At 43.2% G+C, this 144179-nt stretch overlaps 1 protein-coding gene across 1 annotated transcript; it reads left to right on the top strand.

Moving 5' to 3' along the window:
• Nucleotides 1-46813: 46813 nt before the first annotated feature.
• Nucleotides 46814-134151, top strand: LOC8038617 (2-iminobutanoate/2-iminopropanoate deaminase-like). The gene is made up of 7 exons (XM_040223660.1): nucleotides 46814-46843; nucleotides 46911-46996; nucleotides 53156-53261; nucleotides 63067-63121; nucleotides 126295-126363; nucleotides 126468-126523; nucleotides 134104-134151. Exons 1-7 carry the CDS (start codon nucleotides 46814-46816, stop codon nucleotides 134149-134151), a joined length of 450 nt encoding a protein of 149 aa, XP_040079594.1.
• The last annotated feature ends 10028 nt before the right edge of the window (nucleotides 134152-144179 follow it).

The following is a 144179-nucleotide window of genomic DNA, read 5'->3' as shown; positions in this document are numbered from 1 at the left end:
TGATAACCGTGGTCTTAAACGAAAAATCAAGTGTAAGCCACATACCCTGCTGCATGGTCATTTGGGCAGCTTGGACGAGGCGCCGCATTCGATCCAGAACCTGAAGATTTTACCAAGGACATAACTAGGTCTTCAAAGTTATAACGACCATTAAACCGATGAAACCATGGACATGATCTCAATATTAAAAAGCTAATGTTTAACAAACCACATTTTTTTTAGTCAAAGTTTTCTGATATCACACTATAAACAACGATATTTCATTAATTTAGTATGGAATTTTAGCTGTCTGTATAATTGACGCCCACTATCAACCTTGATTAATAATTTTTTTTCTGCGGAGGTTGTTCACAATTGATTATATATCCTTGTGATTCAGTCATGTGAAATGATTTTGCGCGTGTAGATCGTAACATTTTGCAACTATGATAATTTTATGAGGCAACTAAATGATGTGCTTATCAATTCTTAGCAGTGCACGTTTGCTTCGCTTGCGTCTACATTATATATATATTTAAATATATATATATATATATATATATATATATATTGTGGCAAGCAACCAGCGAGGTGTACAGTTACGCGCCGCGGTGACCGACAGGAGCGTGCCACGGGCACGGGGCGCGAGCTCTCGAACGATCGCGTGCGTGGCGCACAAAAGCCTCGGCGGCGGAGACTCAAAACTGGCCGGTAACTGGTAAAGGCGTGTTTTTTGGCATGTCCTGCCTTGCTTGTCTTTCTTGCGGGCGAGCAGTGGGACAGATCCGCACAATATATATACATATATATTTCGCCAGTTCTCCTTTCCCTTTTTCCTTTCCCCATCTCTAGTGCAAGTAATTCAATAATCACCTTCTCCCCTCTTCGTTCACAATATTACTTCGGCTGCACTTGTCAATCTTACCCATTCCTATTATATATACGGTGCAGCCTGTCCCTATTGGGAGGAGTGGTTCCCTAGATATGTTGAAAGACGCGCCTTTTCTGACATTTGCCAGCTGAAATGACGTGCCAAGTCACTGCCGGAATTCGGAACTAGCCCAAGCCTTAAATAAGCAACGGCTGTCGTCTACCCAGGTAAAGGGACACTGGCAGGGTATTTATGCTCGCCGAGGTTTTTAGTTGTACATGACATATGAGAGCTTGGCTACCCAGAACAGACTTTTCGGCTCGAAATTTGGTTTCTTTCCGCCCGAAAACCGCCGATCAAAAACTGGACAGTTTCAGTCGCGCTCACTCTCTTCACCGTGGTCACGGGCCGTTTTCTAAGTTTTAGACACAACCGCCAAATTTAATCAAAGTCGTGGGTCTTTGAAGGCACACATTCAATATTAAAAATAAAAAAAAATGAATGAAACCCATTTTTTGTTGCTTCTAAAAAGCTGCAACTACGTTGAGTGAAAAAAAAAGAGTTGCACAGACAACCGAAAGCATTCTGTGCGTTTACTGCGTTATTCTAAACATGGCGTCGTATTGCGTATCGTGGGACTCGCGAGCTGGATGGCGATGGCGGCGGACGACGGGCGTGGGACCTCTACTTCAGAACTGTCGTTTGCGGTACCGGCAACTCTGTCCTTCTTCGAAAAAAACATTTTGGACCGATCAAAACAATTAGGATTCATTCCGTACGACTCGCATGACCATCAAGCCGATTTGCACGAAGATGTCGCCGAGTCGTCGCTTCTTCTTGTGGCTGATGACATCGCTCGTCGTACGAACACGAATTGGCAAGAGCATAAAAATCGTGGAAACGTCAAGCACGATGTGCGTACTTTGAGTTTAATATGCATGCGTACGATTTCTTTACTAAAGCGAATGTGGCCAATCCGTGGTGCTGCCCAACTTCAAGCCTGGCGAGTGCCTTTCCTGCAGTCAAATTGGCAGCCTCCTTTCCGACCTACAGTCGACCGGCTGTATTCCAACGAGCAAGGAGTTCCCCCTCGTCTGCCTGAAGATTACGATGTTAAAACTATCGTACTTCGGGCTTCACGATAGGAAGCTGCCTATGCCCAAGGACATTCACAAGCCTATGTTGTCAGGAAAAACTAATTCTTTCGTGTTCTTGAGCAGCTCAGTGGAAAGCTGTCTGCATCACACGCAGCGGATCCGGGTTCGATCCCCAGTGTGGGAATACAAATTCTTTTTCCCAACATTTTGTGATATTTACACATTTTTTTTAATTATCAGTGAAAAAGAACAAAAAATTGTAGACGAAGCGTCGCTGAAATAAATTGTATTGGACTCCCTTTTTGACACCTGCGAACCCAATGTATTCACTTTGCACAAAATGCAAGGAGCATATAAATTGGGTAGCGTTCACTTTCTCAGGTGCCCGATAATGTTCTGCCGGAATTGCAGCCAGCCATTGGTCCCGATCCCGTTGATCTTTCGGGATCTTGTGCAGACTCTGTCCCACAATGCCACTTTTTGGATGCAGAACCTGTGAGGCAGCTCCCCGCGGAACATCTTTGGGGCATTCTTTTCGGAGCCGATCACTGGCATTCACTACTCGTTTCCAACTCTTAAACATACTAAACAAGTCATCTTGAAGTGCAGAGCAGCGAGCGGAACAAACATAACTGCAAAGCAATCGCACGGCAAACGGTACCCGCGTCGTCTGCTACGCTCGGCAAAAAAAAAAAAAAAAAGAAAAGAAAGCGCGGTTTGGCGAGACTTTTGGCACTCTCCTCCTCTATATTACTCCGACCTCGGTGCGCATGTTTTGGTTTTGGTTTCGAGCAGTTCCGTATCTTGGTTTTATTAAAAATATACGTGACTCTGTAGCAAAATATTAATTGGGTAGTCCTCTGATACCCTTCTAAATCGCCTGGAAAGAAAAATTGTTAAGGGGTGTTAGCGTTTCATTAAGCGAGTTGAAAACTGACAGTACGCAGAGAGCTGGTGAAAAATTGAGTCCGCCAAAACCAGTGGCCGAGACGGTCTAATCGGTTAAGGCGTCGCCCCAGACAGGCGAAGTTTACGGGTTCAATCCCCGTTCCTGGCCCAATTTTTCACCAGCTCTCTTTCCCTTTTTCCTTTCCCCAACTTCGATGCAATAAATTCAATAATCACATTGCCCCCTTTTCGTTCACAAAATTACTACAGCTGCGCTTGTTAATCTTACCCATTCCCATCATATATACATATATGAATAGGAATCTATTCCCGATCTCCCTTTCTCAAGACATATGCTACTCCCTGAACATAAAATTCAGAACGTAACGACTACCATCCTTCAGTAAGGCTTCCAGTCTCATTACGACCGCGAGGCGCGCGAATCATATTTAATCGATAAATTCAGCACACTGCCCGCCAGCAGAGGCAAGCTCTATGTCACAGCTCTCATCACTTCTTGAGATTTTGAGGCGGGCAGGGTGTTCGTGTGGTCGAGATTTACATTTGCTAACATGCTCTGCGTTTCTAGGCTTCCTTTACAATGCTGGCGCCGACGGCTGGTCTTTCTGAGTCGATTGCTTATAGTTTTAAGCGCCGTTCACATATATGCGACCGAGTAAGACCGAGAGAGACCAGACCGGCGAGCTGGTCCTAAGAGATCGCAAGAGGCTTAAAAAACAGTCTGGTCTCTCTCGGTATTACTCGGTCACTAGAGTGTGAACGTGCCTATACGCTTCACTCTGCAGCACCCCCTTTTGTCGCGCCGATCACCCCCCGGCCCTCCCCCGCGCCGGCAGGGGACCGGACCGACGCGAAACGTGGTTCTTGCTGGCGTATGTGCACATGCCTCTTCAAAGCTACCGAACAACCCTTTTTTCTCTTTTTTCTTTTTGTTGTCGTGGTTGTTGTGGTTGTTCTTTACATCTGCTGCATTTTGTCGCGGCATCTACCCCTGGGCCTCTGTTGTTGCCGTGGCCAGACGTTCCTTATTTGCTGCTTCTTCCTGTATCTTGCCTATCTTGGGATTTGTTGTGTTATGTTTTTCCACATGCGGCTTTGTCTCCTCCTTTCCCCTACTTCACTATTCTGCATCCACTAATGTTTTCGCGAAGGAAATTTTACTGTATGACGAATCCCTGACGAAGCCGGGTCCTCCGGGAGAAACGATTGGGAAATAAAGTTTTTTTCCTGCGTTCAACATTCTAGTCTGTTCTCTATCTATTTATCTGTCTATCTATCTATTTATCTGTGTATCTGTCTGTCTATCTGTCTGTCTGTCTGCCTGTCCGTCCGTCCGTCCGTCCGTCCGTCCGTCCGTCTGTCTGTCTGTCTGTCTGTCTATCTATCTATTTGTCTGTCTGTCTGTCTGTTAGGCTGCCTTTCTGTCTGTCTGTCCAGAAAGGATGTTTTAATATTCGTATGTAACATTATATTTTGCTAATGAATCAGTTATATTCTCACATGAAAATGCCAATTTATACTGAATCTATGTGGTATGTCATTACAGCCCCGCCCACCAAAAAAGAAACGAGGCCAGATTTTAGTGTAATCTGTGAGAGATTTAGCTTATTCCAAACTGTTTATAATTCATTTTAAAAGCTTGTGCCTTTGTACGTCTTTCATGGAGTACTCATTTACATTTTTTTTGTTTATTTACCGGCTTGCTGATACTAAACTATAATATTTCTTCACAGAGACGTAGACCAGGGAGCCAGTAGCACAATGGGGCTATGACTATAAAGTTGGAAAACAGTTAACTGCACAAATGTGTACTATCAAGCAATTTAATTAATATTGCTTACACCTCTTAAGCGGACGTATTACGTTTGCCTTTATTAAATTGCGAAATGCAGGTTGCACCTGAGATGCATGGAACCACGGTTTTTCAATAATTCTTTACGTTGCCATTTTAATAATGTGATACTTGCCTCACGTGTTTCATCGGCGAATGCCATATTGGCAGGATTTTCAGCGTGCAGTCCGGACACGTACATAGTGTCCCCCACACAAACAGCACCACTGTTGACGAAACGATTACGTTAGTTAAAGGCACTACATAAAACGTCATTGGCTCTCTGAGCAATAAAAAATAATTATTTTTATTATTGTCTCGTAGCCTGTACTAGCTAAACCTCTCATAACATAATGCTTCCAAGAAGTGCAACTAGTTTATGATATGAAGATTGTTCATTTTTTTTATTCCTGAACGCTGGTGGGTTGCGTTTTTTTTTTTTTTCGGCACCAAAGTTTCAAGCAGGGGTCATTTTTGCATTTGTCTAAATTGTGAACTCTGCATGGTATAAATAGAACACACAGTTACTGAAGAGGGAACCAAGGAAGAAAAAACAGAAGATTATTTTGCGTAGTGATGCGGGTCAGTGCTTTCAGAACTTGGAATCCCATTTCGGTCACCGTGAGAGCGAGAGCTAACCTGTCTTTTGAGGAGCGAGCGAAGACAGCGTTCGTCGACGGTTCATCCTCTCGCGCTAGCGGTTTACACCGTTCGTATGCTAAGAAGAACTATTCACTGACGGATATAAAACGAGAAAACACCGTACGTCCTCTGCTAAAAGACCGGTAAAAAACAGGTTCACCGTCTGCTACGAATTGAACGCAGCGACATATTAAGATCAGAACAGCCTACAATCGTGATCGCCTCCTTTGTTTGCAAATGTCAGGTTATTTTGCTGCCGTACACTTGCTGACATCGAATGGTAGAAAAATGAGTATTAAAGACAAGCATATTAGTGCCAGCGACACTTCTACCCGCTATAAGTATGTTGGTAAGATGTTCTCATAAAACATTTGTCTTATTGTGAACTCGCGAACGGGTTAAAAATGTTTATTGGTTGATTGTGCACAAGCGGTAGCCCCAAGTTCACTCAACATCCGAGAACGCTTTAGCTCCCGTCTTCACCAAAATCAGATCTCTAATCAGTCAGATCCGCTTCCACTCTTAATTCGCGATATGAAAAAGTTTTCTTAATTACTTATGACAACATTACCTTTTCTATGCAGGGGTAAGCAGACATTGGGAATGTTTTGAAAGTATAATGGTTCGTGTCTGTGTATCTCAACGTAATATATGTATTTGATTCCGAATAATTTTTATTATTTGGCATGTTACATGGAGTTCTAGTTTTTCGTTCAATGTGTAGCTCAGGAGCAGATACATCTAGAAGTCTAAGTAATCTCTTCTAATTTTTTATGAAAGTATCTAACGCAGACAAGCGAAATGCTTGCAAGAAGGAATGAAAAATGCGTTTAATAACTAATGTTATTAAATAAAAAAATACTGAATTTCTGTATCAGAATTTATTCATCACTTAATACTTTGTCATATGAACCTCATTTTTCACATGAACATCGAACATGCGGGAAATATAACAAGTTATTATATTTCAAACAATTATCGGTACCAAAACGTGTGTTGTGTTTATGATACGACATCACGTATTTGAATCGAAAATAGCTACTTTATAAATTAACGCTTTTCCCTTAAATTCATTTGGCGAATCGTAGTTTTTACCAAGAGGTTGTATTTATGGCGAGCAGATTTTGTATGACGGATTTTGCCTAAACTAAAGCAACTGGCAAAGCAAATCTAATGGGGAAGAGCACTCAAAAAGGACTTAAAAACCTTGTCCTTCGGCCTCACCTCCCACATAGCAGGGCCGTAATCCTGAAGTTTCTGCTTCACCTACACGAGATCATTACAAGGTAAACGTTGTTCTGTACACCATTGTCACGTCGGCGCTTGGATGATATTCGTGCGCTTGATCATTGAATACGTGGCCCAGCCGAATGCTGATAAAAACACTGGTAAAATTTCTGCCACTCGTCGATTTCTTCTATTCACGTAAAACTTCAGTGCTACGGCCTTGTTATCAAGGATGTCCTTATCCGGCCAAATCATAAAAAGAGTTAAAAAATAAAACACGTCCCTCTTACAAAAATAACTACTCCGTGATTTTTAGTGCGTTCCGTCTTTTTTTGTTTTTACTTTTTTTATGTCCATTGTGTTAAGAGCATGAAACGTGGCATGGTTCTTAACATATAACTCGCGCGGCGATGATGTCCAAAAGTTCTATCAGCAGAAAACGGCCGCACAGTTATCACGGCAAAGTAAATTAATAAATCAATGCTCAATATTAATAATACATGAATATTTATAAGGAAAAACAATCGCATCCAACTAGTGTAATCAAACCCGAGCACTGAGGAACTGTAGACGGATATGTACCAGTTTTCATCGTAAGCGTTTCTGATACATATGAGAAATTTGAATGCTCAGGCGATCACAACCTCTAGACCGTCCGTTGTCATTTGATCGACGCCATTAAAGAATGGTGCGAAAACCCACGAGTCCATTCCTTCGGCGACAGAATAAATCTAAATATATTTTGATTTTAGAGATATAGTTGGGAGAATCATTTAGTGGAGCGAGTATTTTGAGATCAGACAAGCACAGGTGTAAACACACAGCAGGTGAAAAAACAATGCGCAATCTGTATCGTAACTTTATCCGTATAATTGAGATATGTATTTTTAATTACAACTGCACGATCTTACTTGATATAATCATTTTTTCGCATTCGCTGATATGCAAACAAACAGGTGCAACACGAATTCACGAGGCATTTTATGTAGGAAGGCATTTCAAATACTATTTTTGAAATACTGCCCATCACTATCTTTAACTACAAATAAAACGTGAGGGAAGACAAAATATTTTGTAATAACAATTAAAAGCCATTGAGCAACGCTCTTTAAGTAAGGCGTAGTCTACATATTGAAAGTGCACCATAACGATAATTTTCAACTACATGTTCACAAAGTTTAAACACTCACCTGTAAGGTCCCTTGGGGATATCAGGAAGGTTGATGTTTTCTCGAGGCCATGTTTGTGCTTGACAGAATGTCACGAAGCAGATCTATATTTATGTAAAATATCTGTAGTTCAAGGCAGGTGCTATACAGCAGACGGGACGTGACGTTTAACATAAAAGTGCTGCCGATATATGTATATTTATTCTTGATTGCAGAAAGACGTAAACGTAAGCTATGATTCTCGCACTGGGTCATCCTAGTTTTGTCGTACAAATCGAAAGGGAGCATTAATTTAATAAGGGCATGCAAATTACGCATCATTGCAATGGCAATGGTTTCATCGAAATGTAGATGAAGGAAGTTTAATTCATTAGATAATTACTGCACCTTTGTAGATTTATTTTATACAATAAAACTGGTACGCAATAAAATCAAAATAGTGAATAAACTAGGATATGTTGTCTTTAATCAGGGCTGAAAGCGTTTCTAAAAAAAGGAACAGAATGCGTTACTCGTTACTTGCAAATAAAATGAACTAATTACTGACCTATGTTACCTCAAAATAAAAGGAACGTGCTACAGTTACCGTTACCGATAAAAAGTATTACTTTTGCGTTACATCTTATTTATGCATTTACACGCTTAATATTCATGACGTTACAGGAATGCATAAGCGCCATATTTCAACAAACCTTGTGTCCACGCAGAAACTGAACATAATTACCTTATCTTTTTTTTAGAATTTCGCTTAAATAGTCAAAAGAAAAAACGCCGAAGAAAAAAGAAAAAACTGGTGCATTTACATGACTTGGCACCCAGAAACAGAAAAAAAACATTTAAGTGATTAACGTAGCTACGTTACCCGTCACTCGAAATAAGTAACGTAAGTACGTTACCCGTTACTCTTATGAAAACGTACTAGGGCGTTACGCGTTCCCCTAAAAAGCAACGCGTTACCGGTAACGCCGGTACTTGTAACCCGTTGCTACCAACACTGTCTTTAATGCAGAATAGTCTCGTGCACAGTTAAAAATATGGCTATAGATTTTGAAACTAAAACTGAAAACTATCGTAAAGGTTGAGTGTTTCCGTCTTTAAAATTGAGTGTCAAATGAGTGGTCATTTTAATACCGTTGTTACTTGTAGCACTGCAGATTTGTGCTAAAAGTGTGGAGTTTATGAAACAAATTATCTCACCAACGGCAGGAAATGTTTCGGTTGTTGCATGGCGCTGACTCCTCGTACTCGTCGAAAAGGTTCAGTTCTCCTTTGAAACTTATATTGCGATCATTAACTGCGTATCTGGGTATATATACACACGGGTCAATGTCGTGGTGCTTTCTGATTGGAAGAAACGGTGTCCTACATATTTTAGAGGTTTACTCCCTGATTTTTATAGGTGCAAATGTTTCGTTTGTTTCAGCTTTGAGGGTTTTTGATTTGCTGATCTTAATGTACACCAGACTCTCCGGTGCTTCATGTTTCTTTCTAGGCCAACAGTATTTGCTGAGAAGCAAAAATAAAACATGAACGTATGGCTGTTTCATTAGCCCACTCTAAAGTGTGTGAGCTTGTAGTCTAAATGTGCCGCCGAAAAAAAAAAGAAAAAAAGCTTCTACTGGATTGTTTTAGCACGCTTGGAAACATCGTGGAACCACTTTTGTGTTTGTACTAACAATTATAGAAATCGCTGTCTACGAAATCACTGTTAGAACTCGACGCATATGTTTGTGAAAATTAAGTTGCTAATAGTTTGTATGTACTAAGTAGGATATTTATCTGCATGCGTAAAGAGTGGCATGACATAACGCAGTTCTCCATTTCTGTGTTCTAGTTTCAACTCTGTTTCAACCGTAGCTCGGTTTCGCAGCTGTTGTATCTCACCGTGTCGTAAACTCGCTTGCTGACACTCTTTTTTGGCACCTTCATTTCCCACGTGTGCTGTAAGCTGTTGAACCCAGCCAGTTACCTCTGGTCGTCGACCGCTCTCATTTGTGCTTAAAAACTTCTGTTGGTGTTGTGGTTTCTTTGTGCTTTTCATGCTTATATACACCAACACGCGGCTCTGACTTTATACCGCAGCGGTTGCGCTACTGTCGCCACTGCGCATGCGCAGACGAATTCACTTCACGCAAATCTGGCTTATGCGCACGCGCAATTCCCACACGTGGTCTTGGCAAACACTGACTTGTTTGTGAACATCGTGCTCGTCTATATGCAAGTCTTCCGAATCACAGAAACATATAATTTGTAAAACATATAAAATAGCGCAACAGAAACAAGGACAAGAAGTAAACAGGACTTACTTTACTTCTTGTTTACTTCTTGTCCTTGTTTTTGTTGCGCTATTTTATATGTTTTACTAAGATGAACCAACTAGCCCAACAACGTACCTTACTAAACTATAATTTGTATTAGACAGAGATAATTCAAAACGTTTTGAAGAGGAATAATCTCGAAGCTAAAAAATGGTCCTTAAAGAGAAAATAATTAAGAAAAAAATTATTTCTTGGTTTTTCTGTTAGCTCGGATATCACTTTTTGACGCAACCGGCATTAGAGTCATCTTTTATAGTTTTATACAAGGAGAATGTTTCTTTGTTTATAATTTACAAAAGCAATTTTTCGCTCCGTTTTCTTAAAGGGTAGCAGCACCTTCAACAGTCGACTTTTAAGCCAGTCGCTTAATATTGATGAAATTTAAAGTGTATATTACTCTTGTTAACGAAATGCACTGTTTGACGTTTCATCTCCGTAGGACAATTTTCCGATAAGTTACAGGGGAAGGAATACAGCTATTGATGTGAGTCGCCTCACTTCACAAGGAAATCTGTCTGATAAAAGTGCTGCGAATATTGAGTATTTCTAAGTTTCAACCGTAACTAGGACATATAGGGGTGTGGCTATCCATTTTGTACCCTGAAATTTGTGCTTTTTGTTGTCAAATCGACAATTTGAAAGGCATTCCACATAATGGGACATTTTCTCCTCATCGAAACCATACTTTCTGGCAATAAGAACCTAATTTAAATAGAAAAATAAATATCTGGCATCATTCCTCATGGCATTTCAGTTCAGAAGTTTCCACAACACAGTATAAATTCGGCAATTAATTTAAATAATAGATTTCCTAAACCAAAAGTATCTGCAAAAAAGTCACCGAGAAAAAACTATTTGAAGTTTCCACACCACTTCATTTAATTTTACTGTTTGTGCTGGCAACTAGAAGGCATCAAGAATATAGGTGGTGCCTTCTGCTTACACCCGATTTTATGTATGGACTTGCTCAGCGAGTGTGAACTTAAAGCGCTTCATTCAAGTGTCATTTTGCTGTTGACATGCCGACATTCATTAAAAGACAAGTCAGGAATTGAATACGCTTGCAATACACAAACCAGCGTCATCAATTATGGGAAGGGAAACCATCGTCCAAAGAAAAAGCAGGAAAACCCACGTGACTTTCGATAACAAACGTTGTTTTTAGTTATTTTACTGTTCAATCACGGTTGGGCTTTTCGATTCCTGGCCATGTACATAGCCTCTTCCACGGGAAAGTGGGAAGTTTATGGTGTTCTTGCCCGAATAGTGTTTACTCTAGAAAAAAATATGTAATGTACTGAAATTGTAAAGAAATGATCTTTCTAACAAGAGTATGATCATCATTGTAGGGCATACGGCTGTGGAGCTAAGTTGTTAGAAAATAGGATACATACAAGTTTCATATTTCCGAAACTTATGATTTTACATCGTGGGCTTCCCGAAAATGTTTTATTTCTCCGTAAACATTACAGATATTGCAATGCAAATTTTCAGGGGTATTCACTATTAGTTGGTAAATAACACTAAATAAAAACTAGGAAAGAGTTTTTTTTTAATTGCGAATTAAGGTTGTTCTTTCTTTTTCGTGATTCTGTATGTTATAAGAATGAAAATCCCGATGTATAGATTTGTTTTACATCAATTCTGCACTGTTCACAAAAACATTTGAGTTAAACTTGAAGTACCCTAATATATCACGGGTACTTTACCGTGGTAACGATTTATAGTCGGCATAAAAATGTATTCCGCATTTCCTTACATCTAGTCGTTACGGTGGCATAGCATATCATTGAATTGGATTGAGGCGGCTGCAAGCAAGCTATAATCAGTGGAAAACTAAAAAAAAAACCTCGGAATGTAGCTTATTTTCATGTTTTTCTTTGTTTGTTTTTTTGCTTCGTGTAATCCTTTCTTCCGCGTTTTTTTTTTTTTAATTTTTATTTTGTTGTTAATACTGCTTTATAATTGGCTGGAGCGATAATAGGATGCTCGGGACTGGCCACGCCCTGCTTTTCGAAATTTGTCAGCGACCATACGGCGTGCTAAGTTTATCTGCTTCTTGCGCAATTTGTATGATTGATTACCCCCCCCCCCTCCTCCTCCAATGCAGCCACGTGCGTTTGTTTTCCCCCGACCTCAACTAACGACAGTGCGGTTTTGACTGCCTCATTATCGCACGTTCTCTACGCGCGCTCCTTAGGTTGCCATTTGATTGGCGTGACCCTTTTTGGGTTCCGCTACGCAAAATGCGCATTTAAGAACATTTTCTGGCCGTATAATGAAAGCAAAAAGAGGGTCTCGGCTTCAGCGGTGGCAGGGTCTAATAGTTGTGATCAAAGAGAAGGTTTATTCGGAATTGCAAATATAACATTCATAGAGTTATTATAATCTACGCTAGAGGTTTAAGTGGCGCTATTGTCTGTGGTATTTCTCTCTTCAAATTGAAGCCGGCAGAAACCATTCCACTTTTGCGGGGCTCCAGTGCATTCCTATCGGGAAAGGCGCGTAAAATGTGGTTCTTGGTCGGAGAGTAACAGGAATTACCTTTGTTACTCGGGCCGTAGAGAATACTAGGCAACTTTATTAACATTATAAAAGTTTGCTTTAGTTACAGTAATTGTCTAATCACTGAGCGATGTTTAACTACCCAGTATTTCAGGCCCAGTCCTACGTTCCACCGAAAGTGTGCAAAGACAATCGGCGAAACTAAGCAACGCAGGAATAGTTCAAGCAGCGCCAACATCCCGATGGCACTGATATGAATCATCTGTGAAATTTGTCTGCCACTAGAATGACCCCATTTTACGAGCAGTTCAAATGAGTAAAACAGTAGGAGTACGGGCACTATAAAAGGTGTTTTCTTTTTTTATTATTGTGCTGAACCTATCGGGCGGTAAGAGTGTTCTGACTTTTCCCCATTTCAAAAGTTTTACAGCAAGCAGAAATCAGTTTTTTTAGTACTAGAACAAACTTGCCTTTGCGCCCATACATGATAAGCGGAAAAGAATAAAACGCGGAATGAATAAAACGGTAATTTATTTGAAATCGCACTCATTACTCGGCTTTACATTGTTTTGATCGTCTACATGCACACGATCGTCTACATGCACACTAATCCAGTGTTACTAGGTAGTTTTTGAAGTCGTTCTTGGTTTTTTTAGATGCTATACATTGCTTTGGCATGTCAATCCCCAGCAGAAGAAGCGCCGCGTTTTCGCGCTAACAGTGACGAATAGTTCACATAAATACGTCTACGACGCCATTTTAGCACCGTTTTTATTGCCCTGAAAAAAAAAAAAGTAAAAACGCCATAACTGACCAATTTTTTTATTTGCTTGACTGAGGAATGTTTCAAGCTACCTATTAAGCACGCATTTTTTGTGATATTTGCTATTATAATCAAGCATAGGGACAAAGAATACACCACTTTTCCCATACGAATGCGTTAACCGGAAGTCAATTTTAGACTGGTTGCTGTCTGCTTCAATTTGAAATCGCGCACTACAGACAGTTGGACTTCTAGTGTATTATATGCTAACTTTATGATAACAACGTTATTACTAGGAGAAAGATTTCACGAACGCCACCTACCTTTCGAAACAGCGGAGTGAAAACGCAAACCCAAACTATGACTTCTACACCTCTTTTTGGTGTAACCGTAAAGCCTGTTTATAAATGAGGTTGGAAAGAGACTCGTATTCAAAATATAAACCGAAAATCTATCCCCAAGCGCTGAGCACATTGCAGGGCGGAGAATAAAAATCAAGATAATTTAAATCGTAATTTCAATCATGCTGTTATTGTGATTCAAAGCAGACCGGTTTTACAAAGATGATCTAAATCGAACCATATACGGAAAAAAATATCTAAAAATGTATTTATAGTTACCAAGGGTTTATAATTTGATCTTTTTTATGTGCGTTTGGTTTGTATTTAAGTCAAGGAATATCAGGTTAAACACGAGCACAAAGCAACTGTCATCTGGACAAATCGGAACGTTGAGATTTTTTTCCACCACCTACTTCGCAGTCAGTTTCGTAACGGCCTCCAACACGTAAATAAGAACGCGAAGGAAACTAACACGAGGACAGTGATGTCCTATTGCAAGAAGAACAGAACAAAAAACATGCAAATAAAGCTTTTTTCCTAACTAAAAATATTAAGGTGTTTTTGTTCTACCATGTCAGGGTTTAGTAAATAAATATTTATTAATTGAAATGTACTCTAAGTTTACAGTACATCTTTTCTTCCGTATTGTTTTATGTGATCGGAAGAATCGATCAATCAATCTCTAACGTTTAAAAATACATCCAGTAATTAAAAAGCAAACTTTTATTGCTACACCGCTCTAAATCAAATCAATGTTTGTTAAATCAAATCAAACTCTTTAACCAGAGAAATATGATATAAACACCACAGGTCGGATTCAAATAAAATAAAAAGGATTTCGACTAAATTAAACTGATTAATTTGATTTCTTTTAAAAAATCTTGAGTTTTGTTTCAACCTGGCACCAATTGAATAGCACTTTAGTGGCAATTTTTGTATTTTAGTTGATAGCTATAGTGTCACTTATTTATTGCTGTGTAAAATGCAGGCCGGTGTATTACCACGGCATTAATTCTTTGAAGTAAGGTAAGGAAAAAAGAAATTATACGAATATTTTCAAATGCATGGTGCTTTTTGTTTTGTTTTTGATTGCGAATCTACAAAAAAAAATGCATGAAAGACTCCTTCGGCGTCTTAGAATGGCGGTCAGTAAAATTTACTAGGCTGAAGTTTGTAGAAGTACAAAATATCAATTGATAATAAAGAGTCGAAAATATTCCATTTCAAACCAAATAAACCATATTTAGACGAGATTATACATACCGTAATTATTTGATTTCTTTAAAAAAATCATGATTTTTGTTTCACCCTGGCGCCAATTAATTAGCAAATGTACGTGGCATTTTTTGTAACTTAGTTTAAAGCTATAGTGTCACTAGCTTATTTTTGTGCAAAATACAAGCGGGTTTATTAGCACAACATGAATTCTTTGAAGTAGGGTAAAGCGAGCAAATTTGAAAAAAAAATCATTTTTAAATAGAAGCTTTTTTTTTTGTCGTGTTTTGAGTTGCGACTCGAGAAAGAAAAATGTATGGAAGACTTTTTTGGCGTTTCAGAATTGCTGTCAGTAAAAATAACTGGGCGGAGATAATAGAAGTACAAGATATCATTTAATAATAAAAAGTCACAAATATTTCATCACTCATGGCGCAAAACGAGACAGAGTGGGGCGAAATGAGATATTATCGCAAAATAAAAATCCAGTTCTTTATTTGTACTCGAAATGATTTAAGTATATTCCGTGAGCCACTACAAAAGCTGCACGAACCCACTCTTCACACGCCGTGTTTTCAGAACGCTTCCGTTTTACCGGCTCCTTCACTGAATGAAGAGTCTGCAGTCTATCGACTTCACCTTGAATAATCTTCCTCCTTAGTTTATTTGTTTCACAGTAGGCGTAAACTATTCGTGGCACATCTTTATACGGAAGCCCAAAAAGTGACTTTCGTATACACCATATATGTTCGACGAGCCCTTTTTCTTATTGGTCAGGATCATCCTGTCGTTTGGATCTCTGCTGACCTTTCTAAATCACTCGTTTTTTAGATTGGTTCAGTTTTCATCAACGCCTTTCGAGTGGAACCTTCAGTACCCCTAAAGATTTGGTGTCAGTGCGATAGACCGCGACGCTGTTGATGCACGTTTTCACGTGCTTTCTTTGTGTTATTTTGGCATCATGAATCCCTGGCTGTTTTTCTATTGTACTCCCGGACTGCCCTAGGTAATAATAGAAAAATAAACTTGGCTTGGAAAAACACATGGAACAACACCAAGAATCAATTTACAACGTTTGATGATGACATTTTCCCATTTGGCCCTTTGCGTATACTTCTCTTTAAACAACTTTAGCGTGATAACAATAAAAACACTAGAGCTATCAATTTTTATTCAAGGGATAACAATAAAAATATAAATGAAATGAGAAATTATCTTGGTTTAGTAGTTTTTTTCAAACTCGGCTGCACGCTTTCGCAAGAACGGAATGGAAGATTTCGTTACATTTTCGTGGCTCGTCGAACTACAAACCATAAATAGGCATTTATATTTCGCCAGCGTGTTTCTACCAATCGTACCCCATTTTTTTGCATGTAAAGTGGCCAAATACCGGCATATGTTCGCAAAGCGTCAAATCAATCAGATTGCGAAATTTGCACACAAATTTTGCTAAACTCAAAATGTCAAATTTTGACCCTTATTACCCCACTATCACTTAGTGACATTTTATAGTGTGTTATACTAGGCTAGGACGTGGCTCCTCTTAATATTTATCACTTCAGAACATTTGATTCAGTGTGTACTTTTTGTTCGGATAAAACACACATTTGAATAACACTGGGAGGAGCTGAATGAGTAATTCTTAAGAGTCTTTTAGACATTTGGGTCCAAATAATAACGATTGCGTTGTGAACGCCTATTGTTGCTTATGCAAAAATGGCTGCCGTGGCAACCGAGGTACGCGGAACGCGTCGTAATCGAACGCAAGGTTTCATAACGTCCTCGTTTGTACTTCGAACACAACTGTGCGCATCAGCTGAAAAGAGAGCTTTTATAATAAGAAATGATCGCACGAAAATGTTTATTTGGTTAATCTCTTCCAGTGTAACGTTTTTGTTTGTTGTTTTTTTTAAATATATAATACAGTGATTTGAGAAGACGTATGTAAAAAGAAATCTGAATGAATTAATCTTTTGGTTATGATGTGCAAACAAACGTTAAAAAATATGTGTACCCAAGCCGATGTAGAAAGCTAGAAAAAGTTGAAAATGATTGCGGTGCCGCGTGTTGCTCTGTGACCACCCTATTGAAAAAGGCCAATATGAACTCGGCTTATTGGAAATATTGTATTCCAATGAAGTTGATGGAAACCAATAAAAACTTATTGTTATCGGATTAACCCAATACGCACGATGGGAATTCATATCGGAGCACAATATCCCGATATAGTATGTGGTTATTGGTATACAGCAGGATATTGGAGCACAATATCCCGATATAACTTGCGGTTATTGGTATACAACACGATATCGAAGCACAATATCCCGACAGAACTTACGGTTATTGGAATAGAATACGACACCGCGTGCATATTGGTGACCGACATGGACATACTGCGCGGCGACACGATATATAAATATCGGTCGTCGATCACGGGCCCAAAGGAGAATACAATATCGCGTGGATAAATCTCAGAACGAATTCCAAGTTACCAACATGAATTACGTCGGCATATACCGCGGACTAAGAGGATACGTGACACAGTCTTCATCGCCCGTGGTGCAACATCTGGATATTGGTACGCCCACATATACGACATCGCGTGAATGATATTGTAGAACAGCAGGAGTTACCATACGGCAATACGAGAGAGAACGATATTGGAGGTGGATACACACAGAACACAAACGTTCCGCGTTGCAAACACATTCACATTGATCGAAAGCGCAAGTGTACGTACGGCACACAGTACATACAGCCTCGAGCGCTTGAAATGCTAGACAACCACCAAACCATTCAGAATAACTAGCTGGGACACCCGCGACCTACCTTTCAATGAGAAAGCCCAATAAAGACGTGCTCATTGGAGTGATCGTTTTCAAACAAATGTTTATTGCAGTTTTAATGCAACAAAAGTTAGGTTACCGATGTTGGAACCCAAATCGAACGCGATACGTGACAATGTCAGTTCGCACGACAAAATAATGAGGATTAATGGGCTTGACAGGTCACGTGCTTCTTACCCGCACATTTATCGATATTGACCCACCTTTCTGGGTAATCCTACGTCGTACACAAAATCCACAACCACACACGAGCACATTTCACCCACCACTCTTCGTCGCCTGTTTCGCAAGATTCACACACTGTAAAAAACGACGGGAAAAATACGTGCATTTGCGCCATCAAACGATACGTTACAGACTCGTTTTATGAGAAAAGTTTCCATCGTCAACCCGCGCGCGCGAAAGCTCGAGCACTCGAGCTTCGGAGGCAGTTCGAACTCCGAAGGGAGGCGAGCCGAGCGAGCTGCGAGTAGCCCATCGAGCAAGACAAGCGGCTAAGCGAGCTGCCGAGTGGCCGAATCCGCCGATCCAGCCAAGCCTAGCCAAGCCGCCGAGATTACGCAATTGCGCCATTGCGCAGCGACCGCGACCGCACCAACCCGGCGAGACAGCGGCGATGGCGGGACCGACGGATAACGGCTCGTCAAGTTCGTCGCGCACTTTGCTTGTGGGTTCCAAGTGAAACCAACGCACTTTCAATCGCTTCGAAAGGTACGTATAGACGACTTTATTACTTGCAGCATTGAGTGCTTTGGTATACACAGATCAAAGTGAACACTGAAGGACAGAAGGGAGACATGATGTTTTGAAATCGCAGCTTATTTGAACGCATGCGTCCCCTGCTGAAAGCGTCTGGCTGTGCTCTGTTGCAGACGTCATTTCGACTGCGTGTACTCTGATGTAACTTCAGTCAGTGTTTACACTCGGCTAGCTATCACTCGGCTTGTTATCTCATGTGCGAAATAGACGTAGAAACCAGCGCCCCCAGCGCCTCGTCTCTTTCGGATATTGAACCTCCAGCCCCCTGGCTCCCAGCGTGCTTACCGGCGCAAACCGTTCGACGTGTTGGATTCGTGGACTCGTTCGAAGAGGCGTTGTTTAACGCTCGTGAGTCGCCGAAGTGTTACCGGAGCTTCTCTTTACGAAAGTCGCGATCGACGCTGGGCTCTGAGCTCGTACTTTTTTTTTCCCTGGTAGACTAAGTGTGCCGACCATTCATCTGTGGTGCCGACTGGCGCCGTACAAAGTTGAAAAAAGCTAGCGAGTCTGTCAGATTTTCGTGACGCCGCCCAACTGCTCTGCTACCGGCTGCGCTCAAAGAATAAGGTAAAAAACAACAAAAAAAAAACGCGTTTTATCATTTTTAAATTTTTTTTTTGCCATGTTTTATTTTAGTCGCCGCAAAGTAAATCGCGGCCGCACGTCGGTTGACTCCCGATTACTGTCTCTTCATCGTAGATTGTCTCACCACAATGGTGCCTCGTTGGTGTGATCTTATTCTGATATCGTTACATTTTTCATCTTGGCACACTTCTAGACGACCTTCTACACATTGCACTCCCTGTCGACATGTCGCTGGTGTTAGAGACAAATCTGAAGTCGCTGTTTGTTCACTCCTTGGTGCACATATTTCATGTTCAACATCAGGTATCTGAAGGAGGCGCCATGAAACCCTGGAGTTTGTTTAGAGGTACCTCAACATACTGCATTCAAGTGTCGTTTTGTGTGTTATAGTTTCCTACAAAACCAAATTGCACTTTGTTCGTAATATACCCTATAACTGTTCACTACAATTAAAGTTGCTATGAAACATTGGCCACAAGAGGTGACTCGGCCAACGCAGCCTTAAAATTCCTCGCATAATTTTCTTCATGGGTCATTTTGGACATTGACAAATTTTCTTGTGAATAATGAGTGTTATGCACATGTGTTCTATTTTTCGTGCAGGTACTTCAGTTAGATAAACCCCAGCAAAGGCAGCAAGACAGTCCCATGGGGTCACACCAAGGATAACTGCATTCCTGCTCGAGTCCCGAGTCTTGTCACCAAACTTCACTGAACGTAATGGTACATTCCCTTTCCTTAACCTTTTCTTCTGAAATGTGTTTTTTTTATTGTTGCTTTTTTTCTATTGAAAAAGGGGTAATACAACGTTTAAACACCCAATGTGTTTTTTTTTTATTTCTGTCAAATGTGTAGTAGATCGTTTAAACACCCAAGCGTTCATAAATTGTCTCTGTACCAGACAATAGGGTGTCTTATACTCTGTTTCGTACTCAGCGTGCAACGCTGTCAAAGGTACTAAAGTGGTGCGCTTGAAAAAATAGAAAAAGTGTTACTCCGCGCGTTTCGTGGACGAGTGGTAGAAGGCGCTGCTCTGGCGATATTGACGTCTCAGTGGCTGTGGTTTGAACCCGTTTTACGCGCAAAGTTTTTTTTTTTTTTTTTTTTTAGACATACTTTTCGTGCAAGATTGTGCGCATTGACGAAGTGCATATTTCAGTTCCTCCTTCTTGATTTTTATTTATAAGTCGCCGAGAGGCCAGATTTCTACCATCTGGTCTGCCGCTTTGCAAGTGTTATTTGCCTCCAGCACCAAGTTATATTTTTCTTTCGTGCAGCGTGGAATGAGGAATCGCCCTGATAGCGGCCTTGTCCCAAAATTTATAATAAAACGTTAATCGACAATAGTTGTGGCCTGTACAGTTTATTTTGAAATAGCTGTCAAGGGTAGGAATCTCCCTCTCGGAGCACTTGCGATGCACCTTCAGGCGAATGGCGTTCTGTGTGAACTCGTCATGCTTGACGGTCCCCGTGCTCGAAACTTTCACGTTGCGAGGTCTTTGCTTCGGGGACGCCACCTTGCCAGATAGGCACTGCGCCTTGGACTTCGCGACAGTACAGGGCACACTCCAGTGTCGTTACTGGCCGTCTCCAGGACTTCACGACCGAATTCTCCGGGGAATGTGTTCTTATACTCCCGTACACATTGGCGATCATCTGCTTGCACTCTTTCAAGATTTTCGCGCAACGAATCTTCGAAAACATCCGAGCAGGAGAGGTACTTGAGCTTGCTGCATAAGATGCCATCTTCTCAAAACCAGCCAGTGCCACACAACCCGAAAACCCACAGCGGCTGCCACACAGATGAACACGAAAACAATTTAAGGTGGTTTACATTATCTTTTCCTTTTTCTTGAAAAACATGTGTGCTCCGTTGAAATCATAACGCCACTATCAGTTACTAGCCCCGAGGAGGCACATTTGCCGACTTTTAAAAACTTTTTTGCAGGGGACGCACTATCTTATGGGGCGAACGTAGGGACGGTCAGCAATGCAAACCAGTGCGCTAGCTTTGACTGCGTTGCACTCTATGTATGAAACAGAGTATAGGATCGCTTCAGACGGGGCAACCTTTCCAGCAATTTTGCGGCTGCTGGCGGGTTGATCCCTAGTTTTCCCTAGATCGACACGAATTGCTGAGATTGGGTCCGGCTCGAAGCGGACGAGCAACTTTGACTACTCGGAGATGTTTGAAGCGGCAGCAGCCAATCAGGAATGCAATATTTTCACGTGACACCCCTGTGGTCGTGATGATGAGAACTGAGGACTTACTTCTGGTTTGAAATGGATCATTTTTGAAAATAAACTGTTTCAAAAAGATGAGTTAGTATTCTCAGCGCAATTTAAAGATATAAAAACATGTTTTTAGGATATAACTGTGCGTCTAAATACTGTAAGAAAAATGAAATTTCATGATGATGATGGCAAGTCGTAGCAATTCGGTTGCTGCATGTGAACGCGGGCGGCCCGTGTTGCTGGTGTTGCGACATGAAGTTGCTGGGCGAAATTGTTCCGTCTGAAGCGGGCTTTAGGGAACTGAATTCAAGGGCCGTGGAGCTCTGGGTGCAAGCCCACCTGGAAACATTTTTTTTTCTTTTTTGCCTTTTTTAGTATTTAAATAGATATATATAAATACATATATACTTTTTTTAAGTTTTAACATATAGATGCATAATTTACACACTAATTCATTTTAAGAAGCGCTTTTATTCACACTCTGTGGCTTTCTAGTGCTTGCAATAGCTTCTCGGTGAGCTAATGCCAGCTCTGCAAAGGGAGAGGGATCTTCCCACGCTTTGCAGGCTGTAAAACTGTGGCTTGCACAGCTCTAGTGTGTCACACCTCGCTCACTGGCTCCATCGCGAAGCATAGGTGCTTCATGAGTCGCGCCACACCGTAAGCCCAAAAAACGGTCGGGTGACAAACCTGGGACCATTTGTCACTTCACTCAGCTATGGTATGGTGGCATGGTCGGGGCATGAAGCAGGGGTACAGCTTGGAAATGCTGATATTCATGACATTTTAAACACATTTTTCATTACTTTTGTGTCGAGTTGTCAGCATTCTAAAGGTGAGAAAGCAAGCAGCAGCGACAGCAAGAAAAGAAAAATTTAAGACCGCTTTCACCAAGAATCAATTACGAGCACTAGAAAGGCATGGAGTGTAATTAAAACGCTTCTGAAGGTGAATTAGCGTATATATTAAGTACTTGTGCCTCAAAAATACAAAAAAACAATGTAAATATAGATATAAGGATAACAATATACACCAGGAGGACTTAAACCAAAACTACATTCTGTAAGTTTGAAATTTGACACCTTAAACCACTTGGTAACCACCCAATTTTATTTCCAGGTCGTTCATCGAGGTATATGAATTTTGTTTGCAGCTGTCGGCTAGAAGAGAGGTTGCCTTATTTTCATTTACTTTACTATTCCCACCAAATATGACAAGTGATAAAGAATAGAACCTCATTTGGTTGGCCGAGGCACTGTGCTTGCATCAAGGCAAACTAGCCTGTCTTGCTGGGTTCATATTTTGTTTCATCACCTGTTTAGGACTCTGTAGTCGCTCATCAAAAGAAGAAAAAAAAAAACTGACTAATTCTGACTTATTCTGGTGTGCAGGTACCCTTGGCAGTAAACTCTGCTAAATGGGGCAAAATATAGATACTTTTTTTTAGCAAATATGCATTGTTTTAGCAAAATGAGCTACACTATTTGACTAACGTGAAACAGAACGAGCCTCTCCACTTGGGTCTTTTTTCATCTCTCGCAGACACTATTTCCTGCTTTTTGTGGTTTGTATCAGACTTTTGTATTCTGTCCGGCCAAAGCATCTGTGTTACACTAAGACTGGGTTCTTTAGGATATCTACAGGTATTCTTCGCAGCAAATGGCTTCCAATCAGGAACACGAGTTTGTTCTCGGCCACCGAGAGCAAGTGTTTTCAAGGTGAGCTATTGCCCGCCTATATGAGTTTTGTATTTCATTCCTCTTGAATGCCATAACCTATGTGTAGTGGTCTTGCATTAGTATTTTGTTGTCTCTCTTCTGCAAAACACCCAAGTTTGACTAAGACCGGGTTCTTTCTTATACATGCAGGTCTTGGTGGCAAGCACCAGCCAATCAAGGCCAGAAGTTCGCTCTTTGCCGCGCATGGCAAGTGTTTTCAAGGTGAGTGATTGACGCCTATCTGAGTTTTGTGTTTCATTCCTCACAGACACTCTATGTCCTGTCTTTATAGTGGTCTTGTGTCAGGCTTTTGTGTCTCTGTCCAGTCAAAGCATCTGTGTTAGACTAAGACTCGGTTCTTTAGGATATCTGCAGGTATTCTTCGCAGCAAATGGCTGCCAATCAGGAACACGTGTTTGTTCTCGGCCACTGAGAGCAAGTATTTTCAAGGTGAGCTATTGCCCACCTATATCAGTTTTGTGTTTCATTCCTTTTGGATGCCATTTCCTATGTGTAGTGGTCTTGCACTAGTATTTTGTTGTCTCTCTTCTGCAAAAGCACCCAAGTTTAATTAAGACCGGGTTCTTTCTTATACGTGCAGGTCTTGGTGGCAAGAACCAGCCAATCAAGGCCAGAAGTTTGTTTTTTGCCGCGCATGGCAAGTGTTTTCAAGGTGAGTGATTGATGCCTATCTGAGGTGTTTGTTTCATTCCTCACAGACACTCTATTTCCTGTCTGTATAGTGGCCTTGTTTCAGGCTTTTGTGTTTCTGTCCGGCCAAAGCATCTGTGTTAGACTAATCTTTAGGATATGTGCAGCAATTCTTGGCAGCAAGTGGCTGCCGATCAGGAACACGAGTTTGTTCTCGGCCACCAAAAGCAAGTATTTTCAAGGCTAGCTATTGCCCGCCTACATGAGTTTCAGCATTCATCAAGGAGCGCACAATCAAAGCCCGGGGGTTGGCCATTGCAAAAATGTTGACTCGGAAGCGCATAGGGAGGAAGTTTTATAAAAGTATCCACCTGCTTCTGCAAGACAAACCAAAACTAAGAATGTGGGTTCCATTTGAAAAAAAAAAACAAAAAAACATTGTCAGCCCGAATTAACTTGGGGGCGGCACGGAGCAAACAAGCCACGGTACGAGTATGCTTGGTTCAGGCGTTTGTAGAAGTGGTAGATGACTCGGTGTTTTGTAAAAAAAAATATTTTTTTTTTCTAAAAGTGTGGCGGTCGAATATTCAGGGATGGGCATTGAGTCGGGATGTGAAGGTAAAAATTTCATCCACATGCCGGGATTCATGTGCCTTGTCCCCCTAGCTAAGGGGGACAAGGTCTTCAAAATTTTGGGTTCGCAAAAGGGGTGCGTCAGTATTGACGTCTCATTTTACATCATGCGTCTCAATTTAAAACGCACTATAAATGACATGCCTGAGATTCGTTTGGGTGTACTTCCTCTCAGCAAGTATACGGTTCTGTCTCAAAAAGGTCTAATCTGATGTTGACCGCTCCTCAGGTCTCCACCGACGATTCATCAGGACGAGACCAACCGGGACACTAGGGAGGAACGGCTTAAGCAAGGGAGGCTACATATACGACAGCTTCTTGCGGACAAGAAACAAAAATAGATAGATGGTGGGTGTTTCATTTGCTATGCCTTTTGGCGTACACATTATGTTTGTTATGTTTCAAGATTCCTGCAGAGTTCGGTTTCAACTATTGTAAAATACCGAGCATGCGCCCAGGTCGCAGAAGCGCCTACCCTCTGATTCGGAACGATCCGCAAATAAGCAAAGGGCATACCAGACACCCATCCACCTGTTTTGAGCCGTGCTCAAAATATTGAAAGAGCACATCAAGAGCCAGGTGCTGTGGCGTCTTTGCCACAATAGCGCCAGTCGCAGAGCTGACAGATCCGTGACTGGCGCAAGCCATGGCATGGCCTTTGGGAACCAGGGAATCAAGATTAAAGAAGTAGCGCAGAAATTGGAGGCGAGTGGTGAAGCTGAGCAGAGTTAACAGAAAACAAGGATGAAGGGAGTTCCGTCGCATGAGGCATCTGTGTCCCGTGCATGTAATTTTGAGTGTGCTGTAGGTGGCTACCCAAAAAAATTGTTACTTGGACGTAACTAATCGCAAACCTCTCTTGCAGTTTCCATGGCCCACAAGCCAGCCGGCGCCACTTCGTTCTCGTTCAAAGGTGAGGATTCTAAATTTTCTAGATTGCTCTGAAGCAGCAATACTGAAGCCAGACAAGCGGTACAGCATATTTAATTGACAGAACGACTGGGGACGCTTTCACTGAAGCTTGTTTTGCTGCAATACACGTGTGTATTGCAGCAAAACAAGCTTCAGTGAAAGCGTCCCTACTCGTTCTAAGCTCCGTCAATTAAAGGTGCCGTACCGCTTGTCTGTCTGGCTTCAGTGTTGCTGTAGGCGTCAAAACGTGTGCCCAGTTTTGTCACAAGAGGCATATTATGTCACGCACATGTAATTTTGAATTTATCCGGCTTAGTGTGCTGTAGGTGGCTGGTCAAAGAAATTGATACTTGGACGCAGCTAATCGCAAATCTTTCTGACAGTTTCCACAACCTAAGAGCCAGCAGGTCCCAGTTTGCTTTTCTTTAAAGGTGAGAATTCCAGATTTCCGAAGCAGGAATACTGAGGCCATATGACCGGTACAGCATTTTTAATTGACAGAGCTCAGAACGACTGGGAGCTCCTGCATTGAAGCTTATTTTTCTGTAATACAAGCGGGCGACATTGACACGTGCCCAGTTACGTCGCAAGAGGATATCTATGTCTCGCGCATGTAATTTTGAATCTTTCAGACTTGGTGTACTTTACGTGGGTACTCAAAGTAACTGCTACTTGGACGCAACTAACCGCAAATCTCTCTTCCAGTTTCCACGGCCTACAAGCAAGCAAGCACCAGTTCGTTTTTCCTCAAAGGTGAGCATTCCAGATACTCTAGTTAGGTGCAAAGCAGGAATAGTGAAGCCAGACGAGCGGATACATATATTTAATTGACCGAGCTCAGAATGACCTGTGGCAGTGGCATTGAAGCTTATTTTTCCACAATCAAACGCAGACATAATTTTGAATCTGTCCGGCTTGGTGAAGGATTGCTACTTGTCGCAAACTAATCACAAATTTTTATTTTGCAGTTTCTATATGGCTACAACTAGCAGGTGCTGTTTTCATTAAGGTGAGGATTTCACATTCTGTTTTCAAACATCAAGTTTTTGAATGAGAGTCCTAAACAATTAACTTTCTTTTGCAGTAAATGCCAGATCCTCCAGTTCCAGAATATGTTAAATATATTTGGAATGGATAAGTCCAGTGTTTTGCTTCTTTATTCACAATTTGACAACAGCAACATTTTTTTAATTTATCACTCAGAAATACACACAAGAAGAGACTGCGTTGCAGAGAAATGTTGCGCTAAGCGTGATATTCCAACTCGTATATAGTTTTATTGGTAGCCGATATAATATATTGGATTCAAATATCCATAATACGCTGAGTATATTGGAATCGTAAACCCTTATTGGATCCCCATACGACATATGGGGATCCAATAAGGGTTTATACGGTATTGGATTCCAATATTTTCAGCGTATTATGGATATTGGAATCCCATAACAAATCCTTATTGTAATACAATACAATAAATGTAATGTTTTCCAATACACTGTCTATATTGTATTGCAATACAATAAAAGATATTGTTTACCAATATCCATAATACGCTGTTTATATTGGGGTTTTCCAATAGGGCACGCAAGACAACAAGTGGAAAGCCTTGTATAAAGTAAACTGAAGCTTAACAAAGCCGCGTTACAGTCTGTTGTAACAGGAGATCTACAGGAGAGGCCATGTCTACAAATATTAAGGGTTTCTTCCACAGAGAAGAGGGTTGTTGGGCCAGTTACCTTGCAAATATTGCGCAGCGACTGGTGTAAGTCATTCAACTACTCCATAGACTATAATATTAATTGCCTAGCAAATGTATTTGTAAACAAAGTTGCTAGACAATAAACAAACACGCGCTTTTATATCTACAGTTATGATAGAAGCACGTGTTTGCGGTTTCACATAAGTGACCAAAAACAAAACAACAATAAAAACAAAATTAGTTTTATTTACTAGCGTACTTTTTAGTTTTCTCTCCAGGAATAGGGGAATGACGTTACTCCAGTCGATCTTATATTCTTCTCAACTCAGCAAAAGGCACTCTAAGAATACTTGCACCATGGGTTTCTTGACCCAAAGTCGCATCCAAATTGTTGCCTACATGCGGTCCACAGAAATAAATCATGTTTCCCACGGACGGCGTGTCTGTTATTAAAACAACAGACATTGGGAAATTTCAGAGAATTCAGTAATTAAGATTGCTAGCGTGTCTTTCCTATGTTTAGATTTTGCCTAAACCTGCTTTTGTTTCATGAGTCTGAACTTGCCTTTTTAATTTTTTTTTTGTTATTGTACCCACAAACAAAAACATAATGATCTGCAACGACTGCTTTAACATTGCCTTGGTTGTTAACGAGGAAGCTTTTGTTTTTTCTCAAACACAATATGCACGTGGTCGACCATGTGCATATTTGTTGTAAGAATAATTTGTCCAATAATACGAGGTTACTGCGATCTCCTGTTACTTTAAATGTATTGCGATTGAATCTGCTATATTCCAAGTCATTTTATATAATCTTGAGAACTTTTGGGAAAGAGATGATGTCGATGCTTAAACATGGGCCCTTTCGGAAACTTGTTTTCGAGACATCTTACTCATTCTAACTTAGGGGAGCAAAAACATTATGCATTTTTTTCATCATTTTATTGAGAAAATAATTATAAGACCTGAAAAAACAGGTTGAAGAAAGTTTAACCACAGGCGGAAGTACGCTATACGCAGTGTCACTAGTTGTGTGCAGTGCAGGCGAATGCAACGCCAGGCGAAAAAAAAGAAAGAAAAGGCACGCACTAGGAAGGCTGGACGTGAGAGGAGGGAAATGGAGGATAAGGGGAGAAAGAGATAGTGCCGCGCGCCAAGTAGGCAGCGCGGCCGTAGCCTAACGGTTATCGCGCTTGCTTCCCATGCGAAGGGCCAGTGTTCGATTCCTGGCCGCGGCTACGCATTTTTGTTTACACTGTAATGTGATATTCTGGTGAATTCGAGAACCGTCTAGCTGATTCGAGGTTAGAATGATCTACGCGTCGAACCTTCTACATCGAATGCTCCAGAAGCCAACGCGTGTACAAAAGCGGCTTCGTCTGGCAAGCAGGAGTCAGTTTCGCCCCAGTGTTCGACTCTGCTGCTACGCCGACCTCGACGCCCGCGACGCTCTGTTATTTTCTTTTGTACCCCTTTTATTTTGGCACAAGTTCGCCACATTAAACGTTTATTTCTTCCTGTTCATTTCTTGTTTATTGGTCACCACCCGTGACATTTTGGTGGAGGTGCGGGGTAACCGCATGCCCGTGCAGCGCTCCCCTCCGAGTTCCCGCTGTGCAAGTCCGAACACAAGCCCCCACTAACCCAAGGAAAACCAGAACGAGATCCGATTAACTCGCCGGAACCTTGGCCTACCCCCGGAATCAGGACCCTTGCCACCCAGAACCAGGCAAACCAGGAGGACGACGATGGCCAACCAGTCGGAGACCCCGGCCGCTCCAGCCGTCGTTTATCTGCCCGTCGCACCGCGCACGGCTGCTCCATTCCACGGCGAGCAATACGAAGACGTCGAAGACTGGATTGACCAGTATGAACGCGTTGCCCGCCACAATTGCTGGACCGACGAGCAGCGCCTGCACAACGTCTATTTTTCGCTTGAGGGTACCGCCAAGCACTGGTACGAGAATCATGAGTCCTCTTTGACGTCGTGGGACATTTTCAAGACCGATCTCAAGGCTACGTTCAGCAACCACCACCGCCGAGAGAGAGCCGAGGACCTACTGCGAACCAGAACCCAGGGCCCCCACGAGAGCGTCACCGGCTTCGTAGAGAACGTTTTGCGCCTGAGTGCCCGCGCCGACCCTCGGGCTACCGAAGAGAAGAAACTACGAATTCTCATGCGCGGGGTGAGAGAAGACATTTTCGGGGGCCTCGTCCGCAACCCGCCGGCAACCGTCGACGCCTTCGTCACCGAGGCAACAAACATCGAGCGCGCCCTCCAAGCGCGCGCTTCCCACTACCAGCGGCATCCAAGCGTCACTACAACCGCTCTGCTTAGCGGCGAAAACGCTCCTGTTACGGACATCCGCGAAATCATCCGGGAGGTCGTCCGGGAGGAAATCCGCCGGTTGCTGCCAGCTGCGAACCGACAAGCGACAGTCTCCACCGCCGAGGTTGTGCGGGAAGAAGTTCAGAGAGCCATGCAACCAGAGGCTCCCGTCGCCGTGGCAGCCACCGAGGAGCCCACGTTGACTTACGCCGCAGTGGCCCGACGGCCACCGCCTCCCCCTCGAGCCTATGTTGCGCCGCCCCGATGTCGCTCTCCTGCGCCGCAGCACGAGCGACGCCGCGACGACCAGCTCCAGTACGCCAGTCAGGAGCCCCGTGCACCCCGGAAGACCGATGTGTGGCAAACGCCCGACCGACGCCCTCTGTGCTTCCACTGCGGGGAAGCAGACCACACCTACCGCCGATGCCCATACCGTCGACTCGGGCTGCGCGGGTTCCACCCGAACGACCCGCGACCCAGTTATGGTGAACGGCCTCGGGAAATCGACGAGTACCTGCGACGATCTCAGTCCCCCGAGCCTGCGTCCCGCCGAGAGTTCCGGTCGCCTTCGCCACGACGTCTAGCTTCGCCGATGCACCGGCCCCGACGTGAAAGCCTGTCGCCCCTCGCTCCACGCCGGGGAAACTAGGCGCGGCAACCCCTGGAGGTGGAGTTGCCGAAGACGACCGACGCCAAGATCCTCCACGATCGTCGGAGGGCCCCCACTCGAACGCTACCAGAGACCGAAACGACGCCCCTGCAGCGGTGTCCAATAACCTAAACGTCGTCATTGACGGCCACGACGCATCAGCACTCGTGGACACCGGAGCAGACTACTCGGTCTTGAGTGGGAGACTCTCCCGCCGCCTTCGAAAAGTCATTACGCCGTGGGATGGACCACAAATACGAACCGCCGGAGGGCACCTCATCACACCAGTCTGGAAATGCACTGCTCGGGTCGAGATCCACGGTGAGACGTGCCCTGTGAAGTTCGTCGTTCTGCAAGACTGTTCGAGGGACGTTATCCTCGGAATAGACTTTCTCTCCGAGTATGGCGCCGTCATCGACCTCGGGGCAAACCAGCTGACGCTGCGAAAGCCTGTTTTACCGCCGGTGGAGACCAACACGACGTCAACCGCGATCCGAGCTATCGCCGACCATGTGAACTTACCGCCGCGGTCGAGTGTTTTCGTCACCGTCATAACCGACTCAGCCATGCACGGTGAAGCTCTTCTGGAAGGCAGCGTCCAACTGCTCCTTGAGAAAGGAATTGGCGTCGCACGAGGCGTAACGGATCTCCAAGAAGGACGTACAACTGTTCTTGTGACAAACTTCCGAGAGGAGCCGCAGCACCTAACGAAGGGTACCACTGTGGGCCACATTGAGGAGTTTCAGGCACCAGCCGTGGTCACCGCAGTCTTCGAAGAAACCTCGTCGTCACAACAGAACAGCACGCCGCCGCCGCCTATCGACATCAACCCCGAGCTCCCAGCTCCTAAGCGCCGGCAACTGGTTGATCTCCTCGCCGAATACAGTGACTGTCTTGCCACGTCGTCGAAAGTTCGCCAAACACCAATGGCGAAACATCGCGTTATTACCGACGACAACGCGCTCCCTGTCCATCAGTCTCCCTATCGAGTCTCTTTAAAGGAAAGGAAGGTGATTCAGGACCAAGTCCAAGAAATGCTCGACGACGACATCATTCAACCGTCAAGAAGTCCATGGGCGTCCCCAGTCGTCCTTGTAAAGAAGAAGGACGGAACCCTGCGGTTCTGCGTGGACTATCGTCGACTGAACGCTGTAGCGAAGAAGGACGTCTATCCACTCCCCCGCATCGACGACACGTTAGACCGACTGCGCCACTCCCGATATTTTTCGTCGATGGATCTGAAGAGTGGCTACTGGCAGATTGAAGTCGACGAACGCGACCGGGAGAAAACTGCATTCGTCACTCCCGACGGACTGTACGAATTCAAAGTGATGCCGTTCGGGCTTTGTACAGCGCCAGCCACCTTCCAGCGTGTCATGGACACCGCGCTGGCAGGTCTGAAATGGCAGAGCTGCCTCGTCTACCTCGACGACATCGTGGTATTTTTACGAGATTTCGACGAGCACCTGAAACGACTTCGAGCCGTGCTTCAAGCCATCAAGACCGCCGGCCTGTCACTCAAGCCGACAAAGTGTCGATTCGCCTATGGTGAACTTAAGTTCCTTGGCCACGTCGTGAGCAACAAAGGTGTTCTCCCGGACCCCGAGAAGACCAGCGCCGTAGCTGCATTTACGCCGCCGTCTGACAAGAAGGCCGTGAGAAGATTCTTCGGTCTTTGTGCCTACTACAGACGATTTGTTCGGGACTTCGCCACGCTGTCCGCACCGCTGACGCACCTCACGAAGGACGCCGTAAAGTTCGAATGGACAGACGAACACCAGCGGTCATTCGATGAGCTGAAACGAAGACTCCAGACGCCCCCGATTCTTGGCCATTTCGACCAGTTCGCTGATACAGAGATCCACACGGACGACAGTAACACCGGACTTGGCGCGGTGCTAGTTCGAAGGCTGGACGGGGCAGAGCGAGTCATCGCATACGCGAGTCGGATGCTGTCTAAGGCGGAGAGGAACTACTCAACAACTGAAAAGGAGTGCCTTGCTGTCGTCTGGGCAATAACAAAGTTTCGCCCATATCTGTATGGAAGTCCTTTTCGCATGGTCACGGACGACCACTCGCTCTGCTGGCTCGCGAATCTGAAAGACCCCTCCGGACGCCTCGCCCGGTGGAGCCTACGACTGCAGGAGTTCGACAAGACCGTTGTGTACAAGTCCGGCCGGATGCACGATGACGCCGACTGCCTGTCAAGAGCTCCTGTCGAGGCCGGACCTGCCTGTACCGAAGACGATGACGATGAGTGTTTCCTCGGCGCTTTGGACGTCAGCGACATGGCAGCACTCCAACGAGACGACCCTGAACTGCGAGCGCTCATCGAGCACTTAGAGGGACAAGCGAGTTCGGTTCCCCGTGCTTTCTTAAGAATCCTGTATACATTCTCCATGCGACAAGGGGTGCTGTACAAGGAGAACTTCGTCAACAACAACACAGCATGGCTGTTGGTTGTTCCTGCCAGCCTTCGAGATCAAATATTCCAAGGATGCCATGACGACCCAACGGCTGGACACCTTGGCTACAGCAGGACGCTCGCCAGGATTCGAGAAAAGTACTTCTGGCCGAGGCTACCGAAGACCGTTCACGTATACATTCGATCATGCCACGAGTGTCAGCGACGCAAGAAACCGCCGACGAAACCGTCAGGACTTCTGCATCCGATTTCTCCCCCGTCTATGCCGTTCCAGCAGATCGTAATGGATTTACTAGGCCCTTTCCCGCCGTCAACGTCGGGAAACCGCTGGATTATCGTCGCCACCGATTATCTCACACGGTTCGCCGAGACGAAAGCCCTTCCAGCAGGCACGGCTGTTGAAGTCGCCAAGTTTTTCATCGAGTCCATCGTCCTCCGGCACGGCGCTCCAGAAGTTGTGATTACTGATCGCGGATCATCGTTCATGGCACAGCTGACCCAAGAAATCCTCCGACTCAGTCACACCAGCCACCGTCGTACAACTGCGTACCACCCGCAGACCAACGGGCTGACGGAGAGACTGAACAAGACAATCGCCGACATGATCTCTATGTACGTTGACGTTGAGCACAAGACGTGGGACGAGGTGCTGCCCTACGTCACGTTCGCCTACAATACGGCGGTTCAGGAGACCACTGGATTAACCCCTTTCCAGTCGAAAGGTAACGACCATGCTGGACGCAATGCTGCCCCATGAGCCATCTGACAATTAGAGCGACGACGCCCAGGTGGTTCCTCAACGCGCCGAAGAAGTCCGCCAGCTCGCCCGACTCATGATTCAAGACCAGCAACGCGTCGACGCGGGCCGCTACAACCTTCGTCGCAGGGACGTTCACTTCCAGCCCGGAGACATGCAGGGTGTGGGTGCGGACGCCCACCCGTCGCCGCGGCCTCAGTGAGAAACTGCTGAAACGGTACTTTGGACCATACAAGGTACTTCGTCGCCTCGGCGAGCTGAACTACGAGGTGATGCCCGACGGGACAAGAACATCATCACGCCGCCCACGACGACCTAAAGTCGTCCACGTCGTGCGCCTGAAGCCGTACTACGCTCGATAGGACTGTGGATCTTATGTGTTTCAAATAACTCTTTAGTTTTCCGTTCTTTTTATGTGCTTTGTTTTGTTTTGTGTTACATCGGGGAGATGCACTTTTTTAAAGGGGGAGTAATGCCGCGCGCCAAGTAGGCAGCGCGGCCGTAGCCTAACGGTTATCGCGCTTGCCTCCCACGCGAAGGGCCAGGGTTCGATTCCTGGCCGCGGCTACGCATTTTTGTTTACACTGTTATGTGATGTTCTGGTGAATTCGAGAACCGTCTAGCTGATTCGAGGTTAGAATGATCTACGCGCGAACCTTCTACATCGAATGCTCCAGAAGCCAACACGTGTACAAAAGCGGCTCCGTCTGGCAAGCAGGAGTCAGTTTCGCCCCAGCGTTCGACTCTGCTGTTGCGCCGACCTCGACGCCCGCGACGCTCTGTTATTATCTTTTGTACCCCTTTTATTTTGGCACAAGTTCGCCACATTAAACGTTTATTTCTTACTTTTCATTTCTTGTTTATTGGTCACCACATGTGACAATAGCACTAAGCATGTGAGATTGAAGAGGAGGTTTCTCTGCTCCTCAGCCTTTTGAGTGCTTGCCCTTTGTCCCTTCAACTGGCGTTGCCTCTGCCTGTACTGCGCGCATCTATTGACACGGATCATAAATAGGGTTTCAGCTTATAGCGCTAATGGACCATTTTTTTAATTGTGCTTGAACGTATACAAATTCCAAAAGCGTAAACGTTTTTTGTTTTTTTTTTTAATAATCAAGCATGCACAGATACTTGCATCATAAACGTACGATTACATAGTGCACTGTTCGTCGCGATAAAAATATCTTTTTACACAAAAAGAAAAGCGCATTAAAACTAACATCACTTGTAATAAGCAGTGTGGTGAAACCGCAAACAGTAGAAAATCTTATAAGCTCCAAACATTTTCTATTGATTATCGTAGTGTGGAGCTGCGTTTCTTTTGTTGTTGTTGTTGTTTTGCTCGACCGCTTCTCTGGTGTTCTCGTCCTAAGCGCATTCAACAGTTCTAGTGTTCCAGTGATAAATGGAACACTGGCCACCCGAGGCGGTGGACTGCACTGGCCTCCTCGCCGAGTGTTCCTTGATCTAGAGCACACGCGTAAACAGCACTTGTACGACGAGTAGGATTGCGACGAATGGGTCGGTTTCCGCAATCTGTTCCTTGTCGACGGCTTTTACGTCGGCCTTGTTACGATGTGTCTCGAAAATCAAGATGTCTCTTATTTCACACTAACTCTTTCAGACCGCGAGCTGGCCCTAAGTACTGCAATTGAATAAGCCTTTTTGTATAGCCCCTATTTGTTTCTGAGCCATTTTCTGAATTCTTTTTGAAGCTTAGTGCGGATATGGGAAATCTTATTTATTATCTCAATTATACTCCCTTTGAGACTTTTATATGTGAGTAAAAAACTAACCTGAATTGCCCTCCCCGGACAACTCGACAAATTTGAGAATGTTTAAACTGTATAGCAAGTATGCATTAGTTTGTTCACTTTTTTTTTTCAAACGATATATAACAGGGGCTTCATCAATGTTTACTTGTCTTACTGGGTTGACTCCCCCCCAGAAAGAAAAAAAAAGAAAAGAAAAAGCAAATTTTATATCAAAAGGAAGGTTCTGCTTAAGAGCACATATGAAACGATTTTTGTTTTCTTTCGATAAATACTATTAAGAATAACTTTCTAAAGTTAATCACCAAGTAAACTTGTCATAATTTTTCTTTCTAAGCAATGGCAATCGGCAAATAAATTCGAGGATTATGAGGATCGTTCATCCCCTCAACTCGGAGCCAGAACAAGCGGCCACGTGGCCTGGAGCCTATCCTATTATGCCATCAAAGTTAATCATAGCCACGCGCTTGGGTTGGCTAAGTAGAAAACGCGTGCTGAGGTCCAGGCATTGTTAAAGTTTGGCTATTCTCATCACTGCAGTGGTTGGACACGAGCCACTACCCGAGTGTCCGCCGAGGCATTGATCGTTACGAGCCGAAGTTGGGTGCATACGCAGTTCACGTGTCCAATCCATGAGCCGCGCTCGACTGTCACCAGGAGGGTGGCTTCGATCCCACAATTACGTCATCAAACTTTGCGAAAGGAAGGCTGAAAAAAAAAACTCACCTTTTAACTTCTCAATTTCACCGCGACCAAGAAGTTTCTGAATCAGCGCGGGTCCATGCGAGTATACTTGGATAAGACTAGGACCAGTACGGCTCTGTACAGTCATGAACATTCCAATCCCATTTTGTTTCATGACCCCTTTAAGGTTAGTTGTTGAAACGTGACTCAGTGGATGTAGCTGTTCGTAAGACCATTAATTTAAGATTAATCTAGTTCTAGAAAAGAATAATAAAATTAACCTGGAGAATGTGACGAAGCTGGCTCAAGAAGAAAGGTGGGGGTAAAGGAAATTCGTCGAGTACTGGTTCATTAGTCGCGACGCCTCGGTGTGCAACAGCAACCATGGCCCCCTGCCGGACGTTTACGGGGACGTGTGTGATAATTACATTGATCGACCTCGCCTCATTTGTGTCAGTGTATGCTGAAGATGCCACCTGCATAGCTGCATAGGTGGCGAAACATCTGTACCTTTTTGTTATTAATTTGTTATTTTAAGTCGGAGTAAACCTTTTCAATCCTAAATTCACCCAGCTTTTGGGACATTTTTGCATTTTGCTTTCATAAGGAACCGAAATTTACAACTCTCTCAAACTGCCACCGAACTAATCGCTGCTTCCCGAGCGAAATCAAAGCAGCCCAAGCTTGCCACATCTAACGCCCCGTTCGCTAAATAAAAAATAATAAAACGCTGCTTTACTTTTTGCTGAGGTCTCAATGGTCGTTATAAAAAGTAATGTTTTAGACCTTCTTCGATTCTGAGTATTTCATTGTTTTAAGTATATGTCATGTAGTGAAATAAAAGCAAAGATAGTTGCAGCAGCAATCGAATGGTAAAAGCTTCTATGTTTTTAAAATGTGTCAATCGCACAATCGAGAAAGTACGCGCAAATGAGTAATTTTATAAAAGCGAAAGAAAGAACTCGTGACAAATTTAAATACTAATCTTTGATGAACCTTGGGTTATAATCTCTGAGCAAAAATTAATGCTCGGTTTACTTCTTACAAGGAGAAGGTGCTTGCAAGGGCTCGATGACCTCGCTTCTGACGCAGTGCATTGTGCCCACATGTCATCCTTCAACTGGGGCCTAGCACGGCTGCCATTCACCTGGCGCCGCGTTATCGGCAATTCCCTCGCTGCAGGTTACTGAACTCTTGTCATACAAGGGGTTCAGTGAGCCTTATTTACTGACCCAGTGGCGCGACTATATGCCAAACGCTACGTTGCCACGGGTGAATAACTGATTAAAACATTGTCTGACACCGTTGCGACATCTGGCCCCACACCACATGAGACTGCGATCAACTTTCTGCAACGACCGCGCGAGATGTGACGTGAGTTAATTGTTTCCGGCGCCTGAATGGCATCAAATGCTGATATCGCGTTATAAACTCTATCATTTAATGTAAGTCAGAGCTTATAACTGTGAAATGACGGCTATCGATTTCTCCCGATGAGCAATTGTGCTGGCGTCAAGGCTGCTGGCTCGAAAGCATTTGCTTGGCGGTATGTCAAGGGCCGCGAGTTCACTGTAGCCTCAATACAAATCAAGATAGTCGTCAGCTCCTCAAACGATGGGCTCCGTCGTCCAAGTATCTTTCGGAGGCAGACCTTTACCGAACGCACCAGTCGTTCCCACCAACTGCCCCACCATGCCACTCTCTCCACGGTGAAGTTTCACGTGATTATTGGAGCGCTGCAGTAATCCTTCGACACTGGGCTGCGCATTATTTCCCCAAAGGCCCTCAAGTCTCTCGCAGCCATTTTGAACGCAAGGGCATTATCATTGCAAATCGTGCTGGGATTTCTCTACGAGCTACAAAACGTCGAAGGGCCAGAATAAAACGTGTCGTGGCTACGGAAGCGACGAGCTCTTCGTGTACAGCTCGAGTTGTCGCGCAAGTGAAAAGAGCAATGTAAAAATTTACGTCGTCACCGTCGGTCTTGACAAACAAAGGACGCGCAAAATCGACTCCTACGACTTGGAAGGTGTGGCCCTCGAGGACTCTGTTCTGCTGTGGTGGTGCGACTAGTGCACTGGCTGGCTGTGCAGAAAAGCGTCGCATGGCCGACACTAGGGTGCCTTAATGTCATTCTCTTTATGGTGACGCCACCCTTTGTAGTAACCGATGCCGACAGCACGCGCTCACGGGTAGAATACAAAGAAATCGACGAAAACAAAATGTAGCCCTAGCACTGTCAGCGCCAGAAACACATGGAGGGATACGCTCTTTCACGCGCTTCTGAACAAAAAAAAAATATAAAAATAAAAGTGGGAACAAAACTTCGAGATGTCTCCACCCTAAGCAAAGCGGACACGAAGGCATCCTACCCGACACTGTCCGATCACCTCCTTTACCATCCTCCGGGCGCTGGGTAGCCGAAACCTCTAACGTTAACTCCGTCATCGTTGCTTGAACGCTTCCATGCAAGTTGCGCTGATGGGCCGAGGTGGCAACCAGCTTGCTCAGGTGATGATCTTTCGGTGGAATAATATGATGCCTTGCACCCTCCGGAAGTTAGGCGTGCTGCAGTCGGCCACGGATTCGCATAAAGCCAGCTTCGCCAATGAAATGCTGCATATCCTTCATCTTTGATCTCGCCGAGATGTCTTCACTTCGGGACCGAGCCCGAATCTCAGCGTCCAAGCATTTATGCCGAGCATGTGTGATCCACAAGTGCTATGTGTCTCGAATTTCCGCTGCCGACAAGCAGGGCTTCATTTGCCCCCTTGGTCGTCGACAATTTTGGATGAAGCGCAGGACCCAAGCCGTGACCCACAGCATTCTCGTGTAGCTTTCGTAGTTCTCCAATGCCAGAAGCGGGGTTGGCCCATTTGCATATATTGAGCAAGACATTCACTTTGTGCCGTCTTTCCGCTTTGATACCGCTTGACAGACCATTGGCTGGAGACGCCGCAGGGGGCCAGTCTATCCGGTCACGCATAGCCAATCTGGTCCGAACCACCATTCATCGTTAGCACTGACATGCCTCACGGTCTTTCCTTTATCATCAAGTCAGCTGGATTCTTGTAACCAGGACAGTGGTGCCACATGCAGGGATTAGTGTTGGCTTGAAGTTTCATAACCCGGTTTCATACGAATGGTTTCCAATTGGTCGCAGATCCCCTGATCTAACCCAGCGCTATCATGGAGTCCGTCCTATGACGGGAAACCCGTTCGCGCCAGCGCCGGGACTGGGCCGGACGGGGGAAATACCAGCTGAGTGAATGGCGGCCAAAACATACCGCAGACGGGTGAACCGAGCGGAGTATTTTGTAATTCCCAATGCTCCCGATGCTTGATTGCGGAGTATTGTCGCACCGAAACTCCGGTTTAAAACCAGAATAAAATCAAGTGATATCGCTTCATAGTATACCGCACTTATGGACCGGAGTAAAATAGTAATTTCAGGTTTATTTACTCCGATGTGCGGGAGTAAATGCTGTACGTATGGGAGTTTAACCGGCATTTTAGCCTTAAAACTCCCCTCTGGGTAACCTTCCGTCCACGTCGTACTGTCGTTAGCCGCGCAATTGCGGTTGGCTTCTCCACATAACTGCATTCGATCGGGAATGAGTGAATTGCCGTTGCTCAGTGACAGTTGACATCCCTCGTGTAACAAAGTATAATAGTCGCTCGGGTATATGACTGCTGTTCGAAGAACCTCGATCATGTGTGCTCATAATTGAAAGCTGCGCAAATGATCCTAGAAAGTATGTTAAAAATCCTGCATATGCTCAAGGAAATCAAGAAAATATTGTGGCTGTACTTACAAGGCCAGTTCTTATTACAACCGCACATTGCAGCCATACAAACATTTCCTTGCAGGTAACAAAAACATGTTGTTCCGTATATTCCCACCAGGACTGAAATCACTCCACTATTGGCGCCACGCGCAGGTTTGGAGAGCAAAAACAATGGGGTTATCTCAAGCCTTCTTCAGACGGCTCTCTTGTATTCCCACAAAATAGCTGCTCCCGTCTCGAATAAGCTTATCGCTCAAATGCTCTTTATGTAAATTTGCAGACTATTTTGTGTTGTTACATGCCGCAGAGGGTTTGAAGTAGAAAACTGTTGGCGTAGATTCACCCCTTGATGCGCCAACATTTAGGTTTCCGACAGCGGAGGGACGAATGGCAGCGACGTGTAGCAGCGGGAAACTGGCGAGAGCAACTGGCGAAGATAAATAGTGTCCGTGCGGAGATGGAGATCGGCGAAACCAGTGGAAGTTTGACCTTCGTGTGTGTTCGTTTGGATTAAAAAATAAATAAAGCGTTTAAAATACTGCCGATTGCATTTGTTCGGAAGTCGCGGCTGTGTGATGCTTCAGTGACCGTAGCGGGCGATGAGTCGTGTTCCAACGCTGTGGGGAGAGAGATGGGCTTGGCGTCTGGCGTTCGGCACTCTGCGGCATCTCGACCTGAGTGTCAAAAGCCCGCGTATGTTGCTGGAAGATAGTTTCAAGGGATGCTAAAAGCAAACGGTTGAGTGTCGGGCGGTGGTATACCTGCTGGGGCCAGTATACCGGCCCCAACAGCTATACCAACGCCCGACACAAAGCGACCAGGCAAGAGCTTGTTAAATATGGCATTTCGCCATATATGGGGAAATGCCAAATTTATCAAGCTCTTGCCTGGTCGCTTTGGAGAGTGACATAGCATTTTTACAAGGTTCTTGGGGGCGTTAATGTGTATTATGGAGCATTTTGACGTCCAGTTCTGGGGGCACTTGTAACTTGTTGTGAAGTAATTGTAGTGTTCTAGCCGTATTACGAAGAGGAAGTATTCGGCAGTGGAACACATCGGAGACAAAGCGGCTTCACGCATTTCTGCCATTGAAATCGACAGGCCTTGAGAACGTGATCTGGAGTTTGACATTTTTGACAGCTTAAAAGCATCGTCCGCAGTCTCTTTTATGTTATGAATTATCTTGCCATAATCCGGTATATCAATTTGCTTTTCGCGAAGCAGCAACAACATTTTTGAGGCAGGAGATGAAAGATTCTGTCTGTGTGCAGCCTCGGGAGGCCATTTTGTTTTAGCCTCGATTTTGAGACCAGTGGGGTGGTTGAATGGTAACTACAATTTAGACTTCCACATCTCCCATATAGTATGTTGTTTTTGGCTAAGGAACACTGCTCCAGTTGTTACCCGGTAGATTATTGTATTATGAAACGTCACTGTGCCATACCCAGCGGTTAGGGATAATTTGATCTTCATGCAGGTCAATCACTATTTCACTTGTTCTCAACAGCCCGTGAAATTACCAGTGCACCGATAAAAAAAGCATATTTACTGTATGGTACATGACGGCTGCGCAAAAACAGGACGAGAAATGTCGTACCTTTACCCTTAATTTTACGCTATAAGTTGTGGTTTTGTGTGCAGATTAATTATGGGAACGCCTTATTAAATATCAACCCAGTTAACAAGAGGACCTTCTCGTTCTGCTTCTTTCAGCTCTACGTTTTCATTTTATCTACGTCGTCTACATGACAATATATCAACACAATAAATATACTGAAACCCTAATTGGATATACTTTCTTAAGCTCACGGTACTCCTTGCTGACCTCCTGGCACTTGTGCTTTTAGGGCACTTCTCCGGATGGGCTCATGAAATAGCATTCGCGCAATGCTGGAGGGGACTCTGCCACCTCGGAATAGTTCTTGTCAAGTGTGGTCTTTAGCTTGAAGAAAGCTAGTGAGTCTTTGTTATTTCTCCAGCCTCCGGCAGTGATCTCACTATTTGCATGTATACGGTCTCTATAGCGGCGAGTGCAGTAAAACTGCTCTGCTTGACCGGTACCCTGGGTCAAGAAATTGTGAAGAACACAGGCAGCTGCCACCATGACCTGTGCCTGCTCGGGCTCTTTTCCCAGTGGCCTCCCGAAAAGCCTCCAATGGGAGCACAGGATCCCGAAGCATCTTCAACGCAGCGCTAGTAGTTAACTTGTAAAGAAACGCAAATAAACCATTGTTTCAATGTCTTCGTGCTTTTGAAGATCTGAAAGCTGGAAGCCTTGAAACTTTGGTGCTGCATTTAACGTTAACAAGCAAAAATGAAATGCAGGCCTCATGAGAAATGTCTTCAGTGGGCTTATAGGTCACTGCACTGCCCTAATTGTTTTAGAGCGCAGCTCTTAGGCGCCCGATTCCGGCATGAGCTTCGTCGCCGTCGCCGTCGGCATAACCGTGAGGTCACGTGACATCGGGGGGGGGGGGTCACGTGACCTCAGGGGGGGCCTTGATGTCACGTGCCCCCCCCCCCCCCCCCGAGGTCAGGTGACCCCCCCCCCCTGACGTCACGTGGCCCCCTGAGGTCACGGGCGTCACACGGGAGGAGGGCACAGGGGAAGGTGGTTGAAGAATGAGGGAGGAAAGGAGGTAAACAAGGAGGAAGGTTGGAGGAGTGGCAGGCAGGATGACGAAGTGAGGAGGAGGGAGGAGGGGTATCCGCGACTCCAACTAACTATAGGTGGCGCCACTCATTTTTCAAGATGGCGGGTTTAGTGAGGGTCAGAGATGCGTGCCGCTGTAGAGCCCGTCTATTGTGCTGGCTTCACTGAGCTACATAAATTATTTCTGGTAATACAAGGAAGCTAATGTTTTATGAGCGCAGGTTACCCGTTTAAATTGAAAACAAGAACGGTGTTTAGCGTATTATTTACGGAAGGATGCGCGTTTTAATTCTGGAATGAAACCGAAACTTACCTCTATTTTGGATTTAATTTCTTGATATAGGTCTTAATTTCGAATCCTTCCATGACTCAAGATGTGTCTCACATCGTAATTATTTACTAAGAAAAGTTGTTCGCGGAAACTTTATTTTGTGACATACTGTTCGATCCAGGCTGATATTTGTAGTTGTTGAAAAAATCAGTGCTGATATTTGTGCGTTCTCGCTGCCTTTCTCTCGCTCAGATAATTGTCATGGGAAATAATGACAATTATCCCAGCACAAGAATAAGAGAATAATTCCAATTTTTATAATATGTCCACGAAACGTACGAACTAATAGACGCTGCTCTCACTGCAACAACCCAAAGACGGAATCCGAGTCAGACAGCTGAAGTGTGTGTGTGTTTTTATAGCACCGCGTGACGCGTAGGACTTCATATTACATCCAGTGTTTGACTGTTTGTCTATCTTGATAACTATGTCAGAGTTTATGATATGCTAAAAAGAAAACAGAATTATACCTTTCTGGAAAGATTATTATTGTTAAATAGCGCATTCTCGTGATCTTGGCGTTAATTGGAGGCGCGATTTTGCCGCGATTTTTATTGATAATAATAATATTAAAATTCACATATTTGAATAAGTAATTCTTCAAGTTCTAATATAATTTGTTGCTTATGATCTAATTTTAAACGCGCGAAGATATATGACAATGAAAACTGTCCTAATTATCATCACTGGTTTCAATTGCTGCATTTTAATTACAAATAAAATAAAAATAGTCTAAAATCAATGAAAACATTTTAGCTAATGTGAGAAATCCATGTAAGATTCCATCAATTGTGGATAAAGTATATTGTGCTATCAAAGTCGCGACTTTTGACAACCGGCGAAACGCCCCAAGTCGCCGCAATATACAGGGTGTCACAAATGAAAATTTACACGGTCTTTTTTACCGCAACAATAAACTAGGCATCGCCGAACGCTCATTCTCCGCCCAAAGGTAGAGCTAGAGGTCACAACCAGATGCCAAAGTTTCAGCCCGATCCGATTACTTAATCAAAAGTTATAACTGATTTTCTGAAAATTTCAATGGGAAAATGAAGCCCATTTTTGCCCGTTTTCGGTTTCTGGTGCCATAGAGCCCCATGTGTTCGAAAACTCCGTCGACCATTGAACTTTTCAGAAAATCACTTATAACTTTTGATTGAGTTATCGGATCGGGCTGAAACTTTGGCATCTTGTTGTGACCTTTAGCTCTACCTTTAGGCGGAGAATGCGCGTTCGGCGATGCCTAGTTTATTTTTGTGGTAAAAAAGACTGTGTAAATTTTCATTTGTGACACCCTGCACTTCCAAACCAAATGCCCAAAAGTATAAAAAAAAGAAAAAAAGCTTTTTTTTTAATTATTAGTTTTTTCATAACATTTATTTACTGTTGTATTTGCTCGCCGTTGTTTTGCCAATCTCAACCTTTCCAGTTCGAAGGAACGCCTACCTGCTTGCACGTCTGCTCACTGCAGCACGTTTCGTTGGCGTTGGAAGCCGGTGAAACAGTAGTGAGTTTTAATATTGCGTATACGAGCGAACTGAAGCCCTTTGTGTTTGCGTTGGCTTTGCGCGTTCCACACTGCGCGTGCGCGGAGCCCGAAATTGCGGTCTTGGATGGCGCATGGCGATGAGGCGCACGCACAGCGTGGGGCACGCAACTCTAACGCAAACGCACACCGCTTGCGTTTGCTTCTATGCGCAATACTAAAACTCTCCAGTACGGTACGATCCCGTACCGGCTGCAGTACTAACTTGGGACAGTGAAGAGTCTTGTTTGCATTCGGAAACGACATTTCGCGAGCCATGATCGCGAGCAGTTCCGCCATGCCCGCTGAGCAGGAGAATCGGGGACCCTCACTAGAGCGCTTCTCGTCTCCGCCGCGGGAGGGCGAGCGTCGAGCTGGAGACGCGAATACCTTCCGCTCAGTACCCTTCCATCCTACTCCTCAAGAGCTGCGCTCTAATTCGGCGTTACAGGGAGTTGTAAACGTCTCTCATTTTTTGTATCATATTTCAAATTTTAGAAATAAACTGCAACTTCAATCGAATGTATTTCAATGATGTCACAAAAAAGACACACACACCCTCTACTTACTTAGAAAACGTCTGAAAGATAAGAAAATGGCATATCAAGCACCTTTGATTTTGAGCCCATTCAGTTACCCAAAATGCTCCTCCTTGTCAGCCGCTTCTCAAAGTACTCCAGTGCAAAGCAGTGAAGCCCACTTTATAGTTAGCCCCTTTGAAATGTTTGTGCTTAAGCCTTCCAACTACCGAGCTCCAATATTTCAAGATCTATAAACTTGGAGCGGGTGCTTGCTCTGTGATTTACACTATCTCTGAGAAAGAAAAAAAACACAGCAGATTGTGTCTTCGTACTGGTGAAGGCCGAGCGGGTTGAACATGAATACATAAAATTGAAAGAATAAAACACAGTGGTTGTCCTGTCCTTAATGAATAAAACACAGTGGTTGTCCTGTGCTTGTCCTCTGTGTTTTATTCTTTCAATTTTATGTATGTGTCTTCGTACTTTCTAAAAAATTATAATGGTGTAAATGACTGAGCCCTACAAGTTCTACATATCAGTGCAATGCAGCAAATGGTGGGGCACTGTGTGACAATACTTGATGCACAAACATTGCCCGACTAAGTCGGTAATTAAAAAATGTCTTGTCATGAAAATTAGATTTTCCAGAGTAGGGCCTGATGAATCTGGCCGCAACTAAAATGCTTCGTCCCCCAGGAAGACGTGCATGCCTAGTGTTTGAGTACCAGGCAGTGGGCGTGGCCACATCAGGTTCAGCTGGCCACGCTCCGTGTTGGCTCCCATGGCGCTCCGCTTGAACAGGCCGCCATTGCTTTGGCAGCCATAAGCGCTACCGTCGATCATTAGAAATCTATAGTTGCTGTCAGCGAGGATTATGAGGACTACAAAGTAGGTTCTCTAAAAGCAATTTGTCTTCAAATGTAAGTTATATACTTTCTCATTGAAACAGATTTGTCAAAGAGTATCTGTACTCCATGAAACAAAAGTCGCTGAGGCACTGAATGCTTCACTAATATAAAAAAAGTTATTTCTTACGTTACAGGATACAATGCATAAAAATTTCTTTATTGATTTTTTTGGGGTATTTTCAACTGTACTCTACACCTTGTAAAATCTAATATTGTTTTTAATAAAGTTTTTGGGTCTTTAAATACGTCGTCCTGCATATTCTTGTTGTATACCTTGTAATTATAGTGTATATATGCAGATGTGTTGTGTCGGTGCATCGTAACGTGTTTGCATTCAACTGCGACCATGCAGTTGAGGAATTGCCAAGGCGCGGCGAATCCGTCAGCGATGGCTTCCCTTGCCTGAACATGTGGCACTTGCACAAAAAAAGAGGCACACAAACTTTGCATGAGATTAAAGTGACGAAGTATGTTTGCTTGTTTATTTCCTCTTGAACACTACTCATATGTTTAAACTCAGTCTGGTCCAAATATGTGATGGGTTAGAACCAGTTCACCAATCACATACTTGCATATACGGAGTCTAGAGCCGACACCAAAGGCTCTGGTGCGTGAATTTGATGGTTGCTTGCAATGTCGGTATGCCCAAGCGAAATGTCGGCGCGGTGTTCTGAAGCATGTCTTCAAAAGAGAAATACGTGCAATATACTATTGAATATTAGCACATCGTGGTAAACCTTAAGTATATTAGAAGCCTATATTTTGAGCAAATGTTAGAGACGGCGTGGTAAACCTTAAGTGTCATAGAAGCTTACATTTTGAGCAAGGTTGGGGCATAGGTATGCAAATGCGTGGGCCCGCAGAGATCACTGACTCTATAGTAATTACTAGATTTACCAAATTGCGGAGCCATGTGGTTACTCTAGGCTAGAGTAACTGCATAAGCCGGGTGTATACATTACAGTAACTCTATACGCTGCTCAAGTGAATCATACGCCGCTACTTTAGCCAACCCAAGCGCTGCGCTGGTTCTTTTTGTTTCGTTTAGTACTCTACATCTGCTTTCAATGCTTAAGTTTTTAGTTCATTTTTTCTGGCCACTCTCATTTGTTTCGAATTTTTCTACATTTGTACGCTACTGCTTAGTTGTGTTTTTTTATGTACTCACGTATTGTTGCTGTGGTTTGATTTTGTTGTTGTCTTTTTGTTTTAACTATGACGCGTCACATAACATGTACCTTCACTTTTTTATTTCTTTGTCTCTACCGGTGTATGAAAAGCGCGTTTGTTTATTAATTACGTCAAAAACAGGTAGACCCATGTGTCTAGCTTTCTATGTTGATGCATCCCTCCTGCTCCGTCCCGTTCTGTGTCTGCAGTACTGTTAAGAATAAAAAAAATATAGAGTCAATACGAGCTTCGTCTACTCACGCAGTCATAGAGAAATGGAAGGAATAAAGTAGGCCACCTGCCTGCAGGCCCCTCCTCTCACTCCTGGCCCGTCACAACGGGGCCAAACTAGAGTATATAAAGTTAGTTGTCGTTCCGCTGATTAAACCTATCGCTATGCTGCGTGCAACGTGTCTCGCTACTTTGGTAAGTGCCTGTTCATTTATTTATGGACGGCGTCGGCGTTAATTGCCTGCAATTTTGGCTCCCACAGTTCGCCTACGGAGTTTTTGGAACAGCTCCAAGGCAAGCCCGAGAACTGATAAACGCATTTGACGCTTCAAAGGGTCCCCCTTATACGTGAGTGCGCCTGTACACGTTACAAAATACTACGTCGTCGACTAGATTTATTACAACTACTATCAATAGGTATTTATCGGGATTAAGGCCGGTTCATAGATACATCGCAGCGCCAAATCAACACTAGTAACCGCGCTGATACAGCTATGATTTGAACGTAGTTTAGCGTTCGCTTAGCGCTCATGGAGCATTGTAGGTCAGTGCTTTCGCGAATGTTGCATGAATTTAGCGCTACATCCGCAAGGTCAGCTTTATTTATAGCGCTGATTGATACGTAGCGCTGAGGCAGCGCTCTGCTACATATGTGAAGAGGCCGTCGGATTAGAGTTTCAAACAACAGTTATGTTAGATAATAAAGATCCAAGAAACGTTGTTTATTTTTACGCTTCAATTTATACTTCGACAGGGGTAATAACTAATTCCCTTGTGTGAGTTTTCTTAGCGGCGATATTTTGATTATTTCCAACCGATGCGCGATGGTTGAGGGTGACGAAAAAAAAACTGTTTTTCAGCCATACCTTCTTACCACAAACATAAATTTAGAACACAATTTCCCAATCTCTACCCGTTTTGCTGTCGATGAGCCTCCTGCCGGCGTAAGCTTGTGTGGCGCGTCTACCACGTGGTGCCCGTGGTAGTCGCGCACCACGTGATGCGCGTGATTCACGCTGCATTAGCAATATTCTTGTGTGGTCAATTTTTTCGGTTGTCTCTACGCGAGAAAAGAACAGTTAAAATATCAAAACTGTTTGCCTTTTCACGAGGTGTTAAATTGATTTAGCCCTCCGTAATGACTTACATTAAAGCTTTAATTGCGATACAACCCAACAAAGTATTATTAAAAATAATAAGCAGATATGTTTAACTACCTTACTGATCTTGGCGACTATCTTCTCATCTAACGTTCGTCTAGACCGACCCAGATAATGTGAAAACGATCCTTCACCATCTTTTACAAACAAAATCAGTCTGAATGGCAATGAAACTTCATACAGAAAAGAGAAGATCAGTCAGAAGAAGGCGGTGTATGGTTTTCACTTCGGGTGCGAACCTAGGCGAATGAAGAATTATTACGTAAATATCTTCAATAGTGCGTTCAGCATGAATATGTATAATAAACATTCCAAGTAAATAAATTATTGATAAGCACATTAAACCAATACCATTGGGTGTTGCGCTACACAAAATTGCAAGCTAAAAGTCAGAATTATCAATACCTTAACTTGGAGAGGGCAAGTGAGAAAATATAATAGACTGTGGTACAAAGTCGCGCGATTATACGTACAAACAATGCTGAACTGCTGCGACGGACTTCCGCTGTTCAGTTGGTATCATGCACCGCTGTATAGTTTATGTACTTGAACATATCAGGTGTTGATATAAATACTAGTAACCAAAATGAAATAAAACTGCCTAGTTCATGTTTTGCGAACATCCAACCTCCTCTTAAGCTGTAGTTATATTTTAAGATAAAGGGGAGTGGGCAATTTTCAAAATTGGCGGAAAGATTTCGTTGTTTCCTTGGCGTTCCTTTCATGAAATCAGAAATACCCCCGCAGTGTTCTCCGCTGTTTTACGATCAGACGTTTATGCACCGATATGACACATTCCCCATTCAAAAAAACCGTAAGGCATGTATATATGTATGTGCATATACCACGATGAAAAACACACATCCAGTTGATGCTCGGCCAAGATTGTCCACCACACCTTTCCTGGGAAGTGGTACCATCGGGGAAAAATGAAATGCGAACAGAGGAGCGCGTGGCTCGCGGTACAGGCTGCGCCGCCTGGAAGTGAACCTAGGGGCGAGGGTGCGTGGCCTACTTCGATACGTTCACGCCCCTCGATTGGCGCTTCCCCAGCTTCGCCAGTGCGCCGCTCAGTGCGCTGAAAGCTGTCACCGCTATCTTTGCGTGCTCGGTGAGTGCGGCGAGCTTCTTTGCACCGCACGCGCTGAGCCAGCAAAGATAGCGGTGATAGCTTTCAGCGCACTAAGGGGCGCACTGCTGAAGCTTGGGGAGCGCAGAGGGAGGGGCGTGAACACGTCGGAGTAGGCCGGTAGGCCACGCACCCTCGCTCCTTGGCTCACTTCCAGGCGGCGCAGCCTGTACCGCGAGCCACGCGCTCCTCTGTTCGCATTTCATTTTTCCCCGATGGTACATAAATCGTGTTCTAACACAATGTATTTTATGGCTCGCACCTAACCACACCAAGCTAGGAGCCAACCATGGAGTTATTAAAATGTACGTTAGGGGTTCAACTGGAGCTAGCGTCTTTGCGACTTCCGGGAGTCAAATTGAAGCCGACAGCATCCCATGCACTTTTACAGTGCTCCTGCGCATTCCTATGGGGAAACGTGCATGAATTTTGTCCCTTCGCCAAAAAATAACATGAATAACTTTTGCAATTGGGGTCATTCCAATAGGATATGCCTTTATTAACATTGTAAAAGGTAATTGCTTTGGTTACAGGATTGTTCTTTACTAGTGAACGACGTTAAATTACGCTTAATTTCGTACATTTCGTACATCTGTACCATAGCAGGTATGTAAAAACATGCTACGATTCCAAGCAAAATAAAAATTAAATTAAATGTAGAGTGCTTTCGCGGTTCGACTGCATTCCGATGAAGCTTATATATTACTAATACGCAAATCCCTTCACATTTATGAAAATGACCCTGTCGTGCATCTTTGCGAGCGGTTAAAAACGTTCTAAAAATAGTAAAGACTAAAGTATGTGAGCTATTTATTTATTTATTTATTCATGATACCTCAAAGGCCCAATTAATGGCATTACAGGAGGGGGGGTACATTCAGGGTAAGTATCAATCAGAACAAAAGAATAGAAACAAAGTCAACAATAAAAAAAAAATAAAAAAAAAATAAACCACACACACAGACACGCGCGCTCCGGGGAAAAAAACAATCTTAGATTACAGGGAAAGAAAGCAAATGCAAAGCGAAAGTATGTAGATAAAAGAAAACGGATGTGAAAATGAAGTTATAATGCTAGCATGCGCGACAAGAACCCAAAAAGCAATGATTCAAACTAAATGATTACAAATAATAATGACAATACAAAAATTCACTTTGACGCAAAAATGACAGAGTGAAAAAGGCAATAGAACAACAAAACAGCAATTTTCAGGATGCAGGGGGGAATCATGGGGGAAAAAAATGATTGGAGAGGGCATTGCGAAACATTTTTTTTATCAGATATGTTGACGATGGCTTCGGGAAGACCGTTCCAGTTCTTGATTGCGTTAGGAAGTGCTGAGTTATTAAATGCGGCTGTGGAGCCAAATATGCGTTTGAAGCTTTTGCTGTTATTTTGACGATGAGATACTCTATTCGGTGCTTCTAGAAGTGATGAGCCTGGTTGACCGGGATTAAAATGCAGACGATGTAGCAGACAAAGTAGTGAGATTAGGCGGCGAGTTTCCCGGGGGTGAATAGAGTTGTGCTGTTTAATGAGCGAGACGCTAACAAATCGAGAATAAGATGATGATATAAACCGAGCGGCACGGTTTTGGACAGATTATAAAAAAAAAGGTGAAAGGTGTTTCTTTTTATTATTTCCTATACCGGGCCGCTTTTATCGGGAACCTGTTTTCTGGCTTCTCTCTATTTTCAGATATCTCTATCGTGCGGGTGACGTTTTGAAGGCAGAACAACACGCAACTTTGCACATGTTCACGAGCAGAAAAAATAAAGCGGGACTTGTTCCTTGCACATCAGACAATATTTCGTGGCCTTCAATTTGTTTTGATCGTCTGCATGTACATAAGGTTACTCATCCAGTGTTACTGCGTAGTTCTTGCCGTCTCTCTTGGTTTTCCACATTTCATCGTTCGCTTGGCATTTATATATCCCCATGCTGGAAAGCACCGACGCCGTGTTCACACTAAAAGTGTCCTACCGTGCACAAAAATATATATACGAAGCCGTTTTATCACCGGTTTTAATGCCATGAATTTAAAATAAAAACGCCGTAACTAGACAATTATTTCGTCTGCATGACTGAGAGAGGTACCATCATAGTATCAACAAATCATTCGTAATATTTGGTTTTATACTCACGCGCCGGGAGAAAAGGCACTCTCTTTTGCCCATAGAAATGCATTATTGGAAGTCAACTTCCGACTGGTTTCTTCCTACTTCAAATTGCAATTAGGGTCCCTATATAAGAGCTTCTTACAAGTAGCGCCATTTTTCGAAGCGCCGATTGCGTGACGGTGCAGGTTTTGGGAAGCAAATAGCGGCGCACAGCTGAGTTTTGGACTCAATGACTCCATTTTGTTCGAGTACACTGTGCTTCATTATCTGTATTAATTTTCGTTACTTGTAAAAAATAAATATTCGACGCCGCGTGTGATGCCCTATATTTTTGTACAGCCATCACACGCAACGTCAGTGCTTGGAGGCATTGAAAAATACTTTTACTGCCTTGAAATACGCAAGAAAAGCAACATAAATGAAAGAGATCTGGGGAAATAAGCCTCAGTGATAAGTTTATTGCATGCAGAGCCGAAGACGCTCAATAATTGGCCGAGGAACGCTTTTAGTACGATGATGCTCCATAGCCATCTTGGTGCGACTGGATTTAACGACCCTTTCGAAGCTTCGAAGCATTAGGGAGTTGTAGTACATCGTTTTTCTCCTCCGCTACGGTATCCGTGAAGAAAACGCCGCAGCTGCGCATGCGCGACCCCAGCCTTCTCTGCATGGTTCAAGGTCGTGTGGCAGATTACGGAGCGCTTTCCGGGTGCTTAGCGGGCTTCGGAAACGGTCTACTACAATTCCCTACGGAAATGGTTGAAAATAGCGGTCACAACGGTAACGGACAGCGATCAGCAAATGACCCTGAGAGGTTTTGTCGTCGTATAGTGGTATTTGTTTGTGTCCGGCAAGCAGGTGGGAAGGCAATGACGCTACTTTTCTAGATCCAGTGACTTAAATTTGTAACAGCACACTAGCGCCATTTGAACCTCTAGCGTACATTATAATAACTCAAAGGTTCCAACAAACAAACGTTGACAGGCCGAGTGGCAGCCGAACTTCGACGCAGCGTTTGTCTCCTCAATGATTGGGAACCAGTTCCAGCCGAACCTTTTCCTAGAGTGTCTCCGTTTCATTCTCGGCGGCGAAAAATGCAATGTGTTCAGACTCTAGCGGCGCTCTGCTATGGGAAACAAGCGCGCTTCGGGCTTCCCCAGAAAAAAGGTGCAAGAGAGAGCGAAAAAAAAGCAGAGAAATAAAGCAGACTCATTTGTCTCAAAGTGTTGAAGTAGTTCCGAGTGTTTAGTTCTCTTTTGACTCCAGCTGGGGCCAGCTGTACTTCGTTTAACCTTAGCATGGAAAAACTGGTCTTAGCAGCCTATTAACCTGGGCTCGTTCTGAGCATGCGCTTTAAACAGCACCCACAAATATGGCGCCCAGTGAATACTCTTTATACTCCCGTACTCCGTTCACTCTTAACCTGACACTGCAGCCAATTCAACAAGCACGAGAGCGCTAGGTCACGGCTTCAAATATTCTTCCACGCAACCAGCGCTCGCGAGAGCGGCACGTCTGAAAGCCAGGACTGCGGGCTAGCTCGCGCTTAATTGTACCTTTGGCAGCAGTCTCAGCTTAAGGTGAACGGAGTATACTGCCTGGCACGCCCCAACAGCCTCTGAGCAACTTGCTTTTAGTCTGCGACCGCAGGAGATGGCAGCCACAAGTAAGGCATCCACGAAGCGCTCAAGGGCTTACCTTGCACGAATCGACACATGGCCGCTTCGCTCCATCCAGTCTCCACATGTGTACTGTTTCTTCCCGCTAACAGAGCCCGTTCTGTGTTACCAGTCCATTTGCCCCGCCAATACGGCTAAGGGGCGACATTTTGCACCGGTCATTAGTAAATATTCGATTAGAGATAATTTAACTGTATTTAAATATGGCACACAACACCGACAATGTCTTATTTGAGTTATATCTCTGTATAAGTTAAGGGAGATTTTCATGTGCCTCATAAACTTTTGAAGTTCGATGATAAAACTACGTAATTTATGTATGTACTTATATTACATGGACATTCTGGGATAAGGGCTAAAGGGGTGCATATGTTCTTGCAGAAGGAGATCCTTATCAGATGCATTTGTTTATTCAACAGACCCGCCATTCGTGTCGGCAATGTAATGCACGTGGCGGGAAAGGTAGGCCAGGTCCCGATGAAAGCGTTGATAGTTCCAGGAGGAATTGTTAACGAGACACGGCAGGTAAGTTGACACGTTTTACGAAAACGTTTTTATTTTGTGTGCCTTAATTTTGAGGGAAGTATTACAATGCACAGCCAGTGGTGACGAACGCATTTTTAGTGCGATTTATTTGTTCTTTTTTAGTTTTTTTCTTATTACAAGTTTGTGATTATAAGTAAAATATTGTACGTGGAACCTATTGAATTCAGACACAAGATTAACCAAAGATAATAAAGGCGCGACATCATCCTGTTTGTGAACGGTTACTGCTGAATTAAGGCATCTAGGAACCCTGGGCTAAGGTACTCTATGAGTACCCTACTCTGGCGATGAGGATAACAATGACCATCATAATGATGATAACGGTAGTGGTCGTGGTGGTAACAAAGACGGCGGCATAGTGTATATTTTAGTACCTTGTAAAATGGAAATATAATTCAGTTCATGTCTTTTGTTCAGCCTCTTCTGTACTGGTCATTGCGATAGAATTTAGAGCTGCCTTGCCGGCAATGAACTGATGGCAATTTTTTATTAGTGACTGCTCCAAAAAAATGAAACGCTCAGCACTTAAATTGTTTTTTAAGTACAAAACTGATATTGTTAAAACATTGGCGAAAATACGCATAGGTATTGTTCACACCTAGCACCTTCGTAAGGCCTCATACGCCGTCAATTGAAGACCTTTCGTTGAAAATGTTGACTTCGTTCATGAATCTGTTTGACCACTATGACAACTCGATTTGCACAGTATGCACGTCAACGCCAGCTCACACAAATTTATCAAGATGTCAACTTGTAGCACAGGTGGCTTTCGTGCTAACATGTCGCGTGACATGATTACTGAGATATGAATTGAACTAGGCAGTAACTGGAAGGATCACGCAATACTCTCGTTAAGAGAAAACTAGCCCCCAAATGGTAGGCCTTACAAAATCGGCGACTCTCACACAAAATCTACAGCATGTAATTTCATGACTGCTTCGAATGATTTGAAGTTGTTTAACTACTTTTTTTTTAAAATTAATTACTGACGTGAACAGTGACAAAACCCTGCGCAGGCAAGAAAGACATTTGGATGGTTAAAGGCGTCTTTAAGATCACGCCCTTTCGACCACGCTCTACTAATAACGAACCCTCCTGTCACAATTAGAAATACTCCCACGTTTTTGCCATTAAAGAAGATGCATGCAATTTTAACACATCAACCACTTTCGTTTCAATTCATCTAAATTCAAGCAGTATCACATAAAAATTGAGGAGATATTTTCAAACTGTTGAACATAAGTACCGTCACTTTGAAGGGGAGAAATGTGTCAATCAGCTATGGGAGTAGGCTTGTTTCTTCTAAATTCAGTAATTTCAAAATATCATTTTCAACATATTGCTCAAAGTGGAGTAAAAAAAAAAGGTAATACTTTGGAGGTTTATGAAACCATTGCAGAGTTCATATCAATATGTGGAAGGAACATTGTTCACTTGAATCGGCAAATTGCACACCAATTATAGAGCACGAACCGGTTCCTTGAAACTCCTGTAATTGGCTAAGAAGGAAAGGTTCTGGAGGTCTACCGGTGTAGTTTTTGCGTGTTTTATGCTTGCGGTTTTAAAGGAAACTATAAACCTTTTTTCCTCAGCCGCATTGGCGCTGCTATCTTGGAATCACATGACGTGGCTGCCATTTGGTTGCTTCAACTCGTCGCTCACTGCGCGGTTTGGCGAAAGCGTTTTATTAGTACTTTTGTAGCTTTCACCGCGCTTTCTTGCCTTGCTCCGTAAAGTGTTGTTCGATACTAATATATAGAACCTAATTGCGTTACATCATAACGGTCACAACTTCTTCTGTTAATTTTGCAGCACGATTTTACTATTTCCACCGTCACCGTACGGAATGCGTGGAAAGAATGAATGAATTAAACGTGATATTGAGATTCCACCCTAATATGGGTTATCTATTGTGGGGTTCTTTATGGAGGTCCCTCTACTAGTAATCGCCGCCCGATCGGTATGCGCTTCGCCCGTCACCTAGGGAGCGACACACTGCAACGAGACGACAGTGAATGGGTTTACTGTACCACTCGGTTGATCGTCGTCGAGAGCCGGTAGTCCCGGCCCACCGACCTTTGTTGTCGCCCGTCGATCAGAGCTCACAGTCGGAGTCCTTGTCCAGGCCTGCGGATCGCTTTTCCCACGCCAGCGCTGCGTAGGCTGGCTGTCACGGGCGCGATCAATGCCCGAGTCTCGCTGCGGAACCACCCCGGGATCGTCGTAGCCCAGGTCATATGGCCAGGGCTCGCCGTTTCTACCGGTCTTGCTCCAGACCTCGCTGGTGGACCGCTCCGGGGTTCGTCAGGCCAGGTAGCCCGGCTCGAACGTTCTTGTCCAGCTACCAGCCTTGCTCAGCTCGCACTGTCTCGCGCCAGCTCGTGTCTTCTCCGCCGGCCGCCTGTCACGTGCCCTCTGCCTCGTCTTTCACCCCCGGCTCCCACACTCTCCCCCCCTCAAGGCCCGGACTTCGGGGGACTTCATGGGCCTCAGGGAGCCGCTGGGCTTCATGGGCGGCCGCTGTTGCTGTTGCCGGAGCGGCCACGTTGCAGCGTCCGAAAGCGGCGTAGGTTGTGGTGGCTAGCGAAGCCGGCAGACAATGCCGACCTCTCTGTCGCTCGCTGTCCTACTCACCGCGATGCAGCAGGGGGCTTGCTCTAAGCTGGTCCGGCCGACGCAGACGGACTTGCCCCGTTCCGCATAGAGGTCACAGCGGGCTTAGAACTGCCCGCCTCAACCGTACGTCAGGCCGACCAACTGTCGGCCACCCTGAGCACTTGGGAAAACAAATGGTCCCGTCTTCCTTCCCGGTAGGCTTCCTGGGTTACAGCGTCTATGGCCGTCTTTCCAAGAAGCTATTCTGCGCAGAACAAACTGTTAAAACAACACACAGCGAACAAATACTCTGCCGCAGATTGTGGCAGTGGCCATAGCCTCTACCGCCACATAGCTTGCCGACGGGTTCATGTATCATGCGGCTAACTCAGCAAGTCCGCATTCCAGAGCTCCCTCCTGGGTCGCCAAGAACAGGGGATTTCTCGTGCCCTGCCGCAACCTCATGTTATACGTCTTCCCCATCGCGACAACGGTAGTATCCTTTCAAGTCAGCGATGTGAACCGGGCAAGCCTCCTCGTTTGTATCTCGCCGAGTAAGCATAGAAGTAAGACACGACGCTAGCGTCTTTATACCTCGGGTTCCCTTCTCACCTCGGAGCAAGCGGTGCGGCAAAACCACTAGCTGCGTCGCTCAACGCGTGGGTTTCCTTCAGAACAGGTAACGATGGTGTAAACCTTGCCCGTTTTTTTGTAACAGGCGAAGGGATGCAAAGCCTGTGGCGAGATGGCCATATACTATACCCGCGTTCCGCAACGGCTACCTATACCATGTGCTAGTCAATGTAAGCGTCAGTGTCCCCTTCCGTCCACGTGCGTACGTGCTCTAGGGACTGATCGGTCCTCGGAGGGAGCGGCAGCTCAGCGAGCAAGCCCGCTCTAACCGTTCATGACTCAAGGCAAGCTGGACGACTACAAGCCACTCAAATGTCTACCGCCTCATCCCCGGCCAGGTCGTGACGCGACACAACTTATTAAAAGTCTTGCTGTCACTGCCACGACCGGCCAGAGTGAAGCCGAAAAAGTATCCTATAAAACATTTCGTAGCTTTCTCGGAACGACCCCTTTCAAGGGAGAGTCGTCCTTCTGCCCTTCGTCGGTTGTTGGAGTGACGCGAAGCAAGTAGCCGTCTTGGCCCAGCGGTTACAGATCATACTGCTCCTTAACTTGTCTGCCAGGTTCCCGGTGTCAACTGCAATTTACGCCAGTTTACCCGACACCCGCTGACAATCTCGTCCGCCAGTGTTCCCGGTGCCGACCGCAATTCCCGCAATCTTTCCGACACCCACTGACAAATACCCATCTGCACCCCGGGCCTCGACAAGCGCTTACTGGCTCACCGCATCACTCCAATCCTAAATCCTAAATATGCAATAAGTCCTGGCTGTTTTCCCTCCTGCCAGTCGCTATCCTGCCTTCCAGCGAACCTGCCGTGCCTCTCTGCCTCCGAAGACGACTTTCTTACATCTTAACCGCGCTCCTCGTGTTCCCCCCGGCTGCGTCACCTTCTGCCAACCACTATTCTGGGGTACCCGAGAATGCGCGTCCGCAACCTCGTCCTTCGAGACCTTTAAGTACTCCATTCGAGGAGACACTTGCTGAGCTCTGCTGAGAGACAAGTCACCAAAATTCCAACATACTTTGGCTGAACGGGCATCGTTAGCGTTAGTGAACAATCCGCTTAACGAATCCATAGGACTCCCTGGGGACGACTAGAAGTAGACGCATACCGAACGGCTCCACGTTGGGCGCCATTTTAATGTGGGGTTCTTTATGGAGGTCCCTCTACTAATAATAGCCGCCCGATCGGTATGCGCTTCGCCCGTCACCTAGGGAGTGACACACTGTAACGAGAAGACAGTGAATGGGTTTACTGTACCACTCGGTTGCCCGTCGTCGAGAGCCGGTTGTCCCGGCCCGCCGACCTTTGTTGTCGCCCGTCGATCAGAGCTCACAGTCGGAGTCCTTGTCCAGGCCTGCGGATCGCTTTTCCCACGCCAGCGCTGCGTAGGCTGGCTGTCCCGGGCTGTCAATGCCCGAGTCTCGCTGCGGAACCACCCCGGGATCGTCGTAGCCCAGGTCATATGGCCAAGGCTCGCCGTTTCCACCGGTCTTGCTCCAGACCTCGCTGGTGGACCGCTCCGGGGTTCGCCAGGCCAGGTAGCCCGGCTCGAACGTTCTTGTCCAGCTACCAGCCTCGCTCAGCTCGCACTGTCTCGCGCCAGCTCGTGTCTTCTCCGCCGGCCGCCTGTCACGTGCCCTCTGCCTCGTCTTTCACCCCTGGCTCCCACACTATCTATGGGCTGACGTAACTGATGGTCCAGATGCATCATCGTTCTTGACAATTGTCTTTTTGTGCTGGTTATGCAGCGTCCACAGCCGATGGGGGTTTTAGGATGGGGCAAACCATTGTTCCCAGGTGGTGGGCCTAAGGTGTGCAGCTACAGAAAAGAGCAGGGTGTTGTGGGAAGGCTGTGCTCTGGTACGCAGCCACAAAACATGTTCGTTGTTCGGGTACTCACAGCAGTAATCGCATTGTGGTGGTCCCGTCCGACCCTCGATTTAATGTAGAAGGTGGTCTATGTATATTGTATATTGATCGAGTTCGTGCGCAGCGAGTGGTGGTGGCTGTTCTTTCGTCCAAAATATGCGATGGTGATGGCAATCTGGTCAGGTTATTCCTCAGGATTGCCAAGAGGTTTTTTCTGTCTATATGTAGAATTTCATGGTGCACATAACGGTCGTACGTGCTTGGCCATAAACTTTCCGGAGCCGGAGATGGAGCTCGGGTGAGTGTGTCTGCTCGTTCATTCCCGGGGATGTTCTGGTGTCAGGCACCCACGTCAGAAAGGAAGTATGCGTTGGGTGTGTTTGCAGATATGTATGTAGCTGCATTCGGATGTGGGGGAGGAGACTGTTCGCCTGATATGCTTGAAGTTCAGTTTGACTGTCTCAGTAGATGGTCACGTCGTCGGTTCTATGTTCACCCACAGTGGCTTGAATTTCCATCGATGTTGCAGACAGGGCCATGGTGTATTTCTTGGTTCTTTCTACGGAGTCAGATTCCAGCGCTGTGATTCCGGTGGCGTTCTCTTGATTGACAGTTGCGTTCACATTGCAAACGCTTTGCGTCGCCGTCAGTTGAAGGGATCGGTGACGTCTGGCGGCCGCCTCTCTCCGGCCCGTGTGGCGCAATGGGTCCATGTTACGCGGTATAGGCGAAATCGTTACGCGTGGGAGCGAGTGCCAAGGCGGGAGTTGGACCGGTATGGCTGTTAATTGGGTCGTGTTGAAGTTTATGGTACGAAGGATGGCCCTCCCCTGATTTGACGTAGTGGGCCGTTGCTGTTGTGCCAGTCGGTACATGTCAAGGCGTTCGCTCATGGAGTTGAAGAGTCCCGCGTTACGAATGACTTCGTTTGGTGAATATTTGGGGACTCCCATTATTGTCTTGGTGGCCTCGCGGAACATGAGTTCTATTTTGCGGTGCTGAGTTTTGGTCAAGTTTATATAAGGTGCTGCGTACATAATACGACTTGTGATAAGTGTCTCCAGTATCCTGCAAATTGCATTACATCATAATGTGCACAACTTCTGCAGTTAATTTTGTAGCACGATTTGGCTATTTTCAATATCGGCGTACCGAATACGTGGAAGGATGTGGCACAGAAATCAGCGTTAGCACTGAGCCCCATCGTTTATGTAGATGAATAAGACAGCATGAGGGTTCAGATGTCAATTACTTATGACAACTCAGGTTTGTTGACTAATAATGGCGGTACACTAGCAATAAGAAGCGCGTATATTTGGGAACGCGCATGAGAATCGGAAGGTGACAAGAATATTCAGCGTAAGGAGACCTTCCTGAAATTATCGTCATTTGAATTTATAACAGTTACATGTGGGTCCGAGACGTATATCTGGCAAGGCAATTTATTGCGAGGTGCAACACTGGCAGCCTCAGAACAACGTCTGTCTGTAACATCAAATCGGGGCTTAATATATACTAATAAGATAAACCGGACGCAGACGCACAGCACTCTGATGTCAGACATAAAAGTGCATACTTCATGGCTTGCTGTTATCAGCTACTCGCAGATACGACAATAACAGATAGAAAACAGTTCCTGGTGATTATATGAGAGAACTCATGGAGGAGATGGTCAGCGAACGCTAACTTGCATTCGATCTCATGCTAAGAATAATGGTACGTCAGCATCAGGTGATTTGTTTGTTGAAAACATCATAAATACATGTGTTCGATGTTTTCAATAGACCAATATCACCAGCTAGTATGACTACGCCACCGCTGCCCCAATGCATCGAGGGAACTTTAGTCCTTCTGCACGTGCGACGACCTTGCTGGAGCTCTGCCCGTGTAAAACACGAGACGGCACGAGCACTCGCATGCACGGCAGGATGCCCCCCGTGAACTAAAGTTATGAAAGCTCCACGCATGCGCTGAACACTCAGTGAGGGTGTCCATTGTTTTGCTACATAAACGTTCGGGTGATTAGTTTACATGTGATGTTTAAGAATTTGTATACTGTGCTCGGTCCCATTTCTGCCGTCTGTCAAGTGATTTATTGATTGTCTTTAGGTAAACAGTTCAATTCACCTAATTTATTTTAACACAAAATTTCGGACTGACCACGTAAAAGCTGCGTCAGACAGCTTCAGAGTAGTGAGTTTTATATTACCGTACACACAACCTTTGATTATAAAATAAATGGTTTCATTTCTATTAGTCATTCCAAAACGCGGTTTGGGTTCGGCGGATGCGCACTAATGACGACGATATATATATATTTTTTTGACGTGCTCAATAATTTTGCATACATTTTTCAATCTCTCACCCGTGCCTGGGGTCCGCAATATTTGACACCTATACTCCGCGACAACTTTTCTTGGCAATGCAGTGGAAGGTACGTCCCGCGTCCCCTCTCCCATTTTGAGTGTAGGCAGGCTCTCCTCCTCTCCCCGGAAATGTGGGAGGAGGAGAGCCTGCCTACACTCAAAATGGGAGAGGGGACGCGGGACTTACCTTCCACTACATTGCCAAGAAAAGTTGTCGCCGAGTATAGAAAAAACATCTGCTGTAAATTTCCCCAGTCCAGCATTGCCGATGGCGAGTAGGCGGAGAGCAAGTCGTCTGCCTCTTTCGCAGAAGTTGCGGTGACATCAGAACGACGCCGAGCTATGATTGGCTTTGATTGAAAGGATAGTGAGTAGAGCTCAATGTTAGATGCCTTGAGGTCTGCCCACTATTTTTTTATTCGGCCAATCAGAGCCCAGCGTCGTCCTGAGGTGACCGCAACTCCCGCGCAAGAAGCAGGAGACTTGTTCTCCGCAGAGGTTTACATTTAGTGACTGGCGACGGCGAAATCTACAAAGCGCATTTGTTCAAACAATAGAAGATTTGTTAACACAGGTCCATAAAGTGGCGCTAGCGTACGAGGTCAACAAAACTTTCCGAGGTAGATCGGGGTTTTCATTGAAGGTTAACTTAGACTACCTGGGTAAACGTGCAATCGAAAGCTCGGTTACACGGCGTTTTCTCCGCAATAAGCCTTTGTCAGATTGCAGGCACCTCGGCCGGGATTCAAACCCTCCACATGGGGATCCCTAGGCCGGCGCTTTGCCTTGGAGCCTCCCAGGCGGCTCCGAGGTACTTCCCATGCGCCCTTTATTTCATTTGGCGAATTTTATGTAAGACAAATGTCAAACTTAATTTGACGGGCCTGTCACTTATAGGTATATGATATATTTAGTACTTTGTAAGCAAATGTCCGTATAAATGTAGTTTAATAGTTTATTTCCTAGGGCTAAGATTATGAAATGTTGTTAATTAGTATATTAGCAAGCTTATCAATTGAATGAATTCTCTACTCAGCCTAGGTTCCCCTATAAAATATTTCTCGAATATTTAATTGTTTTTATAAGACAGGTGGAGGCCATAATGTTTTTTTGTAAATTATCTGCTTCACTGTACAATACTTTGTTAGTCTGCGAAATCCACTAAAAGCTGGGGGTCCATACGAAAACCCAGCAGTGAGTAGTAAACTCGCGAGATAATATCTACTGCCCAATTTATCATATTCGTAATCAAGTTGTCGACCTGCTTCTTCACATCCATATCTTGGTATCTTTATTGATTTATTTTTCTGGCAACTAGCGTCATTGTGTGCGACCGTAGACGATGGTAATATTATTTGTACATCAATACTGTCGTTTTGCCCCCGACCTTATTCAGATATATCAAATGTGTATGTAAACAAGCCCGCAATTTAGGCTCAAAACCACTTCGCAGTTCTCAAAGTGGCTCAGTACCACTGTTGCATTGGTTCTGTGCTACGAAGGAAATATTTGTACCATAAAATGAGGCAAAGTTGCACAAAACAGCCAGACGGCCGCATGCCCGTTTAAACCGAATCCAGCCAAATCGAAGCAACCTAATGGCGGCGAGTGCGTCAGCGCCCTCTATCTGCCGGTCAGGCAATTACTGAGATGAAAAGGAGTGTACATACAAAACTTCGCTGAAATAAAAAAAAAAAATAAAAGAGGTCGCGTTTATATGTGTGTTGCTTGAATAGCCTTCGGTAATAGCTGCCTTCCTTCCGGCCTGCCATTTTGTTTTAACACGCCAAGTGAGCCTCAGTACAAAAGAAAATTCGGTGGCTGTCCATCGGTATGGTTTCAGTTAGAGGACACTTCACAGGACCGCCACCCGAAAAGACGTATTTTCAGTGTTTTTCTTCCACCATACTTCAAAATTTGTGCAGACGCGTAAAACGAGATGCATGCCTCTTTGTTCTTCCGTTGCTTATTTACTCTACTGCAGCTGAGTTAATGAAAGAGCCTAGAACTTTATTGCTAAAGTAAGACATAATTGTTATCCACCACACCGGGTCATGCACATGCACTGTTCTTTCTTAATATTTAAAAACACGGTAGTTTCATAAAAAAGAAATATGCAAAATTAGCTCCCCTTTTCTCAGATTAAGCGAATCCTCAAAAATCTATCGTCTTCTAATGTGCGATTATGGAAATGACCTTAGTCACACTTATGAAAACATGTGTTTAAAATTTTACTAAGGTGTTTCACTCGTACCTACAAAACCTTCATACACGGAGGGTCACTAATGTCCGTATATGCTTTTCTGCAATGCAGGCACTCACAGCTCTTGAAAAAACTCTCAAAGCTGGGAGGATGAGCTTGAAAAACGGTGAGTTGAAATACATAATGACATTCAACTTTTATTTTACTAAAAGGATAGCGTGTGGGTAAAGCGAAAATAAACGCAAAGCTATAAATACATAAGACAAAAAACACCATATCTTCCAATTATTTTTGGCATGATTATCTTCATTGTCACAAAAAAAATAATTTGTTATGAAACTTTTCAATGAAAGATTCGCTTGATATTTGTGTTCCTGTCCTGGTAGGTTTTCACCTGATCAAAACAGGTGCCGCTGAATTGTTTTCGAATAACATTGGTGATTGGTGGATGATCACTTATTTCCCAGTGGTCAGTTTTCATTTTTTTTAATTTTCAGTCACTAAAACAACTGTGTATCTCACCGACTGGAAGGATAATGAAGCAATGGACAAAGTCTACTCAGAATGTACGTAGTTTGCGTTTGTCTTTCGTTCACTGTTGATTTATATCCTGCAGGCGCGCATGCCTAAGCATATAATAAATATTTCATAAAAATGCAGCCGAAAAACGAGCAGAGAACAAAAAGAGACAAACAAGGATACTTCGCGCTGCACCGTATTTGTGTGCTTGTTCAAAATAGTAATATATTTGTGCCTACTCGCAAATTTGTCTTCATCTTTGCATGGTTACTGATACGCATATTTTACTATTTTCTCCCTTGCCTTTGCACCACAGTTTTTTCTGAGCCGTTTCCTGCGAGATCACTGGTCCAGGTGAAATTTCTGCCGGGGGTAAAGCAACAGTTTGTTTGAAACTACACTTATGGGTTATAGACTAATCTGAGCGCGAAAACAACCTAAAACATAAGAAGATGCTGCTGCTCAGATGTGATATAAGCAGCATTGATATTCAGCGTCTTCGCATTTAATTTTTATGTTCGACTTTGTTAGAAACGTTAACCAGTGCTTCCTTATCCTTTTTATTTAATGATCGCACTAAAAAAAAAAAAAAAAAAAAAAGCTGATTAAACTTATGTACGTGTGATACCTAGATCATCTAAGTCTTAAAGCTAGCATGTGTGACTTATTGAGTCTCCCTGGTGTGTATAAAAAACGCATCGTATTTTTGGAGCATCTTAGTAAAATCATTGTATTCTAGCGCATTCAAATCCAACAACAGTTGGTAATCTGTGGTCTCTAAATTTCTCATCAGGACGCTCGAGTGGAGATCGACGCCGTTGCAGTGGATGATACAAAATAAAATGTGAAGGTTTAGCATTTCTGCGGCCGCATTGGCGTTCTTTCGTAGCCCCCAAAATATGGTAATAAAAGCTCTTGGCTTTGTTTAAACCAAAGTTTATTGTCGTGTTCAATTTTTTTTCAGAACGTGCTAATACGCTGCACGTACAGTCACGCAGAAACTAAATAGCTTCAAGCGAGCGGGCATTCTCCACACCTCAATCTCAATCAACGACACACATGGTTGACCAATGGGCAAAATGGTCATTATCTTGTAATCAAGGTCAACTCCTTATTGAAAAAACCAGCAAGAATATCTAACTGGTCAAGGTGGTAACTAAACTGATGAAACTAATGAGTGTGATAGTCAAGCTGGTTTAAGAGGCATTCAAGCTGGTTTAAGCTGGGCAAGCTATAATTTGAGCTGGTCAGTCTGGTTTAAGTAAAAACCAGCCTGATCTAACTAAAGTTTGGTTTTAGATTCAATCTGGTGTAGCTGGGAGCCAGTCTGGGCCTAACAGGTCAAACTAATCTTCCATGGAGCCATATGTGATCAAGCTGGGAGTTAAGCTTGTGAAGCTGGTTGAACTCCTAATCGTGCTGGTCAAGCTGGTCTTGCTGGGAGCGCGCACGCCAAGACCGGCAAGAGCTGGCCCAACTGACATTGCTGGGAGCGCGCGCGCCAACGTCGGCTTGGGCTGAGACGGGACCACGTCAAGTTCTTCTTCCTCTCCCGGGTGATTTAGGCGCTGCGAGCTGCCTTTGCTCTCGAGAAAAGAGAGGGAGACAGTGTTAGGGACGAAGAATTTGAGGCACGTTTGGCTAGCTTGGGCAGATGTTTGAAGGAACGTGTGCGCGTTGTTAGAAGACTAGTTGAACGGCGGTGCAAGTGAAGCGGGTTTTGAGGAAACTGCAAGCGGCAGTTCGTTCAGGGCAGGAAGGAGTCGCACGCCCTGACTGAGGCGTCGCTTTTTGTCTTCGAACGCGTGCGTGCTCGTAGATGACAGTGGTGCCAAGGTGTATCACCAATACTATCCAAGCCACACAGATTTCCTCACCTCTGCCAACTACGCATGTGGCCGCTTTGCCCTCATCAGTGGATGAACCCAGGCTCACTTCTCTCATCCGTGTAGTATTTTTATTCTTATTGCCTGTTTTTGGCGTGTGTCTAGCATTTTTCGTGTTGTTAGATAAGCAATCTAATTTTGATAACATAGTTTGTTTTCCACCCAGCACCACTGTCTGTGCGTCGCTTAGTACTGTGTCAGCGCCGAGGATCTGTAGAATCTGAACACATCTGAGCAGGCCATGAGTACGAAATTAATAAATTGGATGCCGAGTTCACTTTTCTGGAGAGTTTGGCTTGTTTATTTTGTGTTAATTTAAACTGGTAAAACTGGTGGGGAAGTCCACCAGCTTAACCAGCGTGACCAGTTCAACCAGCATCGCAAACTGGGCATGCTGGGGAAATAACCCAGCTTGAAGCTAAGTCCAGATCAACCAGCATGACCAGCATGCCAAAGGGGGGACGCTGGTGCAATAACTCTGCTTGAAGCTGCGACCAGCTTAAACTGTACTTTTTTTTTCCTTTTCAATAGGGCTATTTATATAGAAAAGGCCCACTTCAGAGAAAGGCTTGTGGAAATCATCTATTTTAATTAAAAAATGCATGTCGGGAGACAGGCGAGCTTGGCATAGTAGTCGGCATGTATTTTATAATTGTCTACGTCACGATAGGTTCACAATCCCTGATATCCACATCCAGCATTTCTAGGTAAATATAGGTAAATCCTCATCCAGCAATATAGGTAAATATCTTTAGTCTTACTGAGACAATGAAAAATTATTTCCTTGCCATATACAACTCACCGTGATGGAAGCAGCATTTGAACCTTTTGTAGCACCCCATTGAAAAAAGTGAAAGCCGTTTACCACTCCCTGTAACGCCGAATTGGAGCGCAGCTCTTGAGGAGGAGGAGGGGAGGGTACTGAGGGCCACGTGTTCTCGGGGGGGGGGGGGGGGTCACGTGACCCCCCGAGGGCACGTGACCTTGGTGGAGTCACGTGGGGGTAAACACGTGCCCCCCTCAGAAGTCACGTGATCTCGGGGTGTCACGTGACTCCCCGGGTCACGTGACCAAAATTTTTCCGCTAGATTTAGCGGGGAAATTTTTTCCGCTAGATTTAGCGGGGAAAATTTTCCGCTAAATTTAGCGGGGAAATTTTTTCCGCTAGATTTAGCGGGGAAATTTTTTCCGCTAGATTTAGCGGGGAAATTTTTCTGCTGTTTAGCGGGGAAATTTACCCATAATGCACCGCGCGGTTACACCGACGGCGACGCCGCTCAAGCCGGAAACAGGCGCCTAAGAGCTGCGCTCTAAAAGCAGCTAAAGCTGGTACCAGCTTCAAGCTCGATTATTGTTTCAGCCTGCCCAGTTTGGCATGGTGGTTGATCTGGTCATAGTGGTCATGCTGATTGATCTGGTCCCAGATTCAGGCTTGGAGTGTGATAGTCAAGCTGGTTTAAGAGGCAATCAAGCTGTTTTAAGCTGGGCAAACTGGTTGATATGGCCATACTGGCCATGCTGGTTGATCTGGTCCGAGCTTCAAGCTGAGTTATTGCCTTAGCATGCCCAGTTTGGCATGCTAATTAAGCCGGTGAACTTCCCACAAGTTTAACCAGTTTCAATTAATACACAAAATATTTGTGTGGGGCAGCCGCTGACGTTTTTATAACAGATGCAAATGAAAAAAAAAAGAAGTAATTGTATATCAAAATGTGTTTGTATGTGATAATGATTGCCAGTTCCTCTTTGATACTGGAGCATATTACTTATCACATTTTGTGCTAAAAATAAATAGGATGTACAAGGAACAGATAGCCTTCTTGTTTTATAAATAAGGCTCTGGTCAGAGCGGCGCCCATTTAAAACTGGTACTAAAAATGTTTGAAAAATCTTTTTTACCGATAAAGCCTCCCTCCCATCCCCGTTCTACACTCGGTACTTCAAACGGCCTGTAAATATAATTTCTGCAAAATGCCAGCAAAAGGCAGCATATCCGCTACACCAATAAAAAGGCGTCCCCCAAGTTTTATGAACCTGCCAAACTCACAACTCTAATATCATAAACTACAAAAACAACCAGTGAGAAATTTTCTGCAAGCCTACACTTGGGCTTTGAATGTGACACTGCTCTTCAGCGGAGTTGGAACTCGAGTTAAATCAAAGTTCGCTGTTCGTTCATTCGACAGCTGCACAAGGACTACGGTATTTATTAAAAAAATAAAAACCCGTGTTACTTTGTTTCTTAACATTTTTTTTAGCTGTTTCTTGTTTTTAATTATTATTACAGATTAATCTGCGATGAAGACAAAGAAGGTCGATCTGTAATAATCCTGAGAATGAATTCCGTACCTATTGCGCTGACCCTCCAACAGGTCAGCCACTGCTCGTAGCGCTCCGGTGCAAGTCGGTGAAGCCCGACGCATGCACGCTCATGTGTGGTGAGATCAGACTTTGGAAGTAAACCGTTACAAGTAACAGATTACTTTTAATCCGTTACTTTTTCAAGTAATTTTCTAATCCCCACGTTACCTTTTTTTAAGTAATTTGTAATGTAATTTCGTTACAAAATATTAGTAGCGGTTTACTTTAATTACTCCTTAATTTTTAAAAATATGAGCATAATACAGTAACTGGAGCAATACGAACAGAACATTCAGCATCATGAAGAGAGCAAGTTCAACAAAATAGAAACAATTAGAAAGGGGAGGATTGGCCGAACAGAAAACACGATTTTGTGTATGACCGATCACTAGAACCACTAAAAAACAACAAAGATCAAGTAAGACAACGCCGAGTAGCCTTTCCATCGCTTTCCATCGTGTTTTTCTTCTCCGGGGCACAAGAAAGCTGTTCGTGTGTATTTGTTTTTGATTTTTACACCGTTTCACCCTTTCCAATTTCTTCGACGTCTAACGCCACCTGCACAGACATCAAACGCGGGTCCATACATCCTCCGATCAGCGGATTCACAACTCTCGTAACAGACTATGTAGCCTCGTGCGAGGGGGCCCAGCTCTCTTGTCTTTGATATGCGCTACTTTATTCTAGAACGCTCTTGGGACACGACTGAAAAGCGCCCGGCCCGAGGCTAAGAGTGTCGTCCTCGTGGGTACGGACGATACTTCTTTTGGTTTACTTCCCTACTGAAAATAAGTCTAAAGGGCCCTTCAAAACTGTTTAAAGGGTTTGAGGGGGCCTTCAAGAATTTTCAACAGGTTTGACGTACCCCTTAAGGGACTCTAAAGGGCCCATCAAAACGTTTTGATGGGTTTGACGTACCCTTTAAGAAAGTCTAAAGGGCCCGTCAAAACCTTTTGAAAGGTCTAAGGGGGACTACAAAGATTTCTTAAAAGGTTTGAAGGACCCTTTAAGATTCCTTGATGCGTTCTGGGCCACGTCAGAATCTTTCTTAAAGGGTTTTCATGCTGTAAGCTGTTGAAGAAGTAGAGGTGGAAGAAGAACGGAGAGGCTCGGGCTGGAAGAGCTCGCGGCAAGGACTATTTGGCTGCGATCCGAACAAGCGACCGGCTGTGCTTGGCGATGCTTCGAGCAGGCACCGGTGGGCTGCGAGCAGGCACCGGCGGGCTGAACCACAGTTTTGACGGTGAGCTGACCACTTCCCGAAGCGACGGACTTCCGACGGTGAGCTGACCAATTCCCGAAGCGACGGACATCGAGGGTGAGCTGACCAATTCCAGAGGCGACGGACTTTGACGGTGAGCTGACCAATTCCCGAAGCGACGGACTTCGACGGTGAGCTAACCAATTCCCGAGGCGACGAACGTCGACGGTGAGCTGACCAATTCTCGAGGCGACGGACTTCGACGGTGAGCTGTCCAATTCCCGAGGCGACGAACTTCGACGGTGAACTGACCAATTCCCAAAGCGACGGACTTCGACAGTGAACTGACCAGGTGCGGAAGTGACGACCTTCGAATATCGACCAAGAACCTGAAGGCTGAGGTCAACTTCAAACCTACCGTCAACGGGACTGGTTGTGAGATGGACCTCTTTATTGCAACTGTACATTTGTAATTAGTCGTGCTCTCTGATAATGAGCCGCAATATTTAAAGCGAGGAGGGCAAATCACGCAGTGACAATCTTGTATTGAACACGTGATATGTATTTATTTTTTCCTTCATTTATTTGGTATGGCATGTGTGCTATTTATATTGAATGCTAACATAAATCTTTAGATGAGAGTCAGTGTTGCGTCCTGTCGGTGACTTTTCACTTTGTCCTTGTCTTTGCACTGTTTTGTTTTCAATTCGGTCTGTATACCAAATAGCCCAAACTTCTGTGATAATCACTTCACTGTCCTTTTAATGGTAATAAATTTATGTGATACAGCAGTCATGAATATTTTAACAGAGCTTGGTAACCAATGTGCAGGTCGTGAATATTGATTGAAGACAATTTAGTGTTTTGTACTTTGCATGTTAACTTGTTTTTTAGTGAGATTCCAGAATGACAAACTAGGTTTTTATTGTTTTTAAAGAGATATGGTGCCATCATAAAGTGAGATATCCATTATTTTAGTAAACCAGTGCTGATTGATGCCTTCTCATTGCAGCATAGTAGTGAATATGCTGAAAATAGTGTGTTTCTGAACATGTGGCACTGAACTCAAACAGAAATTTAAAGTGTAGGAGTTCCGAGTTCTACCTACATTATAATTAGCTAGGTCATCGTCGAGCAGCATCTGCCACTAAATCTCTGTGTTTATCTCGACTTTTTGTAACAATTCGTTAGAATATGATCACGTTTTATGTTCTGTGACCTACAACCTAAGTACAAATGTTTGTTCTGTGTATAACATTCAAATGAAATTTTGCTTTCATCTTACGTTGAAATCTTGTCTTTGTCAATTGTTTGAAATCATCTGGGCCTGCCGTGCACCTTTTTTAAAGCTGTATTTCTGGCTCGAGAGGTTTTCGAACACCAATACTCCATTTCATACTTGGTACGCAATGCTGTCAAGGCTACTGGCACGAGCATGTGACTATATGATGAGTTTTGTGCACGCCTTTGCACTTGATGAAGCCACATGCGCTTGTTAGTAGCCTTGACAGTGTTTTACACTAATTATGAAACGGAGTATAGAGAATTCAATTTCTGAGGGGCTAATGGGTCTAAAGGGTTGATAGGTCTAAAGGGTTGATGGAACTAAAGGGTTTGCGGGTCTAAAGGGTTTGTTGGTCTAAAGGGTTTATGGGTCTAAAGGGTTGACGGGTCTAAAGGGTTGATGGGTCTAAAGGGTTGACGGGTCTGAAGGGTTTAAAGGGCTAAAAGGGTCCCATAACACATCAAGGCTGATGGGTTATTTCCAATAGGGTTGTCTGGGTTTGGTGCTCGAGTCCACTCATCACTTTACAGTCAACTGTCAACATAAAGGGGGGGGGGGTTAGGCCATCTAAGGAGTGCTGACAGCGAGAGAAAACGTGTAAAAGTAGTGTGATCCTCTATTGTTTCGTGAGACTGGTGGCCAGCGCTTCTGTCGCCCTGTATGCCTTCCCCTCCCCTGCCCTCCAAGAGTATTGGTATGAAATTAAGAACCGATGAACGATCGATAACCCGTAATCGCCACTTTTTTTCTGGCTGGTCGAGTTCTCGGTCATGGAATGTCCGTCGTCTCGATGGCCATCTCTTAATGAAATGTTAAAAATTCAGGGCATTAATCAGAGCGGAACCCTAGAGTTTCAGTGCATACCTTGCTTGCCCAAAAAGAAAACATACATTGTCATCAGCAAGAACAAACTCTAATCTGCGGAAACATATCAAGGTAAGCTGGGACACCTGCATTCTGCATCGGGCTTTACATTGTAATGTTAGAACCAAGTTTTTCTCTCCTTGTCCATAACAGGCGAAACACCCGAGTCAAAAGGGAGCTTTCGTAGATCGCTTCTTTAGCTCTGAATCTCGTAGCGGAGGTAGACGCTGCTACTGAGCATGCGCACCGCTAGCTTTGTCTGCACAATTCCAGGGATCATTTCCGGAGGCCTTAAGTTAGCGGGATGGCGGGTGTGGGTGCAGCTTTCGGTGCCTTGTCAGCTTACAGGTGAAGGGAATGCACCTAGAGTCTTTCTCTTAAATACAATATTTTATTTTTACAAAGACAACCATAATACGGGTGTAGGAGAAATGGAAAGTAGTGTTGCGGAACATTTTTGAAAAATATCAAAATTGCTTCTATTGCTTTCTAGATAAGTGTACGGGAAGAGTGACGTGAAAGTAATTTGTGATGTAACGAGTAAAGTAATCCGTTACTTTTCAGCGAAAGTATTTTGTAACGGTAATCCATTACATTTGACGCTCGGTAATTTGTAATTGTAATCCATTGCATTTTTCAATTAAAGAGTACACGTCTGGGTGAGATGTAGTGAAGGTTGACGGGAGCGGCGCAAGTGCCACGGTACTCTGCAGTCACGGCACGAAAGCATGTGGCAGACATGATAATCGAGTGATTTCACCAGGAGCACGAAATTCTGGTTCTGTCTTATCAACCAGTATATACCAACATCCTTCAATTTTGCAAAGTTTTTTCGAGACGTTTAGTTCCTGACCTCGGAGACGCCGTCTCATAATTTATACGATGTCGACGATCAACTGGCCAGCGCATCAACCGGCCAGTGCGATTGTCGAACAATCCCCATACTTCGTTTCATCTGGAGTCTATGCTACAGCCAACTCGACGAGCCAATGGGACCAATTAAAGAGCATAAAAGCACGACATTATGGCATTCATCACCCCGTACGTGTTTTTTCATCAGCTAAACCAATCCGGTGCAGTGAATGCCCGTGATAATAACTCGCGCTTTTAGTATCTGTGATCGAGGTTGTATGTATTAGAGTTCGATTGTACTCCGTCCTAAAATGAAACAAATTATATGGCGAGTAGAGACACCCTGAAACCTATTCATACCATTTTTTTCTCTTCTACTTTTATAAACTTTTGGGCCAGCCAACATCAAATTATGTTTATATGTTGCTTTAAGCCCATTCTGGCGCAGCTATGGCGCAATGTTGGGCGAAAATGACGCTTTGGCACGATATGTAGCAGACATTTGTTCATGGAGGAATTTGGCGCAAATGGCGCAGCACTTCCGTCATCGAGATCATTGTTGTGCACATAGTAAGGAAATTGGGTACACACAGGTAAACATATAATGTATTGCAGGGTATGACCACCCGTGTGCCCACATAATGGCAACAACTTGTCGACTAAAACTCATCTGCAGACTTCATAAAATAAAAACTAGCGACTTACACACAGCAACCTCCACCATTAAACTCCCATTGAGTGTTTACCATTGCCATGCCCCATAGCCCTTGAAAATTTCAGCAAGCCTCACTTATTTAAGCATATGACATCACATGACCAAAGCATTCGGTCGTGATCATCATTAAGATGTGTACAGGCGCGAACAGTTCAGGCAAATCAATTGAAAAATACCGAATCAGTAATGAGGCAGTGTACAGCGGTTGGTAGATGCAGGTTAATATAATATCGCTTATCTGGTCAATTATTTTCCCAGACCCATCACATGCTGAGACTAGGTTCTGAATACACTGGAAAACAGGAAGGAGGAGTGCGTTCCAGATATAGTTTAGCACAAGCTATGTGACAACTGATTTCATCCTCTAAGAATTTATAAGAATTTATTGGAGTGGATGTGGGCATAATTATGACTAGCCCGACAATACTGCGAGGAGCACATCTCTCAAAACCTGTCAGAAAGGGGTACAGGAAGTTTGAAGAATAATTTCCGTATTACGATGAACAGCTGCTCATAATTAGAATTGATATGACAAATTTCGGCCATCCCTGTACCTGAAATATCTATGCGTAAGCCGCCCCCTATCCGAAAAAGTTTTGGCTGAGCGCTTTTTACGGCCCGCTGCGCTCAGTCACTGAGCGAGAAAGACACCAGGCATGCGCATAAAGCTCAGCCGGCAAGGGCCATTGTGGTGCAGGAAGCGTCTGCTTCATCGGCATCTGCGCTCCGATTGGTCGTTGCTGACTGAGCGTTGTGCGCATGCAGGCGCTTTCCTGCTGAGCGGAGTGGGCCGTAAAAATTCTCAGCTCTAACTATCGAATGTGTACGCTGCAGTCACAACTGTAAAGCGTGCAGTATCTTCTTCCTCGCTTGCACAACAGACCTAAATTGCACTGCATACTCCTTTACAGGCTGCTGGCATGTTTCAAAATCGCTATCTGCAGACAGCTACGCACGTCAGTAAACGAGAAAAAAAAATTGTGAACACATATCATGCACGCTAACACAAAACATCAATGGGACTACATGGGACTGCATTAAAGTTGCCAATTGGGCACGCTTCATACCGCACAGCCACTGTGTGTACACAACTCAACTAGCTCTACACACACCACTCAGCACACCACAGCTAGGCTGAATCAAATTAGTGTTACACTTGCCGAGCTTGAAGTACAGTCGTGATTTATATCAGTGTAAACAAGCGATCGTCGACTGCTCAGTACTGGGAGCATCATGCAGCAGCTGACTTGCTCTCCTTTTCAAATGCCTTTCGAACCAAGCGTGGTAAGTTGTCTGACAAGGAGAGAATGTCACCGCAGACAGCACTGAGCAGTGGATAATCACCTGCTTACCTTCATATGGATCAAGTCTCTACCTGGCCGAAGTAGGCAGCGTGTGTGCATCAGAAACGGCTGTACAGAAATCTCGAGGATGAAAGATCAGAACAGGCTTGGTAAGGTTTCACATTGCAAGTATGCCCATGAAATATCACTTTCTAAAACATAAAAACGCATTTCAAATTGTCACCCAGGACAAGCTGCTATTACACAGCTGTATATATAAACTATATATTTTAGCTATATATAAATTTGGCGCACGACACCGACATTGCGTGTATAAGTTAGGGAAGATTGTCATGTGCCTCAAATTTTTGAAGTTCAGTGACAAAACTACGTAATATATATATCTGCATATATCACATGGGTATTCTAGGATATTGGCTGAAGGAGTTTACATTGTTTTTTTGCAGCAGGAGATCTTTGTCAGATGCATTTGTTTATTCAACAGATCCGCCATTCGCGTCGGCAATACTATGTACGTGTCGGGAAAGGTGGGCATGTTCCTGCTGTCAGCGTTGATCGTTCCCGGAGGAATCGTTAACGAAACATGGCATGTAAGTTTCCTCGTTATACGAAAACGGTCGTATGTTGTGCGCGTTAATTTTGACGAAAGTATTACAAGCGCACAGCGAGTGCTGACAAACAAATTTTTGGTGTAAGTTTTTCGGGTTTTTTTTATTACAAGCGCGTGAGTATCTGTAAAAATGAGGTAGGTGGAACTTATTGAATTCAAACACAAGATTAACAGGGGCGCGAGATCATCCTGTTTGTGAAGGGTCAATGCTGTATTAAGGCATTTAGGAACCCTGGGTTAAAGTACTCTTTGAGTGCCCAACTGTAGTGTGGACGATAATAATGACCATCATAATTATGATAATGGTAGTGGTCGTGGTGGTAACAACGAAGGCGGCAATGTATACATTTTAGTACCTTGTAAAATGCATATATCATTCATTTCATGTCTTTTGTGCAGCTTTATTTGTACTGGTAAATGCCATGGAGTTTATAGTTTCCTCTCTGGAAATGAAGCGGTGGCGGTGTTTTTATTAGTGACTGCATCGCAATATTTATAGACTCAGCACTTAAAAGAAAGTTTTTTTTTAAGTACAAAACGAATATCAATAAACATTGGTGAAAATATGCAGAAGTATCGTTCACACCTAGCGCCTTCAGTAAGGCCTCATACGCCGTCAATTAAAGGCCTTTAGTGGAAAATGTTGTCTTCGTTCATGAATCTGTTTGAGCATTACGACAATTTGATTTACACACTGTACAGGTGTGCGCTTGCTTACACAAATTTATCATGATGTAGACTTCCAGGCCAGGTGGCCCTTTAACATATCGCGTGACATTATTACTGATATATAGATTGAATTGGGTAGTAACTGGAAGGATAAGACAATAGTCCATGCATTGTGACAAAACTAGTCCCCAAGTGGCATCCCTCCCAAAATCGGCAACTCTCAGACAAAATCTAAAGCGCTTAATCTCATAACTGCTCCAAATGAGTAGAAGTCGTTTAACTAACATCTTGTTACTTACTTACTGATATGAACAGTGACGAAAGCTGCACAGGCAAGAAAGACGTTTGGATGATTAAAGGCGTCTTTAAGATGACGCCCTTTCGCCCATGCTCTCCTAACAACTGAACAACTATTCAATTCAGATATCAACATTGAATTTGGAAATTTTATCACAGTATTAAAAACTGCAATCGCTGATTCGTCGAGTGAATTAAGAAAACCACATTATTCAGAACCGATCTGCCCCTGGATGACTCGTCAAATTTTATGCGCACTTCAAGAGAAGAACATGTGGCAGCAGAAACTGAAACGTCATAAACATAATTCTTACTACTTGGCACAATACAAAATGCATCGCAACCTATCTCTATCACTGATAAGAACGCGTAAAAAAGAATATCACTCTAAACTTAAACCCGAAAGTCATGGGGACTTCAAGAAAACGTGGAATGTGATTAACTCTGTTATTAAGCCAAGATCGCAAAAGCAAACAACTCCTGTTATAGTCACGGATGAGACTGCAGACGCATTCAACTCTTTCTTCATTAATATTGGAGACCACCTAGCTAACAGCATTGCCAGCGGCAGTGTACATTCCGTTTCTCTACCTGACTTCCTTCCAAAAACTTTTATTTTTGAAGAAATTACGACTATAGAAATTATAAATCTAGTTCATTCAATGTCTAATAAAAAATCTGCAGGTTCTGATGGCATCTCAGTTAAGGTCTTAAAATGCAATATTGATGTACTTAGCTCTCCATTGGAACATATCTTTAACCATTCTATAACCGAAGGTGTATATCCAGATTCACTTAAAATCGCTAAAGTCTGCCCAATACATAAATGTGGGAACGTTAATGAACCTGTAAATTATAGGCCTATATCAGTTTTAAGCACGATTAATACACTATTCGAAATATTAATTGTACAACGCATTAACTCATTTTTAGAAAAATACAATATTATCACCCCGCATCAACATGGATTCCGTCCAAATAAGTCAACTGCTAGTGCTGTTATCTCTCTCTCTCAGAAAATAAATGAGTCCTTAAATGACAATAACATTAGTATCGGTGTATCCTTAGATATTAAAAAGGCATTTGATACCGTAGACCATAAAATTCTTCTTAATAAATTACAACGATATGGTTTCAGAGGTCACTCTTTAAATTTATTTACAAGTTATTTGTCATCTCGTTCGCAATTCGTTTCTTTGTTAGATCATAAATCCTCGATGAGACAAATAAACACCGGAATTCCCCAGGGTTCTGTACTGGGACCGATACTTTTTTCATTGTACGTTAATGACTTACCTAGCATGGCTTTAAACTCTGACATAATAATGTACGCTGATGATACCGTCTTAATTGACACGGACCATTCATTGCATAACTTACAAAACACAATCAATCAAGAACTTACAGTTCTCCAGGAGTGGTTTAATTCTAACAAATTGACTTTAAATATAAATAAAAACTAAGTATATGGTTTTTCGTTCCAATAAAAAAGATGTTAATACCGACAGCTTCCGAATTTGCATCGGAAATTCAATCCTGGAAGAAGTTAGTTCATTTCAATATCTGGGAGTAACATTAGATTCTCATCTTCATTGGCAACAGCACATTATAAATACATGTAAAAGTTAACGTACGCTTGTTATGTCTTACTGAAGGCGAGACAATGCTTTGACACTCGCACGATGAAACTTATATATTTTGCTATATTTCATAGTCATTTGACATATTGTATTGAGGCCTGGGGCGTAACTTATGACACTTACCTTTTGCCATTGATTAAATTACAGAAGAGAGCCCTCAGAATCTTGAGATACTCCCACTATTCCCAACCGTCTCATATCATATTTCATCAACTTCACATTTTCACAATTCTGGAAATTAAACAATATAAGATTGCTTGCTTAATAAATAATATTTTAAAATCAAACAATCCACTGCCAGCGAACATCTTAATTAAGGGTACCCGATTAACAAGGGCGAACACATCTGGTCACTTTAACATACCACGGTCTCATAACGTATACGGCGAGCGACTGATGCAATCATGCGGAACTAAAATCTGGAACACTTTACCATCTTCAGTCACCCAGTCAGGCAACTTTAACAGCGCTTTGAAATACTATATTTTTTTTAATTAGAACATGTCTCCCACCATCCTGAAACTCAATCGCATATTCTGTTATTGAATTCATAAAAATTCATTTCACTTTGAATACACTCGTGCTCCTCGTGTTTTTATTATATAATGTATAAATTACCGGATATAGTTGAACAAGTCACTTTCTACGTTTATTTTTAATTGTCTTTCTTTCTTTTTTTTCTTTTCCTTTTATTGTATTTCCAGTAATATTTCTTAAGAGTGCTGCCTTCCTAATATGTTATTATTAAAATGGGCCCAAACTAGCCAAAAGGCTATGGGCCCAGATGGTTCTCAATAAATTGTACGATGCAACTCATGACAATAAACTCGATTGATTGATTGATTGATTGAACCCTCCTGCCACAATCAGACATACTCCCACGTTTAAGCCTTAAGAAAACCTGCATGTAATTCTAACTGATCAACCACTGTCGTTTCCACTCATCTAAATTAAAGACATTTCTCATAAAAATTGAAGAGATATTTTCAAACTGTTGTACATATGCAACGTCAATTTGAAGGAGGGAAATTTATTTATTTATTTTTACAAACTGTGTCAATCAGTTCTAGAAGTGGGCTTGTTTCTTCTAATTTCAGTAATTTAAAACTTTGTGGCCAATGGCACGCATCGTTCAGAGTAAAAAAAAAAATTCCTAATTTGAAGGTTTATGAAATTATTGCAGAGTTCATATCAGTATGTAGAAAGAACATTGTTCACTCGTATTGGCAAATCGGTCACTCATTATAGAGTACGCACTGGCTCCTTTAAACGCCTGTTAGTGATTATGAAAGCAAGGTTCGGGAAATCTACTGGTATATGTTTTGCTTGTTTTATGCTTGTAGTTTTAAAAGAAACTATAGACCTTTTCGTCCTCAGTCGCATGGGCGCTGGCATCTTGGAATCACGTGGGCGCGGCCATCTATAAAATCACTGCGCTTTCCTGCCTTATTCCGTCAAGTCTAGTTTGGCACTTATGTATACTACCTAATTGCATTACATCATAATCTACACAATTTCTGCAGTTCATTTTGTACAACGATTACATTATTTTCACCGTCGACGTACCGAATGCGTGTAAGGATGTGGCACAGGAATCGGCGTTAGCACTGAGCCCCACTGTTTATGTAGATGACAGGGACAGCACGAGAGTTCAGAGGTCAATTACTTATGACAACTCAGGTTGGCTTACTAATACTGGTGGAACATTTGCAATAAGAAGTGTGTATTTGCAATCGCGCGTTTAGGATCGGAAAAGGACAAGAATATGCAGCGTAAGGAGACCTTGCTGAAAGTATCGCCATTTGTATTCATAACAGATTGAAAACAGTTCCTCTTGATTATGTGACAGAATTCATGAAAGAGAACGGCAGCAATCATTAACTTGCATTTGATATAATGCTAAAAATACTGGTTTGTCTACATCAGGCGATTTGTTTGTTCACAATATCATACCTACATGTATTTGAGGTTCCCAATCGTTTTGCGAATAAACATTTTGTTGTTTGGTTTACATTTGAAGTTTAAGAATTGGTATACCATGCTCGGTCCCATTTTTAGTCTTTTAAGTGATTCATGGATTGTCTTTAGATAAGCAGTTGGCTCCACTTAATTTATTTTAACACAAAGGTAGAAACTTCCAGCGTAAGAAACTGCCGGCGACAGCTTAATAATATCGAGTTTTAGGATAGCGTATGCAAAATCTTCGTCTACGCAAAATAAATGGCTTCATTTCTATTAGCCAATTCAAAACGCAGTTTAGGTTCGGTGCATTCACACAAATAACAGCGCTATTATTGTTTTGTTTTTTTGCGTTTTCAATAATTTTGCATATGTTGTTCCAAGTCTCGCCCGAGCCTGGGGTTTTTTGCTCATTTTACGGCCACAGCCATGGTTGCGGCCGAGTGGAACTTTTAAATCATGTGACGAGCTCCATGGTGACATGAAAGTACCTAGCGTCCCTGCCTAATGGCAGAGAGGTCCATGCCGCTTCGATTACAAAAGTTTAATTTCGCATGCACTAACTGAGAGCAAAGGCTTTCAACTAGAGTCCAGTTAAAGGCCGGCCACCAGACTCGAAATTCTGCAAAGCAGAAGATCCTCGCCACCATGGGGGAGGAGGCAACAGGCAACAGTGGAAAGGTAGAAGGGGAGAGAAAAGGAAGCGAGGGAAAAGTGGAAAATTAAACTCAAACTGGTCGTCGGCCTTTAACAGTCGCTTTGTACTTTCCAAGTGGCAGGTAAAGTAACGACAAGGGAAGAAATATGAGCGATAATACAAAGTGAAATGAAGCGAGATAAAAGTGGTGGCAGTATATATATTTATATATCTACGCCAGAAACCCGACCCAACCTACTCAACTTTGGTTGAGAGGTAAGAGAACCGGGATTTATCGCGGCGCGATAAAAATATCTCGCCGCAATATTTATTTTGTTTTTGCATAAATTTATATTTTGCACGCGTGCCTTACTTTTTAAATGGGATCTTTTTTTTTTAATTATCCAAATCATCCACTTGCATGACTGGCTTACACGTTTTTTATTGTTTGTCCCACCTGTGGAATCGAAACACCGAAAAAAAAATCAAAGACGTTTACAATTCCCTGTAATGCCGAATTAGAGCGCAGCTCTTGAGGGGGAGGGCGGAAGGGTACGGAGGGGAGGGACGGGTACGGAGGCGAATTTACCGTGAATGTGTGGGACAATTTCCGAGTATATTCCCCCGCTAAAATTAGCGGAAACTTTTTCCCTCTATATTTGGCGGGAAAAATTTCCCGCCAAATTTATTGTAAAAATGTTCCGCCAAATTTAGCGGTAAAAGTTCACGCTTAATTTAGCGGGGAAATATTTCACCTATATTTGGCGAAAAATTCTCCGTGCATATATACCCAGCAGCTGCAATTTTATGCGTTTTTTTTTTAATATACAGCGCGCTTGCTTCGACTCTTTTCAATAGCAGGAGGCGTGATGCAAGAAAAGAAAAAGACGAAAGAGGTGAGATGCAAAAAACAATTACCCAGATATAGCGAAAATTAGTTGTAAAAAGGATCCCAGTTAAAAAGTAAAACACACGCACAACGATACAGGTGTAAAAAAAACGTGACGTTATTTTAACCCGGAACTCTCGCGTCGTGACGACAAGTTCCGGCTCCCGCATTTCTCGACTACAACAGATTTTGTTCCTTGATTGTCTCGACTACAACAGAAGGCTTGAATTGGGACGCTGGCGCAGATATATAAATATAGTGCCACCGCTCTTATCTCGCCTGATTCCTGTTTTCTTTTGACTCATATTTACCTTTCCTCGACATAACTTTACCTACCGCTTCTAAATTATAAATTGGGAGTTCATTGGACTCTAGTTGAAAGCCTCAGCGGTGAATTTCTGCAAGAGAAATTGAACTTTTGTACTCAAAGCGACACGGATTTCTATGCCATTAGGCAGGGATGATCAGAGGGATATGGGGACGTTAAGTACGTCCATGTCCCCATGGAGTTCGTCGCGTGACATAAAAGTCACCCTTGCCCGCAACCTAGGCCGCAACCGCGAGATGAGCAAACCACCCCTGGGGTCAGCAATATGTGACACCTAAAAAAAATCTGTTCTTAAATAGATCACCCCAGTCCAGCGTTATCGATGACAAGTAGAGGTTTGCATTCAGTGACTGGCTACGCCGAAAGTTTACAAGGCGAAGTTGTTCAAACAATGAAAGATTTGCTAAAACAGGTACGTCCATAAAGTGGTGCCTCGCGAAAGATGTAAAAAACACTTTCCGGGTTACTTTTAAGTAAAAGTCAGGTTCGGGGTTTTACTGAGGATCAATTTCGACCACTTGGGGATCTTTTGACGTGCAACCAAAATCTCAGTAAACATCGCCTTCTCCGCAATAATCCTCCGCGAGAGTGCGGGCACCATTGCCGGGATTCGAACCTGTCACCTGGGGATCCGTAGACCGGCTCTTTGCCGGTCTACGACGTTTATGGTGGCGGTGGCTACTTCCCATGTGCCCTTTAATTTTATTTGGCCAATTTTATGGAAGACAAATGTCAGACTCGATTTGACGGGCCTGTGACTGATATTATATTTCTAGCACTCCGTAAGCAAATGTCCGTATAAAAATGGTTTAATAGTTTATTTAGTAATCCCATGATTATGAAGCGCTCTTAATAAGTATATAAACAAGGTTGATAACGAATTTAATTTAATACTCGGCCTAGGTCGTCCTGTCAAAATATTTCTCGAGCACTTATGTATTTTTATAAAACAAGTGGAGATAATATTATATTTTATAAATTATCTGAGTCATTACAAAATACTTTTAGTCTGCGAAATTCATAAAGACTGGGTGTCCACGAAAACTAAAGACTGGGTAGTAAAATAGCGAGATAATCTGTTCTGCTCCATTTATCACACTGCTAATCAAGCTGTCGACCTGCTTCTTTACATCCGTGTATTAGTCTTTTTATTAACTTATTTTTTGGCAGCTAGCCTCATCGGGTGCGGCAGTAGACGATGGTAATCTTTGTACGTCAACTCAGTCGTTCTGCCACCGACCGTAATCAGATACATGAAATATCTTTGTAAACAACCCGTAATAAAAGCTCCACATTGGCTCAGTGCCACTGTTTCATTGCTTGTGTGCTACAAGAGAAACATTTGCAGTACAAAATTATTAAAAAACTTCACGAAACAGCCACACAGCTGCATGCACATTGAAACCGCCACCAGTCAAATTGAAGGAACCCAATGGCGGCGGGTGCTTCAGCGCCTTCTATCTGCCGGTCTGGCAGTTACTGAGATGAAATGGTCTGACAATATGAAACTTCACTGAAATGTCAAAAAAGAAAATCAGAAAACGGTCGTTTGTACCATTGAATAACCGTCGAGAATAGCTGCTTTCCTTCCGGCGTACCACTCTTTTCTAACGCGTCAAGTGAGCCTTGCGCAAAAGAAAATTCCGTGGCTGTTCATCCGTCTGGTTTCAGTTAGAGGGCACTTCACGGGAGCGCCACCATAAACGACGTATTTCAAGATTTTATTGCCCCATACTTGAAAATTTGTACTGACCCGTAAACGAAATTCACACCCCTTTGTTCTTCCGTTGCATATTCACTCTAGTCCAGCTGAGTTAGTTAAAGAGCCTAGAACTTTATGGTTAAAGAAAGAAACAATTGTCATCCACAACACCGGGTGTTGTGGATGACAAAAAAAAAAACACGATAGCTTTCGTAAACAAGTAATATGCAAAGTTAGTTCCCCTTTCCTCAGATTAAGCGAATTCTCATCAATCTACCGCCTTCTAATATGCGAATATGAATTGAACCTTAGGCAGACGTGAGAAAATATTTGTCCAAAGTTTTATTACAGTGCTTCACTCATACCTAAAAACCTTCATACACGGAGGCTCACTAATGTCCGTATACACTTTCTGTGCACTGCAGGCACTCGCAGCTCTTGAGAAAACTCTCAAAGCCGGGAGGATGAGCTTGAAAGATGGCGAGTTGAAATTGATAATGAGATTTAATTTGTTTCTTACAAAAACAGAGCGTGTCGGTAAAGTGCGAATACACGCAAAACAATAAACGCATAAGACAAAACACAAAACAACACAAAACACTTAACCTTTCAATTATATTTGGCATAATTATCTGTAATGTCACATAAAAGGCACAACTAATTCGTTATAATAATAATAATAATAATAATAAATCTTTATTTTACGTGCCCACAAACAACTTTACAGTCTATGATGTGGTGCACACAAAGAAAATTAAAACACAGCACTATATCAAACATTAAAATACTTGTAACAATGAAAATATAAACAGATAACAGAAACTGAAAGACTATACAGAACCCGCCTTACAATAGGTAATTCAAGGACATCCACTTTCGCACATAAAACAAACTGGTTTGAACAAAGAAAAATGTCAAGATGGGTCTCTTATTAAATGCTAATTGGATTCTCGATAAAGGAGACACAGATGACATACAAGATAGGTAAAAGGTTAGCACATTCCTACTGACCCTTGACGGAACGTGAAAGTCTATGAAACGCAACAGATCAATTGAATTCACTTCTCCGTGTACAACGTTGTGAAGAAATATAAAATCCCTGTATTGCCTCCCCACATCAAGCTTGTGCAACGCAAATCGAACAAGTAACGTTTCATAATGGTAAAAATATTTCCTTCAAATATAACAGTCACACACAATTCTAATCATTCGTTTTTTGTATATTTTTTATTGAATGAACCTGAGATGACGTTAATGAATTCCAAATGATTGAGCCACATTCTAATCTTGACCTCACTAATGCCTTAAACAAGTGCAGTAAACAACGGGGCGTAGAAAACTGGCGACACAACCGTGAAATCATTTCCAACACTCTCAGTGCTGCATTAACGGTTATAGACATGTGATTATTAAAGGATAGTGAACTATCGATGAATGCACCAAGATCCTTGATAAAAGGAACTTGAGGGATCGGGGCCCCTCCCAAATTATATATAAAATAAAGTATGTCACACTTTCTGGATAACACAATTGATTTAGTTTTCTTGGAGTTAAGCGACCAACACGTTCTATGTCAGCCTGCAGACGGGAGCAATCAGATAGTGGCCTCACACTTATAAAAAGCTTAACATCATCGGCAAACAAAAGAATTTTTGCATCTGTAATACGGGAAGCAAGATAATTTATGAACAAAAGGAATAAAAGTGGTCCCATGATGGATCCCTGGGGTACACCAGAACTTGAAATAAACTTGTCAGAGTAGCTATCAGAAATGCGAACAGAGTTTCGACGACCACTGAGATACGTGGAAAACCACGCGCAAAGATGCAGGCTGAAACCAAGCAAGGAAAACTTCTGTAGCAGTAAATTATGACATACACAATCGAACGCTTTCGACATGTCAAAATAAATTGCATCTACCTGTCCCCTACTTGACACCACTGGTGCAGAGTAACTTAAAAACGAGCATAAATTTGACTCAACTGACCTACCCTTCAAAAAACCGTGTTGAGATGCAGATATCATTGGGCTAAGGTAAAAGTAAACACGTTTATATATTACTTTTGCAAAAACTTTTGCAAAACTACATAACAATGACACAGGACGGTAATTATTAACCAATGTCGAATCACCGTTTTTAAAAATAGGAACAACTACATAGACTATCCAAAGCTCGGGAAAGTGTCCTTGTGCAAGAGACAAATTCAAAATGTGCATCAAAACAGCGGCAAGTAAAGAGCAGCAGCCTTTTATAATAAACATAGGTATGTCATCAACACCGCTCGATAATTTGGGTTTCAGTTCCTTCACGGCTTTTACGATCTCTTCTGCGCCAACAGTAAACGAAGACAAAAAAAGCATTACAAACAGCATTAGTGGCACTAAAAGAACTACTCAAAGAAGGGGAATAACACGAACTAAAGAAGTCAGCAAAACTATTCGCGATATCAGCCGGCAAACAGTGGTACCCATTATTATCTCGAAGACAAATACTTTCTTTACTTCCATGCAAGTGTCTTCTTCCAAAGCACCAGAATTCTTTCGGATTTTTTCTAAGGCTTTGCTCGACGCCATCTAAGTGCAAACGATTATCTTGTTCATAAAGTTTCCTAACGATACAACGATGAATACTGAACTTTTGATACCATAAACTTAGCCCTGTTTTCTTGTATAAGCGATAATAGTGCAGTTTCTTTCGTAATGCATTTTTTTTAATTTTTTGAGAACCAAGTGGGATAACGGGAGTTGCGTGTCAACCGTTTAGGAACGAAAGCATCCACAGCTTTCCTAACTATCGCGGTCAACTTTTCTGTAGCGGAGTCAACTATGCCATTGTTTAAGACAACTGACCAGTCATAGTTCTCTAGAAACTTATGTAAACCGAGATAATTTCCGTGAGAATAAGAATACCCAGCAGAAGTACGTTTTACACGTGGCCTACATGATAAGCAGAATTTTGTTTTGAACGGTGGATGATAAACATCAACGGGTACGAGTGGGTTTACAGCTGATACCGCCGGCTCGAGCGGTGCATTAGATAACTACCATATCTAGAACATTTCCACAATAATTTTGAATTTCATTGTACTTATTAAAAATAAAAAAAAGTTTATAAACGAAAGTAGCCAGGCGGCTTTTCTAGAAGTCACGCCAGTTGTGCAAAAAATAATGCCAGCGCCCCAGTCAATTCCAGGAAGTTGAAATCGCCTTGAATCTGGACACGAAACTTAGAAAAGTCGACCTTTTTCTGCAGTGATTCAAAATGTTCGATAAATTCAAGGTCGCTGAAAAGAGGACGGAAGTAGTAATTTCCGATTAAATAGTTAAAACCATCGCTGGCAGGTAGTTCAACCCAGACACACTCAGAATAGAATTCGAGATTTTTCCTTCTATGGCACTGAAATAAAGAATTTACAGCAATCAGTACACCACCCCCGAGTTTTATACCCGTGTTAGCATAATCTCTGTCTTGGCGAAACACCGTAAAAGTTGGAGGAAAATAGCTATTTATAGAAATGCCGGGACAAAGCCAGGTCTCAGTTAAACATATGATCTCAGATGGGCTTAACAAAATATTGGACATAAACTCAACGGCCTTACAACGGAGGCCCCGAGTGTTTTGATAATAAATTTCAAGTGTTTTAAGCATTTGCAGCTGGTGAAGATGAATATTCAGACCCATGTACTCTCGAGCGGTCTAGTTTGCCGAAAAACTGGTGGAAGATTGAACCGTCTGGCCACACTTCTGCTTTGTTCAAGATTTCAAAAACTGAGAAGTCCCCTGCGAGATGAAACGAAGAATATGAATCGAATTTCGTCTGCAACTTCGTGACACTGGCACTTTTGCTGTCCAAGAAAGGGGCTAAAGGTTTTCGATGTCTGCAACTGATGTTTTCGGGTCCAATCTTGATATGAAAAGAGCCTTTGTGTAAGGCTGGCGAGCTACGGCAAGTACCTTATCAGACTTTGCAGTTCCGGATGACGCCGGAGCCCGCCGTTTTCGCTTCACGAGTGTGAAGCCGTCGTCGTCCAACGCTGCAGCTGCCTGACCAGCATGGCGCCTGTCACCGGCATCCTGTGCTGAGAGGTCGCCCACAACGTCGTCTGCCAAGGGGATGGCTGACGTGGCGGCTGCACCCTTGTTTCATGCGGTCTTGGGCACCGCTCCCGATGCTGGCGTATGCCTTCCGGCAGAAGATGCCGCTCGCCGCATGCGTTCAGCATCGTCCACGGTCGCCGTAAACGATGTTTGAGGTTTCAGAGCAAGAGGCAGGCGTTCGAGCACCCTCTTGCTCAACAGGCCAATTTCGGAGCGCATAAAGGTATTTTCTGCCTTAAGGCTCTTTACCTCGGCGGTCAAGATGTTCACTTTCGACGACAGCTTACTCAGAAGTCGAGCGAGGTCGGTCGTTGCCTCCGGCGTCCAACCGTCCAGAAGGCGGTTGAAACAGGTCTGCCTCGTCTTGCTTGTCATTCTCGTTGTCGAGCGTAGCATCCGATGAACCTCGGTAACGCCTGGTGCAATCCGAGCATTTATAAGCGCTCGTGCCGCTTTGCATCAATATGTCGTATTCTTCTTGACCTACTCCGATACATTTGCAGTGGTATCGCTGGTTGCACGATCCAGAACAAGGCAGATACTGCTGTTTGGCGTACAAACGAACGGAGCACTTGCCGCACACTAATGCAGCGATGCCGACAGAATGATATAAAACATTTCAATTAAACTTTGGCTTGACGTTTTCGTTCCGGTCCTGGTAGGTTTAAACCTGATACAATCATGTGCCGCTGAAAATTTGTTTTGAATAAAACTTGTGATTGGTGGATAATCACTTGTATCCCAGTGGTCAGTGTTTGTCTTTTATTTTCAGTCACTAAAACAACTGTGTACCTCGCTGACTGGAAGGATAAAGAAGCAATGGACAAAGTCTACTCAGAGTGTACGTGTTTTACTTTCGTTCACTGTAGATCCATATCCCAGGCGTGCATGCGCGGATCATGTTAAAAAATTTTCATAAAAATGCAGGCACAAAACGAGCACAATACAGAGAGGAAACAACAACTATAATGCGCGCTGTCCCGTATTTTGGGGCTCTTTCAAAATACTAATATAGTTGTGCCTACTGGCAAAATCGTCTTCATGTTTGCATGGTTACTAATACGCGTATTTTACTCTTCTCTTCCTTACCTTTGTACTACAGTTTTCTCTGAGCCGTTTCCTGCGAGATCACTGGTCCAGGTGAAATTTCTGCCGGCGGTAAAAGAACAGTTTGTTTGAAACTACACGAATGGGTTATAGCCTAATGCGAGAGATAAAACAACCTCAAGCATAAGAAGGTGCAGATGAGATATGATAAGCAGCATTGATATTTAAAGTCTTGGCGTTTAATTTTTGTAATCAACTTTGTTAGACACGTTAACCAGTGCTTATCCCTTTTTTTAATGATCGCACTGAAAAATTAATCTAGCGTACGCGTGATAGCAAGATGATCTAAGTCTTAGAGCCAGCACGTGACTTGTTGAGTCTTACTGGTGTGTCTAAAAATCGCATTGTATTACTGGAGCTTCTTAGTAAAATCATTGTATTTTATGCGCGTTCAAATCCAGCAACAGTTGGTAATCTGTGGTCTCTAAATTTCTCATCAGGACGCTCGAGTGGAGATCGACGCCGTTCCAGTGGATGATACAAAGTAAAATGGGAAGCATTACCATATCTGCGGCTGCATTTGCGCTCTTTGGTAGCCCCCCATACATAGTAATAAAATCTCTCAGTTTTGTTTAAAAAAAAGTTCATTGTCGTGTTCGAATTCTTCTCAAAACGTACACCTCCGCTACACATACATTCTGTCAACGTAGTCGCTCAATCGCACATATTTGAAGCTATACATTTGTTCCAAATGTCCACATTTCTGTACGTGCCTCACACACAGTTTTAGAGTACTGACACAGAAGCGAAGGAGAACGCTCAAAAAGAAGAGCAGTCAAAGGATAACTAAACATGAGAGTCATGTATTTTTTATTATATTTAGTGTTCGACCACTATATTTTAATAACTTTCATAAGAATCTACAATTTATGCCTAATATTTTGTTTTGAAGAAAAAAAAAACTGAGAATTGTAAATACACGGTACATGGTGTTTACGTTTAGTTCAAACAGCAACTCGGTTTGTGCAGGTGACATATTTGAGAAGGACTCGCGAGAACGTGGGAAATGTGTAGGTGCTCGAAAGCCGGGGTCACACTGCTTATACACCATACCAAAGACAGTCTGCATACAGATTCGAACGCGAGTCACCGCAGGATCCGTGCTTGGAATGCCGCACGGCAGTGAGTTCACGGAGAAAACGTGAGACGCGCCATTGGAACCAGGGATATAGCCGTGACGCGCGTTTGCAGACTGTCTTTTGTATGTGGTGGAGTAGTGTGACCCCGGCTTGATGTTTCCACTCCTGCAACAGGCGGAACTCTGGCGGTGCACCAAACCCTTCTAAAATTTGACTGATATAGGGATTGTAGAGGACGCTCATCAAGTTTTTTAATTGAATCCATATGTATACTTTCGCTAATTAGGAAGTCAATTAGAAAAATAGTAGTTGATTATTCTATTAGTTTTGATTATTAATTTCTATATTATATTCCCCTGGCCGTATATCACTTGCACAAACCGCATTACTTTACCTTTCACGTTTTTTTTATTGCAGATTCTTTCAAAGTAAATTTAAACACTGCTTCCAATTATCATAAGATTAACATTAAAAATTAGAATTATAATATTTTTTTTTATTTAAACAAAACAGTTGTATTGCCACGTTTTCTTTTTGAGGCATCAAGTGGCTTAGTCTTCTGTGTGGCCCACTTGACCAAGATCACTAGAACGAGTAAAAAGAAAAAAAAAAAGCTTAGGCACTCACACGGAAAAATAACAAACCTAGGAATGAGATTTAAAAAAATGTTAAGGTTTTTTTTGTTTTGTTTTTTTTCAGAATAAAATCCGTAGTTATAAATAGAGCGGAGTAATACGCGATGTATTACGGACAGCCCAACCTGAGGTTTTTGTTAAGGGCACGAGAACGGCCTTGACGGAATAAACTAAAATTATTGAGAAAACACGACACGGGGAAGGGAAAACGGTGCACGAAGAGCAAGATGCCATGAAGCGTCAGGACTTAGGAGAGGAGAATGGTCGACGGGTGGCAGCTCCAAAATAAAAAGGACGGAGCGCCGGATTTTTTTTTTTTTTACTTCACTCACGAGTGGCCACCATGGAGAGCATATTGGAAATGAATGCTGCGTCAGCAGCGTGATCACCAGTGGAATTCGTATATTCGCTGATTGAACACGAGACCCTGCCGGACGCTCACGTATTACTCGTGTGTAATTCATGGCCCTAGCTGACCACCTAACCGTTACGTAGAAACTCCAGCGCTTCGTCCTTGATGTACAGGTGTTTTTATTAGTCGTATAGGTGTTTTTATGTACAGGTGTTTTTATTAGTCGTCAGTGGTGAGCCTACACTCTCAGAAAAGAGGGTGTAGAAGGTATACTCTTTTCCCATACATAGCATTCCAAAACAGCAATTCAACGTTCAGTAAGCACATCGACGTCGAACGGCCGATGCCAACTTTCACGAGCGGCTTGATATTAGAGCTATAGAACGTATTAAAATAGCTAATGTACGCATTAAAGGACACAGTAAGACAATCCAGTTTTTTTCTGACTCTGCTGGAAAACCTCCGTTTGTATTTCGCTTTTTTTTTTGTTTTTGTAGTTTTTGATACGCACATCAGCGATTTAGTACGTTATATCCAACAGCTATCAAGCCGTTCGTAACAGCTGGTATCAACAGCTCGACGTCAGTGGACTGAACGTCTAAATGCCGTTTTGGGGTGTTACAAATGGGACAAAGGGTGTACCCCCCACACCCCCTATTTCTGAGAGTGTAGATGGTTCCCGTTGCGACCAGAGTGTAGCCGATCTCGCTGGCGAAAACCCCGAGTTAACAACGGACTAGGTCTAGCCTTTCAGAACGACCCCGAGCCACCTGCCACGACCAGCCTACACCTAGAACCACTGAACTCGGCATCAGCACCGGATTCCCCGAAAGCCTAATAAAGTTACCAAGCCCCTTTTCCGAAAGCGCCACCACGTCCGCCCAGCTTGTCAGGGCGCATCGAGTGATAAGGCGACATTGGCTAATACAGACTTCATGAATGTCATGAATATTTTGACAACGAAACCATTTGAACTGTTCTCAACTCTGCGTGAACCTAACGCAATATACACTGATCAGCCATAATATTACGAACCGCAACCACTTAGTGCCGTGTTAATCATTCACGTTTCACACGCAAAACAGTTGCAAGGGTCGTCTGCTATGGAGATATATATATATATATCAAACAGAGTCCGATGAACTATGTGCTCAGAAATACCTCTACCTTGACGTACCTATTTTGCCTCACCAAGCTGGAAAGCCTCCTACGTCCATATTTTGTGATGAGGCGTGGACGTGCAACACCTTGACATCTTCTAACAGTTTCAGCATGATTGTATTAATTCTGACAACTACTAACGATGGTACATCGCGTACACCTGACGAGCTTTGCAGTTTCCCAGATATCTGTTTCGAGCCTTCGAGCCATCATGATCTACCCTTTGTCAAAGTCGATTAAATCATCGGCCTGTCCCAATACATGTTCACGTTGTCGACAGAATGGTCCCCCTGTATCCCCAGCAGCCGTTAACTAACATCGGCATCAGCACGTGGTAGATATCGCGGAGGGCACATGAGCAAGCACGCTCATTCGCACGGTTTGGGGGTGCTCGTAATGTTTTGCAGCGATACCTCTTGTGGGCTCGTCCCACTACTTGAAATGGCGTCCGTTGTTCATGTTGTAGTAGTTGATGTTGTAGTTGTAGTAGCTGCAGTTGTGTGTGTTGCAGTTGTTGTTGTTGTTGATATTGTAGTTGGTGACGCAGGGCGTCCCAACTCTCTTAGATAGAACAGTTGACAAGCTCCACGGAACAGCAGCGTTCGAAATCGGTTCTTCTCTTTTGCCTTCACGCGAGTAGGTAGGGGCGGATAGCGTTCTTGGTGCCACCAGCGTCCACGCCTCCACGGGGCAAAGAAGAACTTACGTTTTCGAACGACGTTCTTTTTTGCGCCAACTTTTACTACAAACTTTATGTTCAGTATAAAAACCACGATAGAATCATTTGCTACCACAGATAATGTATACACGATTGCAAGAAGGGTGACTGGACGCCGCCATGCTTCAGTTCGTGTGGGCACGCCCGTGCAATTGCGGGGTTTTCAAAGCTGCGTTCACGCGCATGCTATAAATGCCTGCACGCATGGGTTACTAGTCGGGGCTCCATGCTTGCAATTGTTTATACTGCTAAACGTTCTCCCTGTCTTGCTGCTTCTGTCCACTGGGCGGGCTGATAGTGTAGCAAGCGCAACAAAGCGCACGTGCTACAAAAAGGTGTCAGGCGTTGTAGAAAGCTGGTCAACTGACTTTTGATCGCGTAAAGGTGAAGTGTACGTCGTCGATGTTGCTAAATCCTTGAAAAAAATGGCCCGCCGCCCGCGAGAATCAAACCTGGATTCGCTGCGGGAGAAGCGGAGGCATAACCACTGAGCTACGCCAGACCGTACATAGACTTCTTTCGAAAGTCACATGCTCCTTGTTGAAAGGTCTGAAGCACTGCACAATAACGGAACAAGCGACACCACAGCCTGTGAAATTCTAAAACTACATAAGCTAGAAATGAAGTGTCATTTGTAGTGCTTTTAAAGTTCAAACATTGACGGTGTTTTTTGTGTCCGACATTGAACAGGGATTTCACAGCTTCCAACATAAGGCACACTTTTGAAAGGCGTCTATAATCCGCTCTAGACTTGGGTTTTCTACAGCGGAGCTGTTAAGGGCTAGTTTCCCCAGTATCGTGTCCGTGGACAAACAAATCTCGACACAAAACTCTAGACAGCTACCGACATCTATTAGCGACGGCGGCAGCCAGACAACCGGCTGTCCGGTTGTCTGGTTGCCGCCGTCGCTCATAGATAGCGGCAACCTTTCCAGCCTTGCCACTCTGGCTTGCCAACTTGCGGCCGGCCATTACTTCATTGTTACCATAGTAGAACTTCGTTCATCTTCCTTCTTCACCAAAGTGGAAAGGCTGAAATTGTTTTTTAGTACCAATAGACCGATATCACCAAACGATCTGCGCAGGCGCGCGCATTCCGGAAGTAATGCCACGACTAGGGCACTTGTAGTCATCGCTTTTCGAATTTCCGCCGGCTCCGGCTGAGGGCTGTAGCGCGCGTACATCATCGTACGTATTTGTTTTGGGACGCCCCGGTATCAGCTTGGATTCTCCTGCATGTCTGTAGCTCATAAGGTTGTGTTGTTTGTGACAACTTAGTTTGTCAGCAAACGCAGAACAACAATTTCAGTCGTATTATCACTTTAGAATCGCTTTGTCGTCTGCGTCGTTGCCGTCGTCTGCTTCTTCGTCTTCATGGACGTGTGAACCCACTGCGTTTGACATGGTGGGTGTAACAGCTTCAAAAAACGAGGAAGAAAAAGGAATAGACATGACAGGACAACAGCTGTACACGCAACTAAAATGTTTTCTTTGAAAATGAAATGTAAACACATACGTCAGTACCAGTTAACACAGTGTGCGATCAAACAATACGCCACACACAAGGCACGTGTCATCTAAATAGGTTCACTAGACTCAACGTATGCCAGTCATGGTCTGGCGCAAAAAGCTCAGCTCCTTATCACTTAAGGCAATCGACGGCTCACTCACACATCTTTCTCCGAGGCACAAAATATAAAAAGCCTCAATAATTTCGCGAGTGACCCTCTCTTTAGGCCTACTTCAACCGTCACCTCGACAAAACCGGCTGACACGTTCAGTCTCTGCAATGCAAAGGGAGGAGTCCCCCAACCGTGGCCCTCAGCGAGTAAGCATGCTCCCGGAGCCTATCGTTAAGGCACCTCCCCGTCTGGCCTATGTGGAATTCCCCACATGACAGGGGTATCTTGTACACTACACTCGAGACACGTGACACAAAAGGCTTTGCGTGTCTTTCGGTACACTTCGCCTTCACCCAATTTTCCGCTCTGGCGCTCACCCTTGCACAAAGCTGGCTCATTTTTTGGGGGGCCGAGAGCACTACTGGGACTCTATACCGCGGCCTCGAACTTGTTCAAGGTTGTGGGGGACACGGCGGATGTAGGGGACCACCACCTTTCGCTTTTTGTGTACGTCGGCCCTCACCCTCTCTATCCCTTTTGCCATATTCAGAAGGGCACTTGCCACCTCCGTTAAAAGCGCTGACGGGTACCCCGACGCCCTCAGTCTCCCTAATTTGCGCCAAGAAACTGTCGGTCATCATGTGAACGCCTGACTTCCCGAGAGCAGAGCTGAGAAAGGAAACTGCTATGCCCCTCTTCACCAGCTTGAAGTGGGACGATCTGTAGTCCAAAATCGCCTTCCTTGACCGCGGACTGAAGGACCAGCATACCTGTGTGTCCTTGAGACACAGCGCCAGATCCAGAAACTGGAGAACCTTATCCTTCGGTTCTTTAAACATATACCTAAGTCCCCCACCAATGTCACCGAAAGAACGTAAGACATTAGCCCGCGTTGCCTTCCCATCCACATTGTCAAACACCACCAGAAAATCGTTCACATACCGAAACACCTTTTTTGCATTGGGGTCCCTCAGAGCAACATCGATTGCACTGTCCACAACACCGAGGAAAATGTCACTGAGAATTGGGGCCACACATAAGCCGATGCACACTCCCGCTTTTTGCAGGAAAAACTTATTGCGCCAGCCTACCACCATTGAGTTCAAATAGAAGCCTAAAAGCTCAAAGAACCCTTCTGTGTTTACGCAGAAGGGTTCTTTGAGCTTTTAGGATAAAACGGGATAAACAACGACGCCACAACTCGAGCACTCCGGCTGCTCAGACGTCTGAATGAACTTGGAAACAAGTGAACATTTAGTTTAATCGCAAAGAACACAAAATTTCGAGGGACCATCGGCGCGATGTAGCGCCGCGGAACAGCATCAAATATGCCGGTGGAAAACTGAGCTTGTTAGCGATCAGGCAAGTGCATAACGTTTAATTGACAATAAAGTAAGAAGACCTAGATAAAATTTCTCGGGGACCGATAGTGTTCTAAAAGTTGTTTCATTATGGTTGACAGCCTGTGCGACAGGGTAAAATGAATTAACTGCGGGGAGAAGCCTACACGGAAAGAAGAAACAATCTACATAAAGACCATACCTGAAACGCCGTAAAATCTCGCATCAGTCAAAATGAAGAAACCAGGCCAGATTCCTGAAACCTATGGGAGGAAATGAGTTTTCCTGTACAGTTTCTATTCAGTTTCATTTTCTTTGCCCAAGCTCGGAGCGCTAGCAGTCGCTAACGGTGAAAGATTTATTCTGCGGTCTCGGTTGGTGTTAATGCAGAATAAAGCAGTAACCCCAGAGTAATACACCGAAATCTGCCGCTTTGTCCGGCTCTGTTTACCTTTCTTAGCCACTCTTTTCAGGCCTGCTTCCTTTCCTGAAGACATAAAATCTGATTTCTTTTTTTATGGTGCTGTTATTGTTGTTATTGTAGTACCCTGGCAAAGAACAGGTGAAGCCTCCCATTAAAAACTGTGAGTAAAGACCCGACGAAAAGTCTCGTGGTAACCCGAAAATTTCTAAACGCCGGGGGTAAAGAGCGCGTTGGCGCGGCCGGAAAACTGGGGAGAACTACAGGCACCAGAATGCACCGCGGAAGTGGTGGCGTCGCGCAACTCCTGGTGATATCGGTGTATTGCCACTGCATGCGCTCTTTGAAAAATAAATATCGTATACTGAAACGCCGTCGTAGCACTGTCAATGCCAAGAGTTATTACCTGGTGACGCGCTTTCACTTTCACGCAACAAAAAATAAATAAGTGTTTGGAACAAAATGGAACAAGACAAAAGGATTCAGAACGAAACAGATGTCTATTTTGTTCCGAACGCAGTTGTTCAGCCATGTCCCGCGTTAACGCGACGCCCACGCCCACCGACTTCGCCGTAACGTGTTCCAACTGTCGCTAATAGAGTATGCTGTGAATTGAAATGTTAATGCTCAATTTTTGGCAGATCAGTGTACGTATCCCCAAGTTCGGTGTGAACGCGTACAGTGCACTCAACTGTTCAATATAACGCGGGTGCGGTGGCCGGATAGATTGCATGCGTCGTCTACCGTGGCAGCTTATGCCGCTGTTGTTTTCTGGAGTTACACACCCAGCTCCGAAACAATCATCAAAGTGTGACTCAACAATAAAAAAAAATGCTTTTCTATTTTGTATTTTGTTGTTTAAAGAAGGTGGCCTTTATGAGAGAAACTGTAAGATCACTGAGATATGGTAGGCCCGCATGGTAAAGGAGTAGGTGCGACTAAACAGCGATGCAAGAACAACAAAACAAAGAAGTAAGAATTTAAAGCGTGGGTTATAAAGAAAGAAACGAGGAGGTCATGTGATAATTGTTTCCGGGAGGCGCGACAATCGCAAAAAGCCACCTTGTTCTGTGCCGTTTCATTGATTTATTCGCTAGACAGCTCTTATATCAGTTCCGGTCATCGTTTCTTTAACAGTTGAGCACACTGTAAGCCTCTTTGTTGAAAAATAACGATGTGATCGGTAAAATCTCTGCGGTCTGGCCAGCACTACTCTGAAACCGTGTGGCAATAACTCAACTACAGAATAACATGCTTCACGATTCTAAAGTAAAATCCATATAATTGAAATAAAATGTTATTATTGCGAATATAGTATCACATGTAAGTTTTCTTAAAATTACGCAATCATGCAACGTTCAGCATTATACTGGTAATGTTGTACATTAGACTACCCTTTCAGAAATGTGCCCGTGAGGCGATTTGTCTTGAAGCCTCCAGTTTGATCCTCTAATTCATACGCATTGCTTGGCTTCAATAACGACGTGAAGGTACAGTTTTCTTACACCAAGATCCCACAAGAACACTAACTTGATATATTGTTTCTAGTTGACTCGCAATATAGGGTGATTCAAGTCACCAGGCTCGATCTAAAATGGACCCTGAAAATCGACGCCTGCACGTCGCCATCCAAACTTTTCTTCAAAGGTGCATTTCACAGGTCGGGTTTTCCTTGTAAATTAAAAAAAAACGTAGTTCTCTTTTAGTAAAAAATTGGGCCAAGAAACTTTCCAGGGTCTACGGCGGGCGGCAACCGAAATGACCAGGTCCAGTAGTGGGGTGTGTTTGGCACTCATATTGATAGATGGCGTCAGAAGCAGCGTCTGAAGGTGCAGCCGACCACAGCCGACCAGCGAAAGAAAGCAGACGACACGCAGACGAAATCCGTTGGCAGCAAAAGCGCTGCCGTTATGCAGACGCGTTTTTTTTTAATTTTAGGTTCTGCTTTTACTGTCCGCAATTATTTTTTAACCGAAGGTATATTTCAGAAAGATTGTATTCATTTTAATAAACCACGGTGGTTGCGAGCCGTCGCGAGAAGGATGTAGCGCCATCTATCAATACGAACGCCAAACACACCCCGCTTCTGCACCCCTATCGTGTGCGTCGCTGCTTTCTTGTTTCTTGGCCTTATTTGCCTATATAAAAAGAGCTACTTTTTGTAATTTTACAAGAAAGAATCGACCTGCGAAATACACCTTTGACGAAAAGTTTAGATTGCTATGTGCAGGCGTCGATTTTTACCGTCCATTTTAGATCGAGCCTGGTGACTTGAACCACCCTATATGTTGAAATATTTATAGGCCAAATCTATTAACTACAGGTGATTTTCACAAAAAGTAAATCGTGTTTTTTTTTTTTTTGCAGCGCAAATATAAATTACGCACCACCGAACGCTCAAAATAAAACGTAGAACTAGCGGTTGGAATTAAACATGCAATGTTTATAACCCAGCTCTAAGTGACCAAAAGGTTATTTCAAGGGTTCCCTTTTTTTTGATAAGTCTGATAAAATCCGAAGTGTATTTGCCCACAAACGTTTCGTCAATCCGTATTTATCTAAAAAAAAACTCCCAATTTCAATATCACGATAGCGGAAAAGAAACACGGTATGTTACAAATGAGCTTCATAAAGGACTGAATCAGTAGTCCTAAGGAGTCTCCCTTCAGTTACCTTTCATGTCTCTGAGTATTGACGAGAGAGGGTTCAACTTTTATCTTCACAAGTTCTCTGCAGGACGACGGGTCATTGTAATTTTGGGCCACGGCAAACGTCTTACTTTTCAGTTGGGACTTATTAGAGGAACGCGGTTTTTTTTAGGACAGAGAAAACTATGATAATAGAGGGGAGAGGGCAGGTTAAGGTTATATCTCACAACTCCACTCCACACAACTGAAAGGTAAAGCAGTGGAAAAGGATGGGAAGTAAAGGAGCTTCCCAGAGACTACGACAAACATTTCAGTAATTTTAATGAATCGGTCTTTATTAGCGATTGCAAGGTTCGCTGTTGGACAACTAGTATTATAAATGGCAAGGGCGCGAATGCCCAATAAAGCTTAAGTAATATTATTTAATATAGAACAGTTTTTAGGAATATAAGGCAGGTTTGTATCCGGAGATAATTCGTTTTTATATTGCATAAAAACAAACTGGGCTTACTGCAATTTTTAGCTTGGAATGTTGGATAAATCGGGTATCTATCATAAGTAAACTTTGATAGACTGCTAGTTTCTGTTGTGAAATAAACTCCGAAAGACACTCTCGGAATTTTGCAAGAAATAAGCCCCGAAAACTCGAAACCCTAGCTATAGGACGCTATTTACTTAGGGTAACTTGCTATCATTTATTAGAAAGCATGTATGTAGCCTTGAATAACAAATCGTTACATATATGCTTTAAAGGTCAAAGGTAGCGTCATTCTTTGTACCCGGCACCACTCAAATCTTCCTCGAAAGTTTTTTTTTTAACAGAAATAAAAGAAAATTTGAGGAACACTTAGGCTACAACCGATTTTTGAAAACCGGAATCGAAAGAAACCTATACGAAGCAGATATTATAAAAACAAAAATAACAATCACCTTAGCCAAAACTAGCCGTTACTCTGGCGTTTTCTTAGGTCCTCCTTACCATCCCTCAGTGGTGTACGCATTCCCATACGAAATCCGGAAGCCTCCAGATAGGGCTGGCGGCGCGCATGCGCAGTAGCCGCTCCTGCACAGTCCTCCCTGCGCAGAGTATAGCGGAGAGGAAAAAGCTGTCTACGAAAACTCCCGATTGTTCTCGGTTTGACACTAGAAAAAAAAAATAGAAAGAAACCTACCATGCCCCCTGAGAAAGAGGGGACAGTGGATAGTCCCTGACAACACCAAAAATGCTGGGCGTGGGTTATTACACTCATACCTTCGTGTTTTTTTTGTTTTTTTTTCGGAATTTATATGTCAAAGCCGCAACTTCATTGGCTTGTTAAAAGGATACAAACGCTGAGAGCAAACTGGCCCTCAAATCTCACCTCCACAAAGAAAAAAAGAAAAAAGGCCGTGATTTAAGGCTGGCGTTTGTGCCCTTGTCCATTAGGAACCCAGGTGAATGGCTCGCTTCCTTCAGATCCTAGAAGTTTGAATCAGCTTAACCTTGTTTAACCTTAAGTGCCATAAAAAACAGAACACGATAACAAATTAGGGGAGAATATATGAATAGGTTTATTATGCTTTTCTGCCAGCATGCTCCTTATTGTTTACTCAACATTCGACACAGAGGTGTGCAGACAAGTGGATAAAATTCAGCTCTCTCAGGGACGGAAATAACGATATTATCAAGCTTTTATAAAATCAAGTTATTTAGACTTAAAAAAAAAACAAAAAAAAACTAGATAAACACCGTTTGGATATTGTGTTGTATCGTGTTAGACAGTGTTTTTTATAAGTATGCATCCTCTCAGTTAGGTGGAAAGTTGTAGGAGCGTGTTGATATAGGTATTAATATATTAAAAGCTAAACACAAGGGAGGGACGAGGACAGACATGCGTACAGGCTTTCATACGAGCTGCGACCAGGCACACGTCTTGAGACACCCCTTGTTTATTCTTGTTCTGCCTCATTGATAGCCGTCACTTGACGAAGTTATATGCATTGTCTTCTAATAAATGAAAGACTGTTAAACGCCCTATCAGCATTTGATAGATTTCAGGTTCCGGAAACAAGTCACGTGAAATCTCGCGCTGTCATTGCAGAATGTTGATCGCAGTGTCACGTGGTGTGGGGCCAGAAGTCGCAACGGTGTCAGACAATGTTTTAACCGGTGGTTCACCCCAAGCAACGAAGCGTTTCGCATAAATAGTCGTGCACCTGGGTCAGTAAATAAGGCTCACTGAACCCACGAAAAAAGTTCAGCAACCTGCAGCGAGGGAACTGCCGAAAACGAGGCGCCAGGTGAATTGCAGCCGTGCTACGACCCAGTTAAACGATGACATGTGGTCACGACGCACTGCATTAACAGCGAGGTCAGCGACCTCTTGCAAGCACCCTCTCCCTTTAAGGAGTAAACGGAGCATTAATTTTTGCTCACAGTTTGAAACTTAACTTTCATTAAATTTCAGTAATAAATATTGGTCGCGAGCTACCTTTCTGTTTTCAGAATATTGCTCATTTGCGCGCATTTCTTTTATAGCGCGATTGAGGCTTCGTTTTAAATATCGCAGTTTTTACCTCTCAATCGCCTCTGTAACTATCTTTGATTTTATTCCACGGCATGCCGTATATTTCAAACAATGAAATACTCCGAATTGAAGGAGGTCTAGAACATTACTTGTTATAGCTACTATTCATTTATTTTTATTTATTGATACTGTAAGCCCTATCCCAGGCCCATTACCGGAGTGGAAGGTACAAGCGATAAAAATCAAAATACAAAATACAAAATACAACTATAAAAAGCAAAATACAGATACAAGATGTAAATACACACAGTTCTCGCGTTTCGCTCGGTTTCATAAAAAATGCTGACACCTTATTGATAACTTCCCGTGCTGGCACGTAAGCAAGACGATATACCACGATATTCCTCAGTTACTCGCACACATCAAAACGTTTTCAATGCAGTGAAGGTAGGCCGCAATGGACGCTGATGTCACCGTTTCGTTCGGCAGTCTATTCCATTCCCTGACCGGCTCTGGACAAAAAACTAAATTTAAAGCAATCGTTTTTCACAGGATATTCTCTATGTGTAAACTATGCCGGTGCCTTGATTTTTCCTCTTTAAGGACTTGGAAATAATTATCTTTGTTTATCTTGATAATCTTTATCTTTATTTATCATTAATAATTAAGAAAATAAATTTTAATCTTTCAAAATGCGTTCTCGACTCGAAAGTTGGAAGATTAGCCGTTTGTGAGAACTCAGTAGGAGAATGATCGCGCCGATATTGGTTATAAATGAACCTAGCAGCTTAGCGCTGAACGTTTTCTAATTTAAATGCATTTGTGATGGTATCTGGATCCCATGCTATTTTGGCGTGCTCTTTGATTGGCCTAACAAGGGTCTTATAGGCTAGGATTTTTATGTCCGGTGAGGCATACGACACGTCTCCTAGGTACCATAGCGATCTATTGGCTTTTGCAGACATTATGTCTATATGAGCATTCCAACGTAAATCTGAAGTGAATGTTAAGTCTAAGTACTTGGGGGGGGGGGGGTGTGCTCAGTTACCCTTACGAGTTCATTCTCGTTGATACAATAGTCGTACCTCAGAATTTTTTTTCCTCGTAACTATTGTTAAGACTGATTTTCCTGGATTTAAGACCATTTGCCCATCTTGACACCATTTGTTAATGTTTTGTATATTTCTATTCAATTCGGCCTGATCATCTGGTGTTCTAATTTCATTAAATATCACGCAGTCATCCGCGAACAGTCGTATTGGGACTTGAATTACAATGTGGACGTCATTTATTAAAATATCATGCAGAACAAATTAAGTAAATGTTTTTTGTTGTTGTTGTTTCATTGAACGAACAGGGCGTTAGAAGTGGCAAGCTTGGGCACCCCATTTGTTTTCTGGAAACAGCAATTAGTTCAGAGGCAGTTTGGGAGGGCTGTATATTTTGGTTCCTTATGAAAGCCTGTTATTAATTTTATTCTTCACTGCTAGAACTGAATTAATCTATACTCGCACTGACCGCCAATGATTCAGAAGCTTCTTGGTTGCGGTGAAATTCCGAAGATGAAAAGCGAGTATTTTTTTTTCCAGCCTTTCCTTCGCAAAGCTTGATGACGTAATTGTGAAATCGAAACCACCCTCCTGACGACAGTCGAGCGCGGCTCATGGATTGGACACAATTGCCTAAGCATTCGACTTAGGCTCGTAACAATCAATGCCTCGGCGGACACTCAGGTGGTGGCTCGTGTCCAACCACTGCATGGATCAGAATAGCCTAACTCTAACAATGCTTGGAGCTCAGCACGCGTTTTCTAGTTTACCAACCCCAGCGCGTGGCTATGATTAACGTTGGAGGCATAGGAGAGGCACCAGGACACGTGGCCGCTTGTTCTGCCTCCGAGTTGAGGGGATCAACGATGCTAATATTTTTCGAATGCACTTGCCGATCGACATTGTTTAAAAAAATTTAAAAAATAAGGTAAATGTGTTTGGTTATTCACGTGAGAGAGTGATTCTCAGTAGTATTATACATGGCCTCTCCTCTAGATCGCATGTTACAACAGACTGTAACGCGGCTTGTTTAAGATTTACTTCACTTCATACAACACTTCACACTGCTTGCCTTGCGTGGTTACAGAGTAACACACCACAGCGCAATCATTTTCCACTCTTTTCTGGGTTTCAACACTGGCATGTGTATACATATTTGTCTATGTTTCTAGATTAATTTTTTTAATTTTTTTTTTAATTTATTCAGACTTTTTTTATATACGTTCCCCTGAATTACTGCATCTCGTAATCAAAAGAAAAAATTGCACTGAAAGAGATCATACAGAATAAACCTTTTCGTGCGATATTTTGTTTTTGTGCAATCTCTCCTTTCAGGTAGTGCGGACAGTGGTGTGTGAAGTGCAAACGAGGACGTTATGACACCTTGCGTTCGATTACGACGCATTCCACGTACCTCGCTTGCCACAGTAGCCATCCTTGAATAAGCAACACTAAGCGATCACAAAACAGTCGTTATTAGCCGCGTTCGATTTACTTACACCTCCTGCACCGGTGCAGAAAAGCATAGGGCGGTGTACTTCTGGTCGTATCTCAATACACTTACCGGTAGTGCACTTCCCTGCACTTTTCTGCACTGGTGCAGGAAGTGTAAGTAAATTGAGCGCAGCTATTATTTGGACCCACATGTCTAAACCAGCCTCAAGAATCACTCATTCACCTGCTCCTAGCGTCATTCAAATGTGTGTTTTATCCTAACAAAAAGTGCTCACTCAATTAAATATTCTGAAGCGCAAAATATTAAGAGCATCCACACCCTAGCCTTGCATAACATACCATATCATGTTCACTAATTAGCAGATGGGGTAATGAGGGACAAAATTAGGCATTTTGAGTCTAGCACCATCTGTATGCAAATTTTGTAATGTGACTAATTTGATGCTTTGCGGACACAGGCGTTGTTTGTCCACTTTACAAGCAAAAAAATTGGCAACGATTTGTAGAAACACGCTTTCTAAAAAAGTGCATAGTTATTGTTCAAGGGTCGACGAGCTACGAAAATGAGGCGAAAATAACCACACGCGTTTTCCGTAAATATGCAGCCGAGTTTGAAAAAACAACAAACCACTACAGGACCACGTCAAGCTCTTATTTCATTTATATATTTCATTGCATCACGGTTAATAAAATTGCATAGGTCCAGATATTCATTGTTGTCCCGATATAATTGTTTAAATAGGAGTGTATGCAAAGGGTAAAATATTACAATGTCGTCATCAAAAAAGTAAACGGATTATTGCTGTTTTTAATGTTTTTTTTTTTTTTTCATACCATGTTTTTTGTTTGTGTTATTCTGCCTAGGACGGTCCGGAGGTACAAAACAAAAACGTCAAGGTTTTATGATGCGAAAATAAGACAAAGAAATCACGTGAAAACGTGCATCAGCAGCGTCGGTCTATTCGCGCTGCAACCAAAACTTGAGGGTTACCAAAAGTTCCACTCGAAATGCGTGCAAGGAAATTTTACCTATCTAAAAACGAGTTTCTTATAAAAAGTCAGCACAAATGCAAACGACGAGATCTTTCCGACCAGCAAGAAAAATGGCTCGTCGAACATATGGTGTACTTTTTGGACTTACGTACAAACATGTGCAATGAATAGTTTACACCGGCTATGACACAAATAAACTGAGGAGGATGTTATTTAAGGTGAAGCAGACAGTCTGCAGACTTTTCGTTCAGTGGACAGGATGGTAAAGTCAGAGCGTTCTGAAAACCGCGTGACAAGAGCCAAATGTGACTCGTAGTGCCTGGAGTGCAAACAGCTAAAAAACAAAACAACGGCCAGTTTTATTTCTTTTTATTTATTTTTTTTCATTTAATGCATCGCGTGCAAAGAGTGGGCTCGCGAACATTTCGTACGGTCCCACGGAGGTGGGACCGTACGAATTGTATCTTCAATCGTTCCGAGTGCAAATACTGAGCTGGATGTTTATTTTGTGAGGGTATCTTATTTTAACCCACTCTGTCTCATTTTACGCCTTGGGTCGCGGCAAAATGAAAAATTTATTAATTTCTATTATCAATTGGTATCCTGTACTTCTCCTAAGCCCAGCCTAGTCGTTTTAACTGACGGAAATTCTAAAACACCAAAGAAGTTTTTTATGCATGTTTTTTCACAATTGGCAATCCAATCGTGAAAATAGGAAAACTGTTTTCGGTCCCCTACTTTTCTTAATTTACATAAATCACCTGCCTGCTAATATGTCATCTAACATACGCTTATTCGCAGACGACTGCGTTATTTATCGTCCTACAAATAACAGCACTGACGTTCACGCCCTGCAGTCTGATCTTCACCATATCGAGGCCTGGTGTGCTAGATGGCTTATTTCTTTAAATGCTATCAAAACATCCCTCGTTTCTTTTCATCGCAGGCAATTTTACCCATCTCCTAACTACGTCATTTGTGGTTCAATCATATCTCCTCTACCTTCATATAAATACCTAGGCATTACCTTTTCAAACGATCTAACTTGGTCATCTCACATAACGAACATAGCTAATGACGCGAATCGTGTCCTTGGCTTTCTGCGTCGCAACCTACGCTCAGTCCCTCCATCGGTAAAGCTACTATCTTTCCTCTTGATAGAACGACCCAAACTAGAATATGCATCTGCTCTTTGGGACCCACATCGATCTAATCTTACTCGAAACCGTGCAAAATCGCGCAGCAAGGTTCATCAACTCAGACTACTCTTCTGATATCAGTGTCACCGCACTTAAATCTCAAGCTGATCTTCTTAACCTCGAATCACGGCGCAAACTTTCCAGGCTCTGCCTTTTCCACAAGTTTTATCACTCATCACTTGGCAGCTCTGTTATCGCACCAGCTCTCTGCGTTTCATGCCGCACCAGTCATCAGGAAGCTGTCTTTCCCCCCCATGCCCGCTGCTCCGCGCATCGTTTTTTCATTTTTCTGCCAGACATCAAAGGATTGGAGCGATCTGCCCACCGACGCCGTGCTCCACTCCCGCCCATTTTAAGGCATTCATGGAAGAAGCTTTTTGATATTTTGTGCTACCCTTCTGTAATACCCCTTATTGGGGCATTTGAGGTTCAATAAATAAATAAAACAAAGCATCCATTTGAAAATGTTTGTTTCATTTTTTCTTGCCGTATTCTACTTCAAAGAATTCATGATGTGGTAATAAACCAACCTGTATTTTACGCGACAGCAAATAAGTGACACTATAGCTTCCAACTAAATGACAAATCTTGCCACTACAGTCTTCTTTAACTAATGCCAGGGTGAAACAAGAATCATTATTTGTTTAAAGAAATCAAATAAATCGGTTAACTTTCGTTGAAATCCGTTTTATTTTATTTCAATCACATTCACTGTATTTAGATAATATTTATTGGATTAAAGCAGTATAGTTTAATTTAATTCCGATTAGTATTATTTTGATCGGTGTAGCAACAAAATTGTGCTTTTAAATCACTGGATGCATTTGTAACGTGGCAGATTAATTCATCAATCCTTCCAAACACTGAAAGCAATACAGAGGAAACAAATACTGTAAATTTAATGTACATTTCAATAAGTAAATATTTATTTACTAACCTTGCCATAGCAGAACAAAAGCACCTGAATATTTCTAGTTAGGGAAAAACCATTATATTTTTATAATGCAATTAAGTGCAAAGGTGCAACCGAGGTGGACAATAATGACGAAGATAATCCCTGGACAAGAGAGACAAAGGACAAACACAAATGTCCAAACACTGCTAGTTGACTGGTGCGCGACCGAAAAAATCCGCCTGGTCCGGGTATCAAACCTGGAGCAGGCGGATTTTTGCGATAGCGCACCAGTCACCTAGCGGTGTTTGGAGATTTGTGTTTGTCCTTTGTCTCTCTTGTTCCCCTTCTCCAGGGATTATTTTCGTCATTCTTGTCCAGCTCGCTTGCACCTTTGCATTCAATTGCATTATAATCATAACCTCAAAAATGCAAGCCTTTCTCCCTTGTTGGTGTTAGACCAGTGGCAGCTGATAAAACCTGTTTGCAAAACTAAAGTCTAACCCCTGATTAGCGCAGTTTATAGAGCGCTCCACTGGAAATTGAGCGGTCCCGGGATTGATACCCGGACCAGGCGGATTTTTTTTGGTCGCGCACCAGTCACCTATCTGTGTTGGAGATTTGCGTTTGTCCTTTGTCTCTCTTATTCCCCTTCTCCAGGGATTATTTTCCTCAAGCATTATTTGCCAGTTTTGCGTTCTCTTGTTATTGCAATAGGACCTTACTTTTCTAGTGTTAGTTCTTTTCGCTTTTTATTTACGTGTTAGAGGACGTTACACAACTGACTGCGATGTGGACGGTCGAAAGAAAACTCGACGTTCCGATTTGCTCAGAAGACCACTGCTTTATGCTCGTGTTCAACCTGGAGTAAATCTTTCTTGTTTGATCGTTCCTTGGCTTTAATACAAACCAAACGCACATAGAAAGGAACAAATGATAAACCCAAGGTAAATATATATACATTTTAGATATCTTTTTGCGGAAAATGTTTGATTTAAATCATCATTGTAAAACAGGTATGATTTAAATCACAATACAAATCATGATTTAAATCACGATTTAGATTATCTTGATTTCTATTCTCCGCGCTGTTATGTTGCTAAGCGCTTGAGGACCGTTTATAGATTGATATTTTGAGTACCAGTTCCCTTCGATCCTTATTTATAAAGAGGCGCCTAATAGTTGTGTAGAAGTCATAGTTCGGGTTTGCGTTTTCACTCTCCGCCGTTTCGAAAGGAGCTGGCGTTCATGCTGTATTTCTTCTAATGATGACGCTGTTATCGTAGAGTTATCATAATATACGCAGGAGGTCCAACATACTACTTCTATAAACCCCTGCATGAGCACGGCGCGCGTTGCACTTTGGGAACTAGTTGGCCAGGAAAGAGTGTGGCATGGTTTCGGTTTTGATCGACACGTCGACAAGGAATTATACACAGAGCGTTGCACACTTTCTGGTGCCGAGAGCGTCATTTTTTGTCTCTAAACTAACCTAAATGGCCAGACCACGAAGCTATAGCACAAGCCCGAGACGTATAGCATGTCTTAACACATGCTTGTTGTTGTATTTTTGCAATCGAGCCTTTCTGTTAGCGTTTTGAGGTATGTGAACGAGCCAGTGCTGGGAATCTCAAATCTGCGAAGCTCGCGGATCTTGCTTGTGTACGAGTCAACAGGCGGTTACAACCAATAAGTATGCATACACCGAGCTCGCACCTTTACATTAGTGTTGCTGGTAAGGAAGTTCGTTTTTTTGGTGCGTCCATGCACGAAATGTAATTTTTTTGCAATTACTGTTTTTCTTAATGCGCTTGAGTACACTGGGGGTTAAAACTCGGAAGCGCCATTGAAAAGCTCAACTGGAACCGACTTCTTATCTCTTATCTGTACTGACCCGCAGCACTGCGCGAAGCGAAATCCCCACCCGCTTGCATTCCACAAATATTCAACAACGCGTATGCGCATAAAGATCTTCTGCTATCATATAGGCACATTCGCACATACAAACCTTTTCAAGAAAGCAAAAGTCGAGCACTTGCGTGAAAAATGACGCGCCGTTCGCCGGAAGTGCGCCGGACGGGCGTGAACCCCCTATGCGGTGCGCCAGACGAACGAAATTATTCAAACCTCATTTGACGGTTGCTAATGCAATAAAATTTATGTGTTTGCTCTTTTCCTGATTGAGTATGACGAGATGATTTCAGACACACCGTTCAGACACAGATCTTGGGCGTCAGTAAAAGCTCGTATAAAAGGCTTAGCCGATCTCAGCGTTTGCGAAATCTTAATCTCCTATCAATATAAAATTTGAGTGGGAGATATATGATGACACGAGGAAGACATCATAGTAACTTTTGTGCAGTAGTGAAGTCGAGTTGATTGCGCTTCCTTAACAGTTCATGCGTCAACGCTGGCCTCCACTTTGATACTCCTGTGAGGATGCGGCTTGCTTTTCGCCCAGTGAAATAACAAAGAAGCGGACGTTAGGGAACAAAATACTTTAAGGTTCAAGGTGACCAAGTTTGAGTTGTATTTCACTGGTACTAGACGGGATTATTGAAATTAAACTTAAATGTGCACTCGTGGGGTGAGGTGACAAAGCCACGTCTTAACTACGTTTGCATACGCACGCAGATCTGGTGTTTCGGGAACCAAGGAAAGTGCCCCAGTCTTCGTTTTGTATCGCTCAAGAATGAGTGCATTGTACGTCCGTGGGAAGTCAGACAATCGAAAACGTAAGCAGGGCATTCGGTCACGGCGTGATAACATGAAATGACGCTGCTCAATCGAAACTTAAACTAAGTGGCCAACTAGTTCCTAAAGTGCACTGCGTGGTATTTCGCCGTGATGGGGCGCTTCGATTCCGGTAGAAGTCTACTGGCTGTAGTGTGCGATTTTAAATTGAAGCAGACAGCAACCAGTCTAAAATTTACTTTCGGCACTACTTTTGTGTGGTAAAAGGTGAGTGTATTTGCTCCCTGCGCTTATTTATAATAGCAAATATCAGGAATACTTCGTGCGTACTAGATAGCTTAGAGCATTTCTCAGTCACGCAGAAATAAAAGGTAAACAGTTACGGTATTTATATATGTATGTATATATATATATATATATATATATATATATATATATATATATATATATATATATATATATATATATATATATATATATATATATATTCTTTCAAATTCAGGGGAATAAACACAGTGCTAAACTGGCTCAGTAGACGAGTTTATGTAAACGATTCGGCAATGTTAGCGGGAAAACGCGGCGCTTTTTTGCGGGGGGGGGGGGGGGGGGGGGGTTGCATGAAAAAGCAATTGTGCATGCAAAGCAGGCAGGAGACGGGTGATCCAAAACGTTATATTTCGGTGATGCGTCTAGAAATGAACTGATCCTCGTGAGCGTATAGCTCACGCGTGTTATTTTCTCTTTTTTTATGCTTGAAACCGGACGCGCTTAGCTTTGTCTCCAGTTCCTGCAGGTGTCTTAGAGATGAGTTAGGACAAACGATCAAAGCACACAAGCATCCGGGTGCCAACAAAGTTAGCTTTTCTGCGTCGTCTGGTTGATTTCTGGTAACGCTCTTTTTTGCACATGTGGTCGCTCAGTGCGTGCCGACTTTAGTATTTCCAATGCGACGGTGTCGTTCTTGCTGTTGACATGCAGAACAAGCTGTGTCGGTTCTCTCTTCGGCCAGTGGAGAAGGTCGAATGTAATGTGGGCGCAGTGGCTTCTTTTGCGCCTGTCGCACAAAAACAGTAGTGGCGTCTTGGAGGTTTTGGGTCACGTAGGTAGACTTCAAAGTTACTTGCCGTGTAGGTACTGGTCGCAAATTGATAAAAACTTGCTTTAGTTTTTTTACATAGTCCAACTGCCTTTGTTGTTGGGGCAGTTCAATTTTAAAAAGAAGTCTGATGGCAAGCAGAGTGCAGTGCCGTACACAAATTCGGCGGCGGAGCATCTGATGTCCACCTTCAAGGCTGACCGGATTATGGGAAGCGCAAGGGGAAGATGACGAATATAATCGGATGGACAACCATGCAATGCAAAGGCCGATTTCAAATGTCAATGAAATCGTTAGACCATCCCGTTTGACTCTGGGTGGTAAGCAATCGTTCTAAAGCGGTTCCCAGCAAACGAGTGAGTTAGGCAAAGAGTGTCGATTCATATTGCCGACACCGGTCGGTGACAATCTCTGAGGGGACGCCAAAACGGGACACCCATGTAACGATAAACGCCTCAGTCACTGTGGAGGCGGTGATATCGGGCAGTGGGGTTGCCTCTGGCCATCATGTAAATCTGTCGATGCACGTTAGGATGTAGCGCTGTCCCTGAGAAATGAGTAGGGGTTCGACCAGGTCAAGATGTATCTCGTTTGAACGGCTGTCTGGTTAGATGAATTGTCGACTTGGTGGTAGCGGATGTCACTGGACTTTCACTCACTGTTTTGCGATGCACGAACGCACAATGTCACGGACGTTGGATTTCAACCGGTGTCAAACATTGCGGTCGCACAGGAGCTTCAGGGATGCTCGCACACCCAGGTGCGACAAGCGATGAATTACTTCGAAAAACTGCCGTCGCAGCTTACTGGTACAAAAGGCCAAGGCATTGCCGTTGACAGGTCGCAAACCATGGTGGTGCCTTCTGGAAAGCTTACGTTCCGCAGTTGCAGTGACGATGATAAATTGCACACCGCATGCAATTCTTCGTCAGTTGTGTGAAGACGGGCCACCAATTCCAAGTTTTGAGCACAAGAAGGCAGAGTGTTGACGGTGTAAAACCGGCTGAAAACCTCAGTGGGGACGTTGTCAACTATATTAATGTGACGAATATACGTTGTGAATTCGGACAGGAAGGCTAGCTGGCGAATCTCTCGTGGTGTGTAATGAGACCCGGAATTGCAGATGGCTTAAGTTAGAGGCTTATGGTCAGTCCATATGGTAAATGGCCGTTCCTCGACAAAATGTCGAAAGTGCCCTAGAGCCGAGTAAGCAGCCAATAGTTCACGTCCGAAAACTCTGTAGCGCGTTTGTGGTGGTTTGGGCTTTTGAGAAAAGGTGACGGGAGACGTCGAAGAAGTTGGAAAGGCTGAAACGGTGTAAAAGGCAAAAACAAATAAATACGAAGAGCTTTCGCCAGCCCGGGAAAAAAAGAAAAACATCCTGGTATGCTCTCCATCACCAAGAAGGCGATGGAGAGCATACTCGGTGTTATCTTACCTGATCTTTGTATTTCGTATATTTGTACATGCCTTGCCCGTATTTTCTAGAGGTTCCAGTGTCCGGTCACTCAAAACGTCGCGTTTTCTTTTCGGCTATTCTCCCCTTCCTGATGTTTTCTATTCGGTCGAACTTGCTCTTTTTATGCTGCTGAATAGTCTGCTCGTATGCTCCAGTTACTGTACTATGCTAATATTTTTAACAAGTAACGAGCAATTAAAGTAATCCGCGACCAATATTTTGTAACGAAATTATATTACCAATTACTTCCGAAAAAAAGTAACGTGGCAATTACAAAATTACTTTAAAAAGTAACAGGTTACAAGTAATCCATTACCTGTAACGGATTACTTCCCAAGTCTGCTCTGAACACACTTTTCGCGGCGTTGATGACAATGCCGTGGCTGCGCAGTCGTTCAAAAAGGAGGTCTAAGTGGGTCGTGTGCTCTTCAGGTGGCATGCAGGCTATGAGAACATCGTTTAAGTATTCAAAGAATAAAAGTAACCCTCGCGTGACAGCATTGATGAACCGTTGGAATGACTGAGCCACATTTCTGAGGCCAAAGGGCATGCGGAGAAGTTCAAGAAGTCCAAACAGTGTTGTGACCGCTGTTTTCGGCATGTCTTCTTCGGCCACGGAATGGGGTGTTGGCCCGTGTCATATCAATCTTTGAGACGATTGTAACGCCGTGTAGGTTCACCGTAAAATCCTAGGTGTTGGGTGGAGGGTACCTGTCCGGAACAGTGCTTTTATTTAGGGCACGATTGTGCAATGGAGACGCCCAGCTTCTAGACGAAGGTCGGATGATGCCAAGGTCTAATATGTGCTCAAACTCTTGGCGAGAATCGTGAAGTTTCTCTGGAGCTAGAAGGCGGGGACAACAGTTAACAAGCGGTCCTGTCGTCACGATGTGGTGTTACGTCGTGCGAGGCAGGTTTTGTTCAATGAGGTGACTGACTAAGGCTCGGAAACTTAATCAGCGACGTCTTGAACGCTTCTTCCGGGATCGCGCAAGCAGAGGTATACACTGCATGGTCGTCCGTTGCGATACCAAGGATGGAAATTCGCGTGGTAGAGTCTACCAATCGCCTGCTTATAATATCCCCGAGGAGCTTGTAGTGGTTGAGAAAGTCCGCGCCGAGAATTCGTTGACTGGCATTGGTCGCCAGGAAAATCCACCGGAAAACCCACCGAAGGCCAAGGTTGAAGGTGATCGACCGTTCTCAATAGACTGGAATGGTGCTGTAGTTTAGCGCGAGCAGAAAATTGATCGGTGTTAAGGAACGGTCGGTATGCGTTGCTGGAACTGCGCTGATCTCCGCTCCGGTGTTGACAAGGTACCGGTTCTTGGTGACTCGGTCACTCATGTAGAACATACGACTTTCGTCTAGGCCCTGACCACCCGTCACCTCTAGAGACCGGCCGGCCTGTTTCTCTGTCATGAACAGGAGCGGAGGTAATGATGGGCGCTGAAACCGAAGAGGCAGTGGTAGTAGCAGCAGACGCCAGAAGGGATCGGTGATCGCGTGCTTTCGCCGCCCGACGGAACGTCGAACCTGCCATGTGACTCACAAGGGTGGGGGGCGCGGCCTTGTGTAGCTGCGACGACGATCTTCTCCAAACGTTGGCAAAGCTGCTCGATGTTGGCCTGGGGAAGCTGGCTGTTGGCGACGATCCGGAGTTTGGGGCTGTTGGTTGCGGTAGAGCCACAGTAACATTGGCGACCGATTTAGTGATCCCCTCCATCACTGCGTCGGCCTTCGGGGCACGTCCGGTGAGGTCGAACGTTGTTGCTGTTACCAAAATCATCTGAGCATTGGAAGGAAGCCCTTTCTAGAATAATTCGCGGAGGAATTCGTCGTTCAGATCGTTAGCGCGCTCTCCAAGAAGCTGTGTCATGTGTCACAACAACTGGCTTGGCCGCCGGTCACCAAACTCTTCCGACGAGAAAAGCAGCAGCAGGTGGGAGCGTTTCAATACCTTGGTGTGCTAGAGGAGAGCAGTCTTCAGTTGGTCATACGGTGTTGCTGAAGATGGATCTTCCAGAACGTCGTAGACTTCGTCGGCGGTAGCTGGTGAAAGTGCCGACACGACGTGGTGGTACTTCCGACCTTGTATGGTGAACCATGCGAGGTGGAATGGTGATTCCGCTTGCAGGAAATAAACTCGCGGATTGTGGTCCCAGTACGGTGGACGCCACACTGTGGCTTCTGCAACAGTGGCTGGCGGCAGGCCCAGTGCCTCTCCTTGCTGTGTTTCACCCGTGCTAGTTGGCAATCACGTCCAGGTCACCAGATGTGGTGAAAGGAGCAGGCAGGAGACGGGCGATCCAAAGCATTTCATTTCGGTGGTCTCTAGAAAGGAACTGATCCTCGTGAACGTATAGCTACTTCGTGTCTTTCTTTTTTCTTTCTTTTTTCTTCTATTCTTGAAATTGGACGGGCGCCTACGTCCAGTCCCTACACAATGAAGAGCATCTAAAAAAAACAAAGATAGTATCAAGAATCACCCACTAACACTGGATCAGTGCCTTTCTGCGGATGAAGACGATCAACATAAAGTAAAGCCGAGTAATGAGTGCGATTTCCAATAAATAATATTCGTTTTATTCACTCGGCTGCTCATATATGGATGCAAAGGCAAGTTTTTTCTTGCGTTAAAAACTGATTTCTGCATGCTGGAAAACTTTTATAATGCGTAAAACCCAGAACACTCTTACCGCCCGATAAATTCTGCACAATAATAAAAAGAAAACTCATTTTACAGTACGCGTACTTTTACTGTTTCACTCGTTTTAATCACTCTAAAAGAGGGTCATTTTAGTGGCATACAAATCTCGCAGATGATCAACATTAGTGTCATGAGGATCCTGGGGTTGCTTGAACATTCCTGCTTTGCTTAGATTCGCAATCTGTATTTGTAGACTTGCCGTGGAACGTAGGACTAGACCTGAAATACTGGGAATTGAAACATTGCTCAATTATCATAAAATTACTGCAACTAGAGCAATTTAACTTTTATAATGTTAGTACGGTTACCTACTATTCTCTACGACCCAAGTAACAAAAGTAATTCCTGTTATTTTCCGACCAAGACCCAGAATTTCTGCGTCTTTTCCATAGGAATGCACGAAGGCACCGCAAAAGTGGAATGGTTGCTGTCTGCATCAATTTGATACCGCACGCCCCGTAGACAATAGCGCCGCTTAAACCTCTAGTGTACATGATAATAACTTTATGAATGCCATTTTTGCGATTCTGAATGAACCTTCTCTTTGATCATAATTATTTGACGTTGCCACCTTTGAACGACGTAGTGCACCAATAAGAAGGCGTATAGCTGTTTGTGTGGCACTGAAAATAAAGCAAATGAATGAATAAATGAATGAATGAATGAACACGTGAAACAATTTTAGCTGTCATTATACGGCGAGCAACTGTTCTTAAATCCGCATTTTCCGTAGTGGAACGCAAAGAGAGTAACGCCATTCAAATGCCAACATAAAGTGCGCGCGTAGAGAACGTGCGATAATAAGGCAGCCAAACTTGCATTGTCACTATTTGAGATCGGAGGAAAAAATACGCGAGGGTGTATGGGGAGGGGGGAGGGGGGGAATTCCACGAAGTGCGCAATGAGCAGATAAACTTTGCATGCCGTACGGTCACTGACAGATTTCGAAAAGTAAGACGTGGCCAGTCCCGAGCATTCTAATATCAACTCCAGTCAATTATAAGCCAGTATTAGCAACGAAAAACTGCGAAACAAAGGACCTTACAAATCAACAAACGTAAAGAAAAGCTATATGTGGAGGATTTTTTTCCACTGATTATAGTTTGCTTGCAGCCACCTTAATTCTACAAAATGGTATAATAGGCCACCGTAAAAAGTAGGTGTAATTAAATACGAAATACATTTTTATGCCGACTTTAAACCGTTATCGCGGTATATTAGGGTGCTTCGATTTCAATTCCAAAACTTTTGTTGACGATGCCAAATTACAGTAGAACAAATCTATATTTTGGAATTCTCACTGCTATAACACAAAATCATATTCGGGGGGGGGGGGGGGGGGGGGGGGGGAGACACCAACTCAGATTTGAAATTTTTAAGAAGAAAATAAATTTCCTCATTTTTATCTATTATAGTTTAACAACTATACTGCAGACTCCTCCAAATGTTTATTGTAATATCTAAAATATTTACGGAGAAGTAAAACAATTTCCGATGCAAAATCGTGTTTTTGAAATGTGAAACTTCTGTTTCCTATATTCCAACAACTGTGGCTCCACTCCAGTATGCCCTAGAATGATGATCCTACTCTCGTTGAAAAAAACATTTTTTTTTTAGTACATTAAACAAATTTGTTGAAAAGTTAACACTATTCGGATCAAGAAAACCATAAAAGTCCAGATTTCGCGTGGAAGAGGCTATGTACATGGGCACGAATATAAAAGCCCACCCTGATTGCACAGAAAACTAACTAAAACCAACATTCGTCCATAGAAAGTCACGTGGGTTTATCTGCTTTGTATTGCGACGATTCTCTCCCTGCCCATAATTCCTGACGCTGGTTTGCGTATTGCGAGCATATGCAATTCGTCACTCGTTTCATAATCAGTGTCCATATTTCTACAGCAAAATGACACTTGAATAAAAAGTTTTAAGCTCAGACTCGCTTAGCATGGCCATGCAGAAGATCGGATGTAAGCAGCAGGCATCACCTATGTTCTCGGTGTCCTTTGGTTGCCACCACAACCAGTAAAATCAAATGTAGTGGTGTGAAAACTTCAAAAAGGTTTTTCTTAGTTTCACTTTTTTGCAGCAACTTCTGTTTTAGGAAATCTATCGTTTCAATGAATTGTCGAATTTATTCTTCGCTGTGGATGTTCCTGAACCTATATTTAATTATGATATTAGGCCTTATTTTTATTTTTATTTTTAAATTAGGTTCGTATCGCCAAAATGTATGGTTTTGATGAAAAGAAAATGCCCCATTATGTGGAATGCTTTAATAGTTAGCCACACCCCCTTATGTCCTAGTTATGGTTGAAGCATAGAAATACTCAATATTTTGCAGCACCTTTATATTATTGATTTCCTTGCCAAGTGAGGCGACGTACATCAAAAGCTGTATACCTTCCCTTGTAGTTCATCGGAATATTGTCCTGAGGAGATGAAACGTCATACAGTGCATTCATGCAATGATATGAATATACCCTTTAAATTTCATCAATATTAAGCGACTGGTCTAAACGACGGCAGTTAAAGGGGGTTCACCCCTTAAGGAAACGGAACAAAAATAATGTTTGTAAATTATAAAACAAATCCCATTCTCATTGTATAAAACTATAAACGATGATCTAATCCCGGTTCCGTCAAGCAGTGATACCCGAACTAACAGCAAAACAAAGAAATACTTTTTTTTCTTTACGCTTCAATGGCCCACTTAGCTTCGACATTATTCCACTTTAAAGCGTTCTTCAATTATCTGCCTCAAATACAGATTACATGTGGCGCTGATTCTGAAGGCTTTTGTATAGGCGACCACGATCTTCACAAACACGTCAGTGCTTGCCCGGACGAGGTGTGGATCTTGCGCGTGCGAAGACACCAGATTTGCGTTAAGTGAATTTGTCTGGACATGCGCAATGCCGACAGCAGCGCTGTCCCTTCGGCGTGACATCAGAGCCCCGTGTTGGCGTATACAACCATAAAGAAAAAAAAAACAAAAAAAAAAAAAAACGTAAGTTTCCAGGCGCAAATGAGAGCGGTCGACGACCAGAGGTGACTGGCAGAGTTCAACCGCCTACACAACACGAGGGAAATGTCGGTGCTAAAAACAAAGATAGCAAATGGGTTAACGACACGGTAAGTTACTACATCTGCGAAACCGAGCTACATTTGAAGCAGAGTTGAAACTAGAACATAAAAATGGAGAGGTGCGCGTTACGTCTCTCTAATTTTTGGGCATGTAAATAAAGACCCTACGTAGTAAATATAAATTAGTAGCAAATTAATTTTCACAAGTATTTACGTTGAATACTAATTGTTGTTTCGTACACAGTTAGCCCGAGCTTCTGTTATTGTTAACACGAACGCGGAAGTTGTTTCTCAGAGTTTACCAGCGTGGTAGAACGTTCTAATGGAAACCCTTTTATTTTTTTTTTATTTTTGTTTTTGTGGGGGCAGATTTTTTTAACTCTCTTACACACTCCAGGAAGGACTGATAAAAGCGCCATACATTTTAATTTTATTTTTGCTTCGCAGCGAATACAGTTGCCCTAGTAAGTAAAATAAAGCATAGGAGAGCCTGGTCTATATTCATATCAGCAAATCACAAACCCTCAAAGTAGAAACAAACAAAATATTTGCACCTATCAAAATTCTCGAATAAATCTCTAAAGCCGATAGGACATTGTTTGTTCCAATCAAAAAGCACCACGACGTGGACCCGTGTGTATATATACGTAGATACGGGAGTTAATGATCGCAATATAACTTTCAAAACAGAACTGAACCTTTTGGACGGACAAGAGAAGTCAGCGCCATGCAACAAATCAAACTTTTCCTGTCGTTGGTAAGATTATGTTTTTCATCAACTCTACATTTTAGCACAAATCTGCCGTGCAACGGCATGGTCATGACTAATCATTTTAGGCTCAGCAATTTAAAAAAAACCGAGCTACTCATTGTTTGACATAATTTTCAGTTTTAGTTTAAAATTTTAAGTTATATTTTGTAACTATGTAGTAGACTATTCTGCATTAAAGAAAGTGTTGGCGGTAACGCGTTACAAGTAACGGTGTTCCCGGTAACATGTTACTTTTTTGGACTAACGCGTAACGTACTGGTTACGTTTTCAAAACAGTAAGGGGTAACGCACTTACGTTACTTATTTCGAGTAACGGGTAACTTAGGGTACTCGTTACTTTTACAGCGACGCCCTGTTACGTGCTAGGATCTAAAAAAAATGCGTCCATAGATGTTGACATAAAAAACTCCCGTTTAAAGGGCGCTCCTTCTTTCCGATTGGTCGTGTCAAGTATAAATAAAAAGATGGGGCAAACCGCGTGAGTCAGCCTTCCTTGGCATTAATAGATATACTTCGTTTCAGCTTCGGTCCGAGCGCAGTCGATGTTATGAGCCGAAGGGCCAATCAAAGAGCGCAAAAAGCGCAACGTCATGGCGTGCTCTCTGCTCTTGATAGGACTAGCCGGCGGAGGAGCGCGCACAGAGACACGGCGAATACCGGCTGGTCCTATCAACTGCAGAGAGTACGCCATGACGTTTCGCTTTTTGCGCTGTTTGATTGGCCCTTCTGCTCATAACATCGGCCGCGCTCGGACAAAAGCTGAAACGAAGTATAGTGAGGTCCTGGTGCCTTGTTATCATCTACGGTCAGCGACTTATCTCAGCTGTGACGAAGCTGACGGCAGAAAGCGCCGATCTAACCTTTTTTTCTTTCGCTTCCGCGATGCTGATGAAGGGACTTAGGCTCAATCGGAAAAAAAAAACCTCTCCTCGAGGTGTGCCTCGAAAAATTGGGTCTATAACTTGCCCATAAGTGACCATAAAACAACAATCAGATTGGTCACTAAAAATTAAATAATGACAATTAAACAAGGAAGTCGTGTACGTGTCTTCATTGCCTCATATTTGAATCGTATAGATGTCGTATATTTGTCGTAAAGCTGAAGTAAAGTTGCCGTAAAGATAAACAGCTTCGCTGTTCCTCCATCTTCACGTGAAGTGGATGGGCTCAACAATTTGTTTCTTCCCAAGACTGAAAACATTGCACTTAAATGTTTTCGTAGTTCTGGGCGCCCAGTCTTGGAATGTTGGTGTTTTTTTGTTTTTTTGTTTTCTTTTTCCTTTCCACTTTTTTCAGTATTTAGGCGAAACCGTAAAAAAATATAAAGTGATTAGGAAGTTTTAGGGAACCGTTCTTGCACACCCGATACGGTACAATGGGCCCTTCGGTGCGCAGTGCTCATATGCCAGTATTTTGCGATAGCGCATGCGCAGTCCGTACCGGAGGGCCCGTCGCACCATATCGGAAGTGCAAAAACGGTTCCCTAAAACTCCCTATTATGTTCAGTTTCTGCGTGGACATAATGTTTCGTTAAATATTACGCTCATGCATACTTGTAACGTCAAAACAGTAAAACGTTGTAATTTACATTTAAATATAACGCAAAATAATACTTTTTATCGGTAACTGTAACACGTTTCTTTTATTTTGATGTAACGCGGGTTGGTAAAATTTCATTGTATTTGAAAGTAAAGAGTGACGTATTTCGTTACGTTTTTCGGCAACACTTTCTATCCTGATTAAAGACAACTTATCCCAGCTAAGGCACTATTTTGATTTCATAGCGTACCGCCCTTACTGTATAAAACAAACCTGCAAATGGGAGGTAATTCAAATCAATTGCGCTTCCCTTATTTATATTTCAATAAAACCATTGCGATTGTGATGTGTTATTTGCATATTGTTATTAAGTTACTGCTTCTTTTGAATTTTGTACAACAAAAACACGATGATCAAGTGCGAGAAATATGGCTTGTGTTTACGTCTTTTTAGAACCATGTATAAACATACACAAATCTACAGGACGTTTATATTAAACGTTGCGTCCCGTCTTCTGTGTTAGCACCTGGTTTTACCTACTGATATTTTACATTAATATAGATCTGCTTCGGGACAATCTGTCAAGCACAAAGATGGACTCGAGAAAACATCAATCTTCCTGATTTCCCCAAGGGACCTTACAGGTTAGTGTGTAATCTTCGTAAACATGTACTCGGAAATTATCTGACAAGTGTTTTTTTTTTGGAAAGCAAACTTTACGCCTTACTTAAAGGTTGCTGCTCCGAAGTCTTTAATTGTTATAAAAAAATATATCGTTTTCTTCTCTCATTTTTATTTGTAGTTAAAAGGTAGTGATGTGTATAATATTTAAACAAAATGGTATTTTAAATACCTACATAAAATGCCTCATGAATTCGTGTTGTAGATACTTGATTGCGCATCGGGGAATACGAAAAATGGTTATATTAAGTAAGATCGTGCAATTGTACCTGAAAAGATAAATCTCAATTCCAAGAATAAAGTTACGAGACAGAGTGTGCATCGTGTTTCCACCTGCTGTATGTTTATTTGTGTGCTTGTCTCACCTCGGGAGACAGGCTCAACCTAATGATTCTCCCAACTTTATCTCTAAGATTAAAATATATTTCAATTTATTCCGGTGCCGAGGGAATAAACCCGAGGGGTTTTCGCACCATTCCTCAATGGCGTTGACCAAGTGACATAGGACGGCCTAGAGTAGCCATCTCGAGACACTGAAAGTGGCGCAACCCGCGACTCCGCTTACACACATAGATGTCCATGCATTCACTTCGCCTGTCGCAATACTGCGGTCACGTAATAGGATGATATAATCGCCTAAGCATTCTGATTTCTCACATTTATAAGACGCGCTCACGATGAAATGTGGTAAACATCAGTCTGCTATTCTTCATAGCACGAATTCGATTATTCTATTTGGATGCGATCATTTTCTCCTTTTAGATATTCACGTATTATTAACCATGAGCCTTGATGTATTAATTTACGTTGCAGTGATAACTGTGCGATGGCTTTCTGTTGATACAACTTTCGGGGATCATCGCCGTGCGAGTCATATGTTAAGAACATGACACTTTCTGTGCCCTCGATACATTGAATATAAGAAAAGAAAAACAAGAGAGACGAAACTCACGAAAATTCACCAAATAATTATTTTTTTAAGGGCGACGTTTTTTTTGTTTTTAACTGTATCTATATTCTGGCCCGCAGCAACACATCCTTGATAGCACTGCAGTAACGTTGAATTTTTACGTCAATTGAAGAGATCGACGAGTGGCCGAAATTATACCAGTGCTTTATCAGCATTCGGCTGGGCCACGTATTCAATGAACAAGAGCACGAATCTAAACGCCGAAGTGGCAATGGTTTACAATACAATCTTTGCCTCGTGTTGGCCTCGCGTAGGTTAAGCAGAAAATTCAACATTACGGCCTCGCTATCTGGGAGGTGAGGCCGGAGGACATGTTTTTAAGTCATCGCTTTTTGAGTGTTGTTCCCGATTAGGTTTGCTTTGCCTGTCGTTCTTGTTTAAGCGATATTCTTGCGCCAAAATTTCCTCGCCAAATATACAAACTCTTGGTTAAAACTGCGATTCGCCAGATAATTCAAAGGGAAAAGGTGCGAATTAAAAAAGTAGTTATTTTAAATTTAGATGCTTGATTGTCGCATCATATAGACTACACACTTTTTGTCATGAATATTAGTTTGAAAAAGATTAGCTGCTCATAGTTCCCGAATGGTCGATGTTCATGTGCAAGAACGAATTGTTTATGACAAACTATTAAAAACCGATGAATGACTTCTGACGTTACACATTTAAAAACATACTGGAGACGACGGATGACGAAAAAGGGGACAACACAAAGAACGGCTCTAAAACGTTTTGTCGGTTGCCCCCTTTTTCGTGGTCCGTCCGTCTCCGGTTTTTCAAAAATGCGCAACATCAACCAGCTTGCCTGCCTACTCATTATGACTTCTAATACCGTATATAATTTTTTTTAAATTGTAATAGCATTTGTTCTTTTAGATGAATTCATCATTCGCTTGTCTGTCTTATGTATTATCATAAAAATGGGAAGATAATACCTCAACTTCTGAATGTATCTTCTCCTGATCCACGCAACGAAAGAGTATCTGGAAGAACTACATATACCATGTCAATGAATAAATATTATCCGGGATCAAATACATTTGTTATGTACCGAAATACATTAGACATGAACCTCCATTATACTATCAAAACATTTTCAGTGAAAGTACCCCCTTTGGTGTCTGCTTACCCATGCATAAAAATGCATGTTGGTAGAAGTACTTGAAAAAAACTTCCTCAAATTGGGAATTAAGAATAGAAACAGATCTCGCCGATTAAGAATCCGAGTTTAGTCAAGATGAGAGCTAAAGCGTTTTCGGCTGCTGAGTGAACTTGAAGCTACAGCTTGCGCACAATCAAACAATGAGACATTTTTAACTTGTTCGTGAGTCCACAATGAGACAAATATTTGGTCAGAACATCTCACCACCATACGCATAGCGAGAGAAGTCTCCCTGACTCAGATATGCATGTCTTTAATACTCAATGATCTAGCAGTCGATGTTAGTAAGTGTACGGCAGCAGAACAACCTGATATTGGCAAACGAAGCAGACGATCACAATTGTAGACTGCTTCCGGTCTTGATATGTCCCTGCGCTCAATTCGCAGCAGATGATGAACCTGTTTTTTTTTTTTTAGGTCGTTTATCAAAGGACGTACGGTGTTTTCCTTTTTATATCCATCTATAAACGGTTCTTCTTAGCAGACGAACCGCGTAATCCGCTCGCGCGAGCAGAGGAACCGACGGCGAACGCTATCTTCGCTCGCTCCTCGAAAGACAAGTTAACTCTCGCTCTTGCGGTGACCGAAATCGGATTTCAGGTGCTTAAAGCAGTAACCCGCATCACTATGTAAAAGAATAAAGTGTTTTTCTCTTCGGTTGGATCCCACTTCAGTAACTCTGTGATCTACTTACGCCATGCAGAGCTAAAAAACAAACAAAAAAACTACAACTTTGGTTTCAGAAAACGCAATCCACCAGCGTTCAGAAATCGCAAAAATGAAAATGCTTCATATCATAAACTATTCACGCTTCTTGGAAGCATTATTCGATGATGAGAGGTTTAGTTGGTAAAGCTAAGATACTATAATAAAAATAATCATTTTTGTTGGCTCAGGGAGCCGATGACGTTTTATCAAATTCATGCTTCTTATATTTCTTCAACTAACGTGATTGCTTCGTCAACAGTGCTGCCGTCCGTGTGGGGGACACCATGTACGTGTCTGGCCTGCACGCCAACAATCCTGCCAACATGGCATTCGCCGATGAAATACGTGAGGCAAGTATCACGTTAATAATATGAAAACATTAAGAACTATTAAATTACCGTGGTTCCATGCATGCAGCGAGTCTCAGGTACAACCTGCAGTTTGCAATTTAATAAAAGCCAACGTAATATCGTCCGCTTAATAGGTGCAAGCAATATTTCATTTCCTTGATGGTACAGATATGTGCAGTTTACTGTTATTCAACTTCACAGTCATCGCCTCATCGTGGTACTGCCTCCCGGCACTACGTATTATATGTGTAGAACTATTATGGTTTAGTATCAGCAAAGGGGGGGGGGGGGGGGCGTAAAAAAGCAAAAAAATATGTAAATGAGTTCCGCAAAAGCCGCACAAAAGCACAAGCTTTGAAAACGAATTGTAAATAGTTCGCAGTGAGGTAAACAAGTCACAGATTACACTGCAAATGTCACTCCTTTTTTTCTTTTTCTTTTTTTTATTGCCGGGCGTGGGGTAGGGGGGGAGGTTACAGGGCATACCAAATTTATTCAACACAAAATTACATTTGGATGTGCGAAAATAATTTTCGCACTAGCAAAATATCATATTACATGCGAATTTTAAAACACCCTTCGTGTAATTATATTATTATCAAAATATTTTAATTAACGTAACAAAAGCACCTGCTTTTCCGAGATTTGCAAAAGCTGCATTTATGGGTTTCGAGTATCTTTGATTATCATCATCATCATGTCTTTATTTGTGAGCCCATAAATGACAATGCCTTTAATGTAGCACAAGGTAATAAATTGTAAAACACAAAGAAATATATAAAATGCACTTTCATAATGATATTTACATAGGGAGTGAGGTAAGAATGACGAGTGCAGCGGTAGTAACATTGTGAACGAAAAGGGGAGAGCGATTATTGAATTTTGTGCAATAAACTTAAGGGAAGGGAAAGGGAAAGAGAGGAGAAAAATTGGGCCAGGAGCGGGGTTCCAACCCTCAACCTTCCCTACCCGGTGCAACGCCTTAATCAATGAGACCATCCCGGTATTCTTTTTTTTTTTTCGTTATTGCGTTAGATCATCGCGGTCACAGGTTTTTGACCAAATCTTTATGTGCTGTTATTTTCTTATTCGCTCATTGCGTAGACGGCAGCCGTTGATGATTTAAGGCCCATGCTAGTTCTGAGTTGCGGGAGTGACGTACACCGTCACCACGCCAGTTCAGCGTCCATCTTCGGCAGTGCCACTGCCGAAACGTCGACGACAGCCCGCGAATCCCCTTTTTTATTTTTCACTAATTTGTTGCACTAATGTCTTGTGTGTAAACGTGTTTTACTTCTTTTATATATTCATTTGAATGGGCTCATTTTTTTGTAATTTTTATTTCAATGCATACAAAAACTGTAGAATATAATTTTAGCATTTTACTTGTCCACCTTTCCCCGTGCTTTACTTTCTTCCTACTCACTCTTATTATCAAATAAACCTTTCTTTTATGTTTTTCATCATTCAACTGCTGCGTCTGTGCACACTCCCTCGTACTCCTATATTTCTCGGAACATCTGTAAACCTTTTACCCACTACTGTTAATAATATATATATACAGGGTGTTTCACGTAAGAGTGACAAAACTCCTAAACTTAGTGCATTCGATGTAAAGGGATATTTTTCTCGGGACCGGATTACTCGTGGTGGTGAAAGTCAGAAATCGCGTGATACTGACTCATATTTTCGCTAATTAACTAAAATGACTAATTAACTTTTTAATTTTCGAAAGTATACATTTTTTTCATTTAGAAACTTGCGTATCGTCATTAAAAACCACTAATGCAGGAATTTTCAGAAAGACTTTGAGCGCGTGAGAAGCATAGTAGTGCTCTAAAGTTACCACTCGTGGAGCAGGTACAAGGCTGGGGCTCTAAAAAGAGACGGAAAAATGGCGCGGGCGCCTTAACGCAACCGCTTGCCATGTACCTGCTCCATGAGTTGAAAATTTAGAGCAGTACTATGCTTCTCATGCGCTCAAAGTCTTTCTGAAAATTACTGGTTTAATTGCTTTCGATGACGCTCTGCAAGTTTCTAATTGGAACCATAATGTCTATTTTCACTACTTAAAAGTTAATTAATAATTTTAGTTAATTATAATCCAATTAGTAAGTATTCCGCACTTTTTTAAAGTCCACCATTACGCGGTCCCGAGAAAATTATATTTTTACCTCGAATACACTAATAGTAGGCGTTTTTGACACTCTTCGCTGAAACACATCGTATATATATATATAGACGCAAGCGAAGTAAAAGTGAACTGCAAAAAATAGATAAGCATATCATTCAGCTGCCTCATAAAATTATCATAGTTGCAAAAAATGTCAAGATCTTCATGAGCAAAATCATTCGCACATGACTGAACCAGAAGGATCTAAGATCCTTTTTGAACAACCTCCCTAGAAAAAAAAATATTGAGCAAGGTAGATAGTGGGTGTTATTTATAAATACAACTAAAATCACATGCTCATTTAATGAAACATAATTGGTTTTAGCGTCACATCAAAACACTTTAAATGAAAAACAACATGAATTTTGGTGAACATTTTCTTTTTAATATTGAGATCATGTCCATGGTTTAATGGGTTTTATTGTGGTTATAACTTTAAAAAACCTAAGATAAATTATGCCCTTGGTAAAATTTTTAGGTTCTGAATGATATGCGGCGCCTCGTCCAAGCAGGCCGAATGACCATGCAGCATGGTATGTAGCTTACACTTGATTTTTCGTTTACGACCACAGTTATCAGCAATTCAGTGTAGCAACAGAGTCGTTTTTTATTATCAAAGGGTTTTTCTATTGCCCTGATGCAACGTCTAACAACAAAAAAAAAATTAGATCTGCTTGCTCCTTTCATGAATCTTCAGTTCTCACACAAAGTTCCTCAGAAGCACGGCTTTAAGAATTATCTAAAGCGTGAAGCAAGAGGTTTAAACAATACTTGGCCACAATAAAATATTGTGCAGTGGGTAGATATTCTTATAGCATCTTATGAGCTTTGCAATAGGCATTACCGAGACACAAATTTATTTTTATATATCTAAATTTTTTTTAAACGTTACTATTTATGATTAATGAGCATTATTTCTGTGATACTTTTTTCACATCAGTTGCCAAAACCACAGTATACCTGACCAACTGGAATAACTACGATGAGATGAACAAAATATATCTCGAATGTAAGTGATTTTGTCATGTTTCTCTCCTGCCTGATGTTTTTGCGTTAGTGTTATAAGAAAAAAAAATATGGAACCACCTGATAAACAACATGTTTTGTTTTCAGATTTTCCTGAAAAGTTCCCTGCACGCTCAGCGCTCCAGGTGGTAAAGTTACCCTCGGTGAGTTAAAGAAATACAGCTCTAAAAGGTCTTAAAGACGCACATTAGTCGACTACCTGAAAACAATATGGGTAAAATTAGCCAAGAAAAGGTGTTCGTTTTTGTGGCTACCCAATCTAGGCAAAAGCGTTTTGTGCATATCCTTTAAAGACCGAGAATTCGTTACTGCTGCAACATGGCTGTTAATTTTGCAGTCATTACCCGGCCACTCTTTAAATTCAGGAGTAGGTCTCTCTTACCCCTAATATACTTTTTGAAGAAAGGTGAAGTTTTGCAGTGACACAGAAGTTAACTGTCTATTCAATATTTGAATTTGAGTGTGTTCTGCTTAATGTCCCCAGATGCAGCGTGAGGCCTTCATAGTGTGCACATATTACAATCAGTAAAACAACATATACAAACAAACAAACAGAACGTAATTTTGGAAAGGTAAATTTAAATAAACAAAACTACATAAAAACAACAGACGGCAGCTTTCTGGCAAGTGGCCAACAAGGCTCATTGAGAAACTGTGAGGGGAGAAAACAAGTGTAAATCACTCCTATCATTTTTATAAAGGAGCCTCAGGCATCCTATACATCCTATCCTATACAAAAAATGAGACAACTTTCAGGGTGCCGAAAATACACAAGGACAAGATACAAGAAAGGAGACGTGAACAAGGCGCACTCGCAACTAGCGTTTATGAAAAAACCACTCTCTTATATACTCATGGCAAACAACACAGTCATTCTTCAGAGTCATACTACGTCCGGTGTAGCCCCCTTCGTAGAAAAGTGTGCGCTTTTGCCGACAGTGACACAGACGTGTCACTAACGCAGTCCTTGCCTTTTTCTTTTATTTCGAAGGCCTCGTGCAGCTCCCTCGATATCCGATCGGCATATCTGGGCAAAAACCTTGTGTCACTAAATGACGGTGTGCAGGAGCAACGGCTGCAGTGCGTGGCGAGGTGTCCCGACGGGGTAGCCCGTGTAGCCGCAGCATGTTCGCGGGCGCGATCATTAAAGCATCTGCCCGTTTGGCCAATGTACGATGATCCGCATGACATGGGGATTTCGTATATGACGCCCGTGGCACATTCCGTGTACCGGTTGCGGTGCTTCGTATTGCGAGGATCTGCTGACTCACGGGGATTGTTGATTCTGCGACACAGTCTCGATAGTTTGTTTGGTGCGGAGAACACAATAGGCACATCGTACCTATCAGCAACCTTTTTAAGATTGTGGGTTAGTGAGTGTACATAGGGGATTACCACCGGCCTCACTGCTGCTCTTTCACGGGGCTGCCTCCGTGTACCTTTAAACTTTTTTATTAGGGTGTCCGCTACATCCACCAGAACTCTCTGCGGGTAGCCCGCTTTTTGCAACCTCGCTGCCTGTCTCGTGAAGCTCGCTTGAGCGGTGTGTGCACATGATAATCTTAGTGACGCCTCGAGACAGCTAGATGCAATTCCTCTTTTTACAAGTTTCGAATGGGCCGAGCTGAACGGAAGGATACCCTTCTTAGAGCGTGGCTCATATGTCCACCATATGTGATTTTCTTCAAGACTTAGCCTAAGGTCCAAGAACTGTATATGCCCGTTCACTGGCTCTTCATGCGTGAACGACAACCCATCCCCGCATGACCTAAATATATCAAGCACTTCTTCAACCCCGCAGCTCGGTGCGTCAGCGGGTCTGCCGAGGACAAGAAAGTCGTCCACATATCTGAAGATGCGACACCGGTTCGCGTTGCCCAACCTCTCGACAATCTTTCTTCCGCACACACTTAAAAAAAAATATTGGACAGTATCGGCGCAACACAAGACCCGATGCATATTCCCCTCTTCTGCACATACATCTCTCCCTCAAAAGGGACAAACATGCTCTCTAGGTAAAATGCCAAAAGTTCCAAAAAATGATCAACGGAAATGCCACAAGAGGCTTGGAACGGTAGAACACCGTTTCGTTCAATGCACTCTCTGACAGACTCAAACAGGGGCTTGTGCTCAATCGAATAAAACAGATCTACAACGTCGATCGAAAAAGCGCTGCGCATGCCGTGTTCTTCATCACTCAGGTATTCGATAATGCAGTCTGAATTTCGCGCAAAAAACGGATCATGCAATTCCAGCTAGGTCAGATACTTGCTAAGGTAGCTGGCAACATAAATACCAGACGCAACGAAGGTGGGCAGCAGGAGGTAACTGTGCTTGGAGACGTAACACTGCCAAAGCAAATCAAGGACTGCTTGGATAAAGGGCCGAAGTACAGCCAGGAACCGTGCATGAATCCCGTTTTAAAGCTGTCGCTGATAAGATGGATGGGAGACAAAGCCAAACCTGAAGACAGAGAAAGGTGTGTAGCCGATGACGTGGATGTCCTGCAACGCCTGGAGGGCAAAACGACTAGGAAGTTCAAGACCAATACCATCGTCGACCACTTTTTGGAGCAAAACCTCAAGCTCCTCACTTCGGACAAAGAAAGAGGCTTCGTGGTCCTGCCTGAAGCCTTCTACAAAACCAAAGCAAAGGAAGCCATCCAGAAGAACTTCAAACGAGTGAGACCAGGCCCACTAGCCAATGTGAAATCCCGCGCCATTGAAATGTGTGGTGCATTGGAACTAACGGGACTGCTAAAGAATGCCAAGTCCAGTAAGAACCTTCAACTTGACATTTTCTTCACCGCGAAAACGCACAAGACAGATATCCCCTTCAGGCTATTGTGCTATTGTCACGGAGAGGGGGTCATGGCAGGCTCATGTTGCCAGCTACCTTAGCAAGTATCTGACCTTGCTGGAATTGCATGATCCGTTTTTTGCGCGAAATTCAGACTGCATTATCGAATACCTGAGTGATGAAGAACACGGCATGCGCAGCGCTTTTTCGATCGACGTTGTAGATCTGTTTTATTCGATTGAGCACAGGCCCCTGTTTGAGTCTGTCAGAGGGTGCATTGAACGAAACGGTGTTCTACCGTTCCAAGCCTCTTGTGGCATTTCCGTTGATCATTTTTTGGAACTTTTGGCATTTTACTTAGAGAGCATGTTTGTCCCTTTTGAGGGAGAGATGTATGTGCAGAAGAGGGGAATAGGCATCGGGTCTTGTGTTGCGCCGATACTGTCCAATATTTTTTTTTAAGTGTGTGCGGAAGAAAGATTGCCGAGAGGTTGGGAGACGCGAACCGGTGTCGCATCTTCAGATATGTGGACGACTTTCTTGTCCTCGGCAGACCCGCTGACGCACCGAGCTGCGGGGTTGAAGAAGTGCTTGACATATTTAGGTCATGCGGGGATGGGTTGTCGTTCACGCATGAAGAGCCAGTGAACGGGCATATACAGTTCTTGGACCTTAGGCTAAGTCTTGAAGAAAACCACATATGCTGGACATATGAGCCACGCTCTAAGAAGGGTATCCTTCCGTTCAGCTCGGCCCATTCGAAAATTGTAAAAAGAGGAATTGCATCTAGTTGTCTCGAGGCGTCACTAAGAAGATCATGTGCACACACCGCTCAAGCGAGCTTCACGAGACAGGCAGCGAGGTTGCAAAAAGCGGGCTACCCGCAGAGAGTTCTGGTGGATGTAGCGGACACCCTAATAAAAAAAAGTTTAAAGGTACACGGAGGCAGCCTCGTGAAAGAGCAGCAGTGAGGCCGGTGGTAATCCCCTATGTACACTCACTAACCCACAATCTTAAAAAGGTTGCTGATAGGTACGATGTGCCTATTGTGTTCTCCGCACCAAACAAACTATCGAGACTGTGTCGCAGAATCAACAATCCCCGTGAGTCAGCAGATCCTTGCAATACGAAGCACCGCAACAGGTACACGGAATGTGCCACGGGCTTCATATACGAAATCCCCATGTCATGCGGATCATCGTACATTGGCCAAACGGGCAGATGCTTTAATGATCGCGCCCGCGAACATGCTGCGGCTACACGGGCTACCCCGTCGGGACACCTCGCCACGCACTGCAGCCGTTGCTCCTGCACACCGTCATTTAGTGACACAAGGTTTTTGGCCAGATACGCCGATCGGATATCGAGGGAGCTGCACGAGGCCTTCGAAATAAAAGAAAAAGGCAAAGACTGTATTAGTGACACGTCTATGTCACTATCGGCAAAAGAGAACACTTTTCTACGGAGGGGGCTACACCGGACGTAGTATGACTGTGTAGTATGACTGTGTTGTTTGCCATGAGTATATAAGAGAGTGTTTTTTTCATAAACGCTAGTTGCGGGTGCGCCTTGTTCACGTCTCCTTTCTTGTATCTTGTCCTTGTGTATTTTCGGCGCCCTGAAAGTTACCATGAACCAACTAGCCCAGATTGCCATTCTAATAAAAAATGAGACGTTTACAATTCTTTGTAATGCCAAATTAGAACGCTGCTCTTGAGGAGGAGGAGGGGAGGCTATGGAGGGGAGGATACAGAGGGGAGGGGAAGGTCCTCCTCCCCCATCGTACTCTTGCCACTCTTGCTCCCCTCTCATTTAGCGGAAACTTTTTGCTAAATTTCCCGCTAAATTTAGCAGAAAACATTCCCTGCTAAAATTAGCGTGGAAATCCTCCCCCCTCCTTGTCTTCTCTTCCTCCTCTTCTCCTCCTCGCCTCTTCCTCCTCTCCTTGCCTCCTCCTCCTCCTATCCTTCTTTTCACTTCCTCCTTCCTCCTTCTCCCTCCTCCTCCTCACTCGTGACCCTCGTGACGTCAAACGTAAAATCACGTGTGACGTCATTATAGAAAACGTCCCATAATGCCACGCGCAGTTACACCGACGTTTACGGCGCCGGCGACGGCATCGCCGCTAAAGCCGGAAACGGGGACCTAAGAGATGCGCTCTAAAATACAAAGTCTCACGATAATCTTCTGTCCACCAAGGTTACAAGATCACGCAGATTAAGTAGGTATTCATAATCAAAATAGAGACACCTCTCAACCGATCTGTCATAAACAATACGTACGAGACGACACTGCCCTTTTTCTAAAATATATGATTATGACAATCAAATGGTGTTCCATGTGATTGATTAAAACTCCAGTCTGGACAAAACAAGGACGCGAAAGAAATTAGTCATGCTATCGTGAGTACGAAAATCTCCCGTCATTGCATGTTAAAAGTATTGTGTCTTAAAATAGATATTAAAAAAAAATGTCGAGCAATTTTTCTTGATGATTTGTGGCAAAGTTTGGCCAGTTCTTACATGTAACCAATTTAAAATATTTTAAGGATCTGGATATAAACACAAATATTAAACGTAACTTTTTGTGCGTGCAAATTCATTATTAAATATACAAATAGAAATATTTTATTGTATTTAGATGCGCGATGTCCCTAAAACTAAAATATGTAAATTTATTTTCTAAAACTTAATTTATATTCGTTTTTATTTTTATTATCAGAAGGTAAGGTAAGGTAAGGAAGAAGAAATCTTTCAAAAATACAAACCTAAAGTATAGTATTTTCATGATATGGCCGGATATAAAGCTTGAATATCATCAAATGGGGGTTGTAAAGGGCAAGCTATGTTGCGGACCAAAGTAAGTTTTACTCCGCATTATGACAAATTTAAATTATTTTTAAACTTACATGTTAAGCTTTAATGTCATGTTATTCACCATATTCATGCCAAAATGTTAGTCACAGTAGCACCCAAGTGAAAAAGCAGTCACAACGCAGAGCTGAAAGTCAAGCTTAAATTGCGGCCAAACACATAAAAAATTAGATTTTCCCTTTATATCTTTAGTAAGCCATAATCACACCTTGGTATAAAACATAAAGTAAATACAACTTTCCTAAGAAAAGTAGTTTCAAACTTGCTAATATGTCAAGACATTTGCGCATTCAGGCGTAAATAACAAGTTGCATTTTTAGTGCATATAATATCGCACTTGCGTACAATGAAAATCGCTATGTTTAGTGTTCTGCTAATATCAAGGTCATTAAACTGTCTTAAAAAGATAGCACGCAAGAATTTGCCAAACTTTGCCAAACACCATAAAATAGAAATAGTTCGACCATTTTTTAATTATATTTGAATACAAGATTTTAAATATATCTTGGTAAAATATAATTTATTTTGAGAGTTACACAGAATAGTCCTAGTGCAAAAGTTTAAGAATTGACCAAGTAACGAGAGTCAAACAAGCGATTCTCAATGGGTGGGAGAAACGTCTGTTTTCGTTCTCCTTTGCCACTTCAATAATCAATAACTTGGGGTCAAAGCAAAAAAAAAAGCCCGCCAAGCTCGTTATTTTTGCTTTCTTTTATTCCAATAATGTTCTCAAAAAATTGAAATATTTCTGGTCAAAATTAAAAATTTGAACACAAACTCCCGGCCTGATTTTGACATGGTACGCTTGAAAATGTTTGTGAATCCTTGCACTACACTTTTTCTCGAGCATTTTTTTCAATACCCTGCCGAAGAAGGTGCCAGAAGTTTCAGGAGCAGTATAATACAAATGTAATAACAATATTAGTAATAAAAATAATCTTTATTTTGGATGCCCCAAAACAACCACATCGGTCTTCCACTTGGTGCACCAACACAAACAATAAAACCAGCAAATAAATAAAGATGCTAAACACACATACACTTAAGAGACAAATGTAAGATCATCCAAATGGCGACGGTACATTGTAACAGCTGCAGATATATCAAGGAGTTGTGGAACGATTGCGTTATATAATGACTGAATCCGAGAGAGAGGTGAGGTAGTGCACAGTGAGTGAACATAGAAGCATGCGAAATGTCTGGTTTAAAATCAATAAAAAATGTTTTGATAAGCACGAACACCAGCGTGACCTCAAGCCCAATTCGCGCTTTCGCACCCAGTCACCTTTTAATACTACACGCAATAAAGGCAATCAAATGTAGCGCTTTTATTATTTATCGTTGGGGTCACCCGCTGCATGAAGTGCGAAGTGGGAAGTTATTGTCGCCTTTCCCTCAAACACCGTAGATAGAAAAAAAACAACATTCTGGCTACTCGCGGAGCATTACTAATTTCTCCTTTATAAGGAGCATTAAGATGTATGTACGTGCATTTTAGATTAAATATATGTTATCGTATCATGACATAGACGTTTCAAACGCCAAAAGTATCATCTTTCCTCCAACAACCAAATGCTGTAAGATCTACTTCGCGCGGCGCATGAAGAAGGCGCAAAACATACTTTTCTCTTGAGGTAACAACGAATATGGAAGTAGTATTGCAATACCAATCGAGAAAACACAGTCTATTTGTAAATCTAGGATTATTTGCTTTCTCCCTCGCTCTCGAATTTTAGCTCCTTTATTTCTTGAGAAGAATAGAAGAGACCTAACTGGTAAATAATTTAAAAACTACCGAGTAAAGTAAAAGATTATTTTTACAAAAGTAATTAGGAAAAGTAATCAATCACATTTAACGCTCAGCAGCGTCTAATTGCAATTCATCATTTTTTTTTTTATGTAAGGCGAGCAAGTCTGATCATAGGCATCCTTATCCACCGCGGCGCGCGAGAAAGGCATTGGACGTTGTGGAATGTCGCAAACTTGCACAGTATTTACCTCTTTTTTTCTATATTTCCCGCGTAACTAAAAGTATTTTAATTCCTTTCCAGAATGCCCACGTGCAAATTGAAGCTGTAGCTGTACACTCGGACCTGTAAATGCCGAGTCCAGAGAACATTTCCTCTCGACAGCGGAAGGCACTCACCCCTGTATTCACAGAGGTCAATAAACCCATGATCCACATACTTATTTGTCTTTATTGCCGTGAAAATCTTGTTTACAATTCATGTGTTGCTATGTCACATCTCTGTTCCTCAAATTAAAAACAAATGCTCCACTGCATAAGGCCGCATATGTAATTTTCGGAAACACAATATAGGACACCACGAAGCAAGCCCTTCCATGTATTTGCCTAAAAATGAACGTTACTTAACCTGCGAAATTGTCATTTCAATGTTGTTGATCACCTGCTACACCCAGAGCAGTATTTTACAATCACAATAACCCCCTATTTGTGGGTGTAGAGTTTTGCGTTGTGTAGGAAAACCCCATTTGCCAGATGGTAAGTTAACATCTGATTGCTTGCCAGCTCCGCGATTTCCTCCAGTTTGAATGTAGCATGGGATGATGGCAGCTTGGGTGAGTTGGTGAAGCATCATAATAACATTATGTGTTGTTGCCCTTGCGCGGATGTTATTATGAATGTAGCACCTGATAATGCTTCCAGGATATTTTGTATCAACCTCGAAATTATGGGAGCATCTCCAGGATACTTTAGCTGAGCGCTTTTGTGACACAGTCAAATTTCTCCGACATTTTTATATTATCATGTTTCCTAACCAGCTCGCATGCATAATTTCGCTCCTTGCAAAAACTGTGTTGCTTGTTACCTCACACCCATATTTATTTCTCTCTCTACAATCACCTGCCAAAAAGAGCAAGTTCAATATAAAATAACAAATATCCTGCAGTTTCGTCAGGCCAAAGCGCGGTAATATCACTAATATGAGAAGTATCACGAGCTCACAGATCCTTATCTTTACCAGTGCATATATGAGCCTGAGTATGGTGAATTACCAAAGCTGATAGAAACTTTTCACAACACAAAGGTTTTTTTTTTCCACGTCTACAGGATGTCGCAAAAAACAATGTACAGGTTTCTTTTTTTGTTTTTTTTTGTTTTACAGCAAAAATAAACTCGGCATCGCCGAACGCTCATTCTCCGCCCAAAAGTAGCTCTGAGGTCACAATCAGATGCCAAAGTTTCAGCCCGATCCGATACCTTATTCAAAAGTTATAAGTGATTTTCTGAAAAGTTCAATGACAAAATGAAGCCCATTTTTGTCGGTTTTCGGTTTCTGGCGCCATGGAGCCCCATGTGTTCGAAAACTCCGTTGGCCGCCATTTTTCCATTGAACTTTCAGAAAATCACTTATAACTTTTGAATAAGGTATCGGATGGGGCTGAAAATTTTGGCATCTGGTTGTGACCTCAAGGGCTACTTTTGGGCGGAGAGTCAGCGTTCGGCGATGCCTAGCTTATTTTTGTAGTAACAAAAACCCTGTAATTTTTTTTTGCTGACACCCTGTCTATGTATTTAAATTTAGTTTTAAAATCAAACCCAACTTTTTCGAGGCATCGCTATTTATGTACATTGTTCTCACACTGCACCTCCATAATTTTATGCCCTAATAATTTGCCTAAGTAAACTTTTTCGTTTAGTTGTTTTGAATAGCTCTCATTCTAGCTCACAAAACATTCCTGCGCTACTAAACATTAACAGCTAGGACTGCAAATTTATTTGCGAAGCCCAGGTTTCTGTGCAATCTCTCGGCGTCCGATCGGCTTCAGTTTATACAAAATGGCTTGCTAGCCTATCTGTTATATCCAGGTGACAATCTAGATAAGAAAGGTTGTTCCGTCTCAATTAATAAATGAGTGAAAATATGTTTATAGTAAAACAAATACAGTGTCAGTCTTGCTACTAAGCATTAAATCAAAAGTTTTGGGATAAATGTTGTTGTTGGCGGTATTATGTGCGTAGGAGCCAATAAAAAAGTTAGATTATCGATAAGCTTCGAACAAATGTGGTTTATATGCACCGCTTGAGACCTGCAACTTTGATGTATTCAAGCAAACGGTCCAGTTTTCTTTTCCGGTGTTCCGGAGAGCCACGAGGATGAATCACTCTCTTAAAGGGCAACTCCACTCCATTTTTACAATTTTTGGGTTATGATCTGTTTAGTCGAAGCCGGCCGCCCTGAATCACGAGATATAATTTGTTTTTCGGTGGTGTGTATAGTTTTGTAGATATCGCGAATCCAAGTATCGTTCCCGCGGCACGGCGAAACCGAAACTACCGGTTGAAGCAGCTTGGCAACACTGATTCTTGTGGCGCGTCGTCGGCATGACCTAGTTCTGGTCCTGCGCTTCTCAGCCGACGCGCCGACAAGGTCGGCTCAATCGCACGTGGAGTTTCAAAACAGAAGGTTAGATGCACATTTTCTTTTTTTACCTCTTCACTTTGTTAATATGCACCAAATGTAGTAAGTTATAGTGTGTATTTATAAATTTGCCGGCCGAAAAGCGAATCCGACTGCTATAAATATGACGCGGTCGGGGCCGGCGCAGCGTGACTGTATTTGTTTTTTGCTCGCGGACCGAGAGAAAGCGAAATAACGGGAGATAGATGGACAGATCTATCCACAAGTGGTCTAAGTTGCTAAGCTAAGGTGCCTTTATGTGCACGCTAGTTAGATCAGCCGCGACCTGCTGCGTCCGGCCGATCGCGCTGGAGCAGCCGGCGGACGGTACGCGAACAGCGACGGCACCGCATCATTCTTCAAAGACGCATGTTTCGTGGAGAAACCCGCAACAGTCAGCAGCCGCAGATCCCGTGTGTAGGTGTCTGACGTAAAGTGCTGGGAGCAGAGCTTCTTCGCGTTGGAGCTCAGAGTCAACGGTCTTCCGAAGTCTATCCGGCGAACGGCACCGACCCACACCTTGTGCCTCTTACGGTCTCTTGGGAACTGGTGGAACCGCAGCTCCGGGTTGCGCACCGGGTTTTTGGTGCAACCCAGGCCACTACAAATCCTGCTCGACATTGCCCAACGCGAGTACGGCGAGTCTCTCCGGCTCCACGACGCGCGCGTGAGCGAGTGGCACCGCTTCGCTCTCTTCCGCGCTGTCGCGGAAGCAATGCTGGAGTTAAAAGAACTGCCTGGAGGCTAATAAAAATAGGGAAACACAAAATAATGTGGTAAACACCTCGTGCCGTCAGCAGAATCGCAGAATGCCACGGGAAACGAAGCGCTCGCGGCGTCCGTACGAGAGCGTAGGACTAGAACTACGTCATTGCCCAGTGTTGCTTCACTAGCTCACCCGGTGCCAGCGTTGCTCACCCGCTTTCGGGCCGCTAACCGAGCCGGGAGAACATTTTTAATATTGGTTTTAATCGATAACGCGGCGTCGGTTTGACGTAATATTTTGGGTATGACCGTATTTTGACCTCCTAAAGCGATATCAGTCATTTCGATAGGGTCGACTTTTTGAGTGGAGTTGCCCTTTAAGGAAGTCGGCTTGAGTTCTTTGAGGCAATTAAATGCGCGCTCACGCTTGATTGGCAACGCAGTATACACTCCCACAATATATGCGTCATATTCACACGCTCTGGCTCCGAAGTTGAATCGGAGTTCGTGAACCTCACACCCACCTCATCGGCCGGGTGCCGTTGAAGACCGCCCGACTTTCGGGAGTGACCGCGCTGCTTGTCCGATATTTGAAAAGAGACCAGTGGCCGTCGCCGTAAGGTATTGGGTCTGGCTCATAATGTAGTAGGTTTCGGAATATGGCCCTACATTGTTTATTTACCAATTTGGAAAGTTTGCTGGAAGTCTAGGTATTTTGTGGGTGTTAATAACCGTTACAAGTTTCGAAAAAAGCGAGCCGCAGACTTCGGCAGTTGGACTTCTGTACTCCCGTGCTGCAGGTGCGCCCTCTCGTTCCCTTGGATCTCTTAATGGCCGGATGTCCATGAGATAATATTCCTATGGCCAGCCCGCTCAAGATCTCTTGGGAAGCCACGGATGCTTTGGATGGCCCAAATTTTGGTAGAATATTTTTCAGGGTCTTTGATTATATCTCTGCAGTTAGAGTGAGTGATGACGATGTGACTTGTCGTTGTTGCGACTGTCAGCGGTTTTGGCGTCGAGGAGTAGATCTCGTAGCTCTGCTTCCTTCACTGGTGCTCTGGACTGGAATTTCAAACCGAACAAAATAGGACATTGGCTCCTACTACTCTTTGGCTTTCAAATCTAAACCGGACGGAGCATATATTCACATCTCAACGTCTCAAATTGGATGGATGTGTTTCGTTAAAACAGAAGAAATAGAGTTGCTTAAGTTGGCTAAAAATGAAAGTTACAGAAAGAGCAAGGATCACTGTGAGATATATGAAGCTAACCAGAGTGGGGGCAAGGGGTTTTGAAGGTGCCACCTTCTTTGTGAATTTATTACTAAATACAAAGGCAAATAGATGTGAAAAACAGCGTTTGCACTATGAAAATAATCAACTGTTTGTGGAGATTCATTATATTTAGGTTCATACAGAGGTGGTAAAGGAAAGTCTCTCTGGGTTTAAAATACTTCTTTACGTCACTCATATTACCAAGTTGTGGTCACATGAAACTCTGTAGGAGTTTATTTACTTTTATATTGTTATGGCGCAGAACCAGTGGTCTCTCACGTTAACGGAGTTGTGCATGTTAGAGTGAGTAGGACTTCTCCCGAACCGTACCCGTCAGTGAGCGTTTCGGACACATTGAGAAACTACCCGACAAGATGTGGTGAGCTGCGGTGGGTCGACCTACAGCAATATTCGACTGGGATATTGAGTATAGCAGAGAAAGTCGTTCGAGGAACTCGTTCTATCTGACAACATCGAGTCAATGGTGACTACGGAGACGGCAAGGCCCGTTGGGCTCACGGAGTGGGGCGATTGAATGAAGCCGCGGGAGCTGTCCAAGTGCGTTCAACAATACGTTCTTCGAATTGTTGTGTCCCTCTTCATTTGTGCCTCCTTTACGGCGCATATTATTTTACCAATCTTGCACCCGCCGAAAACCGGCAGGGGTTCTTCAATAGCAAGAGTTGGCTAGAAGGCTGGAGCGAAGATCCAGAGAAGGGAAGCAGGTCGACGCGATAAGGCGTCGACCTGTAAAGGTTGTCAAAGTTCTTGCATTGTGTGGTGAAGACTGTGGCGCTTGAATTGTATAGATTTCGTCCTTTTGGTGTTTTGTGTTGGTGGAAATGACCTTGAGTTTGAGACTGTATAAGAAAGTGGACTAAATAAACCAGTTAGCTGAGTTTGAGACGTCGTCCTGTCTATTTTCTGTCCCTTCTACGTTTTGATGCTTCTTCTCTACCCCAGTCTCAGGTTAATTCAACATGCTTAAAAGGCGTTCGCCACGGGTGCGTTTAGAGCAGGGAACAGACCCTAGCGAGTATTTTGCCGCTGACAGCCTCAAAAAAGCCGGGCGTGGCTTATTACCTTCATAGCTCTGGGATTTTTTCCGTACTTATCAGCCAAAGCCGCAACTTCATTGACTGGTTAAAATGATACAAACGCTGAGGACAAACTAACCGTCAAATCTCACCTTCACAGAAAAAAAGGCAGTGAGTTAAGGTTTGCGTTTGTGTCCTTGTCTTTTAGGAACCCAAAGCAATGGCTGGCTTCCTTCAGGTCATAGAAGTTTGAATCAGCTTAGCGTTGTTTAACGTTAAGTGCTATGAGAAATCAAAACACCATAGGAAATTAGGTTAGGATACATGAATGTGTTTATGATGTTGTTCTCCTAGCATCCTCCTTATTGTTTTCGTAACAATCAACACAGTGGTGTGCAGACCAGTGGATAAGATTCACCTCCCGCAGCGACGGAAATATCGAAATTATCAAGCTTGCATAAAATACAGTTATTTAGACGCGATAAACGCGATAAATTCGTTTAGATATTGTGTTGCATCGTGTTAGAACGTGTGTTTATAAATATTGATTCTCTCAGTTTGGAGGAGAGTTGGGCGAGCGTGTTGATATAGATACTAATATAATAAAAGCTAAACAAAAGGGAGGGACGAGGATAGACAAGTACAGGCTTTCGTCCTAGCTGCGACCAGGCACACGTCTTAAGACGCCCCTTGTTTATTCTTGTTCTGCCTCATCGTTAGCCGTCACTTGGCGAAGTTATATGTCCTGTCTTCTTATAAATGAAAGACTGTAAAACGCCCTATCAGCCTTTGATAGAATTCAGGTGCCGGAAACAAGTCATGTGAGATCTCGCGCGGTCATTGCAGAAAGTTGATCACAGTCTCACGTGGTGTGAGGCCAGAAGTAGCAACGGTGTCAGCCAATGTTTTAATCGGTGGTTCACCCCAAGCAACGAAGCGTTTCGCATATAGTCGCGCACCTGGGTCAGTAAATAAGGCTCACTGAACCCACGAGAAGAGTTCAGCAACCTGCAGCGAGGGAACTGTCGAAAACGAGGCGCCAGGTGAATTGCAGCCGTGCTACGACCCAGTTAAACGATGACATGTGGTCACGATACACTGCTTTTAAAGCGAGGTCATCGAACTCTTGCTAGCACCTTCTCCTTGTAAGAAGTAAACCGAACATTAATTCTGGCTCACAGTTTACAACCTAAGGTTCATCAAATTGCGCGATTTATACCTTTTTTAAATGTCAAAGTTTTTAACTCTCGATTGCGAGTGCTACTATTCTTCCTTTTATTCCACCGCATGACGAATATATGAAACAATAAAATTTACCGAATTGAAAAAGGCCTAGAACATTAATTGTAAAAATGACTATTGAGATCTCGTGCATCAAAAAGACAATCAGTGTTTTCTTCTTTTTTTTTAATTTTAAGCGAACTGGGTGTTAGAAGTGGCAAGCTTTTGCTCACTTTTATTTTTCTCTGGAAAGAGCAATTAGCTTGGTGGCAGTTTGAGATGGTTGTAAATTCGGTGCCTTATAAAAGGCTTTTATTAATATTATTCTTCACTACTAGAACCGAATTAATCTGATATTGATGGACTTACAAACAGCTACTTCCACTGAGCCATGTTTCAACAACTAAACATAAAGGGGTCATGAAACAATATGGGATCGGAATGTTCATAATTTTGCAAAGGCGTACTGGCCCTAGTCTTACCCAAGTATACCCGCACGGACCGCCACTGGTACGGTTAAAATTCGAAGATAAAAGGGGAGTATTTTTTTATCCTTGCCTTCGCAAAGCTTGATGACGTAATTGGGGGATTGAAACCACCCGCCTGGCGGTGGTCTTGCGCGGCTCATGCATTGAACACGAGAACTGAGTAAGCACTTGACTTCGGCTCGTAATAATCAATGCCTCGGCGGACAACACTGGTAGTGGCTCGCGTCAAGCCGCTGCATTGGTGGGAATAGCCGAACTCTAGCCATGCCTGGAGCTCAGCAAGTGTTTTCTACTTTGCCAACCCCAGCGCGTGGCCATGACAAACGTTGGCGGCATAGGATAAGCACCAGGACACGTGGCCGCTTGTGCTGGCTCCGAGTTGAGGGGATGAACGATGCCCATATTTTTCGCATTTATTTGCCAACTGCCATTGTTTAGAAATGAAAACTAAGGCAAGTGGATTTGGTTATTAACATGAGGGAATAATTCGAAGTCGCATTTATCGAAAGAAAAAAAATCGTTTCATGGCCTCTTAATCAAAACTTTCAATGTGATATCCTCCATTTTTTTTCTTTTTTTTTTCTTTTTCTTCAAAAAAAAAAGGCGTGGAGGAAGAGGGGGTGGGGTCTGTGCAATAAAAGAGGCGAATATTGCTGGATCCCCTGTAAAATAACGTTTGAAAAAAAAAAAAAAAACTACACAAACTGAGGCATACTTGCTTTACACTTTAAATGTTCTCATACTAGTTAAATTGTCTGGGGAAGGAAATTACCCTAGTTTTTCACTCACATCTAGAACTCTGAAAGGGGTTGAAATTCAGATATGAATGAGATTGCCCATATTGGCACTACGCTTCAAATGGAATTCAGAAAATGGCTCAGAAGCAAATGCTTCTGAAGAGAATGCTTCTGGCAGAAGCAGAAGCAAAAGAAAGCACAAGAAGGCTCATGCCATTGTAGTACTTCGGGGCCAGCTCGCGGTACGGAATAGTTAGTATGAAATGAGAAACATTTTCAGTTTTAAGACAGATACCAACAAAGCCGACCAAAAAGCCGTCGGCAAGGTACAGATTGCGGAAAACGACCTATTCGTCGCAATCCTACTCGTTGTGCAATAACTGTTTACGCGTGCGTTCTAGACCAAGAAACACTCAGCGAGGAGGCCCATTTGTTCCACCGGTTCGGGTGGCCATTGTTTTATTGATCACTGAAACACTTGTACAGTTGAACACGCTCGGGAAGAGACCACCAGGAAAGCGGTCGAGTAACAAAAAAAAAATAGGAACGTTGCTGGAGGCTACGGTAATCAATAGATAAAGTTTGGTGCTTAAAAGCTTTTCTACATCTTACGGTTTCACCAAACTGCTTAATACAATTTTTGTTACTTGTATTGTACTTCGATTTTATTTTTTTACTTAAATTCTTTTTCTGTCAACACGTTACTTTATTACTACAACGAACAGTGCATCGTGTAAATGTACGCTTGTGATGTACCAGTGCATTCTTGAATATTTAAAAAACTTTAAGGTTTTTGATATAATCATATACGTTTAAGAACAGCTAAAAAATTAAATGGTCCCATTAGTGCTGTAAGTGGAAACCCTATCTATATTCTAGGTCAATATTTGCGTGCAGTACATGCAAAGGCAACGCCAGGCGAAGGGAGAAAAGGGCAAGCATAAGGAAGGCCGGGAGGAGAGAAATCTCCTCTCGTCACTAACGTCGCTAGTGTCCTCCCTTCCTTCCCTCACACTCCATTTCCCTCCTCTCATGTCCCGCCTTCCTTGTGCTCGCTTTTGCTTTTTTCGCCTGGCAATTCACTCGCCTGCACTGCACGCAACTAGTGACACAGTGTATAGCGTGCGTGCTCCTGTGGTTAATCCTTCTGCTGGCCATTTTTTTTTTTAGGTCTCAAAATAACAGCAAGAGCAAGAAATCATTTTTGTTTTCTCAATTCTTTGCTCTTCAAGGACTTTTTTTTTAGCTTCGACATTATGCCCCTTCAAAACGTTTTCAATTTTCTGTCTCTAATAGAGATTATAAAAGCCTTTGATTGGGAACAATTGCGTATAGACGAGCACGATGTACACAAACAAGTCATTGTTGGCCCAGGCCAGGTGTAGGCATTACGCGTGCGCACACACCCGATTTGCGTGAAGGAAATATGTCTGGGCATGCGCAGTGCCAACAGCAGCGCCACCACAGAGCTATGACGTCAAAGACGCGTGTTGGTGTATACAAGCATGAAAAAAAAACAAAAAAAACGGATGTTTCGAAGCGCAAATAAGAGCGGTCAACGACCTGAGGTAACTGGCAGAGTTTAATCGCCAACATCCCACCTGGGAAATGCAGGCGCTAAAAGGAGCGACACCAAGCGGGGTTACGGCGCGGTGAGATACCACAGCTGCGAGACGAGCTACCGTTGAAACAAAGTTGAATCTGCAACACAGATATGGAGAGGTGCGTTACGTCTTACTAATTTTTGCGCATGTAAATAACGACCCTAAGTAGTAGGTATAAACTTTTAGCAAGTTAATTTTCACAAACTTATACGTCGAACACTAAAAGTGGTTTTGTACACAGTTAGCGAGCTTCTGTTATCGTTACTACAAACACAGTAGGTGTTTCTCTGAATTTACCAGCGTGCTACAACGTTCTAGTGAAAGCCTTTTTCCCCTTTTCTTTTTTCTCTTTCTTTTTTCTGGTGGCACGTTTAGTCAACTATCTCACACACTTCCGGAAGGGCTCATAAGAAAGTCATACATTTTGTTTTATTTTTAAATTGCAGAAAATACTGTTGGCCTAGTAAGTACAATAAAGCACCGCAGAGCCTAGTGTATATTAAGACCATTAAAGTGTAAACCCTCAAAGCTGAAAAAAAAACAAAATATTTGCACCTATGAAAAGTTTCAGAATAAACCCATAGGCCAACGTTTGTTCCAATAAAAAGGCATCACGACGTTGACCCGTGTGTAT

This window comes from Ixodes scapularis, unplaced genomic scaffold, assembly GCF_016920785.2.
Source record: "Ixodes scapularis isolate PalLabHiFi unplaced genomic scaffold, ASM1692078v2 PGA_scaffold1__304_contigs__length_218370807, whole genome shotgun sequence".
Classification (NCBI taxonomy): Eukaryota; Metazoa; Arthropoda; class Arachnida; order Ixodida; family Ixodidae; genus Ixodes; species Ixodes scapularis.
This window is presented reverse-complemented; position numbering and strand designations above follow the sequence as displayed.

Bases quoted from the DNA above. Each gene is read 5' to 3' on its own strand.
- LOC8038617 (XM_040223660.1), top strand. From the start codon at position 46,814: ATGCTGCGTGCAACGTGTCTCGCTACTTTG. The intron at 53,262-63,066 runs GTAAGTTGACAC...TCTGCAATGCAG, and splicing joins TTGTTAACGAGACACGGCAG to GCACTCACAGCTCTTGAAAA. The intron at 63,122-126,294 runs GTGAGTTGAAAT...TTTTCACATCAG, and splicing joins GAGGATGAGCTTGAAAAACG to TTGCCAAAACCACAGTATAC.